This window comes from Sylvia atricapilla, chromosome 5 (genome assembly GCF_009819655.1).
Source record: "Sylvia atricapilla isolate bSylAtr1 chromosome 5, bSylAtr1.pri, whole genome shotgun sequence".
NCBI classification, from domain to species: Eukaryota; Metazoa; Chordata; class Aves; order Passeriformes; family Sylviidae; genus Sylvia; species Sylvia atricapilla.
The window spans coordinates 39,061,576-39,183,646 of record NC_089144.1 but is presented as its reverse complement, the minus strand read 5'-3'; the positions used below and the strand labels follow the sequence as shown (position 1 = coordinate 39,183,646).

The following is a 122,071-nucleotide window of genomic DNA, read 5'->3' as shown; positions in this document are numbered from 1 at the left end:
AAGAGGTAAAATTATTAGATTAACTTACATGTTAAAACTGGTTGGCTTCAGTGTAATTAGAGAATTGCCTGAAATTATCTTTGTCATTTTCTGATGTCTTTGAGAACAACTGGTGAGTGAGTGAGCTTGCAGAGGAGTAGAGATGGGCAAATGTAAAGCAGAAACAGAAGGAACAAGACTTGTAGATGAGGAGTTCAACCCAAGTTTCTGTGAAAATATTGGAAAATTATACAGTATTTGAGTACACCTGTAGGAATTCAAGGGGGTGAATAATGCCAACATGGAGTAGTTTTGTTCCTGTTAAAAAATCTTCAAGACTAAGCTGTGCCAAATCAATTTTTTTGTCCTGTCATGATAGGTGCTATGGAATAAACAGAATAAGCAGAAAACACTTACTTGATTTAAATGAAGTTTTTTCTACATTTTCACATGCCATCCTCATGTAAACACTATGAAAATGAAGACTATAAAATGAAACTCATACGCATATCACCTCCTTGCAAACTCATCAAAGCAAAAGTCTTAAAAGAGGGACTTCCCAGAGTTCTGCTCTAGGAACTTTGGTTTTAATCAGTAACTCATCTGGTTGAATTGAAAATATGCTCACCAAGTCTGCAAATATCACAGAAACATCTTGAATTATCACCTTTTGAAGGACTTGTGTAGATTTCAAATTGTTAATGACCTCAATTCGATGAGGACAAGGGCACAAATGAGCACTTCAGGGAGGCAGATCACTGCAGAAATACAAACGGAGTACCTAGCTAGGTGGTAATTCTACAGAAGAAGGAAACTGATAGTTACAGTGAGTTGTAAGATTAACATATTTCATGCTGTTCCGAAAAGAACCCCACACATCCCAGTAGGCCATAAAAACAGGACACAGGTACATGAGGTAGTCCTTCCCTCCTGTTCCATGCCGGGAAGACTCAGCTGCAATTCCATGTCCATTTTCAGGGACTGAACTGCATCTCAAAACTGATACAGCTAGTACAACTATTGAAAGCACAGAATATGAAGACAAAATTCTAACAAGAATGATGAGGTGCTTGGAAATGTTGTGTAAATGTGTAATGAATGTGGTGATAAAGGGAATAGAAAAGTCAAGGGAAAGTGCTGGCAGTGATCAAACTAACAGTAAAGACTGCTGTAAAGAGGAACAGAGTAAACTGACACTGGTGTTTGTGTGGATGGAAACAAAATAGATGCAATTAGCTATAGCAAGGCAAATTTATGTCAGTGTTCTGATAGAAAGGAAAACCCAGGTAGCTGGGCTGCAGAGAAGCAGCAAATCAACTTCTTCTAGAAATGATGTTGCTTTCAAGCAAAATATGCGGACTACGGGACAATGAGATTCCTTTTTTTGCCCTATTTTGCTATGAAATATGTTATGATTGTTCCTTATTATGAATTCTACTTTTTTTGGGGATCACCAAGGAGCATTAAAGGTAGAAGAAAAAAAGCAGTCAAGGTATCAATGCTCTTGCAAGGAGGGAGAAGATCCAGCCAGGCTCCTGTAATTTTGTGACTGTAGTTCAGGTTTTGAAAAGCTGCCTTCCACATTTCAGGTAAAAGCCTGCCCCGCTCAGGGTACATCCCTTTCTAAAGGAATATTTGAACATTCTTGAAAATGGCACTACTGGGATAAGACAGATAATGCCTGTGTGATTCCCTGGTGTGATGACTTCCTGAGATGTGATAAACAAGGATCAACAGTTCCCTGTTCTGAACCAAGAAGAGGATGAAAGTAAATCAGTGTATTATTTGAGTGCTTAAAATAAAAGTATACTGGTTTAACTCTGGATTTTTTTTTAGAAGAAGAAATCAGAATTGGCAATTCCATTTTAATTAGATATCAATTTTTATCTACATCATCAGTCTTTTTTTTCCCCCTAAGTTTCATTCATAATTTCTGAGAATGACTTTCTTAAGTTGCTAGTTTTCTATGTGCTTTGAGTTTGAGCACTTACCTGTCAGCTAAGGATTCTGCCCAAGAGTTAAGCACTGTAACATTTAAATGTCCTTGAAATTCTCTAACACAACCCAACTCCTATTTTATGTCATTGCTCCTTTATTAATACCTATCTTTTTGACGCTCAGACAAAAAAAAAAAAAAAAAAAAAAAAAAAAAAAAAAAAGTCCATGGAGAATGAAGCAATTGTAAACTACCTGGCCTGTATACTGTAACACTGTGCCCAAAAGCCACCAGTGTTTCTGGTACACAGAGGAGCAGGAGAAGAGCACTCATTTGGAAAGGCTGGAATGCAGGAGATTGCTTTGGTTGTCCTGTGAGCTCACTGCTTCATTGTGGAACATGACTGGGCTGAGTGCCTGGGCTATTCTGATGCTGTTGGCCTCAACAGCTTCCCCTGACTCACTTCCTCCCAAAGGCAGGGTTTGGATTACCCAGCAATACCAGCAGACCCTCACTGCCAGTCATATGCTATGTCTTTGGCATGGAACTTTATTTGAATTGTGTGTGACCTGTGTGCAGCACAGGGCTAGGCTCTGCTGAAGTACAGAGCCTAAAATTATTCTTGCAGTCCTTCTCCAGAAAGAACTATACATAGTTCTTCTACAGTATATACTGAATTGATTTCCTTAATGTGATTGCAAATGCCATATAAAGATTACAAAAACTTGTTTTAAAATAGAATTTGCAATAGAAAACCTAATTTGATTTGTGTTCTCTTCGAAATGACACCATAAATTCTTGCTCACAGATTTACATATTTGAAAGATGAAATTTTTAGCCAAGTTCATCAAAACACTGAACTCTGACCTTTATTTGGAATTTCTCTCTCAGGAAAAAGCAAAACACATCATATGCTGCTGGATATAAATGGAATATAATATTTCCTTATTTAATTAATCCAGTATTCTTTTCTCCTAAGCATTTCAATATACGTATTTCAAGCACGTCCTTCAATGTACTTTTGCTAAGCACAAGGTTCTTTTCATACGGATATTGGCTCAATTAACATGTTTTTTTCAAGCTCATGTCTAAGTTTTAAATCCTTCTGGAATTGACACCAGCTGTCCATTTTGACACTTTTTAGTTATCTTTTCCTCAATGGAAACTTTCTCCCTCTTTCAGCTGTTAGAGAAATTTTGCTTCACAAAGTCTGCTTAAAGACACTGCTGAACATTCTTCCTGGTTTTGGAGAACCAGATAATATGACAGCCCAAAGTTTATTTTTAAAATCAGAATCAATTACTTCTGCAGATTCAAGATTTAATAGTCACAAAACAAGCAAGTCACACCTGACATAACTGATTTAAAGGTGCTTTTAATTTCAAGGGCTTGGGTGCTTGTGCATGCATACATAATAAAGGATGTGTGGAAGTGCTATATCATAACAATGATCACAAGCCAGGAAAAGTGATCTTCAGTAAATTCTTATAATTTCTGTCATTCTTCTAGTATTCCAGACACAGAGCTGGAAGATGTTTTCCCAAAGAATGAAAAAGAAAGAAGATGCCTGGGTTGACAACTACCTGCTGTACTCCTGAAGTGCTGATTTGGAATCTTTCCAGAAGGATGAAGTTAGTTCTGTGCAAAATCTTCCTTAGCTAATGCCTTTCATCTTGAGAGCCACTGCCTACCACAGGAGAGCTGAAGGGATGAGGAAAGCTAAGCAAAGCACGAGCACTGTGTTGCAGTGATGCCACAGTGACTCTTGACAATCTTCTGGCCATTCATTTAGTTTGGAATGGAGAAGAAATTTATTACTTCAATAGTATTTTCAGATGTGACAGAAGGTGCACAAAGACATTTTGGGAGAAAAGGGTTTGCTCCAGAGCTTTCAAAAACATATACACAGGACACATAAGTGTTAGGAAAAAATGTTTGACAGGTATTTTTGATACAGAAATTAAGAGATTTGTTTCAGACATGCAAAGTCCACAAAAACTTAGAACTAAGAATAGATTTTCTCCCACATTAGCAGAGGACCATATTCCTCTGACTGGCACTGGTAGTGATGCCAGGGATCCCTTCTGGTTTCAGAGAGACTACACCAGGTATGCGGGGGGGGGGGGGGGGGGGGGGAATGTTTGTCTCATTTTGGTTTTTATCCTTAGCAGAGAATGGTTCAGATAAAACTCCTACATATAAATGTCAGACAGCTTTGAGAACACTTTCTGGACTCCCTGAATAGAACAGTGCATTGTCAGATAAATATCTTGTTCTCAGAGAGAGTAGGATTACATGCTAGGGAGCCACTCTCCTCAGGTCAATTCTTTGCCCAGGCCTGGAGTGCAGTATTGTGTCATGAAGCTCAGTAAAGAATTCTGTGCACAATATGCAGGCCCAGATTCACACTCTGTGTATTTTCTCTGTAATGCTGACTGAGAATTAGTAGAATTCTGTAAGAAAAATAATTAGATGAAGCTATTGTGAATCCAAACAAAAGGCACGTGAAAAGGCACAGTTCTGTGACTGCTTTATGCTGGATTGTGAGGAAGGGAGTACCAATATAGGAATCAAATTAAAAGTGAATTAATATTATTTTTTAAATTAGTATTATTCCCAACTGGTGAGCACATGCAGATAGCAGACTGAGGGGAAGAGAGGGACATACATGTTTAATTAGCTTTATGCTTGTGCCTCCACAAGTGGAAGAAACTCTTCCTTGTCTATATACTGTCTGTCCATGTTCTACAATTGTGGTGTCTAAGTATTTGTTTCCGTAGTTACAATTACTGAAAGAATTGACTAAAGAGACTCCTTTGGTTCCTAGCATTGAGCTGAATCACAAAGGGTGTTACCTGCATCTGTGTTTTCCAAGTAAACCAGGGATATTTTATGCTAAAGCTTATTTAAGTTCATTCCTGCATGGATGGCAAGAGTTCCCTGCACCACACATTAGTCAGCTCAAAGATGGCTATATTGTCCCAAATATGCTCTGTGTGTTCCAGGACACACCCCCTGCTCAGCAGGCTTCACGGAATGCAATTGTGAATGGTACAGCTTTAGCTGCATATTAGGTTTCCAGTATCCAAGCATTCTTTTTATATCATTCAGAACTCCATCTCCTCCAAAATATTTTGGGAACATCCTTGTTGAAGTTCCCCCAGCTCTCACAGTATTGACTGTAAAGAATACTGGAATGGTTTATTCATGATTACAGTGGATAGCTGGGTGCAGCTGTCGTCCTACAAAAAAGATCACCCTGGTAACACCAATCAACAAGCAGAGTAAGATGATCCAAATATATCTGAAACCATCTAAATGTTGTCTTTCAACTGAAATACAGACTCACAACTTCATTGCAAGCTGCCTGATGATGTGGTATCTATGAAATCCGTCATACACTGTTACTCAGTAGTGAAAAGCCATTGATTTTCAGTTTTGTTCACATAGAATCTGAGAAAGGGCCTACATGATAAGGGAGCTGTGAGAAGAAACAATTAAAATAAGTAATTAGTTCAGCACTGTTTGGGAAAAGTTATTGGGACAGGAGAATCTCTATGTAAAATATCAAACACTGAATCCATCCCACTTTATTCAGCTCACACTGAGCAATGACCAGTGCTAAAATTGATACCAGAATTTATTATAGCACTAAGGGGAACTTCTGGATAGGAAGTCAGCTTACCCTTACAATTGTATACGGAGCTGATGCTGCAAAGACGTGCCACTGGTAACATACCCCAGCTCTGGAACCACAGAAATAGCTTTGCACTTGCCTGGTAATCATAGCCACAGAGAGGACAGGGAAGAATATGTACTGAACAGGAGTCAGAGCAAAAATGTGGCTGATATTCCATGATGTCATCTGCAAGTCTACTCATAGGAAAGAGACAGAGAGATTTCCATTAAGACCACTACACACCTGTAAGACCACTACCTGCAGATCAGACCTGCAGTACTGGAATTCAGATGAGCCATATTGATGTCTGCAATTCCCTCTAATAGAGTCACATACAGATAAGAAACACAACATTAGAAGAGAAGGAAACATGGAGAACCATGATGGGAGGACTTGGGGGTTTTTTTGACACCATAGATAGAGTGGTGACACAACAGTCACAGAGAAATGGTTGAAACAGGGTATCGGCTTTTAGCACATTTTTTCTCACTCATCTCCTTAAAATCAAACCCAACAAAGACGTTCAGTGCTATTTGTCAACAGTTTCCAGCTACAGTCTGCTGTATTCAATGCATTGCAGGTTTTGCAGGACTGAATGGGCACATAATTTAGTTATAAGACAACCCTGAACTCGTTATTACCATGTGAATATTCTCTAAGGCAGGGATTAATTAAGTACTTTTTATACGTCTTAAAAGAAAAATTATTTCAGATGTATTTTTACTGTATATTTCCATGGTCGGACAATGATCTTGTGTTATGCTTAACACATATGTAACCCTCTGAAACAGGTATATTTCTCAAATATTATTTTAACCTGCTGTCAAAACATTTTCAGAAAAAATCTCCTCTGTTCACAGACTTCACAGGGCTTTGTATCCTGAATCTCAGCAAATTCATATCCACATCTACTTTGCTTTTCAATTTCTGTGTGCAACCAAGAAAGCTCCGTGTCATGCTGCCTTAGTGTGAAATATGATCAACTCATTGTTCTTTGCTGCTTTTTCTTAGCAACTGCTTACGATCATTCTCTGTATTGCAGCAATATATAGATGGTACACAGATTAATTCACATTATTAAAATTTCACATTACATAAAGAAATTAAATTACTTAATAGCCCCATATATGCAGTAAAATCACAATTGAACCCACAATTATTTTTATCAAGTCTTTTAACAGTGTAAGTGCTTTAAATTCAACAGGAACTTAATGTTCTGCTGTCTTTCTGTTACCTTTGTGAATAGAACAAGTCAGTATTTTAAGTGCACTGACAGTAGTCTCTTGTAAGGATGTCCAGCAGAACTGGCTATAAATATATATATACACACATCTGGAAATTTCCCAGATAATTTAATACAATGTGACCTAATTTCAATAATCCTGTAGAATTTCTGAATTTTTCTTCAATTTTTATTCATTCCATTTCTAATTTTGGCAGCCTACACTCTTGCTATATTAGTAGAGCAAAGAATTTGTAGAAAATTGAGTATTGGCATTAAAAATTAATGGATGGGCCATTTCATATATATAAATACATTCTTAAAGAAGCAATTGGACAAATTCTGCTTAACTCCAGCTCTGCAGTGCTGTCAGTAGCACCACCATAGGTGTCATTTCATAAGGGAAGGAGGAATGGGAGACAAGAGACTATGTGGAAATTCTTCCTTCATCCCTGAACTGAGGTCTGGAGGAATTTCTTGATATATGAGTGCTCCCCTATCCCTGTAAAGCATTGGCAGACACACAGGAAGGTTCAAACTAGTTCTGTGTACTAAAAGCCAGTACTTGGGAAGAATTGCTTGGAGATACTTCTTTCCATGACCATGTACCTTCTGAGTTGTGGCCAGTTTATGCTATAAATATTGTGTTTTACCCTGGAGACAATACAAAATGTGTCAAAGTGGCATATATCAGATTGCTTACGTCAAATTGTACAGTAAAGAACTACTTTTCATAGAGAAGAATTACTTGAATTACTTTTTATACTGACATTTTCTAGTCCCGTACTAAGTTGTCAGGCAAGCAGGTTACTGACTGCAGTGTAACCTGCAAGTGACTGCAGTGTAACCTGCAGTGTAACCACAAGCAGGTGCCCTAAAGGAGAGTATACAATCTTCACCATTAAGTATTTTACAAAAGCCAGAGAACACTTAAGCGTTTAGAACTTCTGGAGTTCATCTCTAAGTCACATAAGGCTTAGCTTTTTCCTCCAGATATTCCACCATTGTGGATATAAGTCTATACAAGATTATTACTTTGTAATGTCAATTTATCACAGTGCTCCCTGTACTGCTACCAACAAATCATGAGAAACATCTGTAAGTCCCTATAAGCAATTTGTCAGGATACTTTAAAGTGCATGTATAATAAATGAAGAACACATGTTTCATAGGAACCAAATGAAACTAGAGCTGTACCGAATGCTTTGCCAGAGACTTGAACAGCTGTGGACATCACCTCTCTCTCCCCCTACCAAGCTTTAAAAGGCATTGTTTTCTTTTTAGCCTGACAGGTGATGTTTACAATATCATTGATCTTCCCAAAGGACAGATTGCCCAAATATTTCTGTAGATCACTTCTACCTCCTTAAATGTTCTCTTTTGACTTTCATTTTAGGTATTTGGCACTTTCTACAAAATTACAAAGGGTCTTTACTGTACCATCCTTGCCAGTTTCTGAAAACACCACCATTTAGTTCTGAAAAAGCACCACATTACCTTTGGCATAGCATTTTCTGTCTGGAAGCTACAGTGAAGAAATGGAAAATTTTGTTCATTGGCTATTCTGTCCAGAGTGTGCACACCTAAGAACAGCCCCTCACACACTTATTTCAAGGTTCTAAAGAGTTTTGTCTGACTTTTCTGAGCTTGATACCTCAAGAAGGCAGCTTGGATTTCTTCTGTCTAAACACAATATAAGATGGCAGTTCCAAAGTCTCTTTACTATTATGTTTTGCATCTCAGATTAAGGTCACAGCTTTATTGTTATTCAGAATGATGATACATTTCTTTACCTGAGAAAAATTCAGCAACCCTTCCATCCAATAAAATCAATTGAATACTGTCACTTCCATGTAAAAACAGGGTACACAGTTTCATCTAGTCTTCCTACTCTACTAATTTTTGCTTTTCTTCTCAGATACAAACTTCCTGCTTCTCTCATTCCTGTTTCAGAGCTATTTCCAATAATCATCATCATCATCATCAACATCATCAGGAGTGGAAGACATTTTCTTTTATTAAACCTCAAGGTATTAGCTCCCATAATTTTCTGTGTCTGCAGCGATTTGCCAAACCTGAGGAAGGTGCAAAAACTTTTTTACTTGACAAGTGTGTTATAAAATACATTGATATAAATTTTGAGCAACCTTTCAAAATGGTGAAGAATGTTATATTCAGGAAAGGTAAATAAATTCTAAACATTCTATTACATAAGTAAATGTAGCCTCCATTATAACAGGCAATAGATTTATAGTTTTACTTTGTTTTATCTGCTTGAAAAAGTAGTAGGAATGTAAAACACTTTTTTCTGCACTGAACATATGCAATCATCATTATGTATTTAAAAAAAAACCCCAACCTGCTGATTATAAAATAGTTTAAATAGCCCCAAGTGTCCCTGAAGAGCTACTGTGTGCTGTGTAAAAGCTGAATAATCCTCCTCATGTCAGAAGGTGACTCTTCAGCTGTTCAGGATCATGAGCTGATGTACTACCACTTGTTAAAAAAATATTCAAAATACAAGAACATACACTTAGGTAAAGATCATTGTGATGGTCTTGGAATTAATCTGCAAGAGCTGACAACATTGAAGCCAATCTATCAAGAGTGAGTAAAGAAACTTTAGCTTTTACTTGAAACACACAGAACACAGCAAACTCACACCAAAATAGGTTCAATGGAAATACGATTTTTTTACATCCTATTTGGCTCATTTTTCTTTTACAAAGATAGTTTGAAAAAAAGGAATGTGTTCAAATACAATTTAAATACTTTCTGAGTGCACTATTGATATACCACCAGAAGTGCAGTCTGTGCAAAAGTACTCCAAATCATTATTGCTTGATGTTCTGAATAAAATACGTTAACTTATGAAGGCACATTGATAGAAGAAAAGATGTCTCAATCATCTGTGTTTCCTTTAATCAACAAAATAGGGGAATTCACTTTGGCCCCTCTGCTTAGAAAAATATGACTTTGCTTTTCAAAAGCTCCTTTTCTGCAATATTTACTCCTAGTATTTACATTGTTGTTTCTTCCCATTCAAGCTCCACATCACCTGCAGAAGAAACAGATACATGAAATTAATCTGCCTTGTAAACAAGTAGTAACTAATGGCAGATAACTGTTTTTCACTGAATTTAGAAGATCTTACATTGGAAAAAAAGTGGGGGAAGCTTTAGCAATGACCATTACTGTGAGGGGGAAGAAAGAGCAGCAAAGACTAGGTATTTATACTTTTGAAGCGAAAAATGCATGTCAAAGGACTTTTTTTTTCTGCTTCTTAGCCTGTACAAGTCATTGCACCTGCTGTGAAAAAATAATTTTGACACAGTCTGTATCTCCTTACCTTCCATGGCATCCAGGGAGTCCATCTTTTGCAGTGCTGAATAATTTACAAAACATAAGGGCTGACTACTTCCCTTGGTTGTTAACAGATCCAATACACATTGATGTAAAAATATATATTGTGCCTGTAAGATGTGAATTTAAAGGTGCTTGATTAAAAGAAAAACGTACTTGTAATACAAAAAAACTTTTTTCATTTTTCTATAACACCTAGAAAATCTCAAAGTAACTGCAGTTTAACTCAGCAATCTCAGTACTTCGATGACCATATCATATATGCCTGATCTGATTTCAATTATTATGAAATATAATGCTTTAAATTTGTCAAAGCACATTAATTCTTATGAACAGTATGATATATGAAATTAGACTAACCATTACTGAGATTAATAGGCTACTCCACAATTTTCTGTGAATGTTTGTTCTATGAAAGGACATTTTGAGCTGCAGACTGAAGAAACTGAACCACATGAATGTAATATTTAGATAAGGAATTTTTCCTGTTTCTACCATAGAGAAAACCAGCAGGGTGCACTCGTATGCAGAAGTTCAAGTAAATTAAACCTATATGTTCTAGGAGCTTGCACCAGTGCTAGGAGCAAATTAACCCAGTATTTTGAGCAATACTTCTTGAGCTGTAGCCTCATTTTTAACATATGATAGCAGAAAGAGCGGGCAACTGAAGTTAATTTGACACATTCAGGAACATCAAGTATGAAAAGTGGGAAACAAAATAAGGCAATGTAAGAATGAAATAAAAGAATGAAAACAGAAATATAATAAATTAATCAAGCATATATTCACATAGGAGAAATATTAAATATGTAGATGCACAAAATGAGCCGGATACATTCAAATTGGAAGACATCTCATGAGACCACCTGGTGCAACTACCCACTATTCAAGCTGGGTCAACTAGAACATGTTGCCTTTTCAAGATGGACTTGGAATATCTGCACCAAAATCGTACTCTTACCCTTGACTTCTGTACAGGTAAAAATACTTACGGAATTTTTTTGTTCAGTAATTGCTAATTGCTACTTTGTTTCAGAACTGCCATCAATCTGCAATTCAAGTGTCTCAGATGTATGAGAAAAATTTGCTTACATGGATAAGTTTTACTGTCACAGCTCCAGAGCTGTGGGTAATTAATGCAGCTTTTCAGAGGACCCCTAAAGCCTGCAGCACCATTACACTTTTCAGTAACTTCCTTACTGAAATAATAGAATGACGTTACTTCAAACTAGCCCTTGTACATGGCAAGAAGATAAACTTGATATGTCTGCAGAAAAACCATGAATTTCTGGAATGAAGGTCTTAAATTTTAGTGGAATTTAGATTGGTTATTCCAGTTCAGAATGCAGGTTCTGAAATCCTTGCACTCATGCAGCTACATCTGATGATGTATAAATGGAAACATTTCTGGGTATGCCAGTGGAGAGTGAAGCTACCTGGGCAATTTGTGTGTAACTAGTAATTTTCCCAGTTAGAATCAATGACAGTCTTAACTATTCTCATCTATTGGTTACAGTAACAGATCATGCTTCTGTTAGCAAAAAGAAACATTATTTTGAAGCTATAAACAAGCAAAATAGAGCAAAACAAGCTGAGAGAAATCAGCTTTTATTTATTTTACTCCTTGCTCTTACAGGCAGTTGGATTGAGGGATTGCTATACTGAGATTTGGGAGGGAATTGCTCCTCTCTTTTATTTGTTCTGTGCTGATCACATAAAATCTGATTAATAGGCAACTCAACAGTGTTTTATAACAGAACTCTCAGAATAGCTTGACTTTTGAATCCACCATAAAACTTTACAAGATTGATTCCCTTTGGACAAGTTTTGTTGCTGATCTGACTTTTGTAATCTTGCAAATATGAGCTAGGACCTGGACAGAGAACAGGCTATCTCAGAATTTTGCAGCTAGCATACAGATGGATACTTGATTTGTTAGGAAATCTGAACTCTGACACCATCCTTTTATATTGCATTTTGGCACACTTTTCCTAGCCCCTGCCAAAACATTCAAAAGAAGAGATACCCAAAAATGATGCATATTTTAAAAACATACAGTGATATTATCAAATGTCTCACTGTTTTAAGATTTTGTTTTGGAAGTGCTTCCATTAAATTGCCTTCCAGCCTTTGGTTAATTTCTAGATGATTCTACTTCTAGTCAAAAATGTAAAACAAGAACCAAAAAAGTATTCCCGGAATTCATCATCACAAGAAAGTACTGGCAATTGTTTAGCTGCATCAAGACATCAAAAGGAAAAAAATCAAGCACATGGTATCCAGACTGAACCTTATAAGATACATCATGTCAGAATATCACCAGAAAGTCCCATAAAATCTTCTGAAGAGGGGTTAACTGCTTTGTGTATTCTGACACACTTCTTACATATTCTGATAAGATATGGAATAGCAGAATTTCATTCCAAATGGAGCAAGTCTCCTTACATAAAGATCAATTTAAATCCGTCAGTCATGTGGACGCTCATCCTGAAACTACTCATCCATACTGAGAAGTTGCTAAGTCATCCTGTAGACTCAAAGGCAATCCAGGCTGCCATGGGTTAGATATGGCCTGCAGGAAACTTATGCCAGAAGCCTTATTCAAATAAAACTGATTTCTGTTCCACTGGGCATTTAGGATCAGCTTTAAATTCTTGTATTATTCCTTTACATATACTAAGAATTCCAGACAAAGCAGAAGGAAGTCTTCCTCACCAGAAGGTCTTCATTGACTTATATCCATACAAAGAAAGTCTGCTAGAAATGTGTTTTTTTAGACCCAAAACCCACCATTGATTTTGAACAGTTTGAAATCTGTGAATAAATCCATCCATATGTACTATTTCATTGGAAGCAATTGAAAAAGAATCAAGGAGTCAAAAATGAGTTAAAAGGTAAATTAATATTTTAAAGTTTGGTGGGCTATGCCACATATGCATACACACACACAAAAAAAAATACAGTTAAATAGTAAATAAAGTCAAACTAAGTAGTGAATGAGTGAATCCATTTTAAGTCTAAAAATTCTTCTGCACCCAAAACTTGAAACAAACTCTTAGAGACTGAGAAGTTATTATTTAGGTTTAAAAATAAATAGCACTCTTTTTTGGCACTTTTCAATATTTTTCTGGCTAAGTGTACTTAGGTGGAAACAGACAATATATTTCCACAATGCTTGAAATAAATAAAAGCAGGATTTGGTAGAAAATGTATTATAAAGCTAATTGTTAAAAGCTTTCTAGTCTTGTTTCGTAGATCACATGAAAAGATGACTAGTTTTTCAACAACAAGAAAACAGATTAGATTAATCTTACCAGATTTTGTACCATACACATTCTTTCACTTCTTAGCTCAGCTACAAGTCCATAGATATCCACAAAATCATGGTCATTTATATGTTGGGTCAAATGGTCAAGTGCAATATAAACACCTGTTCTTCCAACACCAGCACTGCAAACATGATAACAAGATAAAATAAAGCTTTTATGTTAATGCTTTCAGCATTTCCTTAGAATATTCTGCATAAACTGTTTATTGAGAAAAGAAAAATATTAAAGCAAAACCTAAATCTTTTTTTTCAGTATTTACATCTTGTGAATTCCTGTCTGAATTGGATCAAGTGAAGTCTGGATTTGAGCCATTTTCTGATTTTGATCCCACATTTTCAAAGTTTTTGATTTCTCATTTTCATCAGATAAATGAAATATTACTCATTTATATGTTCATATGACCGTAACCTGTTGGAGTGGAAAAAAAGATCCTATAGATTTTCTATGAGCTTTCTAGGGCTCATAAACTGAAAGCAAAAAAGAAAAAAAAAATCACAAGATTTTGTGAAATCACACTGGTATTCTGTAATTATTTTGGTATTTGAGACAAAACAACATGGGATATAGAAAAAAAATTATAAGAAAATATTTTTAAAAGGAGGATGCGTGTGCAAGACGTGCTGGTAGATAATGTTGTATTTCAAGGTCTTATAATGAATAGGATCTTTTCCAAATGACTATAAGAATTCTCTACAATTGGTGTAATAAATGCAGGGTATATCACTGCAGATTATCAAGAGATATATTGGCAGAACTCTTGAGCTTGCACTATCTAATGAGCAATAATGAATGATTTTTCTGAATATGAGAATACATAGTAATGCTTTATAACCATCAGGAATTGAAGCTCAGGTGGAGTATCAGGCCCATGCTCGCCCCTTTATACATCTCCCTTCTGAAAAGAATGTTTGGTTCCTTGCAGAGTCGCTACAGAATACAAGTGTCCTGAAAACATGAGGACCGTGTTGTTCTCTCCTGTCAAAGTCTCTCTGGCCCTTGCAGTAGAGGGAAATGTTTGTCACAGACAACAGTATTAAATAAGGCTTTACTAGCTGTTGTGGGTGGCACCCATAGGATGCTGAGGGCAAATGAAAAGAACTCCCATGCATGATAAAGTGGTTTGGGAAAGTATTTGTATCATCAAAGCCGTCTTTTTCTTCCACTTATTTCCAGACTCACACCAAGTGAAAATGAGGAAAAGACTCAGTAGCAGACCTATGAGTTCAGATCCCTTTTATGGAGCAAGCCCACTCATTCAGTGGGAGCACTGACCTGCACAAAAAATGCAAACACACTCATTGGTTTCCTTAAGGCCTAGATAGGCCTCCCCACACACTTAGTCTTTGAAACAAAAGTTTAAGGGTATTAATGAAATCAGTGGAAACTATGACAGCTGAACACCTCTAACCACTGGACCATTTATTTAAGAGCCTAAATATAGGTTTAGCTGTTTACAGGTGTCCAAGTTTGAAATCTGGCCTATGCAAACCCTTATTTCCATTTGCCATTCTCTGTGGCTTCCAATAGTTTCTTCCTTATGATATGCGACATGTAAATTTTAAATATATTTTTAATACTTGCTTCTTAAGAAGGGCTCTAATTATAATAGAAGTAATTTAAACCAAAACATGTCATTTGCTATTCCTCTTCTTATGATTAGGGAGGAAAATGGAGAAAAATCCAGCAGTACTTTATGGTAATTGTTGGAGCAATTATTTCCCTGACATCACCTCAATGGATTTCTATAAATGGAAGCACAGTTGTTGGCATTTTACCTTCTAGAAAGAAGTAAGAATGGCTTCTAGAGAAACCTTCATCACTGTCCATCACTAGAACCATATCTGTGGTCTCGGTCTTCATGGTTGTTCTTTTGGCAACTTCCCTGTGCATTATTATGTGCTTGAAATTCAAAGCTATCGAACTTGGATGGTTTGGTGAATATGCTTACCTGCAGTGCACCACCATTGGTGTGTTATCATGTGCTCGACTTGCACGGATCAGTTTTACAAAATGGATAATTGGTGCAGTAGTTTCAGGGACTCCATGTTCCGGCCAAGAAGTAAAGTTACACTGCCTCACCATCATGCAGTCTCCATGCTGAAAAAGCACATAATAATGCAGTTTTTACAGAAGAAATGCTAGAGAAGGTTCAGTAAGGTACATGTAAACTTCTCCATAATTTCATCTAAAAAAATAAAGTTAAAATAGCATAGTAATTTTAAGATTACTGGCAGGAAGGGATAATGTGTTATGCACAGAACTCTGGCAGGTTTTTTGAGGGATGGCATCAAGTCCATCTTTCAGGAAATATTAGTGACTTCAGTAGTGACTCTTTATTTGACTTTAGTCATTTTATCTGTAAGTTGTAGATTTCAAGTGGAAGTTTCTATGGCTCATTTAGAAGTTTAGTGAGCTAGGATGACAAATTTGTTGAGGAAGAAGCAACTACTCTAAGAATGATCCCACATGGTAAAAGCAAACACACACGCACTGGTAAATACATATATATTTTCTTTCATGCACTCTCAATCAGAGCAGCAGCAACAGTAACCTCAAAAAAGAGGTAATGATCTAATACCCAGATTAATTTTGAAGGATGTAAAAATGAAAGAACAGGATCATGCCAAAGCCCTAGCTACCTCAATATGCTGTTTCTAACAGTGGTCAAGAAAAAAATCTTAGGGAACATTATAAAACATGACAACAATGAATTTGGAGTTCCCCAGAATATAATTTCCATTCTTAACAGTTTGTGGCTTGTGAACCGCCTCAGTGAGAGACAGTAAATGGAAATTTATTACTAATTAGTACTTTCTTCTACTAATTAATGCAGATTTTTGGAATCCCTGTAAGTTTTTAGCATTCACGATATTCTGCAACAAGGAGCACCAGAGTTTAATCAACAGTTGTGTAGTGAACCAATTTTTATCTTTTAAAATCTCTTTAGAACCAATCACTTAGTTCTTTCATATTGCAAGAAATATTGAACAGTGAACAATTATGTGTAGCAACTACTTTGTAGTTGTACTATTTTTTAAACTGATTAGCATAAAAATGGAAGAGAAATTACTTTGAATACTCAATGACTTTGAGTTATTTGCTTCACATATGTTTTTTATTTTCACAGGAAGATCATCAAGCATCCACCCACTTGTGAATGGACATACAATCTTAAAACCAGCAATACAGCACATTTAATGACATGCTTATAAAAGGCATAGTTTCTTTTGCAGCATTGTTCAGCTACAGTAAATGGCTCACCCAGTCAATTCAGATTATCTTCTTTTCAGCCTCACCCTCATTAACACAAGTGACTTGGCTTTTTGCTGGCAATCGTTTTTATTCTAAGTAGTCCTTCTTTCAGTCTTGTTTCTCTAGGTTCTATTTTTGGCTGAAAAAAGGTTTATCTTCTATCAATCATTTTTAGATGTTCAGTTTCTCTGTACCATGTGCACAACATATCCCTATGGAGTGACCACTGAGACCAGTCCCTTCCTGCTGTGTGCTCTTCGTCACTTGCAGATGCTGCAGGATGGTAATGACTGCATTAGCACAGCCAAGTTCAGGTCCTAGGATGTGGCTGCACTATGTACAGTACAGACCAGTGCTGGGAGTGCAAGAGAAAGCTGACTCAATTTTGGGTCTTTATTCCCAGATTGCTTTTTGAGCATGCGACTTAATGCTGGGTTGAAATTTTTCCAAAGCATGGAAACAGTAGTTGTGTGTCATAACAAAGGTGAATATCTTTGCTGCACCCCTTACTCCTCCTTCTCAGCACAAAGAGTAGGAGTAATAGTGATGATTCTCATTTATATTGGGTGAATCTCCTGGGGGTGGAGGCTAATGGCTGGTGGCACAATGCAAAACAGCTGCACCAAATAATCTTGCCCTTTAATCTGAGAGGGATACATTCAAAAGGATTTGTCTGATCCCAAAATGGTTAGGATTACTTCTTTCTAGAACAGACACCAAGGTGTCCAAGTAGAAACTCTGCCTCCCACCAGACCAGAAGTTCAGTAACATTAGTAGGCCCTTCAAAGCATATTGGACAAATATCTGAGCTCCTTGTGACAGAAATTCTCAGGAAATAAAACATGGATGAAAATAAAATGCAGGACAATCATGCAGTACAATGCATATGCACTGAAATATTAAAAGAAGAATATTGAGGGAGTAGTTGGGTGGGATATAGCATATCTGATGTTCTTTGGGGTGTTAGATGAATTTTTTTTTATCAAGTCCCAGCACTGGCTTACCCTTTCAATTTTTAGATCTCTGATGGTCCAGTCTATCTGAATATCTTCCATCAATTTAGTAATCACTATATCCCCAAACACAGTGACTGGTTTATTATCTTCTGGCCAGTACTGATGACATCTTATCTGCAGGGAGATGATTACTAATTAATTAACAATTATAATATCATAATCTTGACAGAAACTACGAACAGAATTTCCAATTATATCAAATGCTTTTAATTGATTCACTGGTAACTTACACGTCCTTTTTCAAAACACTGTGTGAGCATCACGAGTGTTTTAGCTCTTGTCTCCCACACCATTCTCCAGAAATCACCCACTGTTCCTGGTAATGGTCCCTGAGTTGCAATAAACTCGTTTGGACATAAATAGCCCTAAGAAAGAGAAAATATTTAATACATAATGGTTGGCAAGGAAACAAAAGAGTTTGCCTGTGACTCATAATTGTGCCTGTATTTACCATGCCTAAGGCTAAAATCTTGTCAGACATACTAAGTGAATTGGCATATGCCTGGATAGTCACTGAATGGCAGGCTGCCTTGGAAAACTAAGAAAGAAATGGCTTTTTTTTGTAGCCCTGTTATGAAACAATACTCTACTAAAGTATGGGAAGTGCCATGGTAATAGAAATGCATTTAGCAGAGATATTACAGGGACACCACATCATCATTTCCCATCTTAAAGTATCTAAGCCTTCATATTATACTTACTGCAGATCCAGCCGGAGGCCACCAGGAACAAAATCAAGAGCTGGCCAACAAAGTAGAATTAAATAGTGCTAAGGAGTAGTGGAGGCAGGGAAAAACTAAGGAGCAGTCTGAGAGCCAGTGCAAGCAATACACACACTAATGACCTTGTTCTTTGGTGATTGTCTAGGATCTGCTGTAACACGGGGCTAAAGCTTACTGAAATAAATGGTCTCCGATTAAAGGTCTTCAAGAAAACTACTGAAGGTGTTGACTTTTATTTCAGTGTTGGCTTCTGCTCTTTGGTTAATTTATAAATTGGTGTAAAACTTGGGAAGAAGGAAGTTTATTGAAAAAATCTACGGATGCTCTGAGTGCATGTTTTCACATGGATCTGTTTCCTCCTGGAAAAGAAGTACACCTACAGGAACTATTATATACTACAGAAAGTAAAAAATAACAACAATGACAATAATAGTAATAAATTTATGCCATAGAACTAGCAGTTTATAATATCACAGTGTTCTGCTTATTGCTCAAAACAACTGACACGTTGGTTTATAGCACTACCAAAGCCTCTTGTTGGAATTATAGCCCTATAATTCACAGCTGCCTGTTACTTACTCCATCTATAATATAAAGAACAGGTGGCAGTGGGAAACTATGTTAATCCTCCTTAGTTTAAGAGTGAGGTGAGAAACTATAATACAGGGATGCAAAGCTCACAGTTCAGTTACTAACTTGGTTTAACCAATGAAAGTCAAAGTAGCAACAGAGTTCCCATTTGTTAAAACTGCACAAGACTTCTCTTTTCCTTTCTTTACAAGTGTGCATATGTAAATAGGCCTAGGTAATTAGGTATGTGAATACACATACATATTGCATGTCTATAGCTACATGCATTTATATATTTATACATCAACAAATATGTAAAGTGAGAGCATATAAAGGGCAAAACTTTAGCCTTGAGAAACCATAACACTGGAATTGTCTGTTCACTGATGAATGGTCGTTCAAAATGTATGCACACAAGGAAAATCTCAGCAGGGAACACTCTGTAGCTGGCTTCTGCTGCAGCTTTTTGGAAGTTGCTGTTAGTGTTCCCTGCCTAAGACTTGGCCTGTCAGTGACAGAAAAAGACTAGACCGTGCTCCAAGATTCCTCTGCTTTCCTTCTCGATCATTCTGTGTATAGTCCCAGCATCAGGTGGCATGGTTCTTCCTATCTGCTAACTCTCAGAACAAAGACATAATGGGAATAAATACCATTTTCTAATCAGAAAGGAAGATCCTCTCAGCTCTACTGCTTATTCTCTGTAATGTCTCTTAGTCACCTGCAAATAACTATTTCTACTTTCCTTTGTGTCATCTGTTTTGACTACATTCTGCATGTCTTGTTGTGTTTGAAAAGTACTTAATGTAAATCAAGTGTTGACCTCATGTAAGATCACCAGCCTCTGCTCGAAGAGATCAGATGCATAATTATAATTCACGCTTTGAACTTTAACAGGACAAAAATGAAATTAGACTATAGATGAAGAATATACTGAGCACACAAGAAGAAAATGGGAAAGTCTGGGAAGAAAGATGAGGATGAGAAAGATAGCATTACTTCTTGTTCAAGAAGCCTACTTCCATTTTCACTTTCATCATCACTTTCAAAAAATAATGAGAAGCATGTCAAAACTGTTAGCTATTTCTGTGAAAGTTTTCAGTTCAGTTATCTTTGCATTGTCCTATTCATATACAACAACTTTAACTCCTGAATCAAGAGGCCAAATAACACCTACCTAAACAATTGACCCCAGTGGAAGTTCTACTATTGCCTTTTATGATAATGGTATGAGATAATTTATAAAAAGCAATTTGCTGGACACAGTTTTGATTATTACTGGAAATCATTGCTTAGCAATGAAATGGGATAAGTATATTTTCAACTTGTCATGTTTAGTGCCACAGGGGTCATTTGAACAATGTTATGGCAACAGTGGCTGTAGTGAATGAAAGAAAAATTAGAATCCTGGGGGTTTTTTGCGAGTTATCTTTTTACTCTTCTACCAGAAAACAAATACAGTAAAAATGCGGGAGACTTTCTACTTACAGACACATAGCTGGCATTAATGTAGTCAGATCCAGGAATACCAGCATCAGGCATCAGCTTTACTCTGTTGTTATTATCTATCACAGAAGCAAAGTCTAGTTAACTAAAAGATTGGTTCAAAAGTCATAATACATATAAAAAATGTTCCTGGAGTGCTAAGAAATCAAAAATACTGTTATTAACAGTAACAATACTTGACAGAGTAGAACAATAATTACAAAGGTAATTTAACCTTTTTCCATTATTGTATGGTCTTCAATGTTCTAGACATGTTGTATATAATACTTTTTAATTGAAATGGTGAAGGAGCCTGGGTACTTGAAGCCACGCTGCTCTAGCACACACAACTTCTGTGTGAATCAGAGGGCAGGGATTTGATAGATTTTTCCTGTATAGTTGCTGCCCAGATCACTGAGGCAGATTCTGGCACTTTTCGATAGCTTTTTTTTTTTTTTTTGGGATAAGGCTAAGTCACTACTAAAAAAAAAAAAAAAAAAAAAAAAAAAAAAAAAAAAGCTAGAGTTTCAGTTTTGGTCCCACAGTACATATGCAGAAATTACAAAATACAACAAACAAATCATGTGTGTAACATAAGAATTTTGTTAACAATTTTGTAAAGAACATTAGAATACAGAGTTAAATAGTTATTAAACATTTCTGTTTATGTTTTATTGTCTGTCATGAACATAAGTTTTTAGTGACTGCAACTTAGGATATGTCTTGAACAAGGCAGTAGATTGCAGGAACAGCTGCTCTGAAAAGTTAATAGCACAGAATGTAGCATTATTAACCAAGGAATGCCATGCACTCCATCTCACATCACAGCTAATGCCTAAAATAATAATGACATTTCTTGTCTTATTAACTGAAAAATGAAGCAGTGTTGAGTATAGAGAGACAGACTCCTGTCTCCTGTGATAATATCTAGCCTGGGCTTATAAGTTATCATAGAGTCACTCTGATGTTCTGTGAAGCCTTTGTAGCACATGTACACATATCCACAAGAAAGCATATCCAGACTCCTGAGGTAGCTGAATGCACAAACATGTGGATTTTATATGTTTAAAAAATTTCTTCTTACTAAAGGGGAAAAAAAATGAGGAAGAATTTTAAAGAGTTCGCTACATGGCTTGAATTACAAAGCCAAGAAACTATTGAGGCTACAGTTTCTTGCACCTGCATATTAAAGCTTGAGAGAGCAAGTTGAAAGCTTCTTGCAAATAAAACTGGGTCTTTAAAAAAACCCACAAAGTAAAGACGGATTACTTGACAGAAAATTATTTCATAATGTGGGCATGATTGTACTGCTATTTCAAAGAGATCAAACAAAAATATACTTGCATTCCAAATATCTGTTACACTATTGAAAGTAAAGAGCAAAATGGAGGAGTTGGTCAGTAAACACACATACATGGCTTTATGTTTGGGAAACGATTCTTAGACCTGTTCCAAGGCAGATCAGCATCAGTTGAAGCAAGGTCTTCAAGAAACTTGGGAAGTTCCTGCAGAGGAATAAATATTTTTTGGAAAAGTTTTCCACTTGAATTCAAAATATGACACAATCATCCAGTAAGCGGAAAAACTCTACAGTCCTGCAACAGTGCATTTCTAAGAACAGCTGGAAGCATTACAGAAATTCCCATCTCACTGTCAACCCCAGTTACACCAGCAATGTTAGATGCAGAACTGCAGACAATGCTGTCAACTAGAACAATTAGGCTTACTTGAACTTTCACCCCTAAAAGCCTGGATAAAGTCAGTCTATCACCTTTTGTAGTTTACTGATTTTTTTCATGAAGTCACATGCTTGACTCAGACTTAGTCTTGAATAATGCCTTTTTCTGACTCCTGTAGCCTGGGAGAGCTTCTGGTACAGCATGAGAACAGATGAGAATTTAATTAAGTTGAGATGAGTGGCAATTAGTTATTGGTCATGAGACTGTTTGTGAAAGGGGTAGGAAGAGTTATTTTAGGTTGTGCTACAGTTTCATAACTGACTATTGGTTCTCTTACTGGATGACAGAGATGGATAAATCATTCATGCTGAGGAACTTATTTGATGGGGGTGTTTGTGTGTATAAACAGATATAATTTACAAAGTTGATTGAAAGAGTGGAGACAAATTCAGGACTTGTTAATGGAGAAAATGTGTTAAAGTGGTGACCGTGGTGGTAAGAGAATAGAAGACGCAGAAAATGTAGAATTTGAAACACATTGTCAACTTCAATAGAAATTTGTTTCACAAATTTTATACATTTATTTCACAAATATTATACATAAGTCAGTTTTTTGTATCAAAGATATAGATTAAGAGGTCTACTTATTGCTTTGAATGAGCTCAATACAAAATTTTGCTGCTTGTACAGAGTAATCCCTTCAAATTTGTCTTTTAACATTAGCAGTTACTGTTTGCATGGGCTTCTTCCAAAGGCTGGGCAGACAGCCTTACTATCAGGCTCAATATTAATTATGCCCTTTTCCCCAGTAGACAGTCTGTCTACTATGTATAAAATTTAATGGGAATTTCCTAGCAAATAAATAAATAAATAAATAAATAAATAAATAGATAAATAAATAAATAAGTGGTAATGAAAAATGGGAAACCAGGCCTGTTTTATTACAGTGATTTTCTTTCATTGTTAATTCGAATATTTAGTCAGCCTTGTATGTAAAACAGAGTTAAAGGTGGAGAAATTAAAATTCTTCTCATTCATAAAGCTGAAAATCTCCCAAAAAGTTTCTGTCATTGAGTATTTTCATGAAGGAAGGACATACACAAAATGCCTGTTTTGAGTTTTGGAAGTGGTTTGGGCCATGAAATCCAGTATCATGTGAACTTTAACTTGCCTCATTTGCCTCACTCCTCCGAGTTTTAGCTTGCCAGTTAACTACTGTAGAAGTAGCACCATTATACAGCACTTCGTAGTAGAGAGGCAATAGAGAAGCAGATCTTGTTAATTTCATAATGATGCTTCCATAACTGAACAAGTGCTCAAAAGCCCCATACCAATTCCCTGCATTAGAGGGATTTCAGACTTATCTATTATTTTCAGATTTGAGGAAAGACGATTTGGGTTCCCAGACTCAGCAACAACTTGTCACAGAAACCATGTTTCTCGGCAAACTCAAAAAAAATTGAAATAAAAAATTTGCATTTTTTTACTGTGGTACTTTTGTGACACTGGTGACACTTTGAAGGATTTAATTTTTCTTATTCATGAGCAGAACTTATTATAAAACAAGAAATATGCAAGTATGTCTGTTTCAGTAATTTGCCAGTTACTAGGAAAGCATAAGTTCCAAAACATATTGAGAGATGCAGGAATCAGCTGGAAGGCTGGAAGTTTGAATAGTGGCGAGGTGACACCTGTCATCAGTTACTGTGGCTGCCTATGGTTTCTTTAAACTTGTCTTTTCTGACAAGAAATGTATACAGGTCCATTCTAAGGTCCAGATTCCCTTCTCATCACATTTACACACAGGCCATGTTCACATGTGAACCGTGATTGACCCCTGAAGATGTCCTGGCACTGCAGTTTGGTCAGTCAAGCAAATTAGATGAAACTGGGAATGTCCATGGATTACAAGAGTAAGTGAAATGGAAAGACATTTATGCTGGAAAACTCCAAACCATATTTGTTGTCCAAACTGCCTATTGTAAATAATCCCTAAACCACTTTACCTAAAAGCATATCTTGGAATTGTCCAGGAAGACTGCTAGGTAAAACAGTCCAAATCCAACTCAAGGAATATACTAGCCGTTTATCAGTGTAAATTATCATTTTCTCATATTCCATTCCCAGTAAACTTGGCTATACTCATCCAGAGATGGACCAAGAGCCCAAGCAAGCTCAGCAATATGCTTTTCATAGAACCATAGAACAGTTTGAGTTGGAAGGGACAGTAACATAATCTAGTCCAACTCCATGCTGCCATGGGCAGGGACACCTTCCACAAGACCTGGTTGCTCAAAGACCCATCCAGTCTGGCCTTGGACACTTCCAGGAACAGGGCATTCACAGCTTCTACCAGCAACCTGTTCCGTGTTTCACCACTTAGTTATGTGCTTCAGATATGGGTTTACATCATGTTCAAGGGTTCATATCTTGAGCTAATCTTTCCTACACGTGTTGCAGGACCCGCAGGTTATTTATGTACAAGTAGAATTGTGCATGTGGATAAAAGCAATGCAGATCATGAGGTCTGCATGCTTATTGGGTGCATTGCCTGTTCCTGAGCACTGTCATAACCAATGGCATTTCAAGTGAGCTGTCAATCCTACAGTTTATCTGTTAAGACACTGCAAATAATAAAGATACACTCAGATTGAGGGACTGAACCTACCTTGAAATTCTACTTGCCCTTGGACAAGTCATCTGGGAAGATATCACTACACTCTGAAACACGGAAGTTGAAGCTCAGAGAGAAAAAAACACTGAAAACCTAAATGACATATAAATCTGTCTATTATAGTTTGACTACATAAATAATTTGAAGGAGACTTCAGCTTCTTGTGTTTCTCTAAATTTTAAGCAGATTGCAAAGATTTTGGTTTGGTAAAACACTGTCATTTAAGATTTAAGACATTACAATGCTGTAAGGCTTAGCCAGTGTGGGTCACACCTAAAAAAAAGTAGTACAAGAGACTTGCTAGTAATGAATGTTAGTATGTGAAAGTGTTATTGATAGTAAAACTTTTCATCTGTTCAGTCATGCATAATTTAACTATAATAATTTTTGCTCAAGTAAAATAACACTTCTGGTCTTAGGAAAAAATATTCCTACTCTACTGCTCTGAGAATTTTATGGTGCTTTTTATTATGAAATCCAGACCAATTTTACATAATGAGCATAACAAAAAAACTTGTAGGAAATACCATTAATCTTTATACACTTTTGTTAGTGTTCTGTTGGAAACTGAAATATTATAATCTAGCAGAAGAAAAGCCAGTTGTGAATTCTTTGTTTTTGTTAATCCAACTGTAAATTATTCATGGTAAATTTATAAATCCAGACTAATAAAGTCACTGGACAGTGACAAATTATTTTTGGACAAATGACTGTATATGTTAAGAAAGATAATGATGATAAAGATTCTGAAATAACAAGAAGTTATTGTTGAGAAAAAAAAATATGATAGCCATAAAATATTATTTAATGAAAATAGTGAAAACTTTGAGATTTAAATTTGAAACTATACATGCATTATATTATCTGTAATGTATATTTTGAGAATAAGGTGCTTTTCAGAAAGAAAGACTTGCTGTGTTCATCTGCTCATGTAAGGAAATGGAGGCTATTCACATGGAAGATATTCTCAAAAGCATGAGAAATATGACCTATTACTTGTAGAGGAACAAAAACCAAAGTACCGTGTGCAAACCTTTGACTTTCTGCACCAAAATCTGTGAAAGAAAAACATTTCTGAGTTTCACAGCAGTATGACTGGGGCCTGAAAATTTTACAGAGTGAATATTAACTCTGCTTTTGGAGCCATCATCAGGAAAACAAACATATTTGTAGCAGTTAAATATATCTGTGTATATGTTAGAAAACTAAATAACTTTTTCTTAGGTAACCTACATATGCAACACTAGATATATAAAAACATAAATATGGTGGTCTTGAAATGTTGGAGACTAAAGATTCTCTTTGGCTGACACTAAGGTGAATAATTCTGACCAGGTTGTAGTATAGGCTGCAGAATCCAAATCAGTGTACTGTTACATTCTAAACAATCAACCTGGTAATTGGGTATTGATTATCAAGGCCAGAGTCCTTCATGGCCTTGCCTGCTCAAAATGGACATGAAATGTGACACATGAAACGACTGAAGGCCTTGCGATGTTGTGACAACTGCTAGCAACATACCGAAAATTCTTCCTGAAACTTTAGGTTGTTGTTTGTGCAAAGCTCTTCAACATGTTGTAGAAAGGATTTCTTGCTTATTGGCCTGAAAGTAAGGATGGAGGAATTAGAAGCCCATAGGGAATATCTTTGCCATTCTTGTTATTTACCTGTAGTTTATTAATAAACAATATTTTCCAGTTCAATGGAAACTGATACTTATAGGCAGAAAATTATAAATTGCTTACACCATGCTTATTTGATTTCTTTTCAATCACTTAAAAGAGAAACATTTTACTCCTGTGTTGCTCCCCACACAAAATTTTTAATGTTGCTAATGTTAACAGTACTGTAGGCTATGATTGTTTTTATAGGTAACACCATTTCAAAGTGAGGTTTTGGCATTAAAGTAAATTTGTAAACTTATTATTGCATTCTAAGGTACATAATACTTCTTTTTCAGACAGAAAACATTTTACACATTGCAAGGTTTTAGACACATAAAATATTGCAGTGACCTCATTCTCATAATGACATGGTTTTTAAGTCCTGAGGAGTTTAAATAACCCTGTATTACTTCCCAAGCTAAAACACAGACATGCAGGCTTCACCCCAGAGAGAGAGAAAGCATTTCTCCAGTTACCATGCAATTAGTCATGCTTTTATGATTTATACTCAGCTTGGAGATTTTTTCTAATAAACATAGAGGAAGGAACCACACATTGAGACTCACCAATGAACACAACATAAAAATCTTTAATAAACTTACTTGATGGATTTTCTATAACTAAGTAACCTGAAATAGAGATTTTTGTTAAATGTAGCAAGTTGAGAGTTAAGCAATACTGTGCATTTTAACAGATTCTAGATTAAATACCATGTGACTAAAGATTGGTTTTCCTTATGGATTCAAATTCAGATACCTTGGGTGATTGTCTTTATTAGTTTTTATCTCAGATATCAGGAGATATGGATAACATAGTTACAGTTTCTGTCATTTTCTTTAGATCACTTTTCAGTGCTCTGGGCTCATATGGCCCTGGGCAACCCACACGTGCTGCCCACCACTACATACACATTGAAAGGCTTCACTTTATGTTTTTACCCAATATCATTCTTCTAAGCACCATTTCAGAGCATCAGGATAGGATCAACGTGACTGAACACAGACACCTATTTCTTAGTCATTCTAGATTTCTTTTATAATCAATGAGGAGAAATAGGTGTAATTTCATCTCATTTGAAGCAGATATCTAAAATGAGTCACAGATCAATCACGATACTGGTGATATCTACAGAAACCACAGACATAGTTGTTTTTCTAAAGGTTTAGGAATTAGTGTCCTGGTTTTATCTTCATTTTTCACGTGTTCATGGCTTTTTCTGTATATGTCAATTTTATAAAGTGTGAAACATATTAAATCTTTAACTGGATCTCACAGAAGGTTTCATGCAGATAGTACATGAGCATCTATACTCAGGGGACTTTCAGATAGCCTTGAAACTCAGTCACAATTGCCTCTGAATGGATTTAGAAATCAAATTTTAAGCACTCAGAAAGTTTGTTAAAGGACCAAGTAAAAAGTTTGTAATAATTTAGTATAAAAAATAACCTGCTCCTTCAAAAAAACTTCAAGTACATATTTTATGTGTCTGTTCCTCCAAATAGACATTCTTACAGAAAATATTACAAAATTTATTCTATAAGAAAAGTTTTTACTGTATTGCTGTCATAGTTCTAGTAGAAAAGGAAAAATTGCTTTAAAAATAGTTGGCTTAATAAATTATTCTTAATTATTTAAATCTCATTGAGATAATAAAATGTGATTAATACAATTGTTGAATAATGTATTATTAAGCATCAGAGAAATTAATTTTAAAGCTAAAAAATGCCTTTGTGGTACATACTTTTTTAGGACATTATCCTAAAACAAAGCAAACTAGCTATGAAAGCCTCACTAGATCAGTCTCACTGGAGTTAAAAGAACTCACAGAAGTAAAGATGCTTACTAAGGACAACTGAAGGACAGCTTCAGAGTGAAAAAGAAGGCAATAAGATAAGAAAGCATGCCACTCTATTTGTTCAGAATGTTTAGACATGTAGCTTATGCTTGTTGTATCACGTAAATTGTTAACATTATGTGGCAGATGAAACTGCCTTCTAGTAATATTGGCAACATTATAGAACTAAAGTTTTCTAACAAAAATAAAAAGGATTTTTAATACCTGTACCAAAGAATGAAACAAAAATATATATTTGTCATTGACTAGAACAGAAACTTTTTTGTAGGCTTTTTTTTTCAGGTCAAAATTATAAGCAGACTTTGAAGGAAAGCTACACTTCTTTTTCCATTGAATTCACCTATCTTCACCATAGAACAACAGAGAAAAGTAATGTCCCAGTTGACATTCCAGTAATTTTTCAAATACTCTCCTCTCAAATTATAAGCACTGAGGAGCTTACTGCACATAATTTGTGGTAAGAAAATGCAGTTTGGTCATCAGGGAATAAAAATCACTTCTGTGCTGTACACAAGCAATCCAGGTAGGCCAGTGCTGAAGGTACATGGATTCAATAGTGTAAGGTTTTTTTAAGAAGCAAGGCATCTATAGGTTGACACTTTACCCTACCTGTAGGAATTTAAGTAATTTTTAGAACTACTGAACTGTCACACTTTTGTTAGTAGCAAGTGCACATACCAGTGGCTTGGCAGCTCAGAAAATAAGATTATTTACTTTAAAGTGCTTATAGGAAATTTAATGTCTAGCTTGTCTCACTGTGGCAAAGGTATTGGCTTTGTTGTGTAAGGATCTTCAGAAGGGATGAATCTTGTGTTCTCACTAAAGATTTCCAGCAATTTAAGTTTCAGCGTCCTTAGGCTTAAAAACTAATTTTTTTTCTATGTCTCTTGACTTGGAATACATCATAATAATCTTACAGTATTTTGTCAATGAACAAATACTCACCTATCTGTAATCTTGTCCTCCACATTTCCCAGTGTTTTGTATAAAAAATATAAATATCACTAGATCTTGATGAGCACAATTTAAAATCAAGCCATGAAGTTGAAAATTTCCCTATTTCAGCTGGACACTTCAGATTCCCACTTTTCTGACTTTGAAATGAGGAAAGAAAAACATTCTCTAAGATAAAGAATGCTTTATAGCCTTAAATCTGATTTTCTTTAAAACCGTGTATTGTTTCATGTGTGGGGCTTTTTGAAGACTATCAAAAATCTGATTCCCACTCAGATTACTTATGATAGAGCTAGAAAGAATCCATTTATTTGTGTTGGCAGTGATAACTGAAGACATATTGTCACACAGACTCAGCTTTCTCTCTGGGTCAATCATCTGAAATCCACAGGGAATTAAAACTTTGTCCAACCAGACAACTACAGAAATTACTATGTAGGCAAAAGGCTTAACTCATAAGCACCACTGACACTTCCTAGGACCAACAGAGGAACTAATTTTTTACAAGTTAATTGAGAGCAATATTGAGCTTAACCCCTCCTACATATTAAAGGCCTAAGGAAAGAGAACACATGGTCATTTCTTCCATCGTACTGGGACATATACATTCATAAACCTTGTTTGCCTGGAACATAAACTTCAGGAAGCTATTTTTGATAGCTGATTACTAAAGGGAGACTTGCTGAAGAAAAAGGCAAGGCAGAAGCCATGCCTGTGTCTACACAAAGGAAGACAGGTCTGTCTACACAAGAAAAGTATCGGATTGGTCTGTAGAAGTAAATGTCTGTGCAAAATTGTTACCTCAAATATAGACAACCACTGAACGCATAGTGTATAGAAAAGATAAAATCAACAATCATTTTCTATACTATATTTTCCATAAGGAATTCTAATTATCTGGTATTTGCAGGGGCTACAGTCTCTATAAAGCAGAAATATTTCTTCTGACCCTTCTTGACAAGCTTCTCACACTGAGTGAAACAAAAGCCTTGGAGGATCAAGGTTCAAGGAAAGATTGGAAACAAAATGGGGCTCTAAACGGCTTTATTCTTGCTGCAGAAAACACTGCAAAAGGAGGGTGCCAGAGAAGTCGTTTCGTAGGTAATCACCTGGAACAGGGAAGAGTTATTTGTATCTCGCCAAACCTGGTGCACACTGAAAATTTAAGGACAGAATCAATTCACAGGAGATTAATGTCTGCTTTGAAGAGCAACTTGGCAAACCCTATGGACTTGTAAATAAGGCAAGTAATGAGACCATCCAGTATATGTATATTCAGTTGCTGAATGAAACAGTGTTTAATCCAATTTAGATTGATTTGCCATATATGTTTTGAACAAGGTCGTTTTATGCTGTTGTCTCACACAATGTCCACCATTATGGAATGCAATATATGTCCCAAACATTCAAAATTAGCATTTTGGATTAATAAAGAAGATTGCAATTTCTGCTAAATTCGGTATGAGTTAATTCCCAGCATGCCCTCTGAAACTATATGCAATTGATCAAATGCTTAACAAAGACTTGTTGAGAGTGAGTGTATAGGTACTAGCTAGTACTAGCAATTTTAGCCACTGAAGTTCGTCAATAATTTCTTTCATGATTTTTCTTATGTTAAAAGACTACTACTGGAACTGGGATTTTTCTTCAATTTCCTGGCCTAAAAAAAAAGTGTTACCCACAAAAAAGTTTCAAAATTGTCAAAATTGAATGGTTGGCACTTTTAAATTTTTCTTTTCCTACTCAAGCTGACTTTTTTAGTCCAAAACATTTAATATTAAAAAAGTTATAAAAATGTGTGAAATATAATGTTTTGATTAGCCTATACTGATCGTTTGCTCAGCTTCAAGCTGTTGAATTTTTCATCTGAGAATGATGAAAAGTATTCGAGTCATATTCATACAGAACACTTTTTTTTTTTTTTTAATTTATTTTTTTAATTTAATTTATTTTTTTCTCATGAGATACCAGCTGCATAAATTTTCTGAGAATATGAGCCAAGATCATAAGCTGCGATCCACTAAGTATGAGAGAATGTCTGAAGAGACAGTGGATAAAAGACAGGCAAGAAGGATCTTATGGCACAGGCTAGAGTGTTTTGATTCTGTGAATGAACTCTGTCAGCTGCAAGTGTGCGCCTTTATTGATTTATAGTAGCTAAATAATATAATGTCATAGTAGTGATAAAAAAACCTGTTTTCCAAAATATCCCCTTTAAATGAGCACTGAATGGGATGATTAGTAGGTAGAGGGAATAAATCTATATTGTTCTGTTTTCACCTAGAACTTTCACATGAACTTCCCATTGCCTTTCAGGGTAGGAAGCTGGACCTATTGATTTCAGTTGATTTACTGCTATCCAAAAAATACAAACATGCCAGTCTGGTAGAGGAATCTGCCCATCTCTGCCCTCCTCATACACTTGCAAGATGCCACAAACTGCAACACGACAAGCATTGCAAACACAGCTGAAATAGCTGCCTAAACACAGCCAGTGGAGATTGTGCAGATGCAGCAAATGCCCATTCCAAATGCATGGGAAATTTGTGAAGGTTAGACTGTAATCATCAACATTAAGTACTATAATTAAACATGCTAACATGTCACTGCTTTAGCCATAAATCATGAGAATGATAGCGTCGACACAAGAACTGGGACTGTGATAGACTCCAGCATAGCTGTTCCCCAGTGGCAACAGGTACAAAAGTTCTTTCATGGTGCAACTGTGGAAGTCTAAGAACAGGCAACAAAAACATTTTAGTCAGGTTTTGCAGTAAGCTGCCTTGGTACATGCTGCCATGCTTCTGCCAGCTCCCTGATATAACTCATCATTACCAGGAAGGACTGACTGTATTAAAGACAGCACTGGAGACACCTAAATTGTCCCTTTTGGCCATTGACTTTACCAGAAGTGAAAGATTCTTTGAGGCTTACAAAAAAAGCCAAAACACTCTAAAAATTTGAATAAAGAAAGGACAGCTTGCTCCTCATTACTATATGTATATTATCTAGGAGAATACCTCGGGATATTTTCTGTCTTCCAGACGAAAAGATTTAATGAATCCTGTCCTGAGGAACTCTCAATTAGTACCTGCACTTCAAGAGTTTGTCATAACAATCAACAAAGGACTTGGGCAAGGAGCCTGCTGTTGCTTCAGTGACACTACACTTTGAAAAATAATAGTCTAAAATTTTAAGAGCTGTATCCTGAACCTTACTATGACAGAAGCAGAAAGTCTTTGCTTTTGACCATTTAAGAACAATTGGAAGGAGGGAAGAGAAAAATACAGCTAGAAGGACATGACAAATCAAAAAGTGAGACTGACTCAATAAAATAAGGGTGAGGTACTAAAACTGCTGAAGCACTGTTCAGTAAAGGTCTTGCTGTGCATAAATCGCCTAATGAAGTGTACATAAGTATAAAATATGATAGTTTTCAATTGTCCTTTAGAATTTGATACTGTAAATATTTAAAATACACATAATTTAGACAGAAAAGTGGAAGAATGGTACCTGCAAACCAACAGAGGATTTGACTACATGGATTGTAGAGGCACAGTATGAAACAACTGCAGTGTGAGTACAAAAGACAGTTGAGGGAAAAAAAAAGAATTTCTTTTAAGTATATATATCCATACTTCCAAAGGAAAGAAACAGCATTTACACTACCTTTGTTTCAAGGATAGGATGTATATATCAGGGCTATATTGCCACAATGTGTTGTAATTTCTATTTAAAAATTACCCTGATTTATTTCTAAATACTTGTGGACCTCCTACAACTCCCCATTAGGGACCAAAAATATGCATGATTTCATGATGAAAAATACCATTGTTTGTCATTAGAATATCTGCAAAGATTAACATTGTTATTAACTATATCATTCAATACAGTATGATAACACACAGGTTAAGAGAAAAGAATGGAAAACACGCCACGTTGCTTCAATAATACAAACTTACTGGATGACAAAAATCTCCTTGCGTCTAAAGAAAAATGAAGAGTATCTGGAAGTAAAATCCATTAACACTTTAGTACATAAACAATGTTAGTACTATTTTTATTCAGCTAACAACATGAAAACAAGATAATTTTGAAAATCCATCAAGATCATTTATCTTAGGCACAGTCATTGCAGTGCATTTGCAATGGTTCTGCCTTCAGAGGATGCACTGTTATTAGCATGTACTAAATTCTGCTCTCTGAACAAGTGCCCTGCACAGGACATACCCCAGCCGTTATGTCAATGAGTTCCAGATGATTCCTGGTATGTTTTCTCATCTGTTACAAGAACCATTCTTATGTGCTCTATTTTGAACAGGTTTCTACATGCAATCAACTTACTCAGTACCACACACAGACATACACAAAACCCCCAGGTCAACAGCTACAACCTTTCATCTTCCAGCTATTCCTAGTCTGCAACAGTAGGATATTTGGCTACTAAGGCAAGACTATTTTAGGCTTCTAATCTTTAAGGAGACTGCCTACCACAATGTTTCATCTGTGACGCAGCAGGGAAAATACAAGCAGGTGAAGAATGTTCACCAAATATTTCTAACACAGTTGGATGTCACATGTTATTGATAATCACCATTATATTTATTTGTTGAATAATGTCAATATTTCTGGCAGTTAAAAAGCAGTTCTCCTTCTGATAAATATATGTGACAAGATTTCCTGTCAGATAAAAGATATGGATTGCTGCATGCACCTTAAATGAGTAGATGTTACGATAGCCAGTGTGGTGAGCTCTGCAGAAACCCAGATGTTATGCCAATCCCTTTTTCAAAGATAGAAAAATGCTTTCAAAATGTCAATTAAACAATGACAGATTTGTTCTTGAGCTAGCTGATTTTTTTTTAGTTAGTTGACACGGACTTTTAGGAATCTGGCTTTTTCAGAAAACTTGTATAAGTTTGCAGCCTACACAAAAAATTGGGTCATTAAAAAACTTCAGAAATTCTGCATGTTTTAAATATGTAGCTCTTCTTTGGCTAACACAATTAAACAGTGATTTGTGCTAAGATTTTTATCTTGTTGTAAAAAGAGTTAAGATTAAGTGATTTTCTAAGAGCTAGTGAGAAGTGTCTTGAGGATGGAGGTCACTCTTTGAAAAAAGATCTCAGTGACCTGTGTAAATAAGAACAGCACAAACACTTCCAAACAAGCAAAGGTCAGAAAGAGGTCATGGCTACAGACCCTTTGGACTACTGTTTTGCCTAAGGAGTATGCTTACCGTGTAAATCTCTCATCCTTCAGCTCCAGGTCTGCCACTGTGATCAGCTGATCCAGTTTGAATTTCGTGTCAATAATTTCAGCATCTCGTGGGGAGTATGTGCCTCCCTCTTTTTGCTTTTGCCGAATTCTAAATGGAAAATAACAGTGAAAAACACACATGCAAAAGATTTAGCGACACATATGTCAATACTTTGATTCGACAGGCTGAAACTGAAAAATGGTTGCCAGGAATCCTTCCTTGGCCTTTATACTTGTCTCCCTTCTAACAGTGTGATTTAGTCAAATACTGAATTTATTGTCTGAAATTCAGAAGAAAATATCTACATGCTGTATTCTTTTAGGTTTTCTACAAAAATTCTTTGGTAATGCCTGAATAATGCAGCTAAGAACAGAATTGATGAATGAGAAAACTAGCATCATGTAGACAGCCTGCTACTTTACATGGACATTTTGTTCACTCTCTGAATTAAAACTCAATTTGTGTTCCCCATGTGAGATGTCAATGTATTTACCAAATAAATTTCTTAGGAAGACATAAAATAGAATTGAGAGTATTTACTTCATACTCAGCAGTAGATAGTATTAGCAGTCATGACAACTACAACCAGCTGACACTGATCTGTCAATACAAAAGTGGCTCTGAAAGGCTAAGAAAGACTCCTCCTTCTGATTTATCCTCTGGAGAACCTGGAATTTTTTCATCTATGGAGGTTACCCTCACTAGACTAAATTCTTTGTGAGTCTCTCCTTCATTAAAACAAAACAAAACAAAAAACCCCAACAAAAAATCAAGACATTCTGAAATTACAGATTAGTTCCACTTATAGGACTATTTCAACTCTTCTTTAAACCATTTTTGAGTGTTATCAAACATGCTATGGCAAGGATATATAAATCTCACCTCGCAAAAGCATATACTGCAGCCACCAGAAGAACAACTGAAAGTATACACAAAGTAACGGCAAGGACAACTTCTACAGATCTTCCTGTCAGTCCTTCACCTGCAACAGAAAGTGGAAAGCTAATATATAATAGATGTTTCAGAATTTTTAAATTTCTGACAGTATGAAATTAGGGAATATTGAAAGTCAGACCCTTTTAGTCTTTGTGTAACTGCACCCATTTTATGTTTGTTGAAGAGCATTCTGTAAGGATTCCTACAGCATTCTGATCTATCCAATACATAACTATAATACAGCTATATGTGCAGGTGTTGCCTTGGTGTTTTTCAGTTTTACCTGCTAAACAGATTAAGGTCAATCTATACTGCAGTAACATCAGTCTGAACATTGGCCTGAGTTCCGCTCCTGCTTCAGTCTCTGTGCAGGACTGCTCCAGCTCCTCAGCTGGAAGAGCACAACTCTAAAGCAATGAGATTTGCAGCTGCCACTCACAGACACAAAGTAAACCACACTATTTTTAGAGGTATTCTAAGGGTGCTTAAAGAACTGAACTAGTGATGAGATCTGAACTTTCTCGATTAATCTGCCTCACTGACCATTAACTCATGCTCCTGATTTATGTGAGAATTGGTGATATTGTTAGGAACAACCATCAGAAGTCAAAAGTAATCAAAAAGTCCTCTATGATAGAAAGTAAAGGTGATGGTATTCTAATCAATCCTTCCAGGTGAGAATGAAAGCTCTGTCAGAAACTGATAAATTATTTAGATTAGTAGTTTCTAGGCCCCTTTTTGAACTTCTATAATGCTAATTTCTGGGACTCATTTAATTTCCCATCCTTCCTGTAATCTTCTACCTAAAAAAACTCACCCTCTTTTTCTCTTAGGCAACAGTGAACATAAGAAAAAAAAGGGAATACTACTGCTGGTATTGCTCTCTTTTGTTGACATTCACCTCCACTTGCTGATCCACTGTAGAAAAACTTAGCCTGTTTAGCCTCAAGGAGAAGGAGAAAATGTACTGCTTCCTGCCATATGAAACTATTTCCCAGACAAGGGATCACATCCTCCCAAGAATACACTGGGAAACACCATAGTCTTAGCTTCATAGTTTTTGGATTTGATAGTATATTTTCTGAGTTACATTTCTAGAGCAAACAGAATATTCCCATAACTAAGCATGTTTTATAAGGAAACTCTTGGGCAAGGTTCCTCATGCACTGTTGTCTCAAAACAGTGCTCTATCTTCAGGACCATTCAACTACAGCACCAACATCACTTGTGATGTGTCAATTTGGTGTTGATTTCCCAGCACTTGTAAGAAAGGATGCAAAGAGCTTTTGATTGTCTACCCCACGTAAGATGGAATTACTCTGAAATTTAGAGGCTCTGGAATTTAAATTTAAATTAGGCGAAAGTATGCTTTCGCCTGGCCATAAAACGCAGTGCTTGATGTTAAAGTTCTACACAGAAGGCATTGGATGGGGTGAGGAGACATGGGTATCTGAGGAATTTATCCCTGCTTTGGTTTTTTCCCTATTAAATTTTATTTAACAAACAGATCTTGCTTATTTATTGTGTACAAGGTAGAAAATGTCACAAACTTTGAGTACCAATACATAAAGGCAATGAATTACACTTAATGCCTGCCATTAAGTATTGCAGATTTTTCTGTTAGAAAGGAGAAAATTGCCCAGAGTACTAGATACAGTTGGACTCTTTTCCAGAATTTTTTTTTCCCTGATTGTACACACTATATTTTCCTTACTCAGAAAAATATTTGCTTCATTTGCTAAAAACCTTTAAAACTCAGAACATATAAAAACAACTTTGTGTTGCGCTTTCCATAGCATTCTCAGCTGGAGAAACAGTGCGAGATCCTTTTAGAATATTCAGGTAGTGAATTAGCATTTCAGGGTCTTCAGTATCAGATCATGTAATAAATTCCTAAAATTGATTGGATGAATAAGGGAGTTCACATCACAGAAGAAGAATGCCAAATGAAAAATATGTGCCCACTAAAATTTTTCTGGGTACTCATCCAGTTGTCTTGATATCCATTTTCAGAAAGTCAGGGCTAAAGCTTAGCTAAGTAAGTTTTTGACTTACAAATATATTAAAAGAATACAGATCTTATTGCAATCTACATTGCAATCTACAAGAGATGTCATTCCCAATTTGGGGGGTGTATCAACATGGCCATGAAGGATTTATGTTCGATTTCAGACTAAATAACTGCTGGCCCATTGGCTAGTAACTTTAGAACCAGATGGATTCTATTAGACAATATTAATTTATGGAGCTATGGAGCTTTGTCTATATCTAAAGGATGAAGGGGCTAAAGGTCATGTCCTCAGGTGATCTGCCATTAAGCTCACTGGAATATAATCATAGAATGATTTAGGTTGGAAAAGACCTTTAAGATCATCAAGTCCTACTGCTAACTCAGCACTGCCAAGGCCACCACTAAATCCTATCTCTAAGAGCCGCATATACACATCTTTTAAATACCTCCAGGCATGGTGGCTACCACTTTCCTGGGCAGCTTGTTCAAATGCTTAACACTTTTTCTGTGAAGAAATTTTTCCTCATATCTGATCTAAACTTCCCCTATCACCACATTTCCTCTTGCCCTATTGATGGTTACCTGAGAGAAGAGACTGACATCCGTCTTGCAACAACTCTCTTTCAGATGGAGAGTGATAAGATCTTTTCTGAGCGTCCTTTTCTCCAGCCTAAATGAGCTGCTTCAGTTGCTCCTCACAGGACTTGTGCTCCAGATGCTTCATCAGCTTCATTTCCTTTCCCTGGACACCCTCCAGCAACTGAAAATTTTTGTACTGAGGAGCTCAGAACTGGACACAGGACTCGAGGTGTGGCCTCACCAATGCCAAGTACAACAGGACAATCCCTGCCCTGCTCCTGCTGGCCACACCATTCCTGATCCAGGCCAGGATGCCATTGCCCTTGTTGGCCACCTGGGCACACGCTGGCTCATGTTCAGCCACTGTCACCAGCATCCCCAGCTACTTCATCCCTTGGGCATTTTCCAGCCACTCTGTCCCCAGCCTGTAGCACTGCATGGGGTTGTTGTGACCCAAGTGTAGGACCCGGCCCTTGGCCTGACTGAACCTCATCCAGCTGGCCTTGGCCCATTGATCCAGGCCCATTGTCCAGATCCCTCTGCAGAGCCTTCCTGCCCTCCAGCAGATCAGCACTCCTCCCAAACCTGGTGTTACCTGCAAACTGACTGAGGGTGCCCTAGATCCTCTCAGCTAGGTCATCAAAAGGGACTTTAAACAGGACTGGCCAAGTACTGGGCCCTGGGGAACTCCACTAGGGACCAGCTGCCAGCTGGATGGAACTCCATTTAACCACCATTCTTTGGGCCCAGCCACCCAGCCAATTTATCATGCAGCCAAGAGTATCCAGTACTAGTTCTACATTGAACAGAAAAGGAAACAGCACAAACAGAATAGCTACTGGCAAACAAGATGAACTATCCTGGCAACACCGTTATTGGTATAATTAAATCTGTGAAAACAAACTCTGTTAATACCACCTCTTCATTTAACAGTCCAGGCTGATGTAGAATCACTTAACAACCTCAGAAGGACATACAAGGCAATGGATATATTTCTTCAGTCATTCTAGTTAAGCTACATCCAACAAACACAGAGATTACTGACTTCCTGGAAACCACTGTACTGGAAAGAAACCTGGGATTGTGTAGACTCTTTAGAAATCAAGAAATACTTTAGTAAATTACAGTCTTCTTACCCAATGTTTTGACAGGGTCAGAATAGTCAGAATCTGTAAACTGCCCTTTAATGTTAGTTGCTCTGAACTTAAATCTGTGAAAGAAAACCAGGAAAACTAATGAAATAAACTTTATGTGCATTTTCTTCAATATGGTTTCGTTTACAAACTAAAAATAAGTTTAGTATAATATAATTTTAAATCATTATTCACCTGCAAAAGTGGCATTATGATCTCATCAAGACATCAAGAACTCAGCATCAAAATCTTAAATGTATAAAAACCCCCAATGTGAATTATTTATCTTGAATTTGGAATCATATAATTTAAGAAGTCAGTAAGCATCTTCTTTTGCTTGAAAAATTTTGTAAAACTTTGTCTCTCCTATCTATGTTCAGCCAAAAAAATTAAAATTAGATACATATGATGATCAGTTCAAACTCCTCCTTTTCTAATTTAACTATATGTTTTGAGTGTTTGCATAAATCTGTCTCGCACTTTAATCTTTCTCTTGGACAAACATATAGACAAATGTACTTACAAATACTGCTTTCTTGGTTTCAGTGGACCATTACATATTTTGTCTTGACTGCCTGGTATCAGACACGTCGTATCAGCACCTATGACATATATCTCTTCTTTCCCACTCAGATCTTCTTTTCCTTCTATGCAGGGTGGGTTTGGAAAGCCTTCATTTGTAAAATATGGCCTTGGTCTGTTGAAGTAGGCATCATACCACTTGGTAACGTTCCCATCATGCTGAGCTATTGTCAAGAAAAGAAATAATTGATACAATTTACATTCTAACCAGACTGCAGTTAAAGAAGTTACATAGGAAATTATTTTTTAAGATCTTAGCATGCTATTGGTGCAATTTACACAAATAAGTCTATAACTGAACTTGCACTTAACCCCAAATTTCCTTACTATCCACACTATCCATATTTTGTTAACTCTGAGTAAGCCAACTAAATCACATCTAGAAAACTTGAGGGGCAATTTCTCACAGCAGTTCTGCCTGTAGAGTATATTACTTGCTCAAGGCACTTGACTTTGAAACACAGCATGGCTAGCTAACAAAGCCAGCAAAAACTTTTTAGTCTGAATACAGTAAGGATTGTTTCATGAATTAAATTACTGGATTTACATACATGCACGGAACCCAGCAGCTCATGAGAAAAATCTTCACAATGTTGCTTAGTGTGGTATTTGTTTATGTTTCAGTTCAAGAGAATCATCACAGCAATAGCTATGAAGTAAATGTCATTAGGATTAGAGCTAAAATGCAAAATTCAGCAAAAGGTGAGACACTTAAGGTGAGTTCACTTAATGTGCATACTTTACTTCTATACTTTGAATCCAAGTAAAATAAGGTGTTTAAATACCTGGAGTTTGTGCTTCTTAGGTAAAGTAAGCCAGACCATATGATGTCCTATCAAAAAACTCCCACTCACAAAAATCTCTCACTCAAAAGGTTTCACAGAGCTGTTCATACAAGTAAATGTTCATCAGCCCATACAAGGGAATAAACATTCTTACCCACAGTCTACAGAAGGGATTTATATAACTCCTGCTGCCCCCGTAATGAAATGGAAATATCAACTGCACATGGCTGCATTCTTTTACGGGCAACACTAGTAGCAACAGAAGAATAACCTTGCCAAACCCCCAAAGTTTCATCTTTATTTATACTCACAAGTGTCAAATGTTGGGGTATTTTCCAAGGAAACAGAAAATAAAGAACTGTAGTGATAAAATTAGGGGTAATATTGGTGACTTCAAGCAGCATGGAAGACACTTCACTGGAAAGCATTCCCAGAATTCAGTACCCAGCCCACAGTTATTGTGTGCCCTTAGGGCTGTTGCCACAGCAGAAGTTACTTTGTTGTCTGTCCTCTAAAATGAAATTACAGAAACCCAAGAAAGCCCAAATGCAAAAGACAGACAGCCTGAACCTGAAAACAGTTTAAAGGAAACTTAATAAATTCTACCTCCAGCTTCCACAACAAGAACTTGTATCTTCTTGATAGGGCCATGATCATCACTGTAATAACATATTGGCATTCTGATTGTAATTGTTGTGGCTGTGACGAGTAATGCTCCATTGGTATCATAAACTGGTGCTGGTTTCTTTTTGGGCCTTGGTGGTTCTGTTTTTAAGCAAAGACATACCACAGAGTTCTGTTTTACAATATTTTCACTGCAGGTACATTGTTCAGGCACACAGCTGAGTTGTGCAAAAAAAATCTCCAGCATATTTTCAGGGACAACTTAGTGTTCTACTTACTATCTTAAGCCTCTAAAAAATATAAAATAAATGCCTACATATATCATTTTAAATTAAAAGGAATAAGAATAAAAAGAGTGAGCTTTCATTTTTCAATTATTATCAATCAATGACTTTGTTTATTTTGACAACTGTGATACTGTGTACATTATAATCTGTTTGCTAATGGTAACTAAAACAGTGAACTTGATATGATTACTTCAGTGAGTCTGCGTGTGCTTACAGTATGATTCTGACACCAACAGCAAATGATCAGTAAAACTGAACACTACAATTCAAGGTGATCAATTATATATTACTTCTCCTACATTATGTAGACTCTAAATAATAGCTCAAGGCACACAGCTGTGTACTCACAGCGATTTCTTCAGAATTTTTACAGGTTTTAGATACAGCATACTTTATGGGACATACCTTTGATATCCATGGTTATTTTCAATTGAATTTTTGGCCCTGCACCAGCACCATTAATTGCATACACCTTAAAAAAAACCAAAGATTTGTTTTAATGAGTATTGTGATAGCTTCATATTGGCCAATCCTGGATATATCTGCAGCAACTATGAATGCCAAAACACTCCGTTTGTCATATACACCAGGCTAGAACTAACTTTATATTGCTTTGAAATCCTGAGTGCGGTAACACTTAATTGCTTATAATGTAAGTCTTAAAAAATAAGTAAACCAGCTCACTTAAAGAATGATTTTCCTTCTCTCGTGTCCCAGTGTCTGACTATTTGAAAGTACTTCATGCACGTACTTCTAGCAAGCTCCCTTTGCAGAACTGGACCTTTCATGTCCAGTGAGCAATGCCAGTACTGGAATTAAGAGAGAAATTTAGTCTTGTGCTTGTGACTATGTGTCACGAATTGCTTTGTTAAGCACGTGAACTGGTCATCCAGAACAGTGATACATCATGCTCCCACTCATTCTATCCTGTTCATTGCTCCCCTTGCTCTCAGGCTTGCCTCTCTTTGCACCTCAGCTAACATTTTTGGCATGAAAATCTCATATTCAACCAAAGTTTAAAAATAATCTCACACTTATATCAAAGAAAAAAAAATCCCCCCCCCCCAAATGCATCAGTTCTTACGCTGACGTTATAGGTATGTCCTCCTTTAAGTCCTTCTATCATGGCAGTGACTGACTGATCTTTTTTTTCAATGACACTAAGGTTGTGGATCTGGATGGCAGCAGGGTCATCTTCATTGTAAACCATAGCTTGGTACACTTGAATATTTCCATTTGGCTCAGATGGTGGCACAAATGTTACTTGGAATTTTGTTACTTCATCTGGTATCTTCTGAAAAGTTATGTTGTTAGGTGGGTCTTCAGGCACTGAAATAAATATTTCAATGACCCACTTAATCAGTTTACTACTACTATTAGAGTAAAACCTGATTTTATTTTAATCTCAGTATTATTTCACTGATATTTTCTGGTTTTTATTAAGAATTCTCAAATACTTAACACATATGCAAATATTCATAAACACAATAAAAAGTCAAATATCTACTGAAATCCTTTTCTTAATGATGAGACTGAATGCTACAGATTTTTAAAATAATAATGAGAAAACACTCAGTAGTCTCTACTCAGAATTTTTTTTCTGTTTATCTACTTAAAAACCTGGAAGCATCATTATACCTCGAAACACATCTGGGGTTGACAAATTCTTGCAGAGCTTCACAAGCAAGAAGCAAGTCAGTGAATATCCCTTTCTGAAAAGAGTAGAGTATTTCTCTGCTAACAGCAAGCTTCCTCCCAGCATATAAACAGGCCACTGTGCTCCTAAGAGTCTCTGCTTATCACAACTAAATCTTTAAGAAAAAAAATTCCACTAATTGATGCCCAGACACAAGCACAACATGCACTTTTCCTGGAGGCCTTTTCTTGTCAAATGCTGATTCCAGTAGCTTACTCTCAAGACAGCAAAGGTATAAATCATTTTCCCAATGTCCCTATCTGAATGAAAAGGCTGTAACATTCTTTCCAGGCAGCTAAATATTTATTGCTTTACCTGAGCAGACAAGTATGTAGCATGACCTCTAAATAGTGAAATCAAACGACGGAAGGTAAACACATTCCCTCAGCCAAGGATTTAGATGCAGTTGTCCTACTTCCCAGGTTTTTTATACCATACCATAACAAATGCTTACTGAGGCTTCTCTGGAGTAAGTCTGTGTCAACTGGTCATAACTAAGCTGTAAGCTAAGCTATACAAACCAGATGAAACAAGATGAGATGGAAAAAAATAACTGCTCCTCCCTAAAGTCACTGCACCTCCTAATGTATCACATATTTACATAAGGAAAAGGGCTACCAGAAAAGGTACCACAGGATGCTGTCTCAGAATAGACCCAGCTACCATATAGTTTAACTATTTCCATAGCAAAAGAGCACCTCATCTTCCAGAGACAGATTTAAGTCATGAAATTCTTAGAATTTAACTTATTTAAAGCATTGGAGATACATATATACACACATATATAGGTATCGTATTATATCAGTAGGGACCTTGGATTTTCATATATCAAAAGAAAGATAAATGATAAATAAAGTCACTGTGCAGTACATTTGAATCTGACATTAACCTGAGTATGTAAATAAAAAGTTGTTCCACAGTAGACCTAACTAGAGATAAGGTAATTATGTTTTATACATAGGTGATAATTAGTTTGAATGAAACAGAACTTTATTACCTCTTGAGAAAAGATTTTTAGTGTTTTGCTTGTTTGTTTGTTTAAACAATGGAAAACAATTCAAAACCAGCAAAGACAGTAGACAGAGAATAATCATGATCTATGTATGTAAAGTTAGGATTATATCTTTCCCATATACATATTTATATTTTTGTACTATTTATCGTTTTCAAAGACATGTAAATGCTATCTACTTTTCTGTAATGTCTCATCTCTCAGTTTTGCTTCTCTGACTAACTTAATATCTAGCTCATTCTCCAGATTGTTTAGAATCTGTGGAACAACTGACTCAAGAAGAGTTTCCTATGGGTCTTCACTAGTAACTTCTTCCCACTGAGAATATAGAGACAATGTCCTCAGCTCCGTACAGATACCATTTATAGGATTCACTTCACTTAATTCTTTAAGTTTAAATTTTGCACCAAAACCAAGGATGTTATTTAGAGTTTTCCATAGTCTCTTAACAGGTACCCCCACAACGGAGTCATCTCCCTAAGACAGGTATCTCATATATACATGCTAATGTATAGATAGAACCTCTCTTTTCATTGGCTGTAGAAGTAATCTAGTTGGCTATGTTCCACATATCCAGATTTTACATGGAGCAAGGTAGCATCCCAGTGTAACCAAAGGTAAATCTTAATATTAATAACCATCCCTTTTTTGTTGTCTGACACCTTTTTAAATATTAAAGAAAAAATATCATGAGGATAAATCTGTATTAAAAGATCACCTTGTGTTCAAAGTCCTCATGTATTTGTCAAATTAAAGAAAAACTGTGAATTTTAATCTGTAAAAAGTAGAAAAAACTACAAACCTGCTTCAAAAGTGGAGACAATTACTGGAGAACTGGCCTTGCCTTCTAGCAGTGCAGCATTAATATCCCCTGTAAAGGCAATGATCACTACAGAATACCTCGTAAATGCTTTCAAATCAGAAACTTCTAAGACTTTATCCTCCTCATTTGTCTTCAAAAACTGAGCTTTATAGTTGACAATATCCACCTGTAAAAAATTATAAAATTAAAAGACGTTGTTCAAGGCTTGAAACAGCAAAGGCAGGAAAATATTATTTGAACATCCTATTTAAGTTTTATTCTTCCACTTTCTTAACTAGTTTTATAGAAGGGTTCACAAGAAGTCTCTGGATACCAAGAGTATAAAGCTGCACTGGGGAATACACTCCCATCTAACCCATGTGTTGCTTTTCTGGCACTTCGTGTGGTTAAGGGAATGGGCTCTTGGTTGGTGCTGTCTCACACCAAGCAAACATGAAACGATTTGGAGATACTGGGCCAGAGCAATTATAGTGACCTGAAATAGGGATCAAACTAGGCAAAGATCCAGAAGATGAGCAGCTATATAGCAGAAGATTGTTTGGAATATAATCAGAAAGTTGGGCAGCCATATATAATGTTGATACAACAGCAGAAAATGCAATTCTTCTTGGATATATTAATAGAAGCTCTTTTTTATGAGAGAGTTGGGAAAGATTAATTATCCCACTCAGAAACCTTTAAGGTTCAATCTAAAAAAGGGAGGATTATAGGGGATTGAGTAATAACTTTAAAATATGAAAAAGGATGTTCATAAATTGAAGATAACCCACTGTTTGCAGTATTCACAAAAATACAAATAAAAATTTTACTTACACAAAAACCAGCTAGAATTAAAATTTGCACAGTCTGCAATGATATGTAAAAATGTAACTAAAACCATGACTAATGATTTAGTTATAAACTAAAATAATCTATTGAGGGTAGCTAAGCAATTTTCAGCATGGATATTATATGAGAAAGATAATGAATAATTTTGGAGGAATACTTTGGATACACTTGTTTCTGTGTTAGAGCAGACAACAGGTTGGATTACATTGTGGATGTCTCTCCTCTTTACATCTCAAATAACCTGAAGTTCTGCAGAAAAATCTCTAGTGTTGGACTTTATATGCAACTAATCATTTCTAATGGTAGCTTCAAAAAGCAGAAAAAGAAAAAAATTGATGCTTTTCTAGTGTTTCAAGTACCATTTACAAATTATATTTATGTATATTCCCATTGCTTCAGTTAATAATGTTTTTATTATTGTTTCTTCAGTGTAATTTGAAAACAGAATTAGGTAGCTGTACAGTAGTTTTCCTACTGAACAAAATCTGTATTAAATGCAGCTGATAAAACATTAGAATAGCACAAGCACATCATTTATTTGACAGATAGGCATATGTCCCCACTGAGAATTAACCTGAACTAAACTTTCTGATGAATTAAACAGACATTTCCTGGGATGGCCATTAAGAGCTGAAACATTTTCTTTTTTCTGACTATCAAAATTCTGGCATATAAATATTTATTCAACAGCTCAAGTACAATCACACTACATCATGAAATGTATTTCTATTCTTCATGAAGTTTAATGAAGGTTCTATTTTCCTTACCCATTTCCAGGAATATTTTATTCCGAAGTACTTCTAATTATAGTAGGCATTAAGACAAACTAAAATATGTCTTGGAGGAAAAATAATGGAGTAGTTTTTAGCTTTTCTTATCCTTAAAACCGCAAGGCAAATCCTAGTAATTTAAACAGATTCCTAATATATTCAGTTATGAATACTGATTATTAACTTTTAGTATATGATAGAGAAGAAACCTGAATTATTCTGTTCGATGATGCTATCTTTATAAATATTTAAAGATACTCAGTTGAGAATAAAAATGAGTAAAGTTATACATACTGGAAGTTTGTGATATTTGGAGTCTTCATAAAAAGTCCCCACTGGGACAAAAAAATATATACTAAAAATGTCACTGAAAAAGATTGTGACAGCTTTATTGGTTTTTAAGAAGGAATAGATTTGTCCTCTAAAGCTCTACAGAATTGGCACCTGTAGTTACTGATCATTAGACAGAAAACATCTAATTACAAGGAGTCCATAAACATAAGCCTGGTTATCTGAGATATACTTGGGAAAAAAAACCCAAAAAACTGACTTTCTAAAAACAAAACTGGTCCTCCAAACTTAAGATTTAAAACAGTTTTAAAATTTCTTTCAAATGCTGGCAAGTTTTATTATAACTTCTATTGATAAGGTATTTATAGTATTTTCAAAGTGTAGATTGAGATTATATAATTTATAATTTTAAAATTATCAGGAAGAGATGAAAAAAAATTCAATGAAAATTGATAAAATATTACACCCCCAAAAAAATCAAGCTTTGAAAACTGGATTTTTTAGTTTTATAAAAACCATGAAATATTTTCTTGCTGATGCACTAAAATACTGTTTAGTCAAACATGACAAGAATTTTTCACAAGGAAGAAGTCTTCTCTAACTTTGTTAGAGAGGAAATAAAACTTGCTGTGTAGTTTCTACTGAGCTACCTGTTGGGCCAAGCAATCAGCTCTTTAAGTCCTGCCCTTGTACACCCTTCATCCTGCCATTCTAGTGCTGCAGAAAGCATATTCAGAACTGAGCAGATTTCACTCTACATTCTGTGTAATAAACTTGGAGGAAGAGAAAATTACAGCACTACACATTACTCTCTCTTGTAACATTTCTGACTAGCTTAAAAATACTTGGGTTTTTTTTTTACTGATCTCCTTAAACATTTTGATTGTAGAAATATCTCAGCACTAACATATTAGCAGATCTGTAATTCTTCTGACAGATTCAGAAAAATTAAATATACATACATAGTCTTTCTTCTCAGAAGAATTTCTGTTTAAAGGCTTTAGAAGTAGACTAATATTTTTTCCTTCTGTCTTACAGACTGATTCAAAATTTTTGAAACTGCAAACAGCAACTTTTCCTAGGTAATGTCTGGGAAACTACTTCCTATTTTCACTTATAGTCCTGTCTGTATAATTCCTGGCAGAACATGGAACCTATATCCTACAGCTCATGTGCTTGAACTTAGAAAGATGCCTATCTTGCCACAGGGCAGGAAATGGGGTTTATTAATGGTAGTTTTAAGGAGTTTTGTAAGTGCAGCAGAGGATGAAAAGAGAAGAGCCACTAGAGTTTTTCTCTTATGTCAGCTTTTTTTTTTTTTTTTTTTTTTTTTTTTGTCATAAAGATCAAGGAGAAAGAAGTGTTATTAATGTGCTACCAAAATACAGCTAATCTGATGGACAGAGCACCGAGTGCAAAGTGGGAAATCTAGTTTGACTTTAAAGTTTGCCCTCTGGTGCCATGTAACTTTGTGCAAGTCGTTTCCTTTTGCTAGGGTCTCCACTTTGGTTTGTAAAATCACTGCGATGAGCCTTTCCTTCCTTTGAAGAAGAAAAAGTCATTATGGTCAAAAAGAGGTCCACTTCCACAAAGCTCAGCTACTTTTTTTCCTGTGTATATTTATAGATACACATTTTTTTTCTTCCAAGACCTCTTATTAGCACATGCTTTTTAATATAAAGCAATTAATTTATATCCCATTAATAAATTAATAAATGCACAATTAAGTCTTACGTGGAATTTATGTGGAAATAGACACAGTTATATGGTTTTCAATCCAGTTATGTCAGTCCTGCAATTTCTATAAGAACATCTGCTGTGGTGTTGATATCCCCAAACATCTGTACAACCACCAAGAGTAAAACAGAGTTGCCTTACTGAGGTAATTTCTATGAGGTAGCTCATTGGTCCCGTAATGATGGCAGGTTCACTCCAGCTGACATTAATACTGTGAGGAGATGTAGCTAAAACAGTCACATTTTCTGGAGGACCATCTGGAGCTGTAGAAAAAAATGTGTATGTGAATCATGGCCAAGGAAGTGCACAAAAAATAACCCAGCATAATTTTAATGGCCAGTAGAGATCTGAAAATAAAACTTTGTCCCACAATTAAGATTACACACTACTTAAATAACAATAATTTTTCTCTTTTTTTCATATGTAAGTCGCACCGTGTGATTTAGAATTACATCTTTCATTGCAACTGCAATTTTTCTAGAGTGTGGACTGCCTATGACTTCATCTTAAATTGAGATTATAGGATTATTTAATTACAAATCCTTTATAAGTATTTCACATGAAACGAGCAAAATATATGCAAATATTTATATAAACAGACAAGCATAATATATTTGTTTATGTCAAAAGAATCATTCACGGAACAAGAAACTGTGAAAAGACATCATATTCTGCATGCTAGAAAAAATTTCCAGCAGTGTCAGAAAGTATAAGTAGAAATAATTTTCTACATTTCCTTTCAATTTATTCTTAACATGTTGAGAAACCACAGAAAACTCAAACAAAAGAAGTGGTAAGAATTGAAACAGGGTAAGAATGTTAACATTAAGAAATGAGATTTCTTTAAAATTTCCATTTGTTGAGGTGATATGTGAATTAACCTTGTTATTTCTTATTAATGTATAAGAAGCTAATAAAATCAAAATAGCAACTCAGCAATTATCAGTAAATGGTAGTATTTTTTCATAATATCAATTTAAATTTCAGGAAAACAACATAATAATAATAAATAAAATAATGTTTGGAATAGAATGACAACAGATTTGTAGATAATCACAGAACTTGGTTCCAGGGTGCCTTGTTTTTGGATCTACTACTACTACTACTACCACAAAAAAAAAAAAAAAAAAAAAAAAAAAAAAAAAAAAAAAAAAAAAAAAAAAAAAAAAGAGAGAGAGAGAGAGAGAGAACTGTAGTAAGTATATCTGAATAGCCTGTTAAAGACAACAAGACAACAACATATTTGTACATATTTCCAGAACTTGACTTCGTAGTGCCTTCTTCTCAATCTACCACAAAAATATACATATCAGTTACCAGTGTGTTATAAAAAAGTCACCCATGCTAATCAGGAGATGCAGCCTCTTTTCTCAAAGAAGATTAACACATGAATATGTAGTTTGCCACCGTTTATCATTAGGTTAGAGGGCCAAATGAGGAAAATAATTGGACGGTATACAACCAGGCAACTTACTCCTCCAGGAAGAACACAGAGTAGGAAAAGGCAAAAAAAAAAACCAGAAAGAAGTATGTAGCTGTTGCAGTTATGCGTGAAAGATTAATGAGGAAAATAATAAAATTTTCCACTGTGAAGGCGAAAATTTGGCACCATCACTGCAGAACAAAACAGAAATATTTGAGATTAAATAAGGTGCTATGATGAGTTTAGGGTGTTGGATATAGGAATTAGATTCCTGCACCAGGATTAGCAGGAATATACAAGACTTTATAGGCAGGATCAAATTCAACCATTGGAAGCAGTCCCCAAAAATACTGAACAGCATGGAACAACTGAAGAGTGTAACTGAATGAACTGTGAGTGCACATGAGAGCTGATAAAAGAGGAGAGCGCTCAGAGCAGGCTGGCTGTCAAGTGGGAAACTACAACAGATAAAACAAAATACAAGGGCAAGCAAGTTCCCTGAAAATTAGAATAAGATTAATTTTATTTTTCAGGTAATGCATATCAGGCTTGTTACCAAACAGTATCTTTCAGTGTAAGCAATGTTTCCAGTAACTATGGCAATCATTGGCTTTGTTGCAAAATGAAATTTCTGAAAAACAGTATAAAAATCATATATGTATAGCTTCTTGAGCCTTAGTTTTCAAACCAATCAAGTTTTCAAAGACAATTTTCCATTGTTTTGTTATAGAGATAATGGACCCTGCAGTTATGCATTACATGGTGTGAAATAATTTTAAAGCATAATCTAATCTATGAATTCTTGAGTCTGCAGTTACTTATATAGTTGATTTCCATGTGCAGTCTATACTTCATGTATTTGTAGATATTTGCAAGAAAATTCTGATTGAGTATGCTATATACAAGTTACTTATCTAAAGTACATATGAATATTAATACCTGATTTATTTTCATTATAAAATAAATATCAGACATTAATCAAATCATACTGAAATGTAGGAACATTTTCTGAAATAACATGCATCATTGGGGAGAAAACCACAAAATAAAAGGTATCTGACATGTCTCATGTCTTACAAAAAACATCTTTTTTAAAACTGTTTGATTCAGTGGATGACTGCCACATTCTGATTTAGGTTTGTTTGTGAAATGAATCTGGTCAATATGAAGCCATGATATCACTACCCCCTTTCTCTTATAAATCACAGCAATTTACTCTGGAGAAACGACCTAGTCTTATTCTCTCATTCCCCCATAATCCAATCACTTCCTCTCATAAGCACTTTTCTCCTGGTTTTCACAATAATGCATTTTCTGTAACTAATAACCATCATTTCCTGATTATCATGCTTCTATCCTTGCACAGGAATGTGGGTCTTATGGAGGTCAGGGTCATCTTTCCCATCCATCTGTGTCCTCATCCTAAGGCAGCAGTTAAGTGAGTTAGTTCGAAGATAGGTCTGGATAGCCCATCATTTAGTATAATCCTAAAAATAAGACTGAATACTCCAGTTTTCTAACAGAAATTCATGCCGCCAGTTTGGTTAGGATCAGCTCCTTTTTTCCCCTTTCCCAGAAAAAAATTAAGTGTGTGCTTAATTTTTTTAATTTTTAATCATCTAGGTTATTTTTATATAATTTTAAACAACTATATCTTATATTAGTCTATAATTATTTTCAAATGTTTACTTTTGGAAGCTTAACAAACAAAGAAAAACAAGTTCTCTCAGGCAAAGCTTTTCAGAAGAAAGGACACATAAGTAGACACGAAATCTCGTTACTTTTCATCACACAGAAACATTTTTTAATAGTATCAAGCAACTATCAGCAGGGATTGGGAAAGAAGACACTGAAAAGAGAAGCGTACCCCTCTGCCCCATGCTTCAGTGTCCTAGCCTTCATGGGACATTCAAACATCTGGGATTTTCCTTTGTACCTCCCCATATCCTGGCATTAGGACACTTGGCAGTTTACCAAAAAGCACTGCATTGTGTAACTGTATGAGATCCAAAATGAGGTCAGTGATCTCACTGTCATTTATTTTCCATCTAATACTGACCCTCCACAATTATTTTTCTCTCTGAAAACCTAAGTTCAGCCAATCATATTCTCTTCATAAATGTAATAGTGAAACTTGGGGTGAGTGCAGGTGTGAGGGAACAAAGTTTCCATAGCCATTTAAAACATTTCTTGCCCTTTCCCATACTGTGACACAACACTGTGATCTCCTGTGCTGGTAACTATATAAATCTAAGTTATGATGAAAATATTTAATTTTGTAGCATAGATTTGGCTCCTGGGCAATCAATCAGCTAAGTAATAATGGTGCCATCACACTGCTTTACGAGAGAGTAAAACAATTCCTGTGAGGATAATCTGCAAGACAGGAGGCTGAATAGTTTATATTGTGATGTGAGAATTGGGCTGTACTAACAATCCATATTATTTTCATAGAGTAACTCTATGACCACTCTCAGTACAGAACACTGCCATAATTTTTGTTTGAAACTTGCAAATTAGTTAAAGAATCTTGAGAATAATTCCTATAGCCTTACATTTTTTTCATAGTGATCAACTGAAATAAACAGCTAGGATCCTCACCTTATTCACTGGATAGTGAGAATTATTAGATATTTCTGCTTTAGCACAACAATCAAACCCTCAGAATGTGTAAAAAATATTTAGGATTTCTTTTATGTAATTTTCCCTGCTCTTGAATTTTCTTCTCTTTATATTCTGGGCAATGAATCTAACAGTTTTCACCTTAAATGCTCATCCTGATTATGATAATAAATAACCTCCTAAATATAATACTCTAATATTTTCTCTAGGTTTGAAAGAAGCACAAAGTTCTTAGAAACCAACGAATTAAGATGAAAAAATCCTTTCATTATTATTTCATAACAAAGGTAACTTTACCTTTGGTAGAAGCAATACCTTACAGAGGCAATTCTTGAAAATCAAGTGAAACAATGCCTGACTTCTGTTCTCAAATGTTCAAACACAGCTCTCATTGATTTTATGGGCTAAGTACTCAGAGTATTTTACATAGCAGCTAAGCACTCTTAAGCCCTAACAGACCATGTATATTGGCTGTGTATCAGCAGGCTAATCCAGAGGATGCTTGGCCCTGTCCATGAGGGCAAGGAGAGGGAGATCAACACCTGTTTTCTGCTTACACTTTGCAAGGCTGCCCAGAGTGCTGAATCTGCTTGGTGCATTCTGAATTTCTCTTCCCTTATACAGGCTGTATGCAGTCTTTGCAAAAGAAAGAGCAGGACTGAGGGGGGTTTTAACAATAATTCTAAAAACTAGGCTTTGAAAAGTATGAGGTACCTAGATTTCTACCTGGCCTTGCTAAAGATCAGCCACTGCTCATGGAGGCTCCCAGCACTGCTGAAGCATGACAGAGCTGCCAGCTGGCTACCCAGATGTGTCATGTCACCTTCGTCTTTTTTTCCTCCTCAGCTGATTGTCATTACCCCAGGAAAAAGACCAGTGCCCAGACATGACATTTGGAATAATGCCCATGCTTCCTTGACTCCACAGTGGTGTGTTTTATAGGCAGCTTATCTCCTGATGTGTCATCAGTTTAACTCACAGATACAGGTCAGCAGCCCCAGCCCTTGGGCTGGAAGAACTGGTGGAACTTTCATAACTTCAACTCCACCACTTTTAAATTATTTAATAGAATACACAGAGGACTTTCTGCAGAGAATGGCACTGAACTGGCATAGGGTTTGTGCAGTCTATTGAGATATTTATACTTTAAACTACCACCTTCTCAGTGGGACTGGATAGGAAATTAGCTCTCTTAATCCAAATCATCCCTGTCAAGATCATAAAAAGGAACTCTTAAAATGGAAATCATAAAAAGCATCCTAACTTTATGCAATTATATGTGTTTTCATTATCTACTTCTCCATCCAGTTTAAATCCTTAACTATTTTAAAATCAGCAACAATTTTTTGAAAAGCATTTGCATACATCAGCAGCTGAGTTCTTTCAATTTAATAGTAAGAAATCTCCCCAGAGCTTCTAGCTCAAGAGTTGCAGAATTTGTTACCTATTTTGTGCTCCATCTGGGTTAGGTTTTTTTTCCTTCTCCTTAATTTAAAATGTTGCATTGATTTACAGGCAGAGCTTCCCCATGAGAGTCACTGAACAAAGAAAGTAAGTGCACATGAGAATGATTCTGCAGCTGATCCCAGCACTTCCCAATCCAAAGGACTACTTCCCAGCTTTATTTAAAAACAGGCCGTTATGATGTTTACTATCACATTGTCCAAAGCCTCCTGTGTTCACATCCCATGATTTTAAAAACATGAGTAGGACAAGGTAAACATCTGGACCATTGAGTAGTCCTTGGTATACAGCTGTTTAAGTACTTGGTAGCTCTATTGTCATTATATTTTAAGGAGAAATGACTAAAAGAGTTGTGATTAAGTCAGGCAATTCACAGTGATTCTCAGTTGTTCTACAAAGGCTATAGGCCAGATCTCAGATATTCTCTGTCCTAGGATGGCTACAAACTGGTAGGGAAGGCCATATATTCCCATGATAACTGTCTAAATAATTTATGTTTCATGTCCCCTTCTCTCAAATATTTAATGGTGACTTATTTATGACAATTACCTCTCCTCTTACTTGGAAACTTAAATCCTCAGCTGAGGCATGAGAGTTCTATGTGTCATGGCAATCCTGCACATGTTACATGGCTATTCTGATTAGTAGACACTGGAGGTGGATATGGTTTTGGAAAGGAATTCCTCTGAAACTATTGTTTAAATTCCATTACCAAAAACACACAACAGAATTTCAGGAAAGATTTACAATGTTAATGAACAGACTTTTAGTCAAAGAATTTAAAAAATACTTTTGTCATTGGCACACCCTACAAGCGAAATTGTATTGAAAAATGGCATATCAACTCACACAGGTAAAAATTCAGACTTACCAAGTCTACAAGTGCAGTACAGCTGAGGATTGAAATTGTTGTTGGGTAAGCAGTAAATATAAAAGATTATGCAAAATACATTGAAATATCAATCAGTGTTAGGTATGTATACCTACCACATGATTTATATCATATAAAATAAATATAGATACAGATATCATAGGTCAAGAGTTGCTATAAAACCTTATTAACTTCACCATTATTGTAGGTCTATGAAGAAATAACTTCTACCAAGAGTTCTTGCTTATTTAAATGAACATCACATTGTTATAGCATTATGAGACATGGCAGATATCCTTACTTACAGCCAGGAAGGGTTTGGGTTGAAATCCAAGGTGAAGAACTGCCATAACCAACATTTGTACTGGCAGCAATGGCAAATCTGTACCATCTGTATTTTTTCAGTCCATACACTGTGTCTTCTATCCAGTCATCCATGACATTTTCATATAAATACTGATGCATCTCATATTCAATACATTCCATAGCTTCCCAGTCACTGCAGTGGGTGGATTGTAGCTGTGTGGTAATCTTGTAGTTTTGAAAGTAGCCAAGGATAGATTTTGGTGATCTCCAATGCAAGGTCACACTTGTAGATTGCACATTGGAAAAAAGAATATCCCTGGGAGCACTAGGAACTACAGATAAAAATACTTGTAAGATACCTTAATTTGAAAGAAAAGTGATTGCAGCTATACTACTTTTATCCACTGTTGAAAAAATATTTTAATAAGCATATCTAAAGACCGAGATTCAACTTCATGTATTTAATAAGCAATAATTCCGACGGCCTAAATAACACTGTATATTATTAGGTGGCATACACTTACTATAGTTTTTAAAATAAAGAAAAATTCTTTCAGGAATGACACATAGGACAGCTTTGAGAGGTGTGATATTTCTTTTGCTACTTTTGGGGCTATGTCTCAACTAATGGAGGGAATATTACATTGAGCTATTTTTGGCCTACCCATAGCACTCTCATTAAGAAATACTCATGTGTCTCTCTCTCTCTTGCTAATATATTAACTCCTCAAACAACACATCGAGGTAAGTTTTGTGAGTCTCCTGTTTCACCATCTGAATGAAAAGTATCAATACACACAGTATGTTTTCCTAGAAGGACAAGAAGAGTATTTAAACATTAAGAGCTGAGTAAATATAAAAAATAAACTTCCCCCAAACTTTGCTTCCATTTATTTATATGCAGGTTATATTCATGTCCATGAGACAGAAGCAGTGCATATATGCACATATATATATATATATATACATGTACCCACATTTACTCTGTCTATATTGAGTCAGCAGTGTACTCCCAGATTTCACAGACTAGTGGCAACATATGGTTTTGTGCTATGTCACATAGTCATAGAGAAAGCTAATATTATCTCTAAGACTCTGTAAGATAATACTAATACTCTCTATGCAAAAAACTGTGCAGAAAAATCAGCTCAGAAATCATTGTGTGCACATAGCTTTAAAGAGTGCTTTAGAGTCTTTGGGGGAAGAGGTATCACTGGTAAAAGAAAAACACATGATACATCCTCAAACTGAAACTGAAGAAGTCCCAAGGCTTACATAAAGAAAAGGATCTCTGACCAATGTTACTGGGGAAGAAAGAAAAAACACTCCTTTTTCTTTGCTTTCAGCCTTATGGGAATATCTGATCTTTGCTTTTGTCTGCAGCAATTTGTTTATTAAAATCATCACAAAATAATAAGCTGAAACTTCTCCACTAAATATGGATGTTTAACAAGAAATGTAAATTCTCAATCAGACAAAGATGTGTTCATGAAAAGGTTGAGAAATTAAAATCTCTTCAAATGCACCCAAAACATTTGGAGTCTGCAGGAGAGAAAAAGAACCATGGGTCTTCCCCTGTTCTTCCACTAAGCTCTCACACACAAGAATACAACATCACAGCATGGGACAGTCCCAAAGGCTCCCATCTTGCTACACACTAACCAGGCACAGAACAAGAGCAAATTATATAAAAAAAAAAACCTTTGCTAAATACATCTTCCATCATTATACTCCATGCTATCAAAATTAAAGTTATTTTTCTCTGTTGTTATTAGCGTGAAGTACAGAAAGTAGTTAAAAACCTCAAAACATGCAGTACCATTCTTGATTGCTCAGATTTTGAGAGGTAATACTTAGTTTATCCACTTACAAAAAAATAAAGCACTGCAACATTTTCATAAAAACTCTATAAACGGTATTAACTATTTGTGTAAATTACAAGGAATGTCCTAGTTTGATTACTAGCTTATGGAAAATAAAGGCAGAGAAATTCCACATGGTTAGTGGAAAATACCAATGTTCTTCCTCCATAAATCTTCTACTCTGTTAATATCTGTTAAGATACTGCAAAAAAAAAAAAAAAAAAAAAAAGAATTCTTACACACCCAAATAAGATAATGATAAAATGTGAGATAGAATAGAAAACTAACTATTGTGCTATATTCCAATATAGAAACTAGGGTTTGCCCTAGTTAGCAGATAGTAACTGGTTAGTTGCTGGGTGTTAGTAGGAAGGTGGAAATATATACCTTCAGTTGCTCAAATGTGCAGCTGCTTGAGCCCTGGCTGGCACAAGTGCAGTGTCTGCACCTAAGACAAGGCAGGTTAAAGAAACTGCTCACAGATACAGGAAGAGCAGTGCCCATGGTCTTGGCACCATGGTGGCCTTTCCTTCTTAAGCAGAGTACCTTGTTCCCTCCTTTTCAACATGAATTATGACACCAAAAATAACTGAGAGTTAGCAATTTTGCAGTGAAGAAGAAAAAGACACGTGGCTTTCATAGAACTAGAAATTATATTATGCAAAACAATGATTTGTGGGGTCTCCCACAGACTAACAAAATTCTACTAAATCCAACCTACATGAGCTTTTCTTGTACTTGGAGAGACAAACTCACTGAAAGTGGGGGAAGAATGGAGGATGGAGAAATGTTTTTCTTTCTATCTGTCCTTTTTCCCACTGACTGCTGAGGGCGCCCATACACATTATCTTAACAAGGCCAAAGGTAACGTCTGTGATTACCCCAGTAAGTAACACTACATGAAAACCACCGGTTTTAAAGATAAATTTGCAGGTATCCTGATAGCAGACAATCAGAGCAGCATTTATTCTTTCACACAAAAGCTTCGATAACTATTTTTTGTTGTCATTTTTCCAGTTTATGAAGATCCATATAAAGAAAATATTTTGAACCTAAAAGTCAAGGATCAGTCAGCAGAATTCACAGTAAAATTTTCTCTGTCGTTGCCCAGACCTTTAAACCAGACCTTTAAATTGAGTCAGGGCCCTAAATGTTAGTTTAAAATCAAGGTAATTTTGTCTCCTTCCTTACATAGACAAATCAAACATAAATGTAATCACTTATTAGAACAAATGAAAAGATGTGATTTGAAACTGGAGCAGATCAAAGAGGTTTGGTCCTAGGGCCACCGTGAAGAGCAGTGACACTCAGTGGCACAGGATCTCTTGGACTTTGTGATTGTGTTCAGAGACAATTTCAAGACAGCTATGCTATTAGGTTACAGATACAAAGAGGATTACAATTACTCTAGCATGGAGAATCGGATTTCCATTCCTCAAGAATGACTAAAATTCCCCCAACTTTTTCTGTCCACAGATGGTACTGATTTGAACAAACCATTCCATGCTTCCTAGAGTAATCATGCAGCTTGTCTAAATTTTCTAAACATGACTTAACTATGATGAAGTGATCACTGTTCACACTAAAAATTACGGAAGCCAGAAACTGCATATTTTTCAATTACTATTTCAGATTATATTGGAACTGAATAAAGACTTATTAGCGATTCATATACACTGACAATTTGGTGTGTACCTAATGGGAACTGTATTATTAATCCAAATTTCCAGAAAGGTGAGCTGAAAAAAAAGCATGAAAAAGGTTGTGATTGTGGTATTGTAAGATATTAATTGAGGAGGATTGTGCTCTGATTAGCTGGGGGGAATTCTCATACTAATCCCAAGTTTAAATTTCCCAAGAATCATACATAGGATCCCTTAAGTCTCACTACCTATCTCACAGTCTTTCCCAATCATATTGTTTGTTATAATTCAACTATGTCTGGGAGTAGGGAGTTTTTCTAAGTCTGAAACATTTGGTGCAATGCACTCTACCTAATTTTCCATTTAATAGCATCTAATTCAGCTTCTGAAAGCCAGCGAGGGAGCTGGCAGAGAGGCTAACCATGAAATGCTGGTGAATTCAGTTTCTGGACTGGAAGAGGAATTAAGTATTTTCAGGTTAATTTACCATTGTTCATATGACGGCTAAATTTCAATGAAAAGTAACTGATATCAGATATCAGATCCACATAGGATTTTAATCTCCTAAAGCCTATTTAAATGCTTGAGCTCTCAGTGAAGTTGACAGAAAGTTAAACACCTAAATAGAAGTTAGTTTGGCAGATCTTGCCAAACTATGCTTGTCTGGCTACAATGTTAATCAGCCCCTCCAAAGCTGGTGGACTGCTCTGAGATTAAGTTTTTATTTGCTAACATAAGTAACAGGAAATTCTTGGTAGAAAAAGCACTAGCACAGTGCAAAGACTCATATCAAGTTGAAATTGGCCTGTAGAACTGGTTTAAACTAACAAAAGCACTTGGTAGAAAAAACCTTATTCACAATGCAAAGATAACCTAAGGGCAGCAAAGGACACACGCAAATCTACTGAGAGAAGGGAGGTTACGGCTTTCTGTGGAGACTTTTGTGGAAAGCAACAACTACAGCTGCACTGGCCGTGAACAGAGGATGGTAATATGATATGGCATAGTTCCTAACGAAGTTAATAAAAAAAAGCCTGCCTACAGAACAGCTGCTTGTAGCTGGAGTTTGGATTAAAAGAACTGCGGCAGCCTAGAAGTCTGTAGGGTGGCATTAAGAGCATCAATAGGAGGAAAGTGAAGAACAAAGTAGAACCGACAGCAGTGGGCACACACCAAAAAAAGTCTTCAGAAAATAGAAGTAAGTGAAAAGAAAAGAAATATTCTGTATTGATTATCTCTATTAAATTTTGGAAGCTTAGTTACCCAAACGAGTTCCATGGGTTAAGCTGATAACCTTGATCATATTAAATACTAATCAAGTATAGAATGCTAACTTCAGGAGAACTCACCATGATACAAAGTCCTGCTCAGTATGAATAAGTACATCACAAATAGGACCCAAATTATTTTGCTAACATAAAAATGTAAAAAACTGTAGACTATTTTTCCCATGACTTGGCACTGACATTATCAGACATGCTTTAAAGGAAATTGCACAGTTGAGTGCACTTCTTAAAAGAGCCTCTCTGGACCATGTTTCTCAATCCTTAGCACATTGCAAAACTCAGTCTCCAACTGTGAGATCTAAGTACTGAAAAATCAAATAATGCAAATCTGGAGAGAAATGCACTTCTTTAAGCTAAAAAAGAGAAGTAGTGTAAAGCTGCCTATACTCAAGTCCTAAATGTTCAGCTTTCCATTAAACTAAAACAATGTCTACATCTCATTAAACATTGTATTTGACCTGTAGATGCTATCCATGTCAGCTTTGTACATGTATGTCGCCACGGTTTCTCATATATTAAAACAGAGCTGATCTACTCCCTACAAAAAAGACAAAAATTCCTTTTTCCTATACTATATGAATAATCTATTTTTATCAATCTATTGTAAAATATAAAATCAGTACAATTTCATTGGCAGCAACAAAGTGATACTGAATTTTTCTAGTGAAGATTTGCCATCAACCTCGAAGTCATTTACTTAAATTTGGACCAAATAACTAATCAGATGTAAAGAAATCCATATTACATAAAGAAAATTACACCTGGGAAAAATATCAGTCATCTTGGAAAGAAGTGTTTCAAAGATTCTTATTCCTAATTCAGTCTGCAATTTTTGGATGATTTTCTTTAGTACAATTTTGAAAGGTGAATTTGCGTCAGGGATTGAACATGTGAAACACACAGCCCTTTTCTGAACAGGGGACACCAAAGCTCTGCCATTTCCAATACAGTGGCTCTGCAGCAGGCTGATTTCCCGGGATAACCAGGGCAACACATCTGTATTGCGCATCTTACTTGCAGCCCTAAGAACCACTTGAGGGCATGGGTTTAAATATTCTTCCAGTGCATCATAGTCATCTGTCATTTTCGTCACTACTTAATGAGGAAAACCATGTAAATCCAGCTCAGAGCTGTCATGAACTGCCAGGTCCTGAGAAAAGGATTTATGGTGAAGGAAACAGCATTTCCTTGGATGTGAAGATGGCTTTAAACTCTTGATATGTTTTGTGCTTCTCAAAGGTCTTGATTTTAAAAAAGCCCACATTTTCCAGTGGGAGCCTCCATACTGGAGATACAAATCCAGAACCTTTAAAGTGTTCCTTGTGCAGAGAGTAAAGACATTTTGTGCACTTGCAACAAAAGATGATGCTAATTTGCCGCCTCCACACCAAAAGACCTGAGAAACTTTCCCATCACCAATTCCTTTAGGCACTACCCTTCTTTATTTACAAGGCATACTTCTGTGTATAGCTACAAGTTGTTAATGGTCTGGAAAATCAAGCCCAGATAAAATGCAAAAATGCTTCTTGGACAAATTTCTAGCCATATTTCTTTTAAACGTAAGATAGAAATGAATCTCTGTTTAGCAGAAAACAAATGGTAAGGACTGTCACCAGAGTGCAGTGGGAGCCTCAACCTCTTCTAAGACTGTGTTCAGGTATATCAGGTATGACTAGCAGTAAGGGGGAGAAGTAGGGGAATTACTCTATATGTCTTAATACTGCAATCAATATGATTAATATTTTCAGAAAACAATGAAAACTCTATAACAAAAAATCTAAAGGAAAAAAAATTAAAGCAGAAGTAGTTTTCTTTTTATTATTCATGCCTTGGATACCCCCAAGTGGCTTTTTGATTGTTCTATTTTTATTGTAAACTGAATGACTGTTATACTTGTCCCAGATTTGTGAGTTAACTGAATGTTCACAGCTTTAGTGTGACTTTTGGAGAAGTTTCCTACTATTTTATGGCTGTCTCTTTCTTCTAATAATTCACTCAACCTTAATTAAATTTCATTTTAGTATGTGCATTATCTTGAAAATAATCCAAAGATATCTATTCGGTCATAAAGTCCTAACTCATTTATGCATGTATATGTATACTATATTATCTTTCATATCCCTTATAATGTATTTAATCACAAACTAATACTACCACTACAAAGCTGACAGTTTTTATAACATACTGCAGCCTGGCAGAGGTGGTTTACCATGACAATGGAGCTAGATTAGACACAAAACACTACTAATCTCCTCATAAATTTAAGTTTCATGATTCATGTTTAATTGCACCCAGATATGAACAAATTTACCTCAAAAAAAGGCAAATAATCTTGCCAAGAATTTAAAGGTCAAATGCTGTGCAGTGAGACACTGAGCCAAATTCGATTTCACTTTATGTCAGAAATAAATGCATTGCAAGTGACTCAGTGCTGGCTACATATTCTGTGACTAATCTTAGACCACCATAAATAAGAAACTGACAACAGCTATAAAACTGTTTCCATTCCCATCCATGAATCTCCAATTCCTAGTATCCAGTCACTACAAAACTATTCATGCAAACATGCAGCTAAGGAAATGTCCTAATAATAACTAGTTTGTTGTAAATATGACTAAGCAACGATGAAGCAAGAAAGGGTCAGTGCAGAGTTTGTGACAAGAAGTACAGGTGTTGTAGTATAAATCCTTCATTTAGGAAAACTCACAGTGTTAAGACACATAGAACACAAGCTGTTACAACATAAAGACTGGTTTGGGTTTTTTTTTCACTGCTAGCACAACTCTTTGTACCATGGACCATAAGAAACTATCAGTCACTCCCTAAAGCCCAGGCTTAATCCACAGTTTTCCAAGTCTTTCCTCAACGACTAATTAATAGCCAATTCCAAATTTTGCAGAAATCCCAACAATTAACTTTCTCAGGTGTCAGGCTTCTTTAACAGGGCTAGAAGCCTTTCCCCTATCCTCCAAGATGACAGCACCTTGGAAGTCTCCTGTTCTCCTCTGTTAGAGGGCAACATGCCTCCTGTGCAACTATCTCCAAGTCTGAACAGTATAAACTCCATCCCCAGGTCCAGTCAAGCTCTGAGGCTTGGCTGTTCAGCAGCCATGGTGTAAAAGAAAGCCTTGAGTGTTCTGACTGCATTTGAGAAATGTCCACAAATGCAGGAGCACACTCATCTACCTTGAGCACAGCAGCTCAGCTCAGTACATTATTTCCAGCCAACACTACAAAATGTCATGTAAGAGTATGCTTGTGTCTAATACTTAAACAATGCCTGTGCCTTCTCAAAATTGGATTTTGAGCCCTGCTGATGAACAGAAATTTCTGAGTGAACAAGAGGACAGATGAACCACTCTTAAATTTCCAAGGTTCTGGACAGAAGCGGACCAGCAAGAATCACTGGCAGCATTTGTAGGGGAACTGTTGACAAGGAAGCCAATTTAGACAGAAAATTTCATCAGAAATGTGTATGAATGTGCCACATCATAGTTCAAACAACAGATGTGGCCAGGCTTTAGTGGGATAGACTGTATCATGAGGAGGGGCAGTCATCAAAGTACTACCCTGGCTATTTTCACAGTGTTGGCCAAAATATGCCAGCAAGGAGCTTGTCCTCCTTTGGAGCTCATCCATTTGTTATGGAACCAAAGCAGCAGTAGTTCAGCTGGCAACACAGATGTCATCTAGATTCATTCATACATGCACATCCACAAATCTAGTTTCAAGAACTGTGGAAATCAAAGCTCATTATGTCCAAGGCTTTGTGGACAGGAGGGATCCAGTGGAGGTGCATGCCACTCAAGAAGCTAGCAACAGGAGGTCTAAGAGTAAGGGTAAGTCTGATCTCCTCCAAGTTCAATGTCTGATCTCCTCCAAGCTCAAGTCTGCATAGCCAAGCTGCTTCCCTCCATTTGTCATTCTGAACCAAAAACTTGCTGCTGACACAAATTCTTGTGTTTATTATTTGAGAGATCTGAGAAAATTCACTCTTTCAGTTGAAATATATATGAGAATGAGTGCTGAAACTCATCTTTTAAGTTATACAAAAACTTGGTAATGAAGTATTATAAAACCTAAGTTTGGCTTCTAAGCCTTATGGGGTACAGTTGTGCTCCTCCATCTCACCCCTGTGTTTTCTAATTATCCAGCTTTTCTAAAAGAGAAATCTCCTCAACTCCATTGCATAAATTGATGCCACTTAAGAAAACACAAAAAATAGAGCTAAATGCAGTAATTTCTCCTGTAATTTGGTAGAAAAGTGAAATTGTATCTGGACGTTTCTTACTTAACATAATTTTTTCATTTTTATATTTAACTATGACCAAAGAAGAAAAATATCCCAAGAAATAGTCCTAAGAGTAAAAATCATCCCTGACTGGAGGACAGAAACAAGCCTTTGCTTACTGGATTCAGATATGAGCTCCTCTCCATTTTCAGTTTAGACGATAGGCACATAGCTATTCAGAATTTATTCTATTTTGCACAGAATATCATCTCCATGATTCACATGTCAAGTGAAAGCACTGCTAAGATTAGGTGAAGTGTGAAGTGTGTGTGTGGATAGAAAAACCAAGACAGACTTTGGGTAACAGTTTTTTGCTTCAGTGCCAGAAAACCTGTTCACATTTTTCTTTGGATTTAGCTCACAATTTTCTTTCTTGTTTTAAAAAATCCTATCCATGAAAAGTTATGACAAAGTTTGCTTGTAAAGGCTAAACTCTTCTTGATTTCCTGAATTCTGAACAGCAGTACTGTCAATGAATTCATACCACTTTCATATTAAAAGCAAAACAACAAAAATTCCACTCTAAAATTTTTTTTACATAGTCTCAAATATGGTAAATACAATAGCAACAAGGCAGACATTATAAGACAAAAATAATAAAATTAATAAAATTAATAAAAATAAATTAATAAAATAACTATTCAAACTCACATAGAAAAAGGTGTTCTCTCTGTGCTTTTAAAAATGGCAATTTATTCTCATCACTAGGTGTGTTCATTCACTATTAGCAAGAAATTTAAACAACAGAATGATTTAACTGCCTGTGTTGAAGAAGTTTTTTCATGTCTGCTTGTTTCATAGTCATCATTTAAATTAAACAAAAAAATTAACTTGAATAATTATTTACCTTTTTCTGGAAGGGTACTGGCATTACACATCTGTTCTTCACCATCACCAGCAGACGTTGCAGCTTTTATTGTAATTTGATAAGTAACATTGGAAAGCAGATTTCTAAAAGGATGCAGTCTATCATAAGATGAAAAATTTGTAGAATTTCCTTCGAGTGCTATGATGTAATGTGTAATTATGCCGTTGGCTGAAGCGGGAGGGTCCCACTGCACTAGGATTGATTGCCAACTCGTTGCAGTACAACGAAGGTTCTGTACAGCATCTGGCACTTAAAGGATACATAAGGACTGAAGATTAGCATGCACACACAATGAAAATTGTAGTCACAGAACAATATCACTAGAGAAGCAGACCCAGTGTTCATAGCAAGAGTCAAACACTGCAGTGTCAAATTAATAAAAGAAACCCATTGAAAGAACAAAAATGTGACTTTGCCGTAATTAGACTGTTCATTTCCAACTACTATGAATGTGACTGATGTTAGTACTTGAGACAGAGGAGGCCATCTGTCTGACTTCTTCCAAATTGTGTGCTTCAGTTTTGTTTTCCCAACAAAACTTTGCTGACATTTTCCCCATATTTTTTTAAATACAGTGTACTATAACATACACAATATACATACTCCATATACCTATTCCATATACATAGCAACAACATCAGCAGCAGAAGTTCCTTATTTATCTGTTTCTTTATTTATCTGTCAGCCTTATTTCTTTCAAGCACTGTATCACACTTGTCTGTACAGAAATCACTGGGCAGGTTTCGGAGCTGTCATATCAATTCTTTTAACTTAGAGAAGAAATTTTTAAATGCTCATAAAAAATTAATGAAGGTAGAAATACTATAATCATGTTGAAAATAGAGCAATTATTTATGAACAATTGGTTAAAGAGAACTGAAGAAAGTACCACAAGTATGGAATGTCAGTTATGAAATGAAACAACTGAGGGATGACCATGGCTCTTAAGGAGGACCAGCTTCAGCTGCAGGGGTCCAACAGCCAAACTGAACCAGCTCAGTGATGCTCCAGATTTCTGATGGTGTTGTAACACCTTGGTACAATAAACAACATAGCTTTTTCCCAGAACCCCTGCTTTACATGTTCTGGAAAGAATCTTTCACTGGAAGCGCAATCTTAGCAAACCTGTGGATCCCATCATATAGCATCTTTTTATTTTGGGGTCTGCTCTCCTTTCTAACAGTGTAAAGGAACCTGGGAGCACCCTAACCCATGCTTGTCCCCTGGCACTGGCAGCTCTTAGAGAGCCTGGGGGTTGCTCTGACCTGGCAAAGGAGCTACAGTTTTGCACAACAGACAGTTTGACAAACCCACAGGCTCTCTTTAGTCAATGCTAAATATTTTACTTTTAGTGGCTAGCTTCCTTCCTAAAATAAAACATATAAAAAAAGAACTTAAAAATTCCTATTTGTCTAATATAATTTCCAGTTCATTTGCCAATCTTTTATCCAGCTGCTTTTGATACTGCTAATGTTTCAGTTATTTTCACAGGGATCTGAATTACTGCTTTGATCTGCAAAGACTGATACCTATCTAATTTTCCTCCCTTTATCTTTGTTGCTATTAAAAGATTTATAGTAGCCATATAAGCCTCTCATTTCATTTGAGGACATTTTTAATTCTACGCTTCCGAAATCAGACTTCAAACCCAGTGTACACCAGGAATGTGAATTGGTGCTACACGGGCAAGAGACAATGAGATAGTGTTAGGAGGATATGTTTCCTTTGGAGATAAGAGGAAGACTTTTGTTCATCCATACAAGGAAAATAAATATAAATATATTTAAAACTGTCAGAACTGCAGCTTAGAAAAAGTCACATCTAACCTGATTCCATCGTTGTAAATTGGACAGCATTACTGAATTGATTGCCATTCCCAAGCTTGGTAAATGCAGAGACACTGATAAAATACAGGCTGTATGGTTCTAATCCAACAACGTTTGTCTCATGGTTTGATCCTGAAATGTTCTTAAAGAGGGAAATATTATTAGTTCACAATTAATCTCTAGAAACATTGTGGCTTTAACCTTGAACCTACTGAAATGAATAGAAGATTTACAGCCATAGTTTTGCCTCTTCCACTCTGAGTATCTTTCAGTCAAATACTGAAAACTATTTCCAGCTTCACATCAACCCCTCTCAACTTCTAGTTCCTTACTACACCCCTGCAGTGGAAGAAGCCACGGGTAATAGCTTCTATATAGATTGTTGGAGAGTTAAAAAACCCCAAAAAACCCCTAAACCAAAACTAAAACAAAACAACAACAAAACCTAAAACTGAACCAAAACAAAACTAAAAAAAAAACAAAAAACCCCCAAACCCCTAAAACCCACACCTCAATTCCTTGGTTCTGTTTTTCCCAAACCATGCAAAGCATAATTGCTTAAGTGCTAAGAAGACTATAACAACAGCGGGGGAAGAGCTGAATTTCAACAACAAAAAGAAAAATCTGGTAATCACCTTGTGGGATCCAAGTTATAATGGAATTATGGTACCTAAATACAGTATTCCTGTATAAGTTTTTTTCTCTGCCTTTCTACCACAATTTCTTACACATAAAACACTACAAAACATGAAGAAATATAGGGCATAGCTGACACATTCATGTGCTTTAGCCAGTTTCTGTATTCTAATTTAGTTTGAGACTGCCTCAGATGGACAGATCCTTGGTGGTTTCCATGAATACTTGAAAAAGGATGTGTTTCCAAAGCATAGCTGGCTGTAGAATCCACAGTTCCTTTTCATATGTGCACTGTGGCCTTTCAAGTATTATGGAAGAAACCGGGATGATGCTAGCACTTCTTCCATGATGGGGAATAACAGCAGACCTCACTGCAGCCATGTCTTTTCCTCCAGCTTTTACAAGCATCTTGGATGAACAGGGCTCACTATATAGCTTCTAAGCTTGAGATGCAATCCTGATGTCAGCTTGCTGCCTTTGCACCTCACGGAGCACTTCTTGAGGCCACCCAAGCAATCAGATTTAAGCCTTGATCAAATCTTGTATGTGATAAAATTAGATTTATAGAATGGTTTGGGTTGGAAGGAACTTTAAAGATCACCCAGTTCCAACCCCCACACTGTGAGCAGGGAATCTTCCATCACACCAGGTTACTCAGAGCTCCACCCAACCTGGCCCTTAACATTTATATAGCACCTATTTCTGTTCCAATTTACTCAGTTCTTACTCTGAACTTTTTTAATGAAGACACAAACTCTGAACATTTTTTACTATTTTTTAAGACGCCTAGCAATTGCTGTCTTTTTGAATCTTGCAAGTCTATGGGTGCTAAATCACTAAACAAAGGTAGCCACAAAGCAAGTAATTTCTGTCATTTTCTAACATCAAGTCTACACTAAAATACAAATTAAGATTAAAAAATCTCACTGTTAATGAAACATTAGAAACTCAAAGTATATTAAAAACTAACAATTTTTCCTGTTTAATTTGAAAAACTGAATTACAGGTATGGTGGGAAGGAAAATAAACTGTCTTAGCAAACAGGAACTTACAGCAGCTTCTTAATTCTAGGAGCACAACAGACATTTAAAATATTTGCCATATCTTTTTTTCCCTAAAGCATGAACAAATATTTTAAAGGATTATACACTCTTAATTATAAACATACCCAAAAAAATAGTTTTTCAGTGTTGTTTTGATAGATCTTAAAATTATATCTCATAATAACACCATTTGACTGGGGACTTGGATCCCATTTTAGCCACACAGAATCTGCAGTGTAGTTGATAATGGTCAAATTCTGGGGTGGAGCTAATGGCACTGCAAAAGAGAAATGCTATTGAGTTCCAAATCACAAATATTCCAGGCAAAACAATACACTTTGGACATGCAGGAGAACATAGGTGCTTTTGCTAATATTTGTATCTGAACTCAAGCTACCAGTACTTCATTGCTATTTCAAACTTTTTTCTTCCTCTTTGACATGAAATGAATTCCATTAATCCAGAATACATGTTTAGTCAGAAAAGGATCTTCTTGGAGATCTAACAAATCTATTAATCATTTAAACATCCCTACTGCCAGAACCAAGACATTTAACAGAAGTCATATTACATATATAACTGGAATGCAATATATTTTGCTTCCTACACCATATATGGAGCACAAGTCATCATATATTTAAAATATGTGTAATTTACCATGCAGGGGAGAGGAGGTCCATGTAAAAGAGAACTGTGTGAATGTGTCAGAAATATTTCCATGTTTTATCATTTTTCAATTACATGGGGGGATAAAGAGAAATGTACTTTTTCTTGCTTCAAAATCTCTGACACTTTTCAAACCATAACACATTCCAAAGGCAAAAGATATTTCTTCATGGAGTTATTTTTGTAATCCTATCCAGAATGTGACCTCCTCTTGCACACTGTGGCAGGAGGAGGAGCACTCAGGAGACACTTGCCTTTCAGTGTTTCCTTCTTCTGAAAGCTCTTCACTCATAGACCAATGGAAAATAAGTCCTTCATATCAACAGGTCTGATGCTCAGATCTTGATGGAAACAGTAATATATGGCTAATATTTTGAAGCTGGTTACAATTGAATTTGCTCACCTGATTCATCTGTGTAGAACTGAAGCACAGCAGCTGGACCGGGTCCTTTTATTGTTCTGGCAGCTACATAAATGCTGTACAATGTGAATGGCAGAAGGTCTTCCAAAATTATAAAATTATTGGTGGTAGAGAATGAATTATTCCTTTCTGGCCCAAATAGTCTTAAATCATAAAGTATTATAATACCATTTGGCTTAACAGGAGGGTCCCATGAAAGCATAACTGAGGTAGTTGAGAGGTTTGAGAATGTTTTGATTACAGGTGCTGATTCAGGGACTATATGAAGAAATAAGAAAGAGAAAAACAAGGACAATCTCAGAAAAATATGAGTTACAATGAAAAACTCTATTTCATGGTCCTCAAAATGTGCAGCAGTTGTTTGTGTCACTGTATAACAAAAATACTTCAAGTGAAACAAGAAAAATAAACACTTTTTTTTTTTTTAGAAAGTTATTTGGGTTTTTTTATACATTTCCTTAGGAATTAATAAAATATCTTAATCTTACCATCTTCATCAGTTCTTATATGAAGACTTAGAGCATGCCGTTCAGAAGATCCTTTATCAGTGGCTGGTATGATTGTCAGGAGGTAATCAGTATATTTCTCCAGATCATCAAAAATGATGCTTGTGTTGTAAGTAAGGAAAGATAATATCTTACTGGTTCCCAGTTGCATTAAACTTAGAGAAACATGAAAGAAGACTAAGCCATTTGGCTGGGATGGTGGAAGCCAGCTTACATTTACAGAAGATGAGGAAATGTTTTGATAGACCAGATTTTCAACAAAACCTTCTGGGACTATGAGAGATAATAAGCAAAAAATTAAATGCATGGATTACAGTAACAAAACATCCAAACCTCAACCAGAAATAACTGTTTAAAATATAATTAGTCTGAAAATGTCAGTTGTAATATTTTTTACTTTTAAAAATAATTTGTGGTTCAACATCAAAACCAAAATAGTTGAAGGCAAATATGAATAATCACTTCTGTTAAATTTGTTTAGAAAAAGAGTCTTAATGAAAGCTTAAGACAATAATTTTATTGCTTGTATCTACAGAGGCTTGTGCTCTATGTTCTTAGTACTTCAAAGACTCAGATCAATATGCCTTCCTTACAAAGATAAATATTGCAGCATTGAAAACCAGACTTAATGGTAATTTTTAAACTTTTCCGTCATAACAGTAAAATAATTTTTAAGTTAGAGAATATTTAATAAATATTTAATAAAAGCACTGATATACAATGAGCACTAAAAAATTATTAACTTACTATCCTGATCTGTATACACCTCTATTTTTTCACTGGTTTTGTTCCCATCTCCAAATGCTGTGCTTGCAGTTAACCACAAAGTATAATGGCTGTATTTTGCCAAGTCATCCAGCACGACAAATGGAGACATACTGACGTTGCTGTCATTACCATAACTTGTGAAATTCTATAGATAGAAAAAAAAGAAAATGTTAAATGTTTTTTATTCATTGATCTTTCTTTCTAGTTAGCCATTTAACCCTCACCATGACCACCAGGAGACATGATTAACCTTAGTACTCAGAAGACATAAACCTATGCTTTGACCCCTAGTGAGTACTGATTTTTTCTGAAATACTCGATTGTATAATATCTAATGTTACTCCTTATGAGTACTACAGAGAACATAAATGACTATCCCTATTGTTTGAAACTGCTGAATGCCTTTCAGAGATTAAAATATTGCAGGTTTTGTCCATATTTCATCAAGAAAATGACAAAAAAAGTGCAGCATCTGCTACTTGCTCAAAGATTACATGAATTGCACATGCCTTGGCAATGATAGTTAATCAAATCAAATCAAATCAAAGGGCTTCTCTCCCTTCAATCTATTTTTATGACAGTAGGTTTTCAGATTAAAACTTTCAGTGGCAGACATCTCACTGCACCACTTGATAAACTGTTCCTTTTACTAGTTGTCCCTTGCGATAACACCATGCCACTATCTCTAAGGAAATGTCTGTAGTGAGTGGACCATGTGAAAGTGAAAGCATCAACAGAATGTTTTTCTTTGTGCAGTAACTTGCTAATGAAACGATAGCAGCAGAACCTAGTCCCATTGTCTTTTGAACCACATAAAAAAAGTCATGAATACTGTGACTACAGCAATAAGTAAATGTTTCAGATCAGCACCCCTAAAGAGGATATTCCTGTTTAGAATCAACCATTTTGGAAGATGAAAAGAAAGAATATAAAGCATACTATTTATGTAATTTCAGCTATACCAGAAAAGTGAATGTGTTGCATCATCCACTGCTTTACAGGAACCTGATTTAGATGATCCAACACAGTTTGGTTCATGGTTTGAAAACTGTTGAAATGGTTTTGGCCCGTAAGTATATTCAGCTCAATCACTGGGTAGGAAGTCAAATCTTTGTTGCTGATTCAAAGAGCCAGTAGCATTTCTCTCTGGCAGCCACATTGCACCCCTGAGCAGATGGCATGGACAGCATTCTCAGGACCAAAGAAGTCCTAATTTTTCTACACAGCAATATTTTCAGAGAGAGATGGATTTTTCCCAACCCCCTGATGAATTCCAGCTACTTGGCCTGCCCCCCACTTTTGGTGTTAGATCAAATACACACACTCCACTTCTCTAAAATCCAAGTTAGCTTTCAAGTAAATGTTTTTCTGAAAAAGAGAGGTTATGAGAGCAAACTCACTAAGGCAGAAGAAAGGCAACAGAAGTAGTTGGGTGTTAAAATTTAGAAACACCACATATAGGCACAGGCATGCTAAAACTGCATACTGAAAGTGATTATATTTCTCCTGAGAGGAGATCCTACTGAAGAAATCACTGTGATATGCTCTATCACACAGTTGGATCAGTACTGTGCAAACTGATATTTTGGTATACAATCTTGAGGTCTATCACTAATACATATCAATTTATATATCTAATACAATACTTCACCAATTTCTTGTATGGGCAAAATATTTTTATTTTTGCAGAAAATAATAGGTGTCACTGCCATTCATTTCCCTGAGATTTTTATACTTGTATCTGAAGACCTAGATTTGCCTGCAGTCACTAGCACTGACATAACATAAGTAAGTAAACAGGTTTTTTGGCAATGAAAACTTAAGCCTCTATTTTGAATGCAGAACAGAAGCTGCACAAATTTTAAGTAAAATTTTTTATATCCACTTTATTAACTGACTATAACTACACTGTTAGTTTTGCCCAATAGAATGGATTAAGTAAACATCAGTCAAAATACAAAAAATTCCACCTTAATATATTACTTCCTTCTAGAAGTAGTTTGGATTTCATACTGGCTTCATACTTAACTGAAAAAGGGTGGAAAGAGCTTTGTGTTACATTTGGTAAGTTAAAATACATGAAACAGTTGATCAAATTCTAAGGTATTTAATTAAATTTTCTGATACTCAAGCAAGGCATGACAGAAAATGTCGTCTGACAGAAGAACCAGAAGAAGCATTGTAATACCCTTTTGTTGTTACTATTATTAGCAATAATTAATAATTTATAACAATGTCAAATAATCAGATTTTTCAAAAATAAGATGTTAAATAATTACCTGAGTTTTCAAGGTAAAAATGTCAAGGCTATCACATCAAGTTTTGATCCTAGATTTAATGGGAGCTTATTGGTATGAACAGCTGAAAATTCAACTCCTAGTTTAAAAAGACCTTTACAATTTAGCCAGCTGTCTGGCAGTTAAGGCTTCAGTGAAGCAACGTGAATATTATTAACAGGGGTTTGGTGGGTCAACCAAAACTATTTTAAGAGGTAGTCCCTTTACTAGGAACCAGTAGGAGAAGGAGCCCAAGGAGTGGAGATATCTCAAACTACTGATATGACAAAATATTAGGAAAAAAAAAAAAAGGAACACATAATTAAGAGTAACAGTGAACAGGAAGAACTGTGTGGGTACAAACCGAGAAAAGATGAAACTTCTACTAATTGTACCCTGGGGATAGAACACTATAGGAAGTTTTACAATTAACTGTGGCTGCAGATGAAAGCAAACAGCTTAAGATCTTTGGCTACAGCTGAAGAAATTCTTCCTTCTATCCCTTTCTTCATCCATACATGAAAGAAGTTTTGCCATAGCAAAGTATCAGATTATTAAAAGCAGCTCAGTGTAAGCAATACACTCAAGCCATGAAAGTGTCAGCAGAAACTAGGATCTTCTTCACTTCAGGAAGTGGCAGATATTTCCAGGAGCATAAAGCTGTAATTATCTGTATATGGAAAACATGGTGATGCTCTTCTTCACTGTCAACCTTTTACCCCTGTTCTGTTTTCTTCTTTAGGTTCATTGTATTGCATTCTTGTTTTGAGTCAGAGGATCACATACTTGACTCTGGGAATCAGGTGAGAATGGTGACACTGTGAGGGCTAATCAAACCATCCTTCAAGGAGCATAACATTCACTGTTCCAGTGAAAACCTAAATGAAGTTATTTCCTTTTTGTCTGCTGCACCATTCTGAGACCACCTTTTATAAAATTTGCAGTGTATTGTAAGGAAGTTCCCCTATTTATCACTACTTTGGTCATACTGGTGAAAGAAAATGTTGGATTGTTAAGTAATACAATTCACTGTTTGCATCCCTTGTCTGGATCCCAAGGGTAGACCAAGTTGAATTTCACTCTGAACTGTATCCAGTGATACTCATTTTGTTTGGCTTGAGGTAGAGATTGGATTATTTCAAGCTGGCTATTCAGTTGCTAGACGGATCATAGGTGCTTTTTCAGTCCCTTGCCCCTGATTCCCCTGTCTGGTTTGTCAGAGCAGGACAGTTTTCATCAGTACTGAAATTCCTACAGTGGGGAAATTTATTGAAGCATATATTTATGTTTGTAATTAGTACCTTTCCCACTTTCTTGCTAATCAAAACATAAGTATATAGAGATTGAATAACAAAGTTCATTCAAGCCAGTGATATCTATCATAGATTGATATTTAGCCATGAGACAATTACTTCCATAGAGTCTTTGATTTATTTCCTTGATAGAACTGAGGTTATGGGCAGTATGATTGCTTCAACACCAGGTAAGGTATTGTGGAGCAAAACTTGCAAAGCTTCTATTGCAAACAGTGAAAGCTTGAACTGTAGGAGCCCAGAAGTGTCACAGAAGTTGGGAAGAAGAGGTACAGTGTCATGTCACTTGTGAAGGAAGTACTCTTTGTCAGCATACATGTCATGTCTTTACTGCACTGGGACAGGGTGTATACACCAAACAAGTAGCATTTTCCATAGACGTATGACAGCAGAAGATTAAAGATAAAACTGAACTGGAACCTAGACTACTGCAGGTGATGGTTTCTTCTAGTTGGCTACCAGTCATTCCTCCCTCTCTGACACATTTTCTTCTACAACTGTCAGCATCCCCATAGAAACAGCCTACTCATACACCAAAATCCTTAAATCTAATCTCCATCACTAAATATTTCCTTCTGCTATTCTGGTCTTGAACCTTAGGTCTGAGCATCCCAGGTCTCCTGACTGGACAGCTGCAGTGTTATTTTTCATGTAGACCAGTAAAGTGAAGAAACTATACATTATTTTTCTGACTGATGAAGGTATGTAAATTTTCCCTTTTTGAGGAAGAATCAAGTTTCTGCATCATGTCAAGGAGTAAACTGTATCATTTATCTGAGGTCCTTTTTTATATTTGGGCATATTTTTCCCCTAAACAAAATGCTTCACTCTGCAGCTACTAACTTCCTAGTTTTAACATATTAATAGTCAGTGGTTTATATTAATTAGGTTTTAATATGCCTGAGCATTTTGAGAATCTGTGAGAAGTGAGAAATTGAGACAACAGAATAGCACCAGTTTTAGTATGACTTTTGTATCTATTTCAGATTATGAGAGCATTGGGAGATGTTAATTTGCTTGATATTCTTCATCAGTGGTGTTTATTCAGGCATCTAGAAGATGTGCTTTAAGACTTGGACCTCTGGCACTATGTCCTGACAAAGAAGCAGAGGAAAGACTGATAGAGAATGGTTGTCCACAACATAAAAACATGAAATGTGAAAAGATGGCCCACTTTTTCAGTTCTCCTGTATAATTTCTCTAAGTGAAAATGCAGTTTGGTTAAACATAAGCAGAATGGTGACCTCGACGCAGAGTATTTAAACTGAGAATTCTTTCATTCCAAGTGTGTGCAATACAAAACTTAGCAACAGACCCCACAATTACATGGTTGTACTTCTAAGTTACAGATAGCTGTAAGCTATATGTATGCATATTCTTGCAGCTTACAACTGTCTGCATATACCACATGTATACATATATCTATATATAGTCACATGTCAGGGTGACTTTCACACATGCATTTCTCTGTTGTAAAAAGAGCAATATAAAATATCTGACAGAAATGAGCTTGCTTTTTTCACCTGTTTAAAATCCATCTTGCATCCACAGGGATGCCAAGGTACAGAACGGGACTGCAGTGTAGATATGGTAGCTGCCACACTAAACAGTGAGCAGACAGGATGTGAAGGGCAGAAGGAGTTAAAGGGAGCAGACAGATTAAGATTTGACCATGATTTGAGAGATTAATGTTTATATCCCATGGGCAGTAAGAGCCAGATGCAACGGCAGCTGAAACCTATCTTGTGATGGCAGAGGGATGGGATAAAAATCCAAGTCAAAGGATGAAAATGGTAGTTTCTACACACAGAGGTAGAAATACTGTCAGCATTTTTCTTCTGACAATGCACAACATGCAAAAGCAGCATGAACTTCCACTTGTGCCACCATCCTTTCCCAGCCTAACTACATCACACAATAATAAAACTGGACCCTCACTTTGCTGGGCCAATGCTACTGTGCTCCATCTTCCCTGCCTTCCTCCTTTATTTCCAGAATCCTGCGTACATCCTGGAGGGGTTTCATCTCTCTCTCTCAGTGTGCCACCTTCACCTTACTCATTCACCTCCGAGTTGCACCTTCCTAAAGGCAGGAATAGCCCAAGTCCACAGTTCTCTAAAATTGCTTGAGATGTCCTTCTAGGATGGGCTATTTCAGGTGGTGCACTGATGTAAAGGTTTGTCCAGAGATTTAGGAAAAAAGCTGTTGCTGTAGCACCGTGTGCAAACAGAATCTACACTCTGAACTGCAGCCCTGATTTTAGTCTCGTCAGAATGTGAATTCATGGCACAGTCCGGCTTGCACCTAAAACTATGCAGAGCTCAGCAACTACATACCTTCACAGAAGTCAGAGAAGTATGTCAGCAATACACTGAAGTATGTCAGCAATTAACCACTTACAGGTATTTGTAACTTTTGTAAATATTTTTTCTAGTTATCCTCAAAAAAGTGCATACCTCACCCTAGATATATCTTCATCATAAATTTATGCAATCAAGGTTATTTTCCATACATAACTTTCTAAATTAATTTATATTCTTGTTTTTCTTCCATATGTGTAAAACTTGTGACCAAAAACCTGTAAAGGAAGCTTATTTCTCTTATTATATTTCTGTACCATAAGATAGTCACAGAAACTAGAACGGAAAGACTATATACAATTAAAAAGTGTACTGCATAATTAAGATTGTAGCAACAGCAAAAAACCTAAATAAAAATATATCACCTAAATATAATGGATAAGATTTTGTCTTTTAAGCTTTAACTTCAGTATATTGATATCTTTGCTTCAATAAAATAAACAGTAATTTCCTTTTGAGAGTAAGAAAATTTATAAAAAAAGAGAATTCCCTACTTTCACATTACTTTCATATTTTCAATACTGTACAAAAATATATTAAAAAGTAAAACCAGAACCAGAAATTTATTCACAATGATAGAATAGACTGAAAGAAACACTCTTGAGAGTGTGCCATGCATATAGTAGGCCTTGAGTCTATCCACTAGATATGTTAAGTGTTTATATATTTCAGGTGTATGTGTGCATGAATACATATAAACATATATATAGATATACAAACACATGTACATATGAACCTTGCATAGTGGAATATTACACAAAATCCATTGGCTTTAATGTTTAATAATATGAATGCTCAGTGAGATGCACAATGTAACACATATGATTACAAGATAGGCTTCTGTCTTTGTAAGTTTTAAAACTCCATCATGATAAAGAAAATGTGAAAAAAACAATTTATTGATAATGATAAAACTGATTTAATCTTCAACTAATTATTAGAACATTTCATTGACTTCTACAAAAGAATATATAAATAAACTTACCTGTATGAATATTCCTGAATTGTTTTTGAAATAAACTGAGTAGTACAGTATATTTCCATTAGGCTTTTGAGGAGGAGACCAGAATAGCATTATTGATGTGGAAGTAAGGTTTCTGTATGTAACATCTTTCGGTGGATCACTTGGTGCTGGAAAAAGGTTAAGTTTTAGCATACCTAAAGCTTTTATACCTCAAGGTTTTGTACACTTTTGTACCCAAGGAGCATCCACTATTGTAGATTTTGCAATAACTTATGGTAAATGAAATGTATTTCTGATTATGGTATAGGAACTGCTTCACAAAATAATGAAATAAAACTCTATATGTAAAAATTAATTTTAAAACACTTTTCCAGTCATATTTGTATTTAGCTGCATTTGTAAACAGATAGAGTTTTCTTATAGAATTTGTTTTGTACTTACTTCTTTGTGCACATAGAAAAGATTTGCAGACATTGAAGTTGACTGAGTCAGGTATCTATACTACAAATATAGTTAGTAGGGGAAAAAAAAGGATTTGTTTCACAAAACCTAAAATTATAGCCTTTTTCTCTCTGATTATTAACAGAATTTAGGCTCCCAACTCATGTAGGTAAACCAGATACTTAATCTTGGCTAGTATGACAATTCCTAATTTTTGCTCTTTTCTCAGCCTATTAAATGTGCAGGAAGACCTCAGTAAGGCTTCTTCCATTAGTCTCTCCTTCTATTTTATAAAGAATAGCAGTATATGGTTCTTCTCAGTTGCACAGTGATGTAGGAGAGTTACATTCAATTCCTTAAGTCCACTTAGGAGAATTTAAATACATATTTCTCACCATCCAAGAAAGTGCTCTATAGAACATACAGTAGAGTACTGAACACTGTGATTTATGTATCCCTCTTGCTCTGTGCTGCTCTAATTTGTGTAAAACATTAAAATATTAACTGGAGGAGGAACTCCAGGATCAGATCCTTAAAGACTGTCCCTATAAAGTCAATTCATATTTCCATACCAGTTTCAATAGCAACTACAGCCTGATGGTGTAGACAGACTTTGGAGGGATGGCTTAGAGAGATGCTAATCCTGCCAGTGGTTGTGCATTGGAGAATTGTTTATATCTGTGCATGATGATTCTAAAGTATGACTGCATACTATCGATTTTTGAACAGATTATAGCAATATGATTGATGGAAAACCAAAAAAAAAAAAAAAAATTAAACTAAATTACTTTCAAAGCATAGTATATAGTAAGATCATATAAAAACCACTTTCCATGTTGGAAGCATAAAATAATTAAAATAGAATAAAATAATCAACATACACTTACAGAGTTCACTTTCAAATTAAAAATATATCAGACTTGAGAGGGATACTCTAAGAAGTATTTTCCCTATCAGAAGTTGTGTCACAGATGCTTAAAATAAGGATCTATTAAAATATATTACAAAAATAATTTAATTTTTTTCAAAGTTTAGAATTAAATTATTTGGATCTTATCTGTCCTGAAGAGAAATGTTATTTTTTTCTCAGCAAATTAATAGAACTACCTATCATAATTTTATAGAACCATAGATACAGGTATACACAAAGAGAGAGCCACACAGACAGGTAGAATGTCTCTTCTTTAAAAGTCAAATGTCACTTCTACTTCAGTGGCTTTATTAAGTTAAATGAGGCTGACAGAATTTTAAAGCTGAATGACAACAAAGGTTTGTACTGTATATAAGCTTACCTCCTTCAGAAGTTCTGAATGTTATGGTGTCACTTTTTATGTTGCCATCTCCAAACCTTGTACTTGCTGTTAGGTAAGCACTGTATTCAGAGTTATATTCTAGGTCTGTGAATTCCAGTGATGTTTCTGTTACATTTACACTCCTCTTTGACATTTTATTCCTAAAAAAAAAGTATTTTATCAATTATATGCACACACCATTTCTCTCTATATATAATTATGGCTTTTGTTGCAAAAATGAAAAATGCCGTATTGTGTCAAATACCAGTAGTTCAGGTTTTTAAAAGAGGCTAGGATAACTTTTTGTCTTTATGGTGAAAAGCTAACTTTTGTACTGTGGCATTACAATAGGGCTCTTCATTTTGTTTCTTAAAAAAACAAATAACATCCCAAAACTGCACATAAATATGTTTGCAAATTACATCAACAAAGACAATGGTTATATGAAATATTAAGGAGGAGTATTTCTATCTATTAACTGCTTTCAAATGGTAATGTGGTACCCTTGGGAAGGACACAGTAGGGCATAACTAAACTGTCTCCCTGGACAGGAATAGCGAAATATAAAAAGATTATAGCAGGGAGCATGCCCTACTGTGACTCTGTGAAATTGGTCAGAAGGCTGAAGTTATAAATGGAATAATAGAAGATGATATGGAACAGGAATTAGCTGGTGCTGAGTTAATTCTGGTGGAATGTAGCAGAGGATCAGAATGGAACTCCAGTCAGGTCAAAACCCGCCTAGAAAGACTGTAAGATGTAACATTAATAAAACACTGGTATTAGCATAGGTATGAAATGATTATCAGAAAGTAAAATAAGGTACAGAAATAACTAACTTGAATTCAAACAGTCTTATACTTTTTGTAAAGTTAACATAATCTTTTTAGAAAAAAATAGCAGGAAAATAAAAACCTAACATTCCATTCCTTCAAAGATTTTTTTTTTATGAGTGTCCTGTGTCTCTAACAGGATTTCATACAGAGATGATAATTTGATAAGTAAAACCAAATATCTTGCTCTAGCAGTCACTCTAAAGCTCTTCACAAATGATAATGTGTTCTCATACTAAAAAAAAAAGAAAAAAGTTATTCAAAATTACTAGATGTTTATACTTTGATAACTGAATGACTGTCCCATTAGCAAAGATCAACGCCTAATATATCTGAAATGAGGTTACATTAACAAACAACTGGAATGAGAAAATGCATGAGAATGAAAAAAAATCCTCTCTAACCCTCATATTTTGAGTGGAATGTCATTTGACATGGGAAACACTCCTGGTAACACAGAAAGTTAACATTTACATTTTTCCCAAACTTTTGACATTTTTAATAGTCAGTAAAATTTACAAGAGATTGCAGCTGCAGTTATCAAACTCTATACAAAGACATTTTTTCCTGGATCTTTGCCCAAGGTATTCTTAGTATGGAAATACGTAACTGGTTATAATTTAAGTAAGAAGAAAATCCACAGCTTAGTGTTGCGAACATTTCTACTCTGAGTAACTGCATTCTTACATCTGAGCGGCCAAAAAACATTTCCAGAACCAGGCACAGAAAGAACAAAAGCTTGAGGTATTTCAAGGGAATTTGATTTTCTGTTTAGAAACAACAGAAATTGCAATAAAAAGAAGAAAACACTGATCAAAGTGAGTGCAGCCTTCACAGACTGTAAGAAAGTACATAGCAGAATGTATGAGTTTTTAGTGTCAAGGAAGGAAATTGCTTTACTACCTGCTTGCACTCAAAACCACCTTGTTCTCTGACAAATTCCATGAAATATAACTGAAAACATTGCAAATATCACTCTTTCTATTCTATTCTCTTCTATTTCTATCTTCTACTCTTTCTATTTCTATTCTATCACTGTTTCTATTCATTGTGAATTCTTGTTCCAAAGCAGTTGAAGAAAGGTTATCAAATTCTCTTTAACTGTTGTAAAATACTTAAGTGAAGGAACATTTATTTAACAACTGTAGTAAACTTCTTCTGTCTGCTTTATTGAGAAGCACTGGGATTAACAGTCTCCTCCAAAATATATTGAGTACCTCCCAAAAGCAGCAACTATATGGCATGACAATTTGCCTTGTCAAATCTCCCCCTGCAAATGGATTTGATGAAACTGTATAGGCAAATCTTCTAAATACTTAAAATTACTCTCCTTCCTCCACCCCCCTCCCTCCCCACCAAGGAAGGAGTGAAGTTATGACCCCTTTGAAGGCAAAGGGAGTTTTTCTCCAATGTCCTTGCCTTAACATGATACCTAAATCCTCTCTAAATTTAGGTATGGTTACAGTAAGGACAGACAAGACAGGATAAAAAGAATATGGGGCAAGGCTTACAGCAAGAAGTTGTGTGGTTGCTTAATGCAATATTTAGAAAGATGGATCATGTAAGATTTTTTTTAAAAATAATTCTGGCTAAAACTTTTCTCACACTAACAAAAGCAGTAAGTTATAAAAGAATATAAGGATGAAAAGTTGCATAACCTTGTGTCCCTGAACACAGCGTCCATCAAAACCATAGCCCTTATCATGAAGTAATTCTTCCCTAGCTTGAAGACAATCATTATTTTAAAGAGCAGCAGACATTCCCCGTAGAGTAGAACTAACAAGAGAAGACAAATTCAACTTTTCTAGGAAGAAAAGCTTGCTCCTCTTCACTTTATCATCAACTTAACTAGAAATTATAATTAAAAAAAAAAAAAAAATCAGTAGTGACTGGGGCCAAGCCCTACCCCCAAAATGTCAAATAACACAAAAATAATGTAAGCTCAAGAATAGTATGCCTATAACAACTGGGGATTTTCACATCTGGTTCACATCTTATAACATGCACTTCAGTATTTGCTTCCTGCACCTTAGTAGTGGCAATAAAATGGCAAGGCATAAATGCAATATATTGAAAGTGATCAATAAAAAATGCTTTCATTCCCATTAGAATGATATTGAAGAGATTTGGCATTTGAAGAGATGCCACATCACTAGACCAAACTATGTTTTGCAAGGAATAGGACAGAAGCTGTAAGTTTTAAAGTGACAAAGTTCCTTTGTAAAGGTGAAAAAATACCACAGAAGGATGTTAGGGGGAAAATAATAATAATAACAATAACAATAATAATAATAATAATAATAATAATAAAGGTTAGATAGAAAAACTAGAACACAATAAACAAAAAGTATCTGTTAAAATACCTGTTTGCTATGAATGTAATAAATGCAAAATATAACAGTAGACATAATTGATAGCACATATGAGAACTCTGAATATGGCACTTACAGAGTGTCTATAAAAGAAGGCAATACTTCTCTATTTTAAGCCTATTTCAAATCTCCTTTACAATTCTGCATGCATTTGTGCCCTGCCTTGCAGCAGGCCTAATCAGCATATAATGAAAATAGGCACCGTGCTCTAGTTTAAATCTGAACTGACTTACTATAGCATAACGTTTGGAAAAAATGTTGAAAATGCTTACAAAGTGTTGAAATTGTTCTCCCAGTTTTTGCCTACTTTGAATTTGCATATTAAAAAGTCCAGTATTTTAAGTGCTGGATGAATATTTGTTCTCCCAAAACATGTAATCAAAACCTAACATTCCTGATAGGTTACAGCTTAACATTTATCCTCAGAACTACTTCCAGAAAAATCTTACCAGACGTAAACTGTGTAATAGAGGATAATTCCATTTGGCTCCAGCGGAGGTTTCCATGACAACTTCACAGTGACACCCAACAACTGTTTTACAGAGGGGGCTTGTGGAGGAGAACTTGGAGCTGTAAAATGAGAGAACAGGACACAACATCTTGTTAAACAGCTAAGATTGGTGGGATACACAGCATCCTTAAATAGGCTTTGAATTATTTGTGATAGAAAGTTAACGTTGTACCGCACTGGTACAGTATCCATCAGCTAATGTTAAGACACAGCTTCTTTTCCTTTTTCTGAGAGATGACAAAAGAAGATTTTGCATGGTGGTGGTAGAACATCTGTTTCTGTGATTCAATGGAAAAAGTACTTCATGAGAAAACAGAGCAATGGCTAGGTCACAGTGATTCACCTACTGCCCAAGTACATTGCTGTAATTTTTTTTCCCTTCTAATAAAAGCAAGAACTTTATAGATATGAACACATGTAAAATACAGCATAATAATTCCCCTGAGGAAAAAAAGGTGCTATAAAAATTATACAAAGCACCAAAAGGTGGAAAAGTGGATAAGCATGGCATTGAGAGATGATAAAATTGTGATATACTAGACAGCAGTATAATCTATTCCCTCCATCAAATAAGAACCACGTTCATACATTTGACATGTCACAAGGGCAAATGAAAAGACAGACATTCACTGAGATCCTTAAAAATTAATTTTAAGATGATCCCTAGATGACACTATATCCCACCCAACTCTGTAGGGAAACATTGTAAATAAATGAAAATGTTAGACCACATTTGATTATTAATTTTACTGAGGAAAAAATAACTAGTGTATGCATAAATGAAACGGCTTTATTATCGGCATGTTATTGAGAAATTAATCTTTATCTGCATCTTGATTCATGGACCAATGTATCACTATGAATAATATTAGAATTACATTTGTTTTTCTCAAATTAAAGAGCATCATGCACTAAAAATTCAGGTCATAGCTGTAGTCATGCATGAAAATTGAGACTATGAGCATAACTATTAGCAAATCTATGAAACATTTGGTCTGAACCCTAGAACACTGTGTTCCTGTGGATACAGAACATGTGGTGTATTATAAATATTGTTGTTTTTCACTTCTTGTTCCTTTCATTATCTTGAAAGTTGGCATAAGGGTTTTATAATTCCTTATATTATAGAGAAAATGATTTTATATTTTTTTCATGAACAAATGTTCACTGAGTGTATTTACCAGTGAAAAATGTTGACAGCTGTATTTTGTGTTTTACTTGCTACATTATCCTCAGTGACTATACAATAAAAGAGCTGTCATATGGTGAATGTCATCTTTTTGATATATCTAGTTCATTCCACAATTCTTATTCTGAGAATGCTTAGGGTTCTTTGCTAAAGAATAGAAAATACATAGCTCTAAATAAAAATACTCTCTTCTGAAAAATGCATCCATCCAATCTAGCTCTTTTCAGTCTGCTCCAGCAACAAAGCTCGTGGGCAAAGATTTTTTTACTGGTGGTGTGGTTGGTGGGTTGCTTGTGTCAATGCTGTTTTAGATAAGTTCCCAGAGATTTCCTCCTGAAGCAAAGGAGATAAACAGACACAGCCTTTTCCAAAACGTGACTCAGAGCACCTAAGTTAAGATTTTTGCTATGAATTTATTTCAGGATTCCCCTACAGAATCTAGGGAAGTGACCAACGATAACTTTGCACAACAGCGTTGTGTAGCAAAAGTAGAACTAGAATTGTTCTACCCTCAGGGTGCACATGCCCCACCTCAATTTGGAATCCAGTGCTACTGCTACTGGATGGACTTTAGGCATTTTCATAATATTAATATTTTCAAATCTACCTATGTGTACCTATACATGCATCTGTTTAGAATAATGCAAAAATGTCCAGCTAAGAAACCCCATAAAAATGTCCCTGGGTCATTCAGACTGCCTTTTTGTGGTTTCCCCAGCTCTCATATGACTGAAAAACCAAATACAATATTTAATTCTACCATGTCTGGTATTAGATTAAAATAATGTGAGTAAATTAAGATTCTTCAGATTAATAAGGTATTGATAAGATCAAAAGTCCATGCACAGCAATTGCAAAGCTTCATACAGCTTGTACTGGTAAATATATTGATAGACGGATGGATGGATGGATGGATAGATATGTTTGTGCGTAGATACATAGATACAGATGGAAATGGAGAGACGTAACTTCCAACAAAAGTGCATAAAACTTAAAAACATCTGACATGAAGTGTAAGAGTAAATTAAGAATGCAGGTAGAAAATGATGAACTGAAACTTCTGTTCTGACTTACCATCTTCATCAGTTAGTACATGCAGAGGTGAACTACGAACGCCCTCCCCCATTCTGGTACTAGCAGACACTTCTACAGTATATTCTGTAAATTTATTTAAATCTAAATAAAAAAAAAATCAATAAAACAATCATTCAATGGGACAAAAAAGTTTTTTAATGGACCATAAGTATTTCTGAAACAGTAAATAAGCCTACCATACTGATCTGTGTCATTAGAGACTGAAATACCCATTGGGAGACCATGGAACACAAAATATTTTGCAAAAGAAGGGGCAAACACTAAATACCAGTTTATACTTCATATTCCTAGAATGCTTTGCAGTTTGTCCTTGGCTGTACTCTGAAAAAGCAGCAGTGAGGGTACTGAGCTCCCAGCATTAATTGCTGTGCCATGCCCCAGCAATAATGACAGAACTTAGGAAAAGATGCAAAGTTGAGTGGAAAAGGAAGTTTTATATCTAGGATAACATCAGAAAGATACGCAGGTGAGTTGAGGGTTTACTTTGTTGTAAAGATAGGTCTGCAAAGATATTTATTGCAGTTCCTTGTACTTTAAACATCGAAAATACAGTGAGATATATGTTAGACTCTATACCATTCAATTCCCATTTCACCACATTATGACAGGACACAAGTTATTTCTCAGAAAAGGGAGCAAAGATCTTTCTGTAAGGGCAAGAAGGATCAGGTCTAACCAATGAACTAATATTTCTCTGTCTGTCTGTTGCACACTTCTCAGAAAAACTCAACGGTTTCTCAACTCATAAGTTCCAGATCATTATATACTGGCCTGTAATACGTAGTGTCAGAAGAGTGGTGTTTATAACTCTTTTCTCAGTCCCATTAGTCCTCGTGAGATATATTGTGTAGGTCTGTATGATACCATTGGGACTGGATGGTGGAAAAAATGATAATTCAATTTCCATGGATGAGATGTTTCTGTAGGTGATGTTTTCTGGTGGAGAATCAGGAACTAGAAGAAAAAAATCATAGAAGATTTCAGTCAGTTTCATTGATTTGGGAAGAACTTTTATAACTGGTTTCAATGAAACACACTGTAAACAATTGGATTTGTAGCCTTTTTTTTTTTTTTTTTTTTTTTAATGGAACTTGTTTTAAAAGAGACTGAATTTGAAGATCAAAAACACTTAAGACACACACAGTACCAACAAGGTCAGCAAAAAAAATAAATTGATAGAAATCATCTTAATACAGCTTCATCACTCTCATGGCTATGCTTGGCCATGGACCCACTGATCCAGTCCCTGGATTGCATCCAGTCCCTTCCTGACATGGCAACCCAGCCTCAGCTTGGCGCCCCCACTGCAGGCCTGCCCCACTGGCACTGGGCTGTCTGGCTTGGTTACTGTCACTGAACCTGTGAACTCTCCTTCCTGGCTTGACCACAGACAGACCTGCCACATCAGCATGAGGTGTTTGGCACTCCAGACTGGCCCTGGCTGCCACACCTCGCCTGCCCCAGGCTCTTTGCAGCAGGCTGGTGAGACAAATCCTGGCTAGCGAGGCCTCTGCTCAGCTGGCCCAGGGACCCCTGGGCTCTTGGCTCCCCATCCCTTACCAAGCACCTGGCCTTGCTCTTTTGCTTTGTGTTTAAAAGAGAAAAACAGGATTCAAACTCACTGCCTTGCAAAGTAAGCAAATACTCCCAAAATTATTAAAACTTATCTCCTGGCCATCAAAGGCTGTCACAGAACAACTTCTCGTCAAAATTTTTTATTTTTTAAAAAATACCCACCAGTTTCAGAAGTTCTGACCAGAAGCGGAAAGGATGACTGATTTCCATAGCCAAGTCTGGTGAATGCCCTTACTGAGATGTTGTAGAGAGTATATGGCTTCATTTCACTTAGTGATATACTTGTAGATGAGGCATTTTTAATAAAAAAATCGTTGGAATCGCTGTACAGAACTTCATAGTGAGTTATGAGACCATTAGGCTGCTCAGGTGGTAACCATCTCAGATTTATTTCTGTTGCGGTTACGTTTATTAATTCTAAGTTTTGAGGTGGCGAGTCTGGTTCTGCAACACAGAAATCAGGAAAAAAACCTTTCCAAATAATTGAATACAGAACTGAGATCATAAACCTATTGGATCCTGGCACTGGATCCTAACTGTACTGAAAGGGCTACACTCATTTCCTCACTCTCCTTCTCAAAAATCCTTACCCCTTTTTACCTCAGTTCATTTTGGTATGTGTCTTTTCCACTCATAAAACTACGCATTTTTTTGCATTATGACATTAGCTTTTCTGGAATTTCTTCTAACTCTATCTGAAACTGCACTTATTAAGAAAAAAAATTTCTCTCTAGCACTCTCATTCAGACTAAGCCTTCAAATCCTCTCACAGTCTTCCTCATATTTAGTTCCTTAAATTTGGAATAATGTCCTCTTACTGCTTCCTAATGAAAATAACCACACTTAGTGCTTCACTCAATCAACAACTGAACCAAGAAAGGGACTGTATGCATGGTAACTAAATTCCCTTTAGTGAACCTTGTGTAAATCTTGCAGATACTGGTGTGAAGGTCATGCACAAAAAAAGTCCAGCTCCAGGGTAGCTATGGCAAAATCTACTGGCAATGTATGAGTTCATGTGACTCCAGTGAGTTAATAAGGCATGGAAGTGTTGAAGGACTGAGTGGGCTGCACTTATGAATAAAATCAGCTCTGAATGTCAACTTTGATTCCTCTGATGCTTCACCACTTCACCCCTGAAATAATCTGTAAAATAAAAAAAAAAAAAAAAATACTACCTACTCAGGATCATATGATTCAGTTTATGTACAAATACCCACTTGAGATATTTCAGGATTCATTATGAATTTTTTTGCCTAAAATGTCTCACAAATCATTTTCATTCCTGATTTCTGAGTGCACAGAAGTGTTAACTGTAACAGATCACTGCTCTCTGGATGACAAGACTACCCACATGGATATTTCCCATGTGAACAAGTTTTAATTTTTAATTGAAATGCATTTTTCCATTTAGCTGGCATGGTAAAATATTTAAATGCAACAGCCTAGTTTCTTCAATCCTAATGCAAGTTATCTAAGACAGTTATAGTGAATATTTTATTTGGAGGTCTCTCTCTTTTCAAGAGTCAAACAAATTTCTGTTCCTAGGTTGGTTAAAATCAGGATGCATGAATCTCAGCCCGAATTGCTTCAGGAAAGCTAAAAAACAAGGAGACAATAAATAATTATGTATAGCCTTATAAGAAGGCAAGAATTTTTGTGGGTTTCTCACTAGTTTCCTCAAGCCTTGCATGGCTCTTTTATGAATGAATGAACAGTTGGCGGTTGGCCCTGAACAGAGAAACTCTACTCTGAAAAAATTTCTTTAACACTCACAGGGAAGGGATTGTAAGCTTTCAAAGAATATTTATATAAGTAATTTTCTGTTCTTGTGATATGCCTTTCCTCTAAAAAAACTAACAGCATAGAAGAATGAAAATTTTAAAAATATTTGCAACTACTATAAGTTTCACCATTTAATTGATATTTTGTGTGGTTATTCAAATCACCCAAACTTCATAAATAACCCATGATTTTTAATCCTGTAGTTCTTTTCTCTCTGTTATTGACACTCGGTTATTTTTCTTGCACTGTAGTACATTTGAAAACGAGAGAGATAAACAAAAATTGGGCAATCACTCTTTGTATTACTTCAGTAAACCTGGAAATAACTTTGCTGAAACCAGTGAAAATACAATCTTGATACAAACAAGAAAAGACTAATATTCATGGCTCTGAATTCCCATGTTTTCTCTGCTGAAGCCAATGATAACTCCAGCTCTTGCCCAATGCCTAATGGGTTGAAACTGCCTTGCAGTAAGAAAGTAAGATTCAGAAACCTTCATCATGTAGCATTATACCTGACATTAAAATAATTTACCTGTCTTAAAGTTAATAAAACCTATACAAAAACAACTGCTTGTTATATTCAGAATTTTAAAAACCTTCACTTAATCAGCATCTTTGCCAACAAACAGAAATATGGCCTCTGAATTGTTAAAATGTCCATATCCTTCAAAACCAACATAATTAGGCATGATAACAAAAAAGAGAAAGAAAATAAAAAGGAGTCACAAAGATTATCATTTAGATGGGTGCTAGGGACATACTGTTTTAAGAGAGGGAGCCTCAGCTCTGCAGCTTTCTTTCCATTTGTCTATCACATTTGAAATTACTTGATTGCAGGTCATCCTGCAGCTTTCATTATATTTTTTTAGCACTTACCTAAAAATGGTTTGAATGAAGTCACTGACTGATAGAAAACTAATAATTTCAACATTGGTTTTATTTACACAATGACTTTTTCGTATGTGCCAGTCTTCTTTTTGAACAAACACAAACTTCAGTACAGAAAATAAATCATCATTGCAACGTATTACCGTCCTCAGGGGTTCGCACAAAAACATCATTCTCTTCAGACAAAGCACTTTCTCCAACTGCAGTGGAGGCGGCGACTCTCATTTTATAATTTGTGTACTTTTTTAAACCTGAAAGAATTAATTTAAAAAGTTTTGACTCTTAACTTCGTAAACAAAACTGTTGACTTCTTTGTCATAACTACTTATAAAAATATAGTACTGAATACTGTTCTGAGAGTTTTTTATACACTTTTGTCTCCTAAAAGAATATGTCCAACACCATTGATTTGGTGACAGTCAAACAGGCATGAGCTACATCAGCAGATTTTGAAGTAACTCAACTAGCTTCAACACTGTAAATAACTTAAAGAATTTGTCAAGGACATCAAAGGATGCATATATGAACATCCAAATATGAGCGCTCAGTCTGTATGTATTATTCTGATTAACATCAATTAATGAGGGAAACTCCATTAGTAATGTGCTTGCTTCAATTACTATAAATTTTACCACCTTAAAATAAGAAATTTTTATTAATGTCAGATAAATACTGTGAAAAATATTCAAATTTGAAAAAGACTTGGCAATTTAGGAATATTTTGCTATGGGGACACAGGAGACTGAAGCAAATATTCCAAGGAGAAATCCATTTCACAAATTACTACTTGTACCATTTCAAAAATTACTGTTTATCTTAACCAACCCTCTTCTCCCATCTCACATACCCTGCTGTCTTGGGGTTATGTAACCAAAAAACCAGTTTATTCTATTCCATCTGTTGAAACCGGTTGAGGAGGTGTAACTCCAGGGGAAGTATCTCTTCTTATCTCTTGTAACTTGAGGGGGGAGGGGGCAGCTGCCTTCTTATAATGGGCCAGATGTTAAAACCGGGTGGGGCATGGTTCCTTATCTCTCCCACTACACATCCACCCTCGGGGGATATCTTCTGGTAATGGGCACTTAAAGCTCACCAATGACATGACACATTACATCATCCCTCTGTGAGATGCTCCACCCAGTGGGAGATGCCAAACCATTCCTACCTAGATAAAAACTGAGGTGTAGGAGAACCAGGTATTCCAGTTTTCCACTGAATTCCCGAAGGAAGACCAGATCCATCTTGCCATTACTGGACCCTTTTTTCTACAAGGACCATATCTGCTCCAACAGAACTGGATCTGCCACTCCAGGAGGGCATACTTTGGACTGCTTCCATCACCCTGACAAACAGGCTGTCAGGTTGTATTTCTGACTCTGTCAGGGTTTCTAGGATTTTCTGTTTGTTTTGTTTGCTTGTGTGTTGTACTACTACATTTGTATTCTTAAAATTTCTAGTGAAGAACTGTTATTCCTATTCCCAAAGCTTTGCCTGAAGAGCCTTTAATTGCAAAATTATAATAATTTGGAAGGAAAAACTACTATAATTCCAAGGGAAAATCCAGCTTTCCCTGGCAGATACTGTCTTGCCTAACCAAGACACCTGCATATTCCTCCACAGTAGACAAGTCTGAGTAGTGTTCCAAACTTTTTACATGGTTGCTTTGTTGTATGTTTTTTGACATGTGTGAATGTGTGAGACTTGATCCAAATACATTTCAAATGGCAACATTATATAAAATTGGGGGGGGGGAAAGTTTGTGAAATGTACTTGCCAGTGTAAATGTTTACATTTTTTTTAATCAAATGACACTGTACCTGTCAGAAGTAAGCTGTTGTTTGAAGTTGTTTTGTGAAATGCTCTTTTTGTATCCAGTTCCATTGCATAAACAGTATAATGAATTATTTTCCCATTGGGATTTGCTGGAGGATCCCAATACAGCAAGACAGAGGAGGAGCTAATATTCTTGTAAGATATATTTTGTACTGAGCTTGGGACTTAAACAAAAACATAAAAACATAACAGTAAGTAAATAAATTACTAACAAAATTCAAACATTCAGTGACATAAATAATGTATGTTAACTTTGATAATACTAGAGTTACAATTTACCTTGTTCATGTGTCCTGACTGTAAGAACTGATGGTGGTCCTTCTCCAACATCAGTGAAAGCAGACACACTTATTGTGTAATCTGTGAAAGGTGTGAGGCCCTTTATAACATATGACAGTTCCTCAGCCAAAATGTCAATGGTATACCGATTATCTGTGAGTAAATAGAGAGAAACAGCTCCTTACTCAAAAAGTCATTTTATTTCTTATACATCCTAAACTCACTTTAGCATGGCAACCTGGAACTATTCTACAGCAACTAATTTTCATGTCAGTTATAAAAATATAAAAAAAGTCTACATTCCACTTCTTAACTCCCTAAAGGAGAGTCTATTATAAGTCCATTTTCATGTGTATGATAGATAGATTGGCCCAGGTGAAAAAATGAATGAGCAACCGTCCTGGGTTGTAGTTTAGGATGTATTCTATCACCATCTTCAGTTAATGGCCCATCAATGCCTTTTGCTCTTTAATGGGCCATTAAGGCCCTCTTCCATGACTCATCATCCCATTGTGAGATGCTCCGCCCATGGGGAAGAGCCAAGCATTCTCACCTGGATATAAGCTGGGATTTGGGACAATAGAAGCAGCCCTCACCCACTGGATTCCCAGAGGACCGGAGCTACCAGACCTTTCTACAAGACTTCTGTTTCAGGAAGACCATCTCGTCTGAACTGTTTCCATCACCCTGATCAGGTTGTATTCTGACTCTGTCACTGGTTTTTCTTTTTGTATTTATTTTATTTTATTTTCATTCTATTTTATTTTCCATTTCTTCTCATTAAATTTTATTTCTGACTTAGAGCTTCTCACTTGGTTTGTTTTCAAAACCACAACACCAACAAGTAGAATTGTAAGGTTTTGTCAGTAATCCCGTAGAAGCTAGGAAAGGGTACTTTTGTAGAAGGCCTAGTCTCTCCAGTGATTTCAGAACAGTGGCTCCTAGACTGATGGAGCTTTTGAGAGGTTTTAAATATTTTCAGTTGAGAAAGACAGATTTTCTCTTCCTTGCCCTCCCAGTGGTGCTAGGACTACAATAAGAAAGGCTGCCTTCACAGATCCCTTCACACTGGTATTTTTAGCAGAAGAGTTGTTATGGGTAGAACAATGAAGCCATGCCCATAAAGAGATTTTGGTGCACTTACAATAAAGTTCAAAGTCAGCCACAATCCAACTGTGTTAGCCAAAATCATCTGCCATAAAGCAGCCATTATGCCAATGCAATGTGAAAAGGTGTGGGTGCTTCACACACCTGAATATCAGGCTCAGAGTTTAGTGAGAAGGGCATTCAAATGAAGGCATTGAAAAATCAGCAGACCCTGTCAAAAGTTTGGCTGTCAACAGCTTTAACTACTATAATAACTCCTATAAAATAATACTTGTATGGTAGATCACAAGAGACACTGGCTGAAATAAATTTTCAGCAACACAGACATCTTTTAGCAACTCAATACCTCAAACTGAATGAGGCCATAAAAAAAAGATTTACATTTAAAACACTGTGCATTTCCTGTGTATGACAAAGAAGATTCTTCAGGATTAACATAGCACAGAAAATATCCACTGTTGTTTAAAATAATGGATTAAAATCTGGAGTTTAAATACTGGTGCTTATACAGAATTCAGTAACTTATTCAAATCATTAAAAAAACCCCAACAACATTATTTTCTCCCCACTGTTCAAAACACTGGAAAAATTCAGAATGATATTTGAAATCCCTGCCTGTCAGCTGAGGGCTGCTTAATGATTTGTAAATATCCATACTTGTAAAGAAACAGTGGTCCATTGATAATACAGAACAAGTGTACTCACTAATGACATCACCATGTCACAGGGTCATCTCCACCTGTTTGTAACCCATATAGCAAAGTTGTAACTTTTTGACCTATTTACCTTCACTGACATTTGAAAACCTATTAGTCAAAAGGCTTAGAGAAATCAAGGTCTCTGAAGGGCTTGGAGATATGTTAATCCCTGACAATCACACCTGCTTTGGCAACTGTAATAACTGATTGTCTATGCAGCTTGGCTGATGGCTTTCGGGGGCTCCTTTCACTAGGAAGAAGGTCAGCTGGGTGACAAGGGGCTAGTTCCTGCCTGTGTGGCATTCCCATTTGCTTCAGAAGGTTATTTGGTAGTAAAAAAATCTGACTCCAGCAAATGACCCATTTATAATGTGCTTGAACCATGTGCTAAAGATCATATCTGGGACAGTGATGGGGGTCTTTCAGAACAAAGAAGCAGGTAGAAAAATACCCTAAAATATCTTACCAAAACCAGAATGTAGTTCTGCAGCTCCATTTATATCAGGCAAATTATCACCAGATACTCTTGTAAATATTACTGGAGAAGCTGTCTGAATGCTGGAAAGCATTTCAGCTGAACCTTCATATAAATCATTGTCTGCTTCCATTGAATTCCAAGGGGGAGAAGAAGGTTTGATATTTTCATTTATTGTGTATGGCTCCAAAGAATCAATCAGATACTATAAATAAGAAATATAAAAAAAAATCACAAACCTAGTCATCATTAAATTATATAATTAAATTTCTATATAATATAGAAATAATGCTTGTATGTTTGTGCATGCATATATTTACTATATAAATGTTGGCATACAAACCTTATTGGTCATTAGAATAATTTTAAAAATATGATCTTTGTCATAAAAATGTTCAGCTATTGTAGTAGCCTACAATATTTTATTCTGGTTATTTTTAATCAAACACTTCTTCTTAAAAAAATTCTTAAAATACGTATTTTATATTAAGGTGGTGATTTTAAAATAAGGCCTTTCATTTTAAAGCTATATCTTTGGAGCTATATTGAATAGATATGAATATATGAATAGATTGAATATATGGGAGAATTTATTGTACTAACTGTATCTTGAAAGAAGGCGACAGGCATTGAAAACAAGAGGCCCTTCCAGTTTGTCAAGAAAAGGATTAGCAGGCTGACTAGAACTCTGAGAGGGAACAAGAGGAGAGGGAGAAAAACAGAAGCTAAGTGAGTAAAAAGGAGAGAAAAAGAAGGGGATATATATGTGAAAAGGGAGAGTGAAAGGGTGGTAAATGATATGGGGCCCATAGGACAGAAGATGCAAAGAAAAAATGCTGGAAAGGGATGGAGCAGGTATAAGTAGAGCAAGAACATCAAAGAGAGGAGAAACAAAAGCAGAAAAGAGAGACAGGCTAGAGCATAGGTACAAAATGGTGTGATAGCACCAGATCTTCATGCCCCTTCAAAATCTGGGATCAAATCCAGGGCGCGAGTATCTCTGAATGGTTCTGCTGTCATCTGGAACACTCCCCACTCACACATATGGCCTATCTCATTGCCAGAAAAAGATGATTTTATAGTGATGTAACTAACACACATTAGTCCTTTCCCTATGGACTCCGGGTTGAGAAAGGGCAAAACCACTTTTTTGCTCCTTAAACATGAGGTACATTAGCCACAGGCACGGATAGAGCATGAATCTCACCTAAGTACCAAGAGGTAAAAACTGTGTATGACTTGTCTTACCAGCATTTTATAGAAAAATAGTAGGCCACATGGAAATACTTTTTTCTTATGAGGATTTTCCACATATAAGACAAGAGCTTTTTACTGCTACTGGTTATTGAGTACCATTAGCACTGTGGGTCTGCCAGTTCAAGTCCTGTTGCTGCTCTAAGCTGTGGTCAATGCAGTTCTAGATAAAGCAGGGGTTTTTTTATTATTTGCTTTGGTTTTTAATTAGAAAATTGCATTCAATAAATTATAATAAAGCAGCAAGAATTCTACAGAAAGAACTCAAAAACTATGAAATCCCATCACTAAAACCTTTTTGTACAGACTACTTTAATTTTTTTGTGTCCCAGGCTATGATACAATCTTTAATTACAGATTTATATACTTTCTTTGTCCAAGGATGCCTGCCTGGTTTAATGAATGGATCCTTATCCTAACTGTTTTTTCCCTTGCTCGTTATTTAACATTTGACTCCAGGGCTCTATTTAATGTATATAATTCAACTTGAAAATTAACTCCTTCCTTGAGCTCTATATCAAAAACTTAGATTCCAATTCAGATCTAATGAAAGACATCACTGAAAAACTAAAAAATTATGCAGACTTTGGACACCTGTTTTCAAAATTCAGCCCAAAAAGCCCTACCTCAGAAAGAATTCAATCCTGAGCTGAATGTTTGCTAGGGGTCTACATTTCTGTGCTGCATACTCAGAGCTGCTCCTCTAAGCATGTAAAACACATCAGAACCCAAAACCCAGAAGCTAGACTGATTGACAGCTGAAGTCCCCTAAGAGATATGAACCCACAGGTGTGCACAGATATGTAACCACAGCATGGAGTTAAGTATGCAGCATCTCACGTGTGGACTTAAGGACACAAAAGGAGGCAGAAATTCTAAGCCTGTCTGCCTTGCTCGTAGAACACTTAACCAGCCTTTGGACATTTCTGCTGAATTCATAGAGTTCATACCAATGTCTTCTAGAGGTTTGACAGAGTGGCTGTATATCTAGGCACCCAAATCTTTACTCTTAATAGTCTGGCCACCCTATGCTGCAAAGAATTCAAGGACTCAAGGACAAGACTGTGGGCTGTGGCTTCCTGCCTTCAGCAGCTGGATCATTCTGTCAAAATGATTTATTTTTTCATGTTGTGGAAACAGCATTATTGGAATCTTTTTGAAAGCCAGTCAGAGAAAGAGAGGGGACTGAGGAAGCTGGCTTTTAAAAATACTGACAACTCATCTATGGGAGCTAGTTCCACATTCTGTAAATGTCAGATAAGGCAGAGAGCAAATTTAATCTAACATAAAAGCCATATTAAAAAAAAAAAAAGAAGAAAAGTATACCTTATTTTTATCTCCAAGAATAGTGTTTTCCAGAGTGACAAGTGTTTCCTGCATGTGCACTTTAACTCTGTATTGGGTAATGATTCCATTTGGTTGCAGTGGCTTCCTCCAAATGATTTTTATGTGCGTGGCTTCCACTTCTGCCAGTTGTAGCTCTGATACAGCACCTGGGACTAAATATTCAAGAAGAAATTTGAGTTCATTAAACACTTGTTATTATTCCAAGGTTTTTCAGCACTGTATACAAAGTACAGTAGACAATCAAATTTCACATCCTTATCTTCTGAGTTGTCCCTGTGCAGGGTAGAGACTAACTTCACATGTTTTCTTAGCAAACAAGTTACAGTTCTAAAAATATGCACACTTTTTTTAACACGTAAGATATGTGTATGAGTATGGTCAGAGACTAAGATGTTGTAAACCAGGACAGCTCTACTGAGGATTGAATTTACTCTTGATTGGAATCAAGCAGACCTTTGCTATTTTCCTATATGGAATCTTAAATATACTTGAAAATGAAAGGTTAACTAGAACTAGAATGAAGTAAAAAGCTGGGAAAAACAATGTGATACAGCTTGTTAATTTCCCTTTAATGAAAGGTTTATATAATTGTATTTAAGTTTACAAAAATTTTATTTATATTATATATATTTCTATATGTATGTATTTATAGGTAGAAAATAAATATCTATATAAAGTATATATAGAAATTATATAGTTTTATATAATCTCTTCATTAAACATTCAGTCTTAATAATATTATAATTTCCATAGGACCACCAGAGAGAAAATACATTTATATTCAATAGAATGAAACTCAGATTTGATACAAAAAGATTTTTTTTTTCCTAATACACTTCAATAAAAGACAGTTTTGAAATTACTTGCATGAGGAGGATTTTTAGATTTGGCATTAAAATTAGACACCCTATGTTATGCTAAAAAAAACCCCAAGTCCAGCAAAATTCCTTTTGGCTTCTGAAAGAGCATTTCAGCACAAGATGAGAATGATTGACTGTATTTAGGTAGGTCATCTCTGGAAATTGTCTCTGAGAGCTGCCAAAAGCAGGTCATTCAGGAAAGAATGCAATAAATATAAGTTTTCCTCCCAGTGTTTCACCTTAACAACAAACATTGCCAGCAATCCCTGAGGCCGAGACTTTCTAAATTCGTGTTGTGTGACACAAACATAAGACAGAAATAACCATCTTGAAACTGCCTCTCTATTGCACTCCAAATCTCAATTTTTCCTTCTTGCATCCTCAAATGCTGACCAAGAATGCCGTGCTGTCTCACACCGGTGTAAGATGAAGCCTCACTTCATGCAGCGGACTCTGACCCGGTGAGCTGACTATTTGGGATCACAATTCCCGGGGCACAGGAGCGGGGGCCCAGAGGCAGACCCGAGCACTTGGCTGTGCTGGGACAAGACCTGGCTGCTGGGGCTGCCTCGGGGCGGCGGTGGCTGGTGAGGGTGAGCCCGGCAGAGACGGGGATGGGCCTTGGCTGTGGCGAGAATGAGTGCCAGGGCAGGCTCGGTGAGGAAGGCGCGGCCGGAGGAGCCGGCAGAGACAAGCTGCGCTGCTCTGCCTTTTCCTCTTGCTGCCATCTAACGGGGAGAGGGGCCCTGCCACCTGACTACTGTGTCTAAAATTAACTTCAGAAAAAAACTACATTTCTTTCACCATCGCTGAAGGCCTATGATAAAATGTTCCGACAGAGTATGAACTCGACAAAACCAAAGAAATAAATATTCCGCTTATTTCTTTTCTTTAGCTTTCTGTAATCTTTTTTTCATCTCTTGTAGTGCTCTCATTCTCTCCTTTGCAAAGAACCTCAAAGGCTCTGAAGGGAAAGCTGAAGCCCTTTATCACGTTCAACCCATTTGTTTTGCCTCTCCACGTTTACTCACCATCTGCCGGAGTGGAAACTGTGAGGTTGGTCTTCGGCCCCACGCCGGCACTTGTCTCAGCACCGACCAACACCTCGTATGTTGTGAACGGCACGAGGTTACTGAACACAAACTTATGGTCTTTTGTGCTGTTGTCCAGAACGTGACCTGGAATTAAAAACAAAGAGACTTTAGGTCTAAAACAGAAGCAGTCCATGGCTCTCTTTCATACTTTCCAGTATGATGAGCAAATGAAAGGAACCAATTTGTTTGGGGAAAAGCTAACTGGGAATTAACTTCAGTGGAATAACACTGAATATATGGGGAATAAAACAACAAACCAACCAACTAAACAAGCCACTGCAAGGAGCTGTTAGTTTTAAGAGGAAGAGATTAAAAAAATGTATCTTGCCTTTCCTGTGTGGTCCCATAAAAACATTAGAACACAGCTTATATCTTACTTAGCTACAGGCAGTTCTAAATTTCTGTATATATACATGCCTGACCCCCCAAAAATTGCAAAAAAAATCAAAACAGGCTTAAAAAGTTGATTGTGTACCACATGAGAATGAAAATTCTCCAGAAATCTTTAACAGGAAGAGAAAAAAGTAAAGGTAAGGTACAGAGCAATTTGGATATGCAAGCACAGCTATTCAGCTGTGCTTAACCAGTCATCTCCTGAAAGACTGAGGAGAAGTTGATTTTCTCCATTCTTAGGAATATCTAATGTGAATTTAACTTTATATTCTTCCTCGTGATGGACTGACTTTTCCCTCAGAATTAATCTACAAACCCTTAAAACATATAATAGTAAAAAGAGATACATAACACTACTTTTGACTATCCATTTTTGATTGGCAGGCCGAGAAGAATGTGTAAGGAAATAATCAGAAAAAAATCAAAAGTAACATCAACTCTGACTTACCAGATGGTCCATACAGCTCAACTCTGTAACTAAATTTCCCTGTTACTATGGTTGGTGGATCCCACATTACCAAGAAAGACTTTGCTGTAATGTTGCTCTTGGCAAAATTCTGTGGTGGGTCTTCTGGAACTTAAATATTGGAAAAAGTCTTTGAACATAAAATACTTTCTATTAGGATGTCCAAGAACCCTGTATCAGACAATTCACTTTAAGCATAAACATGAAAAATTCTGAAGGAAAGCCATAAAAGCATCTTATTAAAATTACTTAATTTCTGTTTTAAGGTAATTCTCAGAAAAGGTATCAAGAGTGTTGATAGTATTAAAATAATCTCTAAGAGACAAAGGTGACAAATAAACTGGAAATTAGCCCTGAAATCATTAGAAGAGAAAGTGACAAAAATTTCATTAATCCTAGACAGAGCAGAAAACTAAGGCTATTGAAATTCTATCAATAACTGAACGTTTCTAGGAGGGAATAAAATTTCTTTTTTAACTGAACAGTGCTATCTATTTTGTATATATATAGTAACATCAAACCTTGTCAAGCAAAAGAATTATGTACTAGCAAAAGCCAGAAAGCCAGATAACATTCCTCTGGAATGCTTTTTTTGTATAGCTTTATTAACAGTGTTCCCACTACCTAAGCCATTATAAAAGTGTGCTCATGGACTGTTGTTTCCAATTCCAACTTCTCAGTGCATTGTAAGTAATCAAAAATCAACTTCACCTAGTGCTTCAAGATCTCTTCAGCACTGAGGAACTTTCTGCAATAGGTGTGCAGATTGGCAACATAAGTACAGGAGTTTTCTTTATTATAGCTTATTTCTCTACAAAGACAAAGCTTGAAGTGCATTTCTATGTACACAAAACACATTTTTTAGAATATTATGCCTGACAGCTGTCCCCTCCATCTTTATTTTCAATTCTTCTACCATTATTCTACTATATGCAGTTCTTAAATTGTCCTTAATTTTTCACCAACTTTGATCTATCCTGAGAATAATTTGGGTATATTTGACTCCTAACAATAAGTGAACTCTCACTCACTGTCCATTATTAGATACATAAATATTTATACATTTTCAACTGATTCCATCAAGTAAAATTAAGTAATCATGAAAATACAAAAGCATGATACAGGTAAAGATAGACTAAGACAGAAGTGTCTTGCAGCAGAAAATCAAACCTATATTTTGAAATTTTTCACATAAATCTGAGAACTTTATTCTCATTTTAAAGCCACATGTATTTAATGCACCTGATTCTGGTGTCCGGACAATTGCACTGTCAATGTAGCCTGCTTCTGTGGTAACTGCAGAGACTTCAAAAAGGTAAGTGGTGTATGGCCTGAGGTTGGTTACAACAAAGCTGATTGGTTCATTCCAAACAGAGCTCATTTGACTTGGTGCCTCTGTACTTGGCATCACTGTTGTCTGTGAAAGAATTGTGGATTTCCCAGAAGTAGTTGAAGGAGTGGTAGTACTCCACAAAAAAGATTCACTCTTATCCTATAAATACAAAATATGAAACATAATAAAGGTCATATATAACCAATAATTGCAAATTTATGTAAATAAAAAAGGCAGACCATCTTTGAAAAAACTACCCTAAACTGGTTCTCTTTTTTGTACTTCAGTTTCCAAATTTAGGCAGACTGTGGTAATGCATCCACATTATGACAGTGTTATGGTGTCCTGCATAATTCAAAAAGATCTCAAATCTGACTGAACAGAAGCATCTCTCTAGGTTTCATTTAATTATTCCCAGTTTCCATTTTCAGCATTCAGTCTCTCTCTTGAAAAGAAGTTCTCTAGCAAGGTCCTTTTGCATCATATATATGTTGTATGTGTGCATGTGAACACACACGTATAACATACATAAATCCATACATCATGGAAAAAAGCAGACAGGTGTTTCTTAATCGATTGTGTCAGGAGATAACGCTGAAAAACTGCTGGGCATTGTGGTGACCAATGCTTATGGCTCAGTAGGTGGCAGCCTGCCTCCTCAGTGCTGAATTAAATCAGCCTGGAGTCAGGACCTTTGCAATTTGTAAGGTTTTTGGAATCTTTCTGAAAACCAAGCCTCCATATTTTTATGTCTCAAATTTTAAATGTAAAATTATATTCTGTGGGTTGAGTCTATTTCTAATTTAAAAGGTTTATAGCACTTACATTACATTCTGGTAACCTCCCAGACAGAAGGTCCTCTACTTTAACCAAGACATCTTTCACTACAATTCCACTTCTTGCATGTTTTACACTGATCTTGAAACTAGTTATCTTTCCATTTGGTTGCCGAGGGAGAAACCAGATCAGATTTACAGCTGAAGAATTTAAGGCTTCTACTGTGAGATTCACTACTTTACCTGGAGCTTGAAAACAAAACAAACAAAAGGAGTGATAAAAACCTTTCTTCTCAGCACTGAAAAATAGCAAATTCTTCTTTTTTTTAAAAAAATGCCATTTCTAGCTTCCAAATTCTGAAGCAAGCACATAAAAACCATTCACAAACACATGTAAAGTAGCTGATATACAACCAGCTGTTTTTCAATCTGGTTTAAGTGAGAAATATAATTATTTCAATCTCATAATATACATAGTAATTGATTTGGTCGACTTTAAAATATTCTTCTTAGAAGCAAGTTATCTACTGTTCCAGAACTAGAAAAATTTTGCTCATTTTTTTTCTGGTAAACTGCATCTGATAATACTGTGTGGTTTATTTCCCTTTACCTGTGTCACCTTTTGTGCTGCACACAGATTTTTGGTAGCTTTAAGTAACTCACTTAAATTGGAATGTTCACTATTACTGCATAAATGCTGCTCTTTGTATCAGTGACAGTTTCCGTGGCTCTTTGTCAGAGCATCAGTATTAATGACAGCACAAAGGAATGAGATGCAGGATCTAAATCAGATTTTACATGCTATTCTACAAGCTGAACTTTCCTGTGAATTAGAGCCCTGTGGCACTGTCTTGGTGCTGCCTACACATGGCAGAGTCAGCAGCAAGTCCTGAAATAGCTGCCTTTGTACTAAGGAGAAGAACTTTTCACACTCTTTTAACAAATAAGGCATTCCACAACTACAGACCTTCCACAGGTGAATTGAGACAGCTCCTCCAAGCCACCTATTTAGTGCTTTCAGTCCTGCTAAATTTTTTCCAGACCTTTCACCTCTTTTCCCCTCCTCCCAAACCACAGCCTTAATATTTAAATAATTTTTTCTTCTGGCTAACTTTCTCACTTGAAATTTCCCATCTTTATGTTGATTAAGATGTTTGGCTTTCCTTAGTCATCAGCAAGAATTGGAACAAAAAAACAGTTGAGAAAATAAAAGTATAATTTTTATAACAATGATACATAACTTACCTAGAATCTGCGGAAACCTTCCAATTACATTTATAGTAAGGCAAATTAGGTTTAATAAAAATGTAGACAGAAATGCTTCCAAAAATAAAAAGTGTTCTCATACAGAGAAATGCCAGGGCTGTCCTCTGACAAACATGAGTACATAATAAAGCTCACAGAAATGAGGGGTTTTACCAGTAGTAATGCATGAAGAATGAAGTATAATGATTTCACATAGATCCATGTGGCAAGTTTACTACTCTTCCTTATATTGGGTTCATAAATTACTGCATTATTTGCACAGAGTGATGATTACTGCCATTAGTTAAGATATCTCGCTCTGCAGTTTAAACAGAAAGCAGCCTAAACACAGATGGATGGTCACTGCCTTGGCAGCACAGAGTTCTGTATTCCTTTGGGACTTGTTCCCAAGTGGAGCTCATCAGCCAAGGCACAACTGTTCCTGGAGCATGAGCGAGATCACAAACACCAAACTAGTACAGATTGTGCAAACTCATAATCTATTTTTTTTAATCTTCAAGCTACCAGCTCAGACTTTCATTTCAGACTTTTTTTACCTTCAGAATTAATACATCAAATTTTAATAAAATACATTCTCTCCTGAGCTTCTTAGAACCCATCACTAAACAAATACAGATTGACTCAAGCAGACAATGGCAGAGATGATTCCACAACAAAGTCTGTCTCCTAGAACTGTTGCAGGCAACAGCAGATGGACCCACTTGATTGGTAGCTCTGCTCTGCTGTGACCTTGCTTTCTGGAAGCTGGCTACCTAGAAACTGGCATAGGAAAACTCCAAGAAAAACAGACTTTTTGTGCAACAAACACCCCTATGGGCATATCCCAATTGCTGTTGTTAGGAAATAAAACAAAATGAACTTTTGGCACTGAGTGATAGAATAAGGATTTTGTTCTAAATGCATTGGAATTTGTTCAAGTATGAAATTTGTAATGGAAATTTATTTGAACAAATTAGAGTAGCTTTAATCAAAATAATTAACAGCTTTATTAAATTTACCACTTTCTGCAGTCTGAAAAAGGAAAGGGTCACTAAACACTCCAATACCAGCACTGTTCTCAGCAGCAACCTACAGGAAAAAAAAAAAAGAGAATCCACATTAGAAAATCTACAGAATATATAGTTTCAGAGAATATGAAAATCCTAAGGGTATACTGAGATACAGCTTTTAGATTTTAAACTATAAATAAACTACTGAGTTGTGTTGTATAATTTATACTCAATGTTTAAATGTTAAAAAAATAAAAGGGAAAAGTATGTAACAGTATAATTGAGAAAACCGTATATGAACATCCACACATCAAAAGAGTATACCTATTTTATGAGTCCCTATTTTATGCAAAACTCAACAGCAATAATAACATCAATGACGACCTTTTTTCTTACCAAAAGACACTTAAATAAGATTCTGCATTCCTATTTTACTTACTATAACTTAAAAGAGTAAAAGGAAGAATAAGTTCCCTTTCACTTCTCTGTCTCCTATAGGCTAGAAAGAATAGGTCAGCCTTCCTCAAAGCAGAAACCCAAGGAAAGCACATCTTTTTACAGAAAGGCAATGGGTCAGGAGACTGTAGATGCACTGTATGTTGGAGATGCATCAGTGCTCACCATCATGGACAAGTCTTCTTCAAGTGCAATCTACCAAGACTTTGGTAGAATTTATGGAGATAAATAAAACAACCATGCCATTTTCTCTGCAATATAGGGTTTGGTGACAATTCAACTCAGTGATTTGCCATAGCATTCAATATTTAAAAAGAATGAGGAAGGAAGTCTAACTTTTTATTTCGAAAGAAAATAAAAAGGACAACAAAAGATAAGCATGAGTAAAATTCCAACAGTGACGGTGAGAGATGTCAGAAAGAAGAAGCAAAGTGAAAAGCTCTCCAGCAAAGTTAAAGCTGGCAATGTCAGGTGTGGCCATGGGGTTTAGGGAGTTGACAGTGCAGACTGTGGGGAATGCAGGGTGAGAAGTGGTAGATGTGCAAAACTAAGCGTGGATCACTGTAGAAGTTACTGACAGCACACAGAGGGTGACAAAGGGGAAAAGAAAAGAGAAGGCCTCAGGCCAGAAAGGGAAACTTGTTCTAATCCCTTCTTGGCACTAAACAGTGTGTTTTTCAAAGCCTGTAAATATTAAACAAAAGGACAAAGCTTCAACAGAAGCAGTAAAGAAATACAAGGTAGCATCGAAGACTTAATCTAGGATGTCAAGAAGAACTTGTATCACTGGCTAGCTCCTTCCTAAGCCACACAAACACATGCACACCTGCCTCATGACTGCAGCCAACCCTACCTGCTTATGCTTATGCTTATGCTTATGCAATGACTTGAAACATTTTTAGGCATTGATGAATTCTACAGTAATTGCAACAGTTGAGGAGATCTTCAGGAGATTGACAAGCTGAAGAAAATTCTGACAGTATTTAAATTACACTATATAAATCTTAAAGTATGTCCTCACCTAAACATTGTTTTTATTACCTCATCTCAAGGTAGGTATTGTAGAAGAGCTCAGAAACAAAACTAGCATTAAGATAGACATGGAAACTCCTACCTCAAATGTGCAGCTTCAAGGCAACTGAATAGAATGAAGGAAATCAACACATAATTTCATTTATATCTTGGCATTGAAAAGAGGTCCCTCTACAAGGTTCTTATGAAAGAGTAAAGCAGGCAAAGAATTGCTTGGAAAATATTGCCAAGAGAGTAGCAGGCAATTTCTGTCCACCTGGAGTCATCTATAGTTGAAGAGTTCAGAGACAGATCAAGAGTGCCTAACCTCAATGCAAACAAGCTCCATATATGGAAGACATGCTTTTTTTGGATCTGGCTGAGATGATTTAGTAACCCACATGTAATACGCGAAGCACACAAGTCATTTGAAAGATTAAATCTCAATGAAGATAAGGAAGAATTTAGACATTTCCAAAAATACCAATCTTTGATTTTTATGTTTTACTACATAATGCCAGATGTTAATACGAATATCAGTAGAAGAAGCTATATTTCAGTGCAAGTTTGACTGGAACACTTTTAAAGTAGATTTTAAAAACACTACTCATATAAACTCAATTAAACAAATATTTCACTAATATACTTTGCTATATGGCAACAGTAAATAACATGGTCCCTCAGAAAACTCTCCAGGAACCTACTATAAACTCACGCAATTTACAAAAACTCAGAATTCAAAATATTAAGAGGTAAAGCCTTTACCATAATTTCATAAGTTGTTCCAGGGTTAAGACTGGTTAGAAGAACTTCCAAACTATCAGGTTTTGTTGTGACCTGTGTATAAGCTGTTTGCATCCATGGGCAGACTTCTTTATATTTAACAACATAGGAGAGAATTCTCCCATTTGGATAGAGTGGTGTGTTCCATGACAGCAGAATCCCAGCAGAACCCACTCTTTCACCTGCAAGGAACACAGGTGGCCCAGGATCTAAAAAAAAAAAAAAAAAAAAATTGAAAGATTATAAATATATATGCACACACACACACACAGGCACATATATGTAAAAGAATTTTTAACTAGGATTCATGAGAGTGGAGACACATTCACAGATGCTATAGAGAAATTAAATCATCTGCCAGCATAATCTCATAAAACTACTGAAAACTGATGTACTTCTGAATAAAAAGCTTTTTTTCTAGCTAGAGTTGTGTTAGAAATTATTAGGTAATATTGGAGCGCCAGAAACATTTTTTATAAGAATGTAAAAAATGCATTGCTTGAGATCTTTGTTAAAAAAACAGAGTTTAATGTCAATTTGATATCTGACATATTCTAGCACTCAACTAAAGTCTACTCTCTTAAAAAGCACATCTGTTTTAGCTACATTTTTTTTGGAAATAGCTCTGAACATTTCTTTGTTTATTTATCACTATGGATATAAATCTGGATATTATTACATGACACAATAGCAAATTTTTCAAAAGCTTGCAAATTCATAAGCTCTCAAAGAACACTTCAGGTTCAGTGGTTTTTTAAAATGGTTAAAGAAGATGAAAAGTTTTAATCACTGTTGAAAAGTGATTATAAGTTCTTGGACATTACTGTGCGCATAATAAACATAAGAAAGCGCAGTTTAAAAAATGAACAAAATTTCATCAGTCACTTTTGACTCACTTGTCACATTTGTTGTCACAGTTCTACTTGCAGGTGAACTATAGACTGAAGAAGAAACTGCAGAAACTGTAACACTGTATGTTGTTCCAGGAATAGTATTGGAAAAATCAGCCTGAAATAGGACATAGATTTATTTAAGCCTTTTACAAAGAATCACAAAAATGAAGTCCCTCCCCTCAAAGAAAAGCCAAAACAAACAAACAGGAAAAAAAACCTACAAAACAAAGCACAAAAAACCCCAGAACATTTTGAGCAGTTCATTACTAAAAATAAGGGTTTACATCTGCTAGCTACAGTATTTTGCTGTCCACTACCCTTCATAAGATGTGCACAACATTCAATATTAAAGAACAACAAACTTAACTATTAATTTTATCCCAGAATCCCCTATCAGTGTATCTATAGAGGTTTTTCTGTATTATCATCACCAAAGTAAATATGAAGCATTATAAAATCCCATTTTGAAAAAATTAACAAAAAAACCCCTGAAAAACAATTTTTGACCCTTAAACGAACCCATTCTTTTCAGTAATCATAATTATTAACTTTTTTAGCAAGAAATTATATAAAATACCTGTATCTTTGCAGTTCCAATGAAAAACAAAAGCAAAACCTCCAGAACAACCATTATTTCGGTTAATATTATGTGTTCCAGACAGCAGAATCAAAAAGTGCTCCTATATCTTTTTGATGGCTTAGCAGTGAAATGTTGCCTGCATTAATGATTTAAGCAAAGATCTTCCTGGCAAGTACACAATTAATGAGTCTGTACTACTCAATAGCTCTGCCCTTCCCTTGTTAAACTATTCATGAACCCTTGGATGACGGTCTGCGTCCTTCTAGTAGACTTTAAAAAGGGAGTAAGTTCACTACCTGTTGTTAGGTAGCAAACTGTGGATGCTGAAATTTGTTCCCATCCCACCAATTTTTCATTAATACTTTCATATTCATATACGTAGTAAACAGCTAAGGAGAAAAGCTTGAATTCCTCATCAGCACAGAGCATAAGGAAAAGCCAGCCCTGCTAGTCCTGTAATAAAAGCACTTACTTGATACTCCCTAAGTCCAAGATCTAGGATAACAACAGAAGCATGATTAGGAACAAGATCCACATGAAATCTGTCTACAAGTCCATACGGTAGTCTCCAATACAGTGAAAAAAAATATGATGAAACATTGAAGAATTTAAGACTTTCTGGTTTTGCAGGTTCTGGAAGAGAATTGTGGAATAAAAGACACTAATGTAAATAATTCCATTTAAAATATATTTTATATATTTATATATTTAAAAAATATAAGTAGTTACAAGCAAATAGAAAAGCATCCAAGAAGAGTTTACTTGCTATATAAAGGACTAATATGGATATGGCAGCATGTGATCCTACAGTTGCTCCACTGCCTCTGGGATTTGGCTGATGGCCTCCCAACCATGCTGGGATGTCCATTCACAGGAAGCAAGCTCAAGTGTCTCTGCAGTGTTCAGTTAACAACAAAATCTCTGCACAGTCCTGGGGTTTCTGCTGTCCTCAGCCTTAAAGTTAGCACTACTGCTGACATAACTACTGCTACAGTTGAAATTCAAGATATAGCTAGTGTCTGTTCTGCTGCTAGCCAGGGCTGGTGACTCTTTTATACATTTCATGTATTTGGAATCCCAGTAACTCCATGAACTCTAGTCAGTTAAGATCCCAAAATTTGCATAGTTTACTCCTTATATTAAAGCCAAATTTTCACCTGCTCATATCACAACATCTCGTTTTCTTCTTCTTTTAAAAGAACCTTTATATGTGTATTATTCACTCTAAGCCTAATTCATAATGAATCTGATTTTAAATTCTTCAGTAGATCATTAAGATATTACCTACATATAAGACAGTATAATTTGTTTACTTGTACAATCTCTAGCCATGTTCATCTGTTTTCTTTCTACTTTGGAATTCATGTACAACTATCAGCTTTCCCCAAGCTCATCTCTCAGAGCAAGCCCAGTCAGAGATGCTCTTTGTCTCATTTCAGATTCACCCTTGCACTCAGTCCTCTGTCTGCCTTTCTAACATGGTTCCTCCGAACTCAGACTAAATCTTCTAGTAGTTTATATAGCAGTATCATATTGTGTAGTCTGAATAATGCATAGCTTCAACTCTGAAAGATTTACTTTCCTATTTGCTATAAATCTGCTAAGATTATATATCTCTGATGAACTCTTTCCACAGACTATGCAAAGTTGCAGAATTGCTTCGAACAGATTGCTCCAGTTCTGCCATCAAATAATCTGAAATATTAATATATCCAAATATAAACTTTAGATTTTACATCCATCTGCATTTGTCTCACACATATGACTTTTAACTGATGGTTTTATTTTGACACTAACAGAATAAAAATATATATTAATAATATATGTGGAGGTGTGCAAATTTAACTAAGAGCACAGGTTCTTCCTTTTAGTATACTCTTATAGGTTTTGGGTCCTATTGCTCTCATTGGTCCTATTATTTGCGTGGAACTCAACTTCCATTAAAGCTGGATTTAATGTTTGTAGAGGTCTTCTTGTACAGACCCACAATTAATTTCTGAGTGTAGTTTACAATCTAAAGCCTCAATTCTACAAACATTTCTAAACCTATTTAACTTCACTCACTGTAAAAAAAACACAAACTACTGAAATAATTGTAAGGTAAAATTCAGCTTGTGTGTAACTCTTTGCAGGATAAGATCCAAAATACTAAAAACAGTCAAAAGAAATGAAGCACAGCTAAAGACATTATGTTTCTGACAAATATTACTACATGCAGGTTGAATAGGCTGTAAGTAATATATGCCCACAATGCCAGCAAACTATTACATGTAAGATCTCTCAAAAATTTGGTGTTGTTCTACAGAGCTGGATGTACAGATAAACATGAACTGTTAGGGACAGCTACCATGTACTGGCAGAGGAAGCAGGAAACCACACACCTGTTACAAATTCTAGGAAAGCAGAAGCTCCTTCAATATTTTCTTTTAGCCTTTTCAGTGTGAAATTATAAATGCCCCCAGCAGTCAGGTCAGTAACACTGAAGTCAGTCATTGTTCCTGGAATTCTGAACTTTTTTATGAAGGTGTTGTTTGATAAAGATGCTTTATAAGAAGTGAAGTTAGTCTTGGTTGGATTCCACATTACAGTTGCAGAGGAAGTATTTACCATTTTTAATGTCAGACCACATATCCCAGCAGGTTCTAAGGTAAAAATTAATTAAGAGATTAATAAAGCACTTAAAAAGTGAGAAAATAACAGCTTTAAAAATAAATGTCTTTTACTTAAATGAATGTTTTGAGACTTCAAAACACCGTGAACTATGGATACAAATTTTAGAACTCTGTTTGTATATACAGGAAACAGTGCCATTATGTTGCAGAGTGTAAATAAAACCTGGGGATGTACCTCCTGCATGCATTATGAAATTTATGGAAGAAAATTTCAATTTTTATCAGGTCTTCTCCAAGAATGATAACATTGCTCACTGGTACAATAGATGAGAATGGAACACTTCATAAGCAGAAGTAGAGATTTTAGTCACTCCAATGTTTTCAAAAATACATTATATGCCACACAATTTCAGAAAACTGTTCATCTGCTCACATATAGACACAGTAAAAAAGCACCATCTCAGTGATTATCCCTTTTTTTCCTTTTTAAATAGTATTTTTTATTATATTAAGATTCCTAAAATCACAGATAATTCCCTAATAACACTTCCATTAATCTGTGCAGCACGGCTGCTTGGGAAAGAAAAATGTTCCCATTCCTCCTAAAAAGTGAATCTCCCACATAATTGGTTTGCCTTTCTTGAAGCTTTATGAAAATACTAATTAACATATGCCTATTACTCAGTATGAAAAAAATCCTAATGGTTCACCACTAAAATTATAGAGCAGACTTTCCATAATCTAGGCATAATCAGGACCCATCTACAGTTCTCTTGAAAACCTGAGGAAAAAAAGCATCTTCAGGAACACGATAATGAATATTCTGCTGCACACTTCATTCACAAGAATCTGAAGGACTTCTGGGTTTTTGGGGTTTTTTTTTCAGAGATTCACTTATCTTTGAATAACTAAGTGCAGAGACTTCTTGACTATTAACTGCTTCAGGGGTTATAGTCCAAACAAGCCACAGAATATCCATCAGAGAACAGAGGAGGTCTATGACATGCATGTGTATAAACCTGTGAGTTGATTAATTCTGTGATTACAACTAGCTGCTTTTTATCTGCTTTGGCAGTCCAGAATTCAATATAAATCTTCTTCAAAACTATGCCACAAATAAATTTCCCTCTTTTTTTATGTTACATCACAGGAGCATTGGAAAATACATGTTTGATCAGAGACAAAAAATGAGTTCAAGATATTGGTTTCTGGGCCTTGTTAATCTCTCAGAAACACAATTCCTCCTACTGTCTTAAACGTTCTGCGTCCTTGCATACGAGCAATACTCCAGTCTGAGATCATAGGCTTGCAAGAACTTAAGAGGTACAGAAATAATTGTAAACAAAATGCAAGGTAATTATAAAAGTTTAGGAAGATATTCTGGCAAGATCTTAATTTTTTAGAGCTGGAAGCTCTTTGCAAAGAGCTATTTTCAGCCATATCTAGACTCCTAAACCAAAATCCAGTGAGTTATGTACAAGGCTCCCATTTAAACATCTATGACAAGAAGAAGCACGACTTTCCTCCCAAAGCTGGGAGGAAAGTTTTCATTTTCAACTCTATGACCTTTTTGAGTTACTTGCAAACAATGATTTAAATGCTTCTGAACATTTACTTGTTTTCAAAAAGACAGTTTATAAGGTAGTTTCTTACTTGTGATGACTTTTTTCTCCACAGCCACAGAGGAATCTGAGTCTTTAATTGTCCTTAACTGAAAAATGTATTCTGTCCCAGGGGTCAGATTTTTCACTACAGCTCTGCTGTCATGAATAGTTCTGGTAAGCAGCTTTTCATTATTCATCAGACAATATGAAAGCTATAAAAGCAAAAGAGTTCCTTATATTAGACTATTCAAGTTCATAAAAGTAAAGCTCAGAGATTTTATTGTACCTGTTAGTATACAAATATTCAGAACATTTTCCACATTATAAATACAAAACAAATCAAGGAACTTTATATTATGTTCCACCAATGTGTGACTCCATCATTCCCGAATAGCCCAGAAGAGAAACCAATGACTTTAATATTTAAAAGTAGATGGAGGAAGCAAAGTGATATTGAGGCTTACAGGTTTTTTGTTCTTGAAGGATAATAAAGTGTACTCTGACTGTTCAGTCTTACAGCTATGCTGATGAACTGTACAATTAAGTAACTCTGTACTTTCTGGCAAAAAAAAAAATCAAAACAAAACAAAAATATAAAACACAGCAAAACAAAGGAAGAAAAAAAAAAAAACACAACAACAAACAACACCTAAAACTATTTAACCAAAAAATCCACCCATGCACTGTTCAGAGCTAAGATTCTGAAAAGACTCCCAAGGTACCAGTCACTCTGCTCACTGCTGTACCTTGAAAATTCATCTATTAAGAGCTACTGTAGAGAATAAAAGGGCTGGAGATACCAAGACATTGAAATCTGGGGACTTTACTCCTAGAGGCTGTGAGAATTGCTGCTGACCTTCCAGACAACTCTAAGGTGACAAAAAATATTCCTGCACCAGTTCTTTCTGTGGACATAGAGCAGTGTCCCTGCAGACTGGTTCCCATCTGCAGTAGCGAGAGGCACCATGCAGACCGTGGCTGCCCTGCAGAGGAGGGCACTGGGCAAGCACCTCCAACTAACAACACACATTTCTCAGGTGTGGCTCTTAATACTGAGACCAGGTAGGGTTGCAGCTGCCTGCAGTGCGTTCTCTCCTGCCACTAGTCATTTCTTCCAGCAGAAGGGAGACGTTGTACCCATGGCAGTGACCTGGAAGCACTGGGGTTGGCTGCTATTCATCTGGGGAGAGCTTTAGCTGCTATTCGTCTGGGGAGGAATGACCCTTTTCCCCTCTCTATTTTACCAGCACAGCGCCTGTTTATACAAACAAAATCTTGGAAACTGTCATCACCTTACTAGAATTACGACACTGCGAGATGCTAGAAGCAACACTATAGATTAAAGATTTACATCTATATAAAGAAGTTAGGAAAGTACCTTTTGTGTACTCTTTGCTTTACAAACTACAATATATTGCATAGAAAGCTGGTGAGCAGCGATGATTAATTTTAAATGATTAGTAAAGTGATCCCGTTTATGCAGGTGCACCTTACTAAGCAACCAGTCTACGAAAGCCTTTCTCATTAAAGATTTAAGGATAAGCTCATTTATACAGACAAAGCACTGTCTAATGTGGCTGCTTGCTCTGTGAGATGCTGAACAGTAATACTGGGAAATAAAGATCAGTATTACAGATGACAATTATTTTCCACACGGTGGCAAAAATAGCATTATGATATTCAAAAGTGAGTTTGAACCAGTTCAAAACATGAACAAGATAATTAAATTTAATTTTAAAATTGGTAAACATGCTCCAGGCTGCACCAGCAAATAGTGTGAGAGGTTAACTGACTGCTCTTATCCACTGAGATCAATGCAGCTTTACAATAATCAAGAAAGAAGAAATGTCAAGGGACTATCCTAAGGATACTCAGATTTCAGGTTTAGGTAAGGATAAAATTGAAGCCCTGGGAGGGAAAGAATTGGGCACTGTAATATCAGGGTAAAAACCACATAGATCATCAAAACAAAGTACTTTGCTTTGAAGTCTCATGATAGTGCTATGTACCAAAGAATACCCCATTCAAGCAAGTTAACTGTGAAAGATTACACCTATTAATCCATATTGATTCAAGTGACGTGTTAAAACAGCAGTATTCTAACTTTTGTTGACCATGTTTTGATACAGTGGCTACAAAATGCTAAGGATAATACAAGACAGACTGCAAAAGCCAGGATACAAAAGAAAGGCTGGATGCATGTTGTAGTAAAACATGATCCATGCTATTTAAATGCTATTCTGGATCATTTTTTGAAAGAGAACAGAAATAACAAATGATGAGAAATTGAAAAAATTGAAGTTTATAAAATCACAAAAAGTATGGATATGCTGAACAGGGAAGTACTAGCTACTTCTAATGCATCGAGAACCTAAAGAATAAGAAGTGTAATTTTTTTTAAACAGGGCATAAAAGAATTGTGAAGTAAAAATAATGAAAATAAAACCAGGAATACCTCCTGTTTTTCTTTATGTATATACAATTCACTCAGGAAATCCCTAAACTGATCACTACCCAAGGCCAGTAGGGTGCTATCCGAGGTTTGCAGTTCAGTCTAATAAGTTGCTATCTTTTCAAAAAAGCCCACACAATTATTCTGTAACTTTCTAAACAAAACATTTACATTCTTCTGTAAGGAAGGTGATTTTTATTTTTCACTTCAGTTAAATTAATTTGCATTGCTAATTTGAAAAGCTAAGAAAAAATATCATATTTCAGTTACATTCAACCCTCGACCTGTGAACTTTTTTATTTCACACTAGGTGAAAAATTAATTTTTGAGAGCTATTAAAAGTATAATTTTTAAATAAATTTTAAAATTGCTATGTAATAAGAAGTACATGTTTAGCTGGCCTTTTACAATAGCAGTATTCCTTCCAATACTTACAGGAGTTATAAAAATAAGTATTTATTATTTGGCTTGCAGCACATACAGAACAATAATTTAATCAAGAAATTGCAAAAAAATATATGCATCCATTTCTTCCCATTCCCATCTCACCTGAAACATATCAAATCCTCCTCTTGGCAGTTTCCAGGAAAAATAGACCGTATTTTCTTCTTGTCCAAACACCTGTATATCTGATGGTGGATCAGGATCTGAGAATGTAAAATTTAGGTTTAAAATAATCTGTATTTATTTTAAGGAAGTTGACATCTACAGAATACATAGCTGTAATTAATTATTTCATAGTTCCATCTAGAAAGAGATTTCATTTTGTACTAAAAAGAATAAAAAAAAATCTCTAACATTAGAAACAGAATCAGAAATAAAGTCAACCTTTGTCAATTTTTATGGAAAATTTTTATCATCCTAACACTACTGCTGATTCTTTTAGTACTAAAATCCCACTTAATGCAGAGGAACCTTAATGTTTAAAAAGCTTTTATATACTTAGCCACTTTTGAAGATGTTTAGATTGAAAAGAAAATCATAAAAGCATTCATTCAGTCATTGTTAAGATGCATGGATTTAATAAGGAATGGCTTTTCTTAGAAAACACCTTAAAATATAAAAACCTTAATTATCTGAAACCATGAAAATTCATTAATAAACTGAACCTACAGGTGCTGATCTCGAGGACAGTAGGGCGACTTCTTTTTAATCCATTGGTTGTCACAATATTGATTAAAAAATCTGTACCTGGCAGAAGATGCTCAAATTTGTGCATTCTACAAAGATTAAAAGAAGATATTAAGTCCTTTGCAATTCTAAAAAGGCATGTATGTTCATATGTTAATTATTTATAGTTTTATGATATTATTTACACATGATGTGTATACATGCTTATATCTTGTGAGTCAAAAAATATTTTAGTACAATAAAATCTTAAATAGGGTGCATTACACTATGGTTCACAGCAAGTTCCAGTACTAGAAAGTTTTAAAGTATTGATTTAAATATCCAGAGTGGCACACAGGTTCTACTGGTGCTCACCCCAATGCAGTATTTTGTTTGCTGTTCTTTGCATAAACATATCGTATAAGAATCGCAATTTAATTAACGTATGCAACTCTTAAAATACATGGGCAACTAAACCATCAAATACATATAACACATAAATAACAGCACAGGCTACTTATTTTAAATATCCAGGGAAACAGCTGCTTTGAGTTCATGTCAGTTATTTTTAAAGTGTAATCATCATACCTCACACCAGAAGGTAGCATTTTCTTCTCATTGAAGACCTTACTGTTTATTGAAAGAACATATCCATCGAACATACTTTGGGCTGGTGGCCAGGTAACAGTTATTGATTCAGAGTCTCTGCTACCGTTCAGACATTTGACTGCACTTGGTACTGTGTGACAACCAAAATGCATTGATTCAAAAATACATTTTAAACACATTTCTTTATGGCAGGACTCTCATCATTAGAATGCAATAAAGAATCCACACAAATGATGTCATGTTCTTCCTTGTCTCAAGGGCATACAGACTACTACCACTGCAGAAACCTGTACAGTGGCTTTTGTTATCCAGGAAATCCAGAGCCAAGCTCTGTAATGCTGCTTAGCGCAGTTCTGACATCACTGATGTGGAGTTCCTCAAAAATGGACCATTTCTCAAGAAAATAAATGTCAGTATAAGAGGTAACATACTATGCAGACACCTAAGTCCCAGCTAGCACATTATCTTTTATTCAACAGTACCCAAAAGGAAATATCTGCAGAAAAAACAAGAAATGCATACAGTGATAATTCCCTTCAGTAGTTCCCCAGAGGGCAGTTTGCTGCCCAGGGATTTAATGAACCAAAGGCGGTTTCTATTTCTATGTAGTAAATCTCAGAAGATTTATCTTTTATGAATGTCTATGGTCTCCACTTGAACCTATGACCACAATCATCAGACAAAATACCTTGTGTCAAGAAGTTCTGCAATTTATCTACAAATTTAATAAACAACAAAAGAAGCTTTTGCTTCTTTTCTACTTTCTGTTTTCTAATTTAAAATCCTTAGTTCTTGAAAAGGAAATGTCAGAGAATCATGATTTACTTGCTCCATAATTGCCTATCCATTATTTGTTCTCTCACAAATGCCTTTACATTGTTCCTGTATCAGTTTTAACTCAGTGGTTCCTTAAATGCAGAATATTACATACCTTTAATCACATGTGCTGAACCTTTTCAATCACATGTACTATGCTTAATTTTTTCACATTAATGACCTTTAGAGGAAACTATAACATGCCAGATCTAATAGTCTGAGAGGCAGTTTCAATCAGCTAGGAGTACTAGAATACAGAACTACACTACTGAGAATCAGGTGTCCACCCCAAAATAAAACTAAAAGTAGTAATGCTCAAATTTACTTGTGATGTAAGTGAAGGCCAATGAGAAAACACAATAAACTAATTTAATTCTGGTCATTTTAGGGTGGTCAAAGTCATAAGTTAAGAGAAAAATTAAAGTGTTAAAGAGAAGTATAAGAAAAAATAATTGTTTCCTCTAATATTGGTAGCCAGATACTATGCAAATAACATTTACTGGACTGCAGAGGTGCTTGAATCAACATGAAGTTAACCTTCATATCTCACTGTACACAGGAGCTATATTGAGATTCTTAATGATCCCTTGCAGTCAAAGAATAAGAAGAAGATTACAATGATGGTTGAATTACTCTTTTTTCTTTGAGACAAAAATAAAATTCAAGAATAAAGCAAGATATATGGACAGAGTAAAACAAACACTGAATTTGATAACATTGAGGCCTTACCTGTCTCTATTTCTTTTGTCACAAAAATACTGTCTCTGAAACCTTCCTTCTCTGTCCTAATTGCAAAACTGTACAGCTTACCAGGACTAAGGTTGGAAAATGTTGCTGTTTCTTGCTTGACCTTTTGAACCTAGAAAACCAAATACAGCTTTCACAGATCTGTTTACAAAATTCGTTTATCAAATATAAACCACACATCTAACTATTTTAATAGGGAATAAAGCCTTTGTTCAGCCTCTGACTACTTAATAGAGGACTGAAAAACAGCTGCAGTGTGTATCCACAGGTGGTGCTCCACACAGCATACCTTGAAAGCACTGGCACAATTAGTACAGGTAACCTCGTACTGCTCGAAATCGCCTCCAGCGCGGTCCCAAGTGACCTGTATTGAAGTGTCAGTGACATCACCCTCTCGTACATTCAGGGGAGCTGCCAGACCTGCAGGTGAACACAAAACACCTCTCTGTTCAGTCCCAGGCATTGTTCAATCTAACACTTTCCACATCTCCTGGGGAGACATAAAAGTGAAGATAATCACTAACAGACTAACAGAGGGCAAAATCTGATCTCAAGCATGCAGACACACAGCAATTCCAAAATAGAGAAGAAAAAAAAAAATAGAGAAAGAAAAATATATAGTAATGCCACTACTTAAGAAAAATTGCTTGCATTTTTATCTTAAAATTACATGATGTTGAAATTACATGAGGTTGAAATTACATTGCTCCCTGAGGACAGAGCTGGCACTCCTAGGTGTGAAAGTTCTCTAGAATTAAGTTAATTCCTCCAATAGCACCACCACAGTGGTTAGAATGTACCTAAATTTTGTCCAAAATCTCAGCAAAACTGGGTAGATCAGGCTAGGCAAATATACTTTAACCCTTACTAGTATAGTTTTGTTAGATACAATTCAGATCACATTACAGGAGAATTTCCACTCTTCTCTACATCTGTTTCATCCCCATCACAGCCATTTCTGTCTGGAACGTACCAAAATTTACACTTTTTTTACGGAAAACCTGTAGACATGTGAGGCATCAGGATTTTTATTTCTTTTGAGGTCCCAGAAAAGTCAGAACAAGACTGGTTTTGTAAGGCAGTTTCCCGCTAAATTTAGGAAATGCTGTCAGAAGACTGATTAAATCCCAAGGTTTTATTAAAATTATATTTTAAGAAATATCAGCTTTCAAGGCCTTCTTTATTTGGGGAAAATTTTTTCTGTCTTGCCCTCATTCTCCTCTTCCTTCTTCCTTACTTCTTTAGATCCTATCTTAACTTTTCCTTCTATAACATTTCTATCCTAAAACAACAGAGAAGGAAAAGATATTCAAAAGAAAATTATAAAATGGGAAAAAAAAAACCCTTATGGAAGTATAATTACAATAAAAAATAGGAAAGTAAACCCACAGAATTTTAGCAGATATTTTTAAACATTTTTTAAATTTCTATTAAATTTCTGGTTTTAAGGGCCTTGTTAAAAGGTGTCCTGTCCACTACAATTCTTTTAATGTCTTTGTGAATGAATTTATTACCTTGGAGAACCTGAACATTTTTATTATTTTCTTAAAGGTGCACCAAGAGGAATAAATTTAATAATTTCAAGGCACAGAAATCACTCCATTCATACTCATCTACTTGTTTAAAATAAGTGGTCAAAATGTGTCTTGTCTCCCACAAGGACAATAATTTAATACAGCCGTAATTCCTGAAATGGTTGCTAGACTTTTCATACACAATAAAAAAATCCACAATTTAGCAAGTTTAGAAATGACAGTGGATTCTTATAGTCTTATTTAAGAACCAGCTAGTGCTAGTACAACTGCAAATTGCTTACATAAATGTATCAAGATGGTTTTTGATTAGCGTGTCTTTCCTATTCCACTGAAATAAAATTAAGCTTAAAAGTTTCAAAAATCAAGATTTTATATTGTGCAACTTTATAGGAATTTCAAATACTCACATGTTTTTACACCATTTATATGGTAAAAGGAGCTCAACATTTTTCCACTTTTTGTGGAAACAGAGAAATCATATTCTCTTCCTGCAGTAAGGTTTTCAATTGTTATTTTCCCATCACTTTTTAAAACAAATGTTGCATTGGGTCCTTCTTTGGTTGTAACATATATGCCATCAAATACTCCGATATCAGGCATGCCAACAAATAGTACCACAGCATTGCTGTAGAGGACATAAGGAACTACAATCTGAACAGGCTTGGGCTCTAGAAGAAGAAAAAATTGCCACGTGGTAAACCAATTGGAAAATAAATTAAGTGAAAAGCACATAATGCATCTGAAGCAACTGCCCTGAGAAATACTCTTGCTGAGTGCAAATTAACAGCTACCATAGCACGCTAATGTTCAGAAACAATAAACCTGAACTTCTAACTATTACTGGAATTTCCTCAACCACAACTGCCCCTAGAAGGTAAATAGGATAACTGGAAAACTATACAGAAATGTAGATGTGGACAGGGAGATAACCATGGAGAATGAGATGCATTTGATGGATACAACATTGGCGTGTTTAGTTTGCCTCACTTACAGTTGGCTGTGACAGCTGTAAAATATCACATCTAGAATTTTGTCATTTGTGTCGTGAAAGAGGTATTAAATCTAATCCCATGTAAAAATTCTGGAAAAGAGTTAAGACTGTTACCCTCCAGAATACTGGAATCATTTAGAAAGAAATAACAATGCAGCATTTCATAAATCTATAAGCTGACAGCTGCAGACTTTATGTACTACATGTATAAGTGAATTCTGCCCACTCCTTCCACATGTGCAAAACTTTATACTGCACCAAATGCATTTCAACATTCTGGTAAACTAAGACCATTCAATAAAGCCTTCCCTATCGATGGGAAAGATGTTTCAAGGAACAATGGAAAGTTTTTATTTTCAGCCATTATTACTTCAAATTCTTTCCTAGCAGCCTCTCACTAATGGTAAGGCAATTCTTTCTCACAGTTCTCAGAAGAACAAATGTATCTCCAAAAATCAATAATCTGTTTCAACCATTCGAGTATTTTACTATTTCAATGCAAATCAATGATTCACCTAGCTTCCTCTGCCAGTGGGAATGGGATTTCCAGCTGTTGTCCCCATCACAGTTGTCACTAGTACCAATAAGTTTTCCAAGGCTGCACTGTCTTCACAAAAATTGTTAAATTTGCTGTTAACAATTAGGATTGGATCTCTATATTTCATATTTAAGTTTTGATCCTTGGCTATTTAGCAAATTGACTTGATCAACAAGATTTATTAGGTGATAGCAACAATAATGAGAAGGAAGTGTGTATTATTGTCTGTAGTTTTCACAGTAAATAAAGTCTTACTTAATATGCATTGAATGGTCTTCGGTTCACTCATGGTTCCATTTTTCACACTTGCCACTGCTATTTCATAAGCCATTCCAGGGGTTAGGTCTTCAACCTTTAATTCTTCTTTATTACTTAATAAAAACTTCTTAGTTTCGCCTATGCTTGCATTAGGTTTCACTTGAATGTAGGATTCCTGACACTCTTGTGGCAGTTTCCAGTGAAGGATTACACTCTCTTCTTGTACATCCTCAGGGTGAATATAAACAGCAGTAGGTGGACTGACCGCTTGATCAAAGAAAAAGATGTCAGGATAAAAACATACATCAAACTTACTATTGTTTTACAATCACTTTCAAATAATAATAATAAATGCTAATAATATATTTATTATATTATTGGTTTTTCTTCTAAAATGTCACAGTTTTATACCTACTGGTTTATTTGATTATTTCTTTAAATAATTTGCATGGCAACTACCTGTTACAGGCAGATTCTATTTTCTGTTTTCTCATAACAAACAAGGACTCATTTTGCAAGCATATTCCATTCAAGTTGATATATATGGAATAAAAAGTTGACAGAGTCTGCCCTAAAAAATTTGAGAAATCATGGTAATGTTTTAACTTTGTTAAAATTAGAGATACAAACCATTAATGAGAATTTATCAAGCAGGATATCACTTCTTTAGTTCATACTAGTATGCTAGTATGAACTAAATAAATAAATAAACGAATAAAGGGATTAGTACTTTCACAATTTTGGAAGGTTCTGAAGAGTATGCCAACAACCACAATC

The 122,071-nt window shown here is 35.8% G+C and overlaps 1 protein-coding gene across 1 annotated transcript; it reads right to left on the bottom strand.

Moving 5' to 3' along the window:
- Nucleotides 1–8,636: 8,636 nt before the first annotated feature.
- PTPRQ (protein tyrosine phosphatase receptor type Q) lies at nucleotides 8,637–108,073 on the bottom strand. The gene is made up of 45 exons (XM_066320226.1): nucleotides 108,020–108,073; nucleotides 107,446–107,557; nucleotides 106,532–106,758; nucleotides 104,309–104,378; nucleotides 102,094–102,293; nucleotides 101,178–101,427; nucleotides 99,918–100,046; nucleotides 99,014–99,160; nucleotides 97,102–97,274; nucleotides 94,513–94,726; nucleotides 92,242–92,421; nucleotides 91,947–92,126; nucleotides 90,273–90,380; nucleotides 87,616–87,897; nucleotides 86,650–86,832; nucleotides 85,858–85,959; nucleotides 83,533–83,653; nucleotides 79,879–80,039; nucleotides 78,167–78,312; nucleotides 71,212–71,377; nucleotides 70,447–70,737; nucleotides 69,941–70,216; nucleotides 68,997–69,148; nucleotides 67,193–67,334; nucleotides 65,346–65,615; nucleotides 55,416–55,748; nucleotides 48,872–48,993; nucleotides 45,084–45,270; nucleotides 42,658–42,902; nucleotides 41,979–42,045; nucleotides 41,269–41,427; nucleotides 39,819–40,041; nucleotides 39,299–39,372; nucleotides 35,519–35,618; nucleotides 34,616–34,744; nucleotides 27,170–27,196; nucleotides 26,425–26,506; nucleotides 21,965–22,055; nucleotides 20,554–20,630; nucleotides 18,007–18,141; nucleotides 17,765–17,890; nucleotides 15,457–15,605; nucleotides 13,494–13,629; nucleotides 10,166–10,289; nucleotides 8,637–9,874 (listed from the first exon to the last, which is right to left on the bottom strand). The coding sequence occupies exons 1-45, from the start codon at nucleotides 108,071–108,073 to the stop codon at nucleotides 9,837–9,839; spliced, it is 6,960 nt and encodes a 2,319-aa protein (XP_066176323.1). The 3' UTR covers nucleotides 8,637–9,836.
- Nucleotides 108,074–122,071: the final 13,998 nt, after the last annotated feature.

Excerpts from the sequence above, each read along its gene's own strand:
- PTPRQ (XM_066320226.1), bottom strand. The coding sequence starts at position 108,073 with ATGGTTGTTCTGGAGGTTTTGCTTTTGTTTTTCATTGGAACTGCAAAG. Across the intron at positions 101,428-102,093 it reads GGAGGTTACCAGAATGTAAT|GATAAGAGTGAATCTTTTTT; the intron begins GTAAGTGCTATA and ends TTGTATTTATAG. Across the intron at positions 86,833-87,615 it reads GGTCAGAACTTCTGAAACTG|TTCCTGATTCTCCACCAGAA; the intron begins GTGGGTATTTTT and ends TTTTTCTTCTAG.